We start from the raw sequence: 144,179 nt of genomic DNA on the forward strand, positions 1-144,179 counted from the left end.
TCGGCCAGGGAAGCCTCGACCTTTTCCTTCAGGCGCCGAGCCTCGACCCGAGAAGCCTCGGCAGCCCTGGAAGCCTCTCTCCCTAGCTCTGCATCACACTAGGGAGTTAGGAGGCAAACACAAGAAAGACGAAGAAAACGAAGGCGACAGTACTCACCCTCGGCCTTTCCCCCCCAGACCATAGCCTCGGTCCAGGAGGCCTCAACCGCCGTAAGGGCCTCATCCAAGGCGCCTTTCGTCAGCTGGTGCGCACTCTGCTCCGCCCCCAGCTGCCCAGCAAGGGCCTTGCCCAAGGCCATCACACCTTTAGCCCGAGACCTGAAGGCATCCCGATCACCGGCGACGCGGGTAAGCTCCTCCTCCAACTCCTTGACCCGCGCCGCCAAAGGGGTGGCCTACCCCTGGGCTGTGACCACCTTGACCTTTGTGTCGGCACAACGAAGCCGAAGGTCCTCCACCTCCGTGCTCCGCGCCGCCAGAAGCTCGTTGGCACCCGCAAGCAGGCCCTTTTGCCGCTGGAGCTGGTCCCAGACGTCCCTCTCCCACCGGAGAAAGACCGACTTCCCAAGGGACCGGGTCTCGAGCTCCTAGGGAAGCAGAATAGGGGCCATTCACTGCAACAAAACTCAGAAAAAGACAACGTCGCACGAGAAAAGAAAGCGTGAACCAGGGCGACTCTAGGCAGTTCGTCGGCCACCACGGACAGTGCCGTCCGTAGCAACCGCTCCGCCAGCTGGCGGTATTGCTCAAAGGTATCCCAGCGCCTGCCCTCGGCTACATCCTCGAGGGCAAACATAGGCTCCCCCTCAGGGTCATCCCGGCTCTGCCACAGTACACATGGGTGATCCCACCCGCGAGGCTCAGGTCGCACCCGCATGAGGGCCGAGCTTCCCTCGCCCAAGGTCGGAGCCGGCTGTTCCACGGTGCCGGTCTCCTCGGCATCGACCACTTCCCGCGCCCAGGAAGTATCGTCGGAGGAGATCGGATAGACCTCCGCCTCCCGGGCGCTCTCTCGTAACAACAGCGGGCCCTGAACCAAGGGCGCCACCAAGGTCTCCGCCGCCTTCATCTCCACCTCTAGGGCAGACGGCCTCGCCGCCATCACGTCGGCCTCGGTGATCTCGGGGGCCCCGGCCTCCGCCATCGTGGCCTCGGTGGTCGCGGAAACATCGACCCCCACCACTGTGGCCTCGGCGGTCTTGGGCGCCCCGGCCACCGTCGCCTCAGCCTCAGTGACCCTAGGGACCTCAACCTCGGTGGCCTCGACAACTAAGGACACCCTGGCCCCATCCGACTCCTGAGCCTCACCCTCATGGGGTGGAAGCGCTCCCTCCCCCGTCTGGGTCGGGGTCACCTCGGCAACCCCTCCTTGGGTGGTCGGCTCCTTCGGGTCGGCCCTCGTCGATGCCGCGCCACGTTGTATGGCAGCTTGCGCCTCTGCCACCCAGTGGGCGGAGGAGCCAGGGCTCACCTTGAGCGCCTTGAGAGGCACCAAGGGAAGCTCGTCCGCAGGTCGCTTCCGACTAAGGAAAAATCACCTACAGGGTCAGCACGAGACCAAAGAGCGAACAGAAAACGTTGCGGCTCTACCCAAAAAATGCGCTTACCACGAGCGAGGTTGCAGCCGCTTCGGCACTGCAACCCTCGTCTACAAGGGCGGCGGCGGTGGCAGGGGCGCGGCCTCCGCATCTGCCGGCGCCGGCCGGTCCCCGATGGGCCTCGGTGCTCCCTCGATCCTCTGCGGGGGCGGTAGCGTTGCACCCACCGCCACTTGCTCCACCACTGCCACCGAGCCCACCAGGCTGACGGCGCGTTTGCCCAACGCTTGCTCCTCGGGCGTGTCGGCCTCAGCCCCGAGGCGGGCAACCACCGACCTCGGGGCAGCTCCTCCTCCTCCTCCTCCTGGGAGTGCCAGGCTGCTTGCCAACGCCCCGGGCACCGTCTCCCCTACGTCAGGGAGATGGTCCAAGAGACCCTGCCCCAGCTCACCCTCATCATCCTCGTCCGAGGCATCCGTCGATAACGACGGCGACGAGGACTCCTCCAACGGGAGGCCATCCTTCCTTTGCTGCCGACAACACTCATCTAGTTTCTCGCGCGCGAGAATTTGCTTCGTACGCTTCGCCGCCTTGGCGTCCTTCCTCTTTTTCTACGCCTCAGCGTGCGCCCGGTTGACCACCCGCCGCCTCGCGTCCTCAGGAACAGGTGGCGGAGAGGCTCGCACATCCCTCAGCCCCTGTAGGAACGACAATCGCACATAAGGGAACGAGAAATAGTGGAAAACAGGGAGGGCTCGGGGGCTGCAGCGGCGCGTGACTTACCAGCGAGAGGAACCCCCGCGATGGGCACATCGCGATGGGGGTCAGGTTACCGCCTCTCAGCTTTGCCTCCACCATCTCCCCCACCCGGCGAAGAATCTCCTCGTCGAAAAGGGCGGAGGAGGACATCCAGATGCCCTCATTTGGCTCACCCGGCCTCATCTCGAACAGGCGCCGCCGCCAAGCCATCAACGGCAGCACCCTTCGGCGGTGGAAGGCAGCCATGACCACGGCCACAGTAAGGTCACGGCTCCATAGCCTCTCCAGCCCCTCCAGAAGCGGCTTCAGCTTGGGCTGATCCTCCCTCGGGACGCCATACTTCCACCTTTCTGGGCAGCTCCCCACAATCCGCCCAGTGTAGGGGGGAAGTCCTCTGTCGTCATTGCGAAGATAGAACCAGCTCGTGTACCATCAATGATTGGATGACGCGAGCTGGGCCGGGATGTAGAGGTGCTGGCAGTCCTGACGCACTTGGAGAGTGCAGCCACCGGCCCTCACCGCTTTCCTCATGCCCGACATGCCCGTTGGCTTAGTGGTGTGCCCCACCCGGAAGAGATGGAGCCACAACTCCCAATGGGGAGCAATCCCCAAGTACCCCTCGCAGACAGCGACGAAGATGGCCGCCTGCGCGATGGAGTTAGGGTTGAAGTTGTGGAGCTCCACGCCATAGTAATGCGGGAGCGCCCGCATGAACCGATCCGCCTGGACACCGAGGCCGCGCTCGTGAAAGGAGACGAAGCTCATGACGTAGCCGTTGCGAGGCCTCGGCTCTGGCTTGCCCGATGGAGAGATCCACTCCGGCCTGTTGGGATCCGTCACCGGACGAAGGAGTCTGCCGTCGACGAGCGACTGAAGCACCTCCATGGTGACATTAGACGGATCCCAAGGGTCCGCCTCGATGACAACGATGTCGCTGGCCATGAGGGCGGTGGAGGGTTCAAATGCGATGGTGAGTTTCTCTCTCTCTCTCTCTCTTTCTCTCTCTCTCTGGCTCGCCTTTCTCCCTTCTTCTTCTCGGTGTCCGCTGCTCTGGCGACGGCTCGATGGGGGCAGAACTAATGCAGGCAAGGTAAGGTAAGGAGGGGCGAGGCTCATTGTGTATTTATGCAGGGTAAAGGCAAAATGGACGGGCGATGAAATCGGGGAAGTTTCCCCCGAATCCAGCGCAGTTAACCCCGATCTGATTTTACCACCCACGCGCCCACCTTTTTCTCATTAATTGCGGGAACAGTTACGTCCCATTCGCTGACACCACGTCGCGCCCGACCGCTGCGGTAGCAGGCGATGTTCCGTCTCCCCAGAAAATCGCCTCAAAAGGCACGCCAGCCGTTGCCGAGCCGATGGGGAAGATGTTCCCCCCGCCCTATACCTTTCAGACGAAGGAACCGGGCGCTGAGCCTATTACGGTCCAGGGGTTTGAAGGCTTTCGAAGCCGCCCCAGGGCAATAGAGTCAAGGACGACTGCGGGCGAGCCCATACGGGGCCGAGACCCAAGCAAGCGAAATGCTTGGGATGCCCAAAGTTGTGTCCGAGACCAGCAGGGAGGTCTCCGAATGGGATCCCACCGTAGGGAGGCAACGAGCCACCGGGGCCCAGCGAACGGCCCCGACACCCACTAGAGAAACCCTCCGGTACTCTTGGAGTGCGTCTCCGGACCGCTAGCCGACCCTTAGCGAACGGGGCTCGGGCCTCCACTCAGACTACCCGATAACAGCTCACCGGAAGTGCCACCGCTCGTACCCACCAAGGGTAGCGAGGCACATTCCACCCCTCCTTCCGAGCGAAAAGGAAGCATGAGGATCATACAAAAAGCCAGGGGAACCCCTGACGGCCTTCTTGCTCCGTGCAGAGGCTAAGGGGCTCTTCCTGCAAATTTGCCGAGACCCAGCGACCCCGCCTCGCACTCGAGGGGGCTCGGCAAAACAAACCCTCCTTCCGAGCGAAAAGAAAGCGTGAGGGTCATACAAAAAGACAGGGGAGCTCCTGACGGCCCTCTCGCTCCGTGCAGAGGCTAGGGGGCTCTTCTTGCAGATATGCCGAGACCCCGCGAAACAAGCTCGCACCCAAGGGGGCCTCGGCAAAACAAACCCTCACGCGCGAGGGGCGTACAAAAAGCCAGGGGAACTCCTGATGGCCCTCTCGCTCCATGCGAAGGCTAGGGGGTTCTTCCTGCAACCTTGCCGAGACCCAGCGACCTAGGCTCGCACCCGAATGGGCTCGGCAAACAACCCCTCCGTCCGAACGAAAAGGATATGTGAGGGTCAAACAAAAAGGTAAGGAGGATCCCTGACCGCCCTCTTGCTCCGCGCGAAGGTTCGGGGGCTTCTCCTGCACCCAAGACAAAGACAAAGCACCAGAGCCCGCGCTGGAAGTTTCGTTAAAAACACGACAAAGGGCATCGAGCCCATTACGGTCCAGGGGTTCGAAGGCTGGGCCCCCTAGGGTTTCGACAGCCGTCCCAGGGCAACAGAGTCAGGGACGACTGTGGGCAAGCCCAAGTATGGCCAAGGGGCGAGCAAACGATCGCTCAGGACGCCCCAAGTCGTGTCCGAGACCGGCAGGGAGGTCTCCGAATGGGATCCCACCATAGGGAGGCAACGAGCCACCGGGGCCTAGTGAACGGCCCCGGCACCCACTAGAGAAACCCTCCGGTACTCTTGGAGTGCGTCTCCAGACCGCTAGCCGACCCTTAGCGAACGGGGCTCGGGCCTCCACTCGGACTACCCGATAATAGCTCGCCGGGAATGTCACCACTCGCGCCCACCGAGGGTAGCCTGGCATATCCCACCCCTCCTTCTGAGCGAAAAGAAAACGCGAGGGTCATACAAAAAGTCAGGGGTGCTCCCGATCGCCCTCTCGCTCCGCGCAGAGGCTCGAGGGCTCTTCCTGCGACCTTGCCTAAACCCCGCGACCCGAACTCGCACTTGTGGGCTCAGCAAATGCAAAATCTCTCGCTCAAAGTGAGAAAAAAGACCCTGGGGGAATGAATCCACACCCTCAGGGCCTCGGGGGCTACACCCGGCGGGTGCGCTCGCGCGCACCCACCGAGGCCTCGAAGTACAAAAAACACAATCCCTACAGGAGCGGCTACAAGCCGAGTCTCGACAAACCCTTAGGGAGAGTGCACGCACTCCCCCTAAGGCTCGGGGGCTACTGTCGGGTACCATAAATCGGGGTACCCCGAGCGTACACCAAAAGAGTCACTTAAATCTCATCAACAAACAAAGCCAGAAGGTAAGTCGTGGGTTCACCACCAGCCCCGTCCGAGCCCACCGGCTCTCCGCCTCGACTGAGGCCTCGGGCGAGAGGTCTCGACACCCTGACGAAATCTCCGCCGCACGCGAGACCTCTCACAAGCGGCCTCGGCAAGGAGCCCAATTCCCGTCTCGCCCGAGGCCCTGTGCGTACAGCCTCGAATGAGACAGCTATTCTCCGTATCGCCCGAGACCGGCTTGTCAATAACCCGTCGCTCCTGCCTCGACCAGTCTTCCCGACAGTCCGTCACGTCATATTAATGTGTCAACCACTCCCGCAATCTCAGCCTGACGACGGCTCAACACCGCGGAGTGGCCGACGGGACAAGGAGTCGCATCAACACCATACCGGCTAATACAAGGCATGGCAGGGATTACCGGCCACTGTGTTCCGGCGCTGTGCCCACGATCAGTGCCGGCGCTACGCTGTGCCCCGTAACACCCGCCCCGAAGACAACGCGGCATGGGAGGTCTGGTCCGGGTCATCATCGCCTCCAAACCAGCGTACCAGGCCGACCGCTCCCTCCGAGCCTCGGCACCCTACTTTAAGGCCTCGGCCATCTCGAGATTCACGTCTGCCGAGACCCCACCATGGTTCGGCCTCTGCACCAACCGAGCCTCGGCCTCGCACGCAGTCAACCTACAGCGACCCGCACGCCGACCACCGCGCCCGCTTCGAGGTAGCCCTAGAGCCCTCATGACGCACAGGATTGGATGTGACCAGCACGTAGCCCCCGCGCTTCAAGGACGGACCACTCCGACGACCATGCCGCCACAGGAACAGGCTACAGAGCTCGGACACGCCGCCTCCGTTCGCACGACGTCGTATAGTTAGCACATGTACTACCCTGGTCCTCCCTTCAACTATAAAAGGAAAGGATTTGGGCCATTTCTAGAGAGGAGGAACACAGGCACACACAAAAACAACACCCTGTAACACGTATACTCATCCGCTGTCTGAGAGCAACGTCTCAAGCAGCCCCCATCACTCCGTGCCGAGACCTGGGATTAGCTCCCTTTCTCACCCAGCTTGTAACCCCCTACTACAAGCACCTCGGTGCAAGGAATACAAGATCAATCTCTCAGACTGGATGTAGGGCACCGATCGCCTAAACCAGTATAAGCCTTGTGTCTCTTTGCATCACCATCCGGGATTAGGAACACGCAGTACAAATTTACTAGTTGGTTGAGAACCCCTCGGTCCGAAACACCGACACGTCCGCACTGCCACCCGTCTCGCGTCGCGATGCTGCCACTACCGACGCCACTGCGACGTTGTACTGCTGCCGCTTGCCTTGTCCTAGTTCGCACGTGGGCTGCCCCGCGCCATCGTCCTGCCTTAATGGCGCTGCGACCGTGCTTGCCGCGCCCCACCTGCCTCCGCGCGCGCACACGTGGTTTGGCTGCAGTGTCGCGTAGCGGGCGCGCAGACGCCTCCTTAAGTCCGGTCGGCCGCGTCCCGCCAAGGCGTGGACGAGCCGAACCCACTGCCGCGCCGTCTTTCTCTCCCTCTGCTTTCCGCCGTCGTCGTGTCGCGTCGCGGTGAAGCCTGAGAGTGAGCAACTCTCATCAATTCCTCGTGCTCACGTCTTCGCCTTCACGCCCCCTCTCTAGCCGACCCCACCCCGCCTTCGCGTCACGCTGAGCTCCAATTTTGGAATCTTGCCGCCGCCGTGCTATTAAGGCTCGTCGCCCCCCCCCCCCCGCGTCGTGGCCGGTCTCCACCACTTCACCTCTCATCAATCCCTCTACACCGCTAGCTCGCCTTGGCTTCCTCATCATCATGTGCACACTAGTCACCACTCTAGTGCCACCTCCTTGCCGCTGACACGGTCGTGCCTTTGCGAGACAAAAAAAAATTTCCCACCGCTTGATTAAAAGTCACGGTTCTTTGGTAGTAGTAATTGCTACGAATTGATCAGAGTCGTTAGTGGTGATCATCAGACCTAGACGAGAACCCAAAAAGGACAGCTGGAAAACTACTCGAGGACTTTTCCTAGTTGAAGTCGCTAGCTCTTTCTGCAATTAGTAGTAGGTAATCGCCCGGCCTTCGAGTCGCTGTGAAACGTACGTATGGTCAGTCACGGAGCCCCAATCCATACGTTCAGAGATGACTCGAAATCTCGAATAATAATCCGATGCACGGATCCGAGTCCACGGCCTCGATCGAAAGCTTGAACAAACTGTCCTGTTCCTTGGTCGGTCGTCCGCTTGGGACTTGTCGGGGACAGGTCAGGGCACGCAGCAATCGTGGAAATTTTGGGCCATCATCAGGCCGCCCAAATCCGCAAGCAGCAGCTATCGCACGAAGAACCTAACGTCGCTCGTGGAACAAATTTCCGCGGTGACGATGCCTCGCAAGTACCACCACCACCACCTGCAGATCAGATCGATTGATCGGCCGCTCGTGGCGCGAGAGACTCGAACAGGTCCAACGGCGAGTACGTCGCTGTTAACGTCCAGGTTAAGAGAAGTAAAAAAAGGTGCAAATAAAACAACAGGGACGTAATACTACGTACCAATCGTAGGACTGTTCGACGGGACAACCACTACCGGAATCCTGTTCTTTGCCGAGTGTTTTAATATTTGCCGAGCGTATTCCCTCGGACACTCAGCGAATAAGTGATTTGCCGAGTGCTGCGCTAAAAACACTCGGTAAAAAAAAACACTCGGCAAAATAGGGGGTTTGCCAAGTGTAAAAAAAACACTCGGCAAATAGCAGGTTTACCGAGTGTAAAAAAAAACACTCGGCAAAGAAATAAAATATTTTTTCTGGAAAACAAGGAGAAGAATAAAAATAAAAATAAAAATCTTTGCCGAGTGTTAGATCTGCAACACTCGGCAAAGAAATATAAAATCTTTTTTCTGAAAAAAAAGGAGAAGAAAAAAAATTTAAAAAAAAACCTTTATCGAGTGCTAGATCTACAACACTCGGCAAAAAAAAATCCTGGAAATAAAAGCCGCACACCGCCCCCTCGGTCACCCCGCACACCACGCCCTCCGTCACCCCGCACGCCGTGCGCCCCTCCCAGCCGTCGCCCTCCCCTCCTCCCTCTTCGGCCCGGATCCAGCGCGGCCCCGCCCTCCTCCCTCTCCGGCGCCCCCCCCCCCCCCCCCTCCTCCTCCCTCTTCAGCCCGGATCGAGCGCGCTCACTTTCTCTCCCACACCGAGCGATGTGCAGCCTCCACTCCCTCCCCACAGCGGCGGCGCTCGCCCTCTCTCCCTCCACAGCGGCGGCGCTCGTCCTCTCTGCCCCCACAGCGGCGGTGGGCACCCTGGCAAGGAGGAGGCCCGGCCTCGGTGAGGAGGTGCCCCAGCGGAGAGTGCCCTGGTGAGGAGCCCCGGCGGGTGCCCTGGCAAGGAGGATCCTCGGCAGCCTCCCCGGCGGCCCAGAGGAGCAGCGCCCCGGCGGCCTAGAGCCCGGATCCGGCCTCAGCTCTCTCTCCCTCCCCTCCCTCCCCACAGCGCCACCCTCCAGCGGTGGATCTAGAGCTCCCGGTGGCTGATCCAGAGCGGTGCCTCCTTCCTCCGGCGGCGGATCCAGGGCGGTGGCGCCCATCGGCGGTGGATCCAGGGCACCGGCGCCCCCCCCCCCCGGTGGCGGATCCAGGGCGCTGGTGGATCCAACGAGCGGCGGTGGCGGGCCAGCGCCGGTGCGAGCAGGGTGGCCGGATCCGGCGGCGCCCTTTCTTCCTCCGGCGGCACCCTCTCTTCTCTCTCCCTCTGGTGGTGGCGCGACGCGGGGAGGCTGGATCCGGTGGTGACGGTGCCGGGCTAGCGTTGGTGCGAGCGGGGTGGCCGGATCCGGCGGCGCCCTTTCTTCCTCCGGTGGCTGATGCTTTTTTTTATTTTTTTCAAAAAATGTTTGCCGAGTGTTTTTGAGGCACTCGGCAAAGTCTTCGCCGAGTGCCCGATGAAAAACACTCGACAAAACAGCATTTGCCGATAAATCAGCTGCCGAGTGTCGTTTACCGAGTGTTTTCGGGGCTTTGCCGAGTGCCCCTGAATCCGGTAGTGAAGAAGACGAACATGGCGCTGTCCATAGCTCCATATGTCCCTCTCAGGCTCTGACGACGACGACAGGACGGATGGTTGGCATGCCAATACCATCATGACAAGGCAGCGCGCGACGCGAGCGAATCCTTGTTCACTCGTCAACCTTTCTCCGCGTGTAGACTTGAGACCCCGACAGGCGCCCGCCCGAGTTGTCTGAATTCCGATAAGTACAAGGCTGTGTTGCGATCTTTACCACTAATAACAACACAGAGACCAAACCGAGTACTAGATACAAGAGCAAAACAAAACCGAAAGAAGATGGCAAGATGCTACTTTCGTTTGCTACCTCTAGCTTTAACTAGATCTAATAGCTAGCTTTCTAGCTACCAGGATTCAGTTTTGGTGGCCACTTTGTGCCAAAGCTTTGTCTCTTTCTTTCAGTGCAACTTGGAGCCGGACGACGGGCCCAAAAACACAAAGCTTTGGCAGCAAATTCGACCCGCCCGGGCGTAAGGACGAAAACGGAAAGGAAATATCATGAACCGAACCGCATCGTTTTCTATATTTGACCTGAGCGAATTCGTATTTTGGGACAAAATACGGAATACTAAATTCGAATTCGAAATTCGGAACACCAAATTCAAAATCGGATCGAATTCGGTTTAGGCTTTGTTCGACCGATTTCTACTTTTCTACTTTTTAATTCGGAATATCCCGAATTCGAAATTCGGTTTCGAAATTCGGTTTAAATCAAATTTGGCCCACTACAAGTCCAACCTTAGAAAAATTATATCTTTTTTATACCATCTTGGATGAAGATGATTTTTATATAAAAATTGTAGCTCTCAACCAGATCTACAACTTTCTAGTTCTTAGTTTTTTCATTTGATGTCTTGAAGATGTTCAAAGAAATTAAACAAAGTCAGCGATATATTAATCGCGTACAAGCGCTTGTTGCCTTAAAAAATCATATCTTCCTTACGTCATGTCGAATGGAGATACTTTTTAAAAAAGTTATAGGACTTGTTAATTATTATGTACTTGTTAATTGTTATGCCGTATTGACCGTGTTGTATTGACCATCGTGCCGTATTGACCGTCGGGTCAATATTCCGTATTGATTTTTCGTATACCGACCGTGTTCGACATAATTCCGCTCGAATTAGTTCGTTTTTGAAATTTTTGATATTCCGTAAGTTCGTATTCGTTTTCGTGTCCGACTTTACCGCTTTCGTTTTCGTTTTCGTATTCAAAATATAGAAGTAGAAAACAGTTGAGAGGTTTTTCGACCGTTTCCCACCGTTTTCATCCCTACCCGGGCGTCGCCATCGGGTACTAATTCCATCGTCAGACGAGTACTAGACGTCCATGTCATTACGCGTTCACAAAACCGCGTTGAAATTTGGGGTTTATATACACAGTACCACATTATTATTAAAACAAATTCTCCCACGTAGGAGTAGACATGCATGCATCTCTCTCTTGATTTGCCCACTGACACATGCATGCAGATTTGTCAACAACCCTGACGAGCAGTTAGCTAGTTCATCGCGCTATATGGTGGATTTGTATTTAAATTCAAAGCGACAAGTATTACTGGCTGTTATGAGTAGTTTGAAAATAAACAGTCAGAAGCATTCGTATCAGAATATGAAGGCGCTGTCAGGCGTGCGTGCTCCTGCAAGAAACAGTGGCTAACTAGACATTGATTACTACGCGTGTCTGCAGGACCTGATCACCGTATAAACCCGTATTTAACTCTGACTGTGTGGTCGATGCACTCTGTATAGTCCTGGTGGCGGGTGCTATTACTAATGTACACGTAACTGGACTGGACCGACGACCACGCAGCGATTGGGCAAACACGTACGTAATTTACCGGACTCCGTGAGTTTGCGAGTGCCTGAAACACTCGGTAAAAGACATAAAACACTCGGCAAATGGTTCGCCGAGTGTAACACTCGGCGAACAGCACTCGCCAAAAAAAGTGACGGCAAAGTTGGAACCGATAAAAACCCGAAAAAATAGAAAATTTTTTTTATTGGTGGAGGCCCCCACTGACCAGCGCCTGTGCCCATCTCCACAATTTTTCGCGTCAAATAACGGCAACGCAGCTGAAGGGAATCGAACCTGCAACCTCCCCCGCTGGCAAACCTCCTCTACCACTACACCACGCTTTCATTTGTGTTTGGATTTCGTTTTAGTTCCTAATATATTATACTAAACCGAATGTAAATTGCTTGTTTGAGGCCCTAAACGAATTCAAATAAAAAAGTTGTAAACTACAAAGTTTCATAACTTTTTAAGATCTACACTTTTAGTTTAGGAAGTTTTTCCATCCGAGGTCGTTTACAAAATTTGAATTTTAAAATTTTGAAATTCAAATGCAGTTTTGCAGGACAAGATGATTTCAAATCAAAAAGTTACCAACTACAATGTTTCATAACTTTTCGAGATCTACAAAGTTTATTTTGGTTGTTTTTTCATCCGAGGTCGTTTGAAAAGTTTGAATTTTAAAATTTTGAAATTCAAACACAGTTTTGCATGACAAGATGATTTCAAATCAAAAAGTTGCCAACTACAATGTTTCATAACTTTTTGAGATCTACAAAGTTTATTTTGGTTGTTTTTCCATCCGAGGTCGTTTGAAAAGTTCGAATTTTAAAATTTTGAAATTTAAACACAGTTTTGCATGACAAGATGATTTCAAATAAAAAAGTTGCCAATTACAAAGTTTCATAACTTTTCGAGATCTACAAAGTTTATTTTGGTTGTTTGGTCATCTGTTCATCCGACATGATCGTTCTAACATTGTTCACAAATCTTATATCTCTCTCTTGTAGTTTCATAAACTACCAGAGAGATATGTTATATTTGTGAACAAATTTACTTTCACTTTTTCATATGAAGAAAAGACCAAAACAAACATTGTACATCTTGATGAGTTATACAACTTTGTAGTTGAAAACTTTTTCATTTGAATTAATTTACTGCTTTAAAATGTGCTTTGAAATTTTCTTTGCCGAGTGTAAAAAAAACACTCGGCAAACAAGCTTGTTTGCCGAGTGTAAAAAAAACACTCGGCAAAGAGCTTCTTTGCCGAGTGTAAAAAAAAACACTCGGCAAAGAGCTTCTTTGCCGAGTGTCAAAAAAAAACACTCGGCAAAGACGTCTTTGCCGAGTGCCCGAAAAACAACACTGGGCAAACGACTTGACACTCGGCAAAGAGCCGGTCTCCGGTAGTGTAATAAGATTTCGACAGACGACAGCCTTTTCTTTTTCGCAAAGGGATAAAGTGATACTACAATATCTTTGAATTATCTGTTAGTACTAGTACTCATACCAAGTACTAATTAACACGGCTTACTTGACAAGGACGTGTTGTCCTTGATTGGCAAAGCCACTCGACCATATATGCATGCATGTTAGATCTTGTTTTCTGCTTGAGACAAAAGACAGGAACTTGCCAACTTGAGCAACATTTACAGCACAATTTCATCGCTTGTTTCGTGCGTCCGCTTTGGCGCTTTTCCATATAGCCGTCCGAGCACGGAAGACATAAATAAGGCGGCAGTGTTCCGATCCTCATCCTCGTATTGCTAGAGGCATTCTGCTAGCCAGCGAGCTTGCTGATTTTCGAGCCACGCATAGAGCTCCAGCAATGAAGAAGCCATTACTCTCCATCGTTGTTCACCTCCTACACATTGCTCTTTCCCTCCTTGCCATGCTTCTTCTGCAGCCGTGCGTGGTTCTGGCCATCATGTCGACCCCAAGCAGCTTAGCCGCCGGCGACAGCCTGAAGCCACCCAACTACGTCACCAGCCCCTCCAGCGACTTCGCCTTCGGCTTCCGCGCCCTCCCCGACTCCAACGCATCCTCCTCCAGCTCCTTCCTCCTAGCGATATGGTTTCGCTATCCTGGCAGGGTCGTGTGGTTCGCCGCAGACGCGGGCTCAGGCTCCGCTGTGGTCGCCGGAGGCCAGTCCGTCCTGAGCCTCAGTACCACCGGCCAGCTCTCCCTTGCTAATCCTGGAACCAGCAATGCATGGACCCCATACACTGAGGCTAGCCAAAACTACGGCTCCCTTCTCGTGCTACGGGACACCGGCAACCTCCAGTTCCTCGGCTTAGATGGCAAGACCGTCGTCTGGGAGAGCTTTGGACACCCCACGGACACTCTCCTCCCAGGGCAGCTCATGGCCCCTGGAACACTCCTTCGGTCTAGGGCCTCAGACACCAGCTTCTCAGCCGGCCGCTTCATTTTCATCGTTCAGAAGGATGGGAACATCGTCATGTACAGGACGGACCTGCCAGGTAGCGGCCCCACGGCCTCCATCAACGCCTACTGGAGCAGCGGCACTTGTTGTGTCGACAATGGCAACACGACTCTCTACTTCGACGCCGAGCTCGTCGGCCACCTCTACTACCGGCTCACGGACGGCACCAGCCGGAACCTGACAGCCCCTCAGCCCGTTCCTTCCGCCGGCAGTAGGTTCTTCTACCAGCACGCCACGCTCGACCCAGACGGCTTCTTTCGTGTCTACATCCTCCCCAACAACACCGGCGACCGCAACGGCAACGCCACATGGTCCGTCGTGAACCCGCCGGTACCAAGCGACGGCTGCCATGCGGTGACCAACGGCCGGCGTGGCATGTGTGGACCCAACTCCTACTGTGTGTACGACGCCGACAACCGGCCCGACTGCGAGTGTCTAGGTGGCTACACCTTCTTGCACACACAGTTTAGGTACGAGGGCTGTGCTCCAGCATTTCTTCAGGATACCTGCGATGACGGGAAGAGCAGCCATTCTTCCGAGTTCAAGCTCGTGGAGTTGCCCAACACGTATTGGGCAAACCCGATATTCTACGAGCAGCACGAGTCCATCACGGCGGAGCAATGCCAAGATTTGTGCTTGCACAACTGCCTCTGTGCAGCTGCCTTGTTCGACGGAAGTAACAACAGCTGCTTGGAGGCTGCTATGCTTACATCCGGGTGGCAACAAACTGGCACGAGCATGAGGACGCTGGTGAAGGTGCGGATCAAAGGACCCCCTGCTGTGATCCTGCCTTACGCAGTCATTGCTGGATTGGGCATGTTATTGTTGGCCACTGCTTGCATCGTGCTAGTGCATTGCTACATCACTAACAAGAAGGAAAGAAATAAGAAGTATCTGAGCGCGACGGTGTTCACTCGCAAGGAGCTCCGCCGAGCGACCAACGGGTTCAGCAAGCTGCTTGGCCAGGGGGGCTTTGGCAAGGTCTACCATGGCATCGTCAAGTCCCTAGAACCACACGATGTCGCCGTGAAGGAGCTCAGGAGAGCGGACGAGTACCAGGAGATGGAGTTCGAGAACGAGGTACAGTCCATCGGCAGGATCCACCACAGGAACCTGGTCCGGATGGTCGGCTACTGCAAGGAAGGAGTGCACCGGATGCTCGTCTTCGAGTTCATGCCAGGAGGCTCTCTCGGCGACGTCCTCTTCAAGCCCTCCGGCGAGAGGCCGTCCTGGAGCTGGCGCGCCGAGGCCGCCATCGCCATCGCCAGGGGGTTGGAGTACCTGCACTACGGCTGCACCTCCCAGATCGTCCACTGCGACATCAAGCCCGACAACATCCTGCTGGACGACAGGCGAATCCCCAAGATAACGGACTTTGGGATCGCCAGGCTCCTCGACGGCGACAAGCTGAAGCAGACCATCACCCATGTCCGAGGCACCCTCGGGTATCTCGCGCCGGAGTGGTTCAGCGGCGAGAGGAAGGTGGACAGCAAGGTGGACGTGTTCAGCTTCGGCGTTGTTCTTCTGGAGATGATCTGCTGCAGGAAGTACCCACCACCACCACCGGCACCGGCAGACGATGGCGGCCAGGATGGGTCGCGATGCAGCGACGACGACGGTGATGACTCAGAGGACCTAGGCATGCCCGTGACACTGAGAGCATGGGTGTCGGACCTGGTTAGGGAAGGCGATGTTGGGCGTGCTGTGCAGGGAGACAAGGAGGCGCTGCAGGACCTGGAGAGGGTGGAGAGGTTCGCGCGCACTGCGATTTGGTGCGTGCAGGGGGAACCATCGATGAGGCCAACGATGAGGAGCGTGGTGTGGATGATGGAGGGCACCATGGAAGTGGACCCTCTACCTGCTGATGATCCTCCGGCTCCAAGGGTTCATGACTTCCCTGCAGCGGCAGCTAGTAGTGGAACTCATGAGAACTCCAACTCCAGTAGTACATATGGTTATGATTGAGTCAATGTTATATATCTTTGTGCAAAGAGCACCCTGCTGCCCAAGCAATAACTTTGTGTGTGGAAGTTACTAATTAATAAACAAAGTGTTGTTAGTTTGTATTGCATAATTAGCCATCGCAAATAATCTGTTATATCGATATATTTTTTTTGAAAGATCTGGACGAACCGGCTTTGATTAAAAATAAGTGGAGAAGCAAACATCCGAGTTTACATGCGCGAGCGGCGCTCCCCGCCACAGCCTAGGCTGCGTTGGGGTTTGTTTACCTAGCTAATTACTCACTAATGATTTGAACAACTGTGGTTGGCCTGAGTGCTTTGCATCCTGCTAGGGACCATTGCTGCGCCATGTCCTTAATCTCCATGAACGTTGCCTGTGGAGTCTTCCAGCATCCTCTGAAAATAACCGCGTTCCGCCGGTTCCAGATGATCCACAGGGTCAGAATAGCTAGTGGGTGTCCCTTCTTGCCCCCTGTTCCCAACGTTTGTCTGTACCAATCTTCTAGACCGAGCTCATCCCTCCAGTTAGCCGGGTTTAGGCTGTCGCAGGAGCTCCAGGAGGCGACGAGCTGCCAGACCGACCTAGAGTAGGTGCACTCAAAGAACAGATGCTGCGCCGTCTCCAGGTTCCTTTCGCATAGCGCACAAAAATAGTTGTTCTTCCATCCCCGTAGCTGTAGACGCGCCGCTGTCCACAGCCTGTCCTGGAGGAGCAGCCATACGAAAAATTTGCATTTTGGTGGTGCCCGTATCTTCCAAATCAAAACCGGGTAGTTGGAGGTGATCTGTCCTGCAAATTGTACCTCATACGCTGATTTTGCCGAGTATTCTCCTGAGTTCTCTAGTGTCCAGGTTATCGTGTCCTCCCTGGTGTCATCCAGATCGATACCGGCCATCTCAATGGCTGCCCAGAGCTTGAAGTACTCATTCAGGAGTTCATGGTTCAGGTTATAGGCAATGTCCCCGATCCAGCTTCCGGTCAAAACTGCCTCCCTTACCGTTCTATTTTTCCACCTACTGTGCTTGTACAGCAGTGGGCACAAGCTAGCCGGCGGCCGACCATCTATCCAGCTTGAGTGCCAGATGGAAGCCTTGAGCCCCTTTCTGACTGTAACTACTATGGCCGCATTGAACAGTGCCACATCTTCCGCATCAACCGGCATTACTACTGTACCGTTCCACGGACATCTGTTTTGTCAATTATTTTCCTTTTTTTTTGTACTTTGATTTGTAACGACTAGCCAATCAACTCGTGCTTAAAAGTCCTATAATTTTATCTTACATTAGTATTAGAAGTTGAGATATGTTACGATGCGTAGAGATTTTATCAACCAACCATTGATCTTAAAACGAATGCCAACATTAATTGTGCAAAATTTTGTGAAGGCAGTTCTGAGTGACAACTAAAAGGCATAAGACCATGTGTAAAGTAGTGTCTATAGTCCATCAGACATATTGGCCCCGTTCGCTTGTCTTAAATTTAGCTTATTCGGCTTGTTTTTTCAGCCGGAACAGTGTTTTTCTCTCACAACAATTCAGCCGGAATAGTGTTTTTCAGCCAGTTTCAGCCAAAGTTCAGACCAGCGAACGGGGCCATTATCATCCTTCTGTTCAACCACCCCAGCATGAACAAGAGCAGTGGGGAGCTGTTCTTGCGAGACAGGTGATCAGAAATCCTCATCTCAGATTCAAGAAGAACCTTCTACCACCCAGGGGGTAGAGTTCTCATTAGTTAGAAAATCCACAAGTCCAAGCCCAACCCTGTCGCCGAGCAAGATTTTCTGGTTCTGGTTGGCATCAAGAGAGGATGCTCTGGGTGGTTTCATGCCAAGGCCAGTGAAAAACTTGAGGTCTAGGTGTGATGTTGGACTGCGAACATGCATTCACTAGAAGCAAGATGAACTATCTTACTGAAGTTTTTCTTTTTGAAAGCTACCAGCAGGAGATCTGGAAAGCTCATCTTGAAGGAAAACACGACACTGCCATTTCAGTAAGATAGTTTATATAATTGTAGTGTATCCATCTTAGCCAATCCTTGGTGCTAAATTATTGTCGTTCCATGTTCTTAGGCAATTTATTTAAGTAAATGAAAACAGTTACAGTTGCAATCAGAAGAGCTTGAACAGCAATTGACCTCACTGGTGACACATTTCGTCGAGCACCTCATGGTCCATTTCAAAGTTTTAGGCCCTAAGCCCTCCACCTTTCATCTATATCTATATATCCCTGTCTTTGTGTCCTGTGCGTACCCTTCTTGATACCAATGTAATGTGTGAGCTAGATCTCTGTGTTTCCATTAAAAAAAATTAGTGCAGATGGTCCAACCGTGGCACTTATTCTCACTGTACATCCGATGTATGATCCGTCTTACAGTATAGCGCTACAAACGCCAAAGATTTCTTTCATCACAAGAAGAAAAAAAACGGCATGGATGGTCATGCAAAACTTACATACCAGTTGCCAACATTCGTGTGCCATTCTCTAGAAATTCTCCAGGAACTTGTGGACACGAGAACGAGTCCACCCAAGAAGCCCAATACGGCCCGCGTCATCTGCAACCTCGTCTGATGGGCCATGGCCTCTGCATTTAACATTTTAACTTGGAACTTTTAACTTAGTTATTAGGCCATTCTTGGGCTACTTATTTCCCCACAGAAAAGGGGCCCTCGGGTCGACTCACCAGTCAGATCCATCCATAGTGAGCTATGGCCTCGATACAGCCCAATAAATATACTTCGGCACGCAAAATTAGGGCCTTGCCGATTCGCCTCGACTCCGCCTTCTCTCGTTCTCCTCCTTGTCGCGGCCAGCGGCGGCGCTCCTCCGAGTTCTGCGACTGCAATGGTCACCGCTACTCCGGCCAGGCAATCCGCAGCTTCTTCTGCGCTGGCCATGGCCTGCCAAGCTGCCAGTTCCGTTGGAGACCACACGAGTCCAGGTTAATTCCCAAGCCATCGCCATGCTGCTCCTATCCCAATCCGATACCCAAGCCAGACAAAAGAAAGGTACCTACAGGCTACACCAACAGAGCTGCTCACATGCATTTGAATGGACGTGACGGCACTTAGACGATTTAGAAAGTGTTCGGCTGGCTGAATAAACTAAAATACTATTTCAGCTAGGTCGTTGTGAGAGAAAAATACTGTTCTGACTGAAAGATACTGTTTATGTGAACAGTGCCAGCGTGAGTGGGCTGGCCAGCCCTAGCCACGGCAACCAGCTAGCCGAACACGCCCTTAGACTTGTGGAAAAGTAGATTTTGCTAAGGCGGTTCAGACTAATGGACGGAGGGAGTATTTCTTAACCTACTGCAATTTCTTCACTTAATTCGTCGAATGGTAGTGTTACTAACCGCCGATATATTATTGGCCATCTTGATTTATTTATTTTTTTCTCGTAGAAATTTGTTGACTACTACTAGTAACTTGGTTTATGGCAATAATTGATTGGAATCAGACGCATTTATTTTGCTGTGTGCCTCTCATCGGGTCTAAGTAATGTCGTCATCTGAACCTGCCTGGTTAAAGACTTGAACATGTGGTTGTGGTTGATGCAAGATTGCAAATACTGCATGTAACAAGCTGGCGGCCAAGTTTAGAACGCGCTAGTGTGACAACAACATCAGACTGTAGTAGTTCTGCATGCATCTTTTAGTTCCATTAGTCATTAGAGTAGGAGTGCCACCTAGCACGACAGTCAGAAAGAGGCGTGGACCTGCATTTTCTTTCAGTCTTTTCCCCCTTGATATTGTTGAATCATCCTTGTTGAAAAGATGGGAAGCATAGGGGAAGCCCAAGAAATTAGGCGTGCTTGCCTAGTTGGCTAATGACAGCGATGTGAATGCCTCTCCCCACCCAAAAAAAAAAAATCGGATAGGAGCTGGATGTCATTGCAATCAAGGAGCAGCATGTGGGGGTCGAAAAGGCCTAGAAAGGGTTCCATCCTCAAGCCGTCGGACAAATTTGCCTTTAAACATCGACGGGGCTAAAGTTTCGTCCCCATCTAAACACCCAGAGCGGGGTGCCAGAAGCGGACACGCGGTGGGGGTGACACATCACGCGGGGAAGTGCCAAGGGACGAGGGGAAGTGCCAGGGGGATTTTTTTATTTTTAACACTTTTTTAAACTGTTTTTAAAACTAACATTGTTTAATTTTTTTTTCAAATATAACACTTTTGGCCGCGCCTATTCGCACGGCGCGGCGAATTTAAGCTGTTGTGCCATGCATGGGGGCGCGGCGAGGCTGCCAACGTGGCAGCGACCAGGGCCGCTGACCGGTGACGTGGCCCAGCTCTGCCGCGCCACCGATCAGGGCGCGGCAGAGCCAAATAGAGGCCCGCGGCCTAGTCCCTTTCCTCTCTCTCTATTTCACTCCGTGCCGCACAGCAGCCGCCTCCGTGTCGCCCAGCCCCCGCCGCGCTATTGCCTCTCGGCTCCCCCATGGCCGGCCGGCGAATTTTCCTCCCTTGCCGTTTTCCTCTCTACCTTCCCCGAAGCTCTTCCTTGGCCTTGTCAAGGTAATGAAGCTCCTTCTCGACCCCCACGGTGGATCGAATGATTTAAATGAGTAGTTAGGGTATGGAGGAAAATATGAGTTTGTTAGAACGTTGGATTGAAGGTTAGGATTAGGATTCTCAATGTTAAGGTTAATTGGTTAGTTAGAATTATGATTACCATGTATTTTGCTTGTTTGAGTTTGCATCTCAACTTTTATATGTGAATAAATATATGGACACACTGTTGATGTACCAAATTTTATTTTTTATTGACCAAAGTATAGTTTTTATATAGTTTTCATGTTTGCATCTAAGATAGAGTTTGCACCAAAGTACCGGTTATATTTTATTTGTTGTAATACAAATGGTTCTCATTGACATTAATTTATGATGTTTTGATTTTTGTTTGTTAAATTACAACCATTTTGTTAGATGCAAGATATGTATCGGGAGGAGTTTTGGCGAAAACGGAGTCGTCCTCGAGAATTATACCCCGACGTGTTTAGCAAAGATGCCCCCGTCCCTCCTGACCTCTCTGTCCCTAACTGTGACTGTGGTTTCCCGATCGATGTGTTTCAATCGAGACATCCAGACACAGCGGCGCGTTGCTTCTACACATGCAGTCGTTTTAATGTAAGTAATTGTTTTCACTATCTTTTTTTCTTTATTTGTGTATGTAGGTTACTAATATTTTGTTGGAATATTGTTTTGTAGGACCATGAGAGGTGCTTTTTCTTTCAATGGATCGATGGTGTAAACAAGTATGACCCTAGGTACCTCATTTTCGACGATTGGTGTAGAGGGAGACATCCACGTGAGCACTTCCAACGGTGGGTTCCACGCCCCTAACCCCCCGCCAATGACGGCTAAGGAGAAGCACCTAGCCGTAGTTAGACGACTTGAGGAACCTCATCTATGCGAATGCAGAGATCGAGCTATGATAAACCCTGAGAATACGTTGGAGTTTATGTGTCCGAACAAGCACGAAGTAAGTGAAAAGTGTATCTGTTTAAATGTTTAGCTCTATATGTGTGCGAGTACTAATGTATTCTCTTGTAGCATTATGGATTTACGAAGTGTCATTTCAATGAGTGGCTCTACGGTCCTAAGAATCAATGGCTGGAACCACCAAAGGCAAAGGAAAAGAAGAAAGAAAGGTTAATTTACAAAGCACCTCCAGTCAAGTGCGAATGTGGTGTTAAATCCAACTACGGTCTAGTCCCTTCGGAGCTTGGAATAGGCCATTATTGCGGCCATATGGTTGACTATGATGAGGTTGGTTATTTTTGTGGTAAACATAAAATTGTATTTTGTTTCTTTTGGTAAGACATATATGATAATTTTTTTTGTTTGAATAGAGCACTAGGAAATACAGGTGGGAATGTTATGATGGTCAAGCTAAGTTCTTGGATGAACTGAAGGGGAGGCAAGTAATTGCACGGAAGGGAGGATATTGACCTGACTATGTCAACCTATTCGTTAAACATCACAAAAACAAGATGCGTGAGTTTGCTAGACAGCGCGGTATTCGTAACCCGATCGATGTTGGGCTTAACAAATAGGGATTGGAGAGACGGAGGACGTTAGAGGAGGAGAGGGCAAGGAAGGAGGAAAGAGTACAGATGCAGGTCTTGAACGACCATGTTGTTGCATTGTGTATTAGTGAGTCATTGGAAGCATTGTTATTTTCATTGCCTGCTTTTAAATTAATATAATTGCGTTGCTAACTTATTGCATTTCATACATGAAGAGATTGGATGTAGCAAGGACCATGCCGCAGAGGTGGCCCATGCAAGATTTGAGGAACATAAGTTACATGAGTACAGAACGCGAGCTGGTCGCACCGTTCAATCTCCGATTGTGTTGTCTGATGAGGAGGATGAGGATGACACTGCTAGGTTGAGCGATCTCATCGCTCTTGCTAAGGCAGGCTTATAGGCGGAGGAGGTTGAGAACGACACTAGTAGACTGAGCGAGCTCATCGCTCTAACAGAGGTGGACTTACAGGCAGAGGAGGCTGAGAACGATATTGACAGACTGAGCGAGCTCATCGCTCTAGCAGAGGCGGGCTTACAGACTGAGGAGGATGACGACGCATTCTTCACTCAGGCCATAGATGAAGCTAAGGCCGCTTACTACAGGTGATAGACATATCAAGGCAATGCAAGTGAGCCTAGCCACATGAGCCAGACGAAGGAGGACGCATTCTTGACTCAGGCCGCAGAGGCCGCAGGTGAAGTGGAGGCAGCTTACTACAGACGATAGGCAGATCAGGGCAATGCAAGTGAGCCTAGCCACATCAACGAGGTTGTGGTAGAGGACTGGTATTCGGATGACTAGTTGCTTACTCAGTATATTTCAGACTGAGGATTGGTACAGGTGTGCTAGTTCAATGTTTTAGATTTGGTACTTGTATCGTAGTAGAACTTTCTCGGTGCTGCATTGTGTTTCATTTGAACTATTTATATATTGTAACCATGTAACAAACACTGTTTATTTTTTGTAACGGAAATTGTGTTATCTCATAAAACTTTCGCCACAAAAAATGGTATTACAATGCTGCTGCTGATGCGCTCAGAAGGGAGTCTGGCCAGCGCCCAGCATGGGTTTCTGCGCCAGCAGCCACGGCGCGACAAGGCTGACGTGCCAGCAGCCATAGCGCGGCAATGCTGACGCGCCCCTAGCCATGGTGCAGTGGTCAAAGCGGCAGCAAAAGGAACAAGACACTTCTGTTATGTCATCGTGTCGGTTTAACGAATATGTCAACAGGAAGGATAAGTGCATGAGACAATCAATATACAAGTTCAGCAATACTAACTTGTATGCGTCCTAAGTTCATCGCAAGTTCAAGAATACCACTGTTCGACATAAGTTCAACAAGTCATAACTACGACACAAGTTCATCAATACATAAGTTCGACATTACTCGACATACTACATGTTCCATCAGTATATGAGTGTCCGAGTACAAGTGTATTATGTCATCCTAAAGAACTCCTATGACCCAAGAGTATATGGGTACCGCGGATGTCACTGCCTCTTCGGACATGAAGGCAGCACGTTAGGGGTGAACCCAACGTTGGTACGGTCTCGTTGGCGGTACACCCGACGGTACTGCTGAGTGTAACTAGGACCCTGCAATTACAATATAGGCATCATTACTTACAATGTTTAAGTAATTGTGACGTATATGGCGAAGGGTTGTTTCAAGTACCTGTGCATCGAACTATGTAGGAAATGGTGCATCACCAAGCTGAGACATCCCAATCTCATCGTAGTCCTCGTCCTTGTCCTCCTCCTCGTCCTCCTCATCCTCGTCCTCCTCATCGTCGTGCTCTGCAGGACCCTTGCCGTGATTGCCGGGAGTACGAACATAAGAGGTCCCACCAACCGTCGTGTCGGAGGAACCTGCTCGTGTCGGCATAGTGCTCGAGCATAAGGAACTAGACAGGTTCGGGTCATAGGGCATCTCCCACGGAGTATCCACGCAGCTGAGCTTCTGTGCCAGCTACTTGCAGCTGCTCCTTACTTTCTATAAAAAAACATGGATGAATGAGTCATGTGAACCATTTAACAACTGTCATGGCTTTGAGAATAGAACGTACATCGACGAAGACGTGTAGAATATCGTGCGGCTCCCGTCTGGTCTCGTGAAGTCGCACGGCTGCTTCGTTGGACAAACTTGTCAACTATGATGCCTGCATACACAAGCGAGCTAAGTTTGCAACAGTATAATTCATAGGAATGCCGACGTGCAGTTGTATTGAAATTTAAATTTCTTACCACGTATCTCTGTAGCGGGGTTCTCTGAAGCTGTGTATCCATCCTTGTTGCCTCGTCGTACGCATCAGCGATGTCATCCTCGTCTTCGTCCTCATCAATTGGCTTGTTAGTGTAGGGGGCCTACATATGTGTGCGGGTACTCCCATGCAACCATCGGAGGTAGCGGTCGAAGTTGTGTTGGTCGTGCGGCGGTATCTCGGCGATCAGGACCCTTTGCTGACTGTCCCATTCGTGGATGAACAGGGCATGCGTCACGGCCTAATTCTTCTCCTTGTACCTTCTCCTTCGATCGTACATACAAGTTTAACGCAAGTTAGCAGTTGTATGTATGCACATGACTGCTAAATTATTATGTTTTAGTTGTCGCACCCGTGCAACTTTCTGTTGGTTGTGTACAGCAACGGTGGGCATGGCTACAATCTTCCGAACTGCCTATACACCTTTATAGGGTAGTGCATCTCAACCACGTGGAAGAAAATTAGTGGCCCGTTAAAAAGCCACTCGTCCGACTCTTCCTCAGTGCGAGGACTCAGGTACCCCTCTAACTCGAATCTAGACCAGGGACACCAATTCACCTGAAAGTTAGGTAGCTACAGTTAGATTTTTGGAATGATAAAAAGCATCAACACCAACTAGCAGTATCAAAGTGGTCGTTACCTAGCGCTGTGTCAGGACGTCTAGCGTGTTCGAGTACTGCCTGTACCGTCGCTTTGGGTTCCCTCTAACTACCTTCGCTTCTTGCCAGACGTATAGAGCAATCGGTCCTATGTCCACATGATTCGATGCCTGCATTGAATAGGATAGTCAGTCACAAGTGCGGCATCAAGTTTGAGAAAAATAAAAAATCGATGCACTTACTGGAAAACCATGAACAACGGACTTGCCGACTGGCCATCGCTCCCAACACCAAACCTGTAGTAGGTGGGAACAACCTCCTAGGTTGGCACCTCATGTACTGCGTCGGCAGGCAACGCAGAGCTGACGGTAGATCCATGCTAGGACCGCCCTGCCCCAGCTGTACGCTCCTATATTCTCCTATGGCTAGCTCAGTATGTTGAGAAAGGCCCAACTGATGGTGTTACCTGACGCGTCGAGAAACAGGAAGGCGCATAAGTGCCACAGCCACACCCTAGCATACCTCTCGATCTCCTGCTCTGGAGCCTCTGGGTGCAGCGGTGCCCTAAAGTTTTCTGTTATCCCGACCGAACTAACACCAGATGTTTTCCTGAAATATTTTGCAAACATTAAATTAGAGCTGACACCGGATGTTACATGAGAGCTGAGAGAACAAAAACAAACATTAAATTAGACAAAGACAATACGCATCATAAAAGTTATGTACTACACTCTCTATCTAAATAGCAAAATAATTTATAGAATATGTGCTTGTGTCAAAATGTTAAATGTTTAGAACGTAGAAATTCTTACTTTGCTCTCTTAGCATCCTCGTCCTCGGGTGGTCTTCTGCCACGAAACTACTCCACCAAAGTCCATCCAGTGATCGTTATCAAGGATCCCAGTCACTGGAAGACCCCCAACCGCAGACATAGTATCATCTTCACGTCCTGCATCGTGATAGTCATCTCGCCGCATGGAAGGTGGAAGGTGTGGGTCTCTGGCCTTCACCTGTTGGTTTTTAATTCAATACAAGAAGTTTTTTTAATTCAAACAATGAGACAAATCAATGCTTTGTACTGTCGCAAACGTGTATCAAATCATACCTATCGACAGCAGCAGTGATAACTACAGGGTCGAGGATCGGTAGCCCAGTGTTGAAGACCCGGAGGATCTCAAGAAAGCCGGCACGCTGTATGTACGGCCGGTATCGCTCGTCCCAGCGGTGCGGCTATTGCGTGCGTAGTCTAAGAGGTACCAAGTCCTCCTGAAGTGCTCCGACAGGCGCTTGGCTCGGTGGTCCTTATCGTAGTGCACCTCAAGAATGGGGTACTACGGATGATGATCCCCCATCCTAGTTCAAATTTCAAATGAATATGTTAGAACAAACATTAAGAGTACTATAATATAATAGAACATTAGTGCATAAACTATTATGCAAAATTAGAGAATAAACATATATCATAATAAACATAGCTCCAATGTTCCAATGTACTACCATAGTAGTTTTAAATAGCATAGCAAACAATTAACATTAATATAATAAAATGTATGCCATATGCACCTGCTGCCCTTGTCTTTTATGCCTGCTAGCCTTATGACCATGTTCTTTGCAAATGGAACAAAGATTCCTGCCACGGGTCTCGTTGAAGTCTTCCCCTCCGTACATGTCTGCGTCGTACCCTCTCATAGCGTCCATGTCCCCCTTGAGACGCTTCTTCTTTCTCCTACCCTTGCCTACCTTCATTAGATCCGGATGCGGCACATAGTCATAACCATGATAAGGTGACCACTGTGTCGGGTCAAGGTATGGCTCGAAGCTCCTCTCCCAAATACTAACGGTGTTCGAACGGAGATACAAGAGTGACATATATGACAGATCCTCATAGTTATACCCGTGAACCCTACAGGCCGTGATCATATGAGAGCAAGGGGCATGCATGATCTGAGGGATGTTGCAACTGCACTCTACTTTTTTAAGATCAACTCGGTAGTTTCGTCCACCATAACGTTCGGCGTCCAAGCTTGTGCCACCCTTGCCCCGTACACTAAAGATATGGAGGCGGGGTCCATACGGCTCGGCGGTGTGCTGCTTGGCCAATTCCTCGGCCTCCTTCAAATGTTCTGCTCCGGCCTTTCCAAAACGCCTCTGCTCAGCTATATTCCTCTGCACAAGTTCCCACCTCTTACAAAATATTCATTGCATTATGAAAGGAGAACTCAACAATTTCAGACACAGGCAACGATCGAACTCCGGTGAATACACGGTTGAAAGACTCCGAGGAGTTAGTGGTCATGATGCCATACCTGAAACCCCCCTCGTCACATGCTAATGCACACTTAGCCTTCTGTTCCATCTGCGCCTCTAACCAGGCCTTTCCCGCTTTATTTAGCATCTTGTCTAGTTCTCTCTGTCTCCTTGAACTGATGCTCTGTACGTACACAACATAGAGCCTTTACCTTGTCACATACCTCCTTTCTCTGACGCCGCTAGAAATTAGCGGCAAAGTGTCTCATGCACCATATGTGCACTAGAGACGAGAACCCATCTATATGCTCAGCTGCAGCATTAAGAAACCTTGGGTGACGGTTTGAGATCAAACATATAGTACGAGATTGGCCAAGCACTTGTACACGTAGAAGTGGCATGAACCATGACCACGATTCATTGTTCTCTTCCTCTCCCAAAGCAAAAGTCATGGGTACTATCTGGTCCTCAGGATCAACAGCAGCAGCCATCATCAAGGTACCCCTATAATACCTGTTTATAGGGACGACTAATAACACAAACCGCCTCTACAAAATTGATTTTGTAGAGACAGCTGTAGTAACAGCCGCCCCCAACAATACATTTTTCCACCAAAAAAATTGTTACAGTGGAAGAGTGGTGGTAACTTTTTTTCGAATTAGGGTTAGACCCCATTTCCATTGCATTCGCACGGAAATACATCAGAGTTTTAAAGATGTTTCAGAACATTAGAGGAGCATACAGAAGAACGACGCAAAATAGAACAGGGAGCTTTGAACTCCATCGCCAGAATTACAACCCAGCAAACGATAGCTAGCGCTAACAAAAACGTCTCAACAGAAATGAGGCCGGTAGCTTCCCAAGCCTTGTCATCACTTTTTGCCTTTATCAGCTTCATCATCTCTGTCGACATCTTGCAGCATGCTAATCTGACTGACGGCTTGACGCTTCTTGGACAGCAGCTGCAACGCAATCTTGAACATAGTATCCACACCCTTGATCAGCGTTTCCTTGTCCACCTCTTTCTGAAGACCTGCCCAGAATTTCGTGAGCGCACAGGCATGAAATACAATCTCAATGGGATTGTGGAATTTCTTCCCGTCAAAACATATCTTATTCCTCATCTTCCATATCGACCAACATACAGCTGCAATACCAACAGCAAAGAATTGTTTCCCTTTGGGAATCCATTTCTCACACCATTTCCAGCTTTGCTGAAAAGAAGTAGGAATATCATTGGCACCAAGGCAGGTAGTAATTGTGGCCCACACAACCTTAGCCACAGAGCAAGTAAATAGGAGATGGGTCACAGACTCAGGTTGATGACAGAAATAACAGGATGGATCTCCATTCCAGTTCCTTCTAATCATGTTATCTTTTGTTAAGATAGCCTCATTTGCCACAAACCACAGAAAGATTTTGATTTTGGCTGGAAGTTTCCCTTTCCAGATATCCTTGAAGAAGGATGCCCAGGCCCCCCCTTTTTATTACTTTTACAAATTTTGGTCCATCTTACTAAATGATATTTTCTCCTGGAGTGGCCTCCCTGCCAGAAGAAAGTTCTTCTCACTTTGTCCATTTCTTTTATCACAGTTTTGGGCAGAAGATAGATGGACATGTGATAAATTGGGGCACTATTCAAACTGGAGGTTATCAGGGTTGACCTACCAGCAATAGACATAGACGAGCCTTTCCAAATATCTAGCCTTTTTGCATTTTTTCAGAGTGGTGGTAACCTTTAAGGTTTTTTATTATATGGATATCCTGACAACTTCCCCTGAACTAATTTTGTTCTAGAGGGGGGAAAATATATCTCTTGAACTAACTATCCGAAGTAACCTCCTGAACTAAGTAATAATCATTTCTCAACACCTCCTGAACTATCTACTTCTAACAAAAGTAGGTGCTATAATAAGATGAATAGCTTGTGACTGAAGTACTGAACTTATGAAAAGACATCCAGCATGTTAAGACAATAAGACCATAGTAGTTTGAAGTTGGTTTCACATACCATGGAGTGCGGCGGCCCAACAGCAAGCGCGGACGCAAGCACAAGTGGTGGCGGCGGATCTGTGCCTGCAGTAGGATCTGCAGACGCCGGCTGTGGATCTAGCCACAGGCGGCGGACCCGTGCATCCACCGAAGACGGAGGCTACCGACACCGGCAGTCGAACACCCACAGCCAGTGGGTGGTGCCGTCGCTGCCGGGCTACGCGGCAAGCCAGCCGTAGGAGCCGCCGCCTCTACTGGATGTGCGGTCAGCTAGCCAGCCATGGGAGCCATCGCCTCCGCCTGGCTGCACGGCCAGCCCGCCGCGGACGCTGCCGCCTGGGCCTGGATGCGAACACCACCGCCCCCTACTCCTGGATGCGGGTGCCTAGATGTTGCCGCCGGCCGTGACAAGCTCCACGGCCTCCAGCTCCCGCCGCCGCACACGCGGGACGGGCACGGTGGCCACAGCGACATGGACCAAGTTAGGGTTTTCGAAGAGGAGAGCAACGCCTCCGCATTTTATCCACAGCGGGATGGATCTCGTCCGTCGATCTGATCAATGGTTGAGAGTGAGGTGAAGGTTAAGTTGGGTCGCTGATTTTGATCTTTGGCCCGAGCTTCGGTTGCGTTGGACATAGCAGAGACGGCTGCTAATAGCCGCCTCTATATACCAGCTGTCTGTACAAATCGACGTATTTATAGGGGTGGCTTGTATTACTATCCGTCCCTACTATGTTATTTATAGGGGCGGTTGCTGTGCTGGAGCCCGAACACGCTACTGTAAGGGTTGTTCCAATGTTAGCCGCCCCTAAAAAAAGTCCCGTTAGTATAAACTATTTTTCACGTAGTGGTGGTTAAGCGCTGATCGACTGACGTGTTACTTCTCTGCATGCATGGTCGTCCGTTGGATCTGTCGTTGCGTCTTCTTTTCATATATCTATACCTATATCTATATCTATATCTATATCTAATAATAAAGAGGTAAAATTTCTGGTCTTTTGTTTTCATCCAGCCCTCTCCAATATCGGCTCGGTCTCGCCTCCCACGGTTAGGTAAACATTGCCGAGATAAGGATCGAAGAAGAGAATAGAAAGAAATATGGGGTTCCAGATGTAAAGATGCTAGAGAGAAAGAAAATATGGGAGGACCTTAATAGTTTTGAAATAGATCGGAGTTCCTGATGCAAAATGTCCAGATCCGAATGGGCCTGCTTCTTGGTTGAATTATTGTAGTTGGGCCGGCTTCGCCCTGGGCTGGACCAAGCTCATGCAAGCCTTTTTCCTTTACTTTCGTTTTTCTTTTTCTATAAAAACAAATATCTTGCAAAATTCACCAAAAATTCATAGAAAAATTAGAAAAATGTGGGCTTCTTTTTTCAACCTGGGTTGAATCCTTGTAGTTGGGCCGGCTTCGCTGTGGGCCGGACCAAGCCCATGCAAGCTTTTTTTTCTTTTCTTTTCTTTTTTCTTTTTCTATAAAAACAAAGATCTTGTAAAATTCACTAAAAATTCATAGAAAAATCAGAAAAATGTCAAACTGGTTTTGTTAGCTTCATAAAAATATGAAGTAATAAGAAGAGAAAAAAAAATGAGCTATGAGACCGTGCATCTCGTCGTGGAAGCGAAACAGCGAGGGGAAGAAGAGTTGGCGGCACCTGCGTCTATATATAACGTGAGATAGAACAAAAGCGGGATTACAATATTTGTTGTGGGTTGGATGGGCCGCTGAATAGAAAACCACATCTATCTATTCTATCTTTTCCTTTCCTTTTCTTTTCTTTTTTTAATTTTATAAAATGATCTGCACACAAGTAGTGGCTGGAGTGTTATGTAGATTCAAAAACGATTTAGTATTCATTTTCTTTTCTTATTTCATATTTGGTAGCCTTATATTAAAGCCTAAAAATTCTTTCTTTTGTCTCTGACTCTGTCCCACTCATCCACTCACTCATCTTCAATCCTTTGGTCCATAGTTATTCACTCTCACCTTTCTCGCTTTAATTTGGAGGAGCAAAGTCAGTATTGGCGTTGCAGCACTCCTATCATAACATGGTCGTCTAAGCTTGTTCACATAATAACAACTATCTATTTAAGTTGGCTCAATCTTCTATCAAATTCTCATGCGAGATTAATCTTTTATTTCATTAGAATATTATAGGCCTTATATTTATCTGATTTAAGATTGGACCAAACACAATATAAATAAAAAAAACTAGCTTATTATTGGCACAATTACCATATAAAAGATTATATATCCGTTGCAATGCATGGGCGTGTTTGCTAGTAATAATAAAGAGGCAAAATTTATCTCCACCTATTTTTTGTTCCGGCCATCCCTTAACTAACTTTGTGAACGTGGAAAACCACCTATAGCCCTATATAACTATGAATCATAATCTCTCCGATTTCTGGTGAATAAGAATCTTAATCCAAATAGGAAAAATATAATAATATGGACAACTAGAAATCTTAATCCAATTAGATCTCCAACTCCGAGTAACCGAAATAGAAATCTTAATCCAAATACAAAAATATAAGAATATAAATTAAAAATTGAAAGAATCTTGATATCGTCTAGAGGGGGGGGGTGAATAGGCCTGTTTAAAATAAAACTCAAACTTACTATTAGTATAGGCGCGGCACTACTGCTCCCAAGGTGTGGCACTGCCGCACTGCAGCATTGTCGTACTGAAAAAGCAGCACTGCTGCGCTTGCAGACAAGCTCGAACTATAATTCAAAAACTGCCCAAGGAATATTAGATCAGGTAAATTACTGAGCTTTTTGGAGTAGTGTTGAACCTATTCCACCACTTGAATCACAGCGAAGCTTAAGCACAAGTAGATCGGGACCAAATCCTAGAATTGCCACAAACACAAGTAAAGCAATGCAAATCACAAGAACACAAGTGAGACACCGATTTATCCCGTGGTTCAGCTCGCCACTAAAGCTTGCCTATGTCCACATTGTTGAGGTTGCCACAAAGGCTTTGGATCTCTTTCAACCCTTTCCTCGTTCTCAAGTCAAGATAATGAACTCTTAAAAGAAGGGGTGATTTCACTAGCTATTTGGGGTAATTACAAACCTCCCGCGATGCTCTAGCCGGCTAGGAGCAAGCTCTAAGAGTAACAAACACAATCCACTGGCTTAAACGCGAACCAAGTGCTTTGGCAGTTGAAGAACAGTTGGGGCTGCTCTCTAATGGAGTTTGGAAGCTCAAACTCTCTTGAATTTGGAATGGAATCAAAGGGATAAGCTTGAGGGGCTCCAATGGTGAGTGAGGGAGAGAGAGAGCTGCTTTGGTCGCACTTGGGAAGAAAATGGTCGATCTGAACAGGTGATCGTTGTGGGAGAGAGGAGAAGGTATAAATACCCCGGCTCCCAATGGTCAGTTAAGTCACGGCAGTGTCGTGGCTAAACTGTGGTAGTGCCTCGCCTGAACTGCGGCAGTGCCTCACCTGCCAGGCAGCACGAAAGATAGGATTGCAAAGCTTACTGTCTTGGCTAAGGCTTTAAAGATATTTGGTGGGTAAATGAGCACTTGGTTACACATTAAAGCTTGTGTATTGTATCTCCCTTTATAGTACGGCTTTTTTCTAAACATGAGCTAATTATAAAACTAATTGTATAAGCCGTGACTAATTCGCGAGATGAATTTATTAAGCCTAAGTAATTCATGATTAGCATATGTTTGTTGTAGCATCACATTCGCTAATCATGGATAAATTATGCTTAATAGATTCGTCTCGCGAATTAGCCTTTATTTATGCAATTAGTTTTGTAATTAGTCTATATTTAATACTCATAATTAGTATTAAGCATCCGATGTGAAGTTTAGTCACAAGCATCAAACACCCCAGCGACGGGAAGGACTAAGGGTAGGTACATTGCTACACGTGAGCCATCTCGTACGCTGTCCCATGCAGTGCCAAGTAGGATTTTTGCTGATGTGGAGGGAAGAGAGAGGAAAAAGAAAGAGGTGATTGTTCATGAGTTAAAATTTAGAACTATGAGACAACTATTCTACCATTATATGAGTTGTTGTTACCATGCAACTTACAACTTTACTTTTATTCTATGCACAAATTAAGGTACTACGAGTTAGTACGAGACAACTTTTAAAATAACCATAATATATGTTGTCTATTAAACCATCTTAAAATTACGTGACACTACGTGAAACTATATACGGACAAGATGCATGTACTTGTCCTAACTGGAACGATGAATGCACGGGGACCCAACTCCCCACCGGGTTTACCTCTCCTACTGTTTGAGTTTTAGCATTGATCCATTTCTATTTGATCGTATTACGCTTGACTTGCTGTAAAACAAAACATTCGCTTTGCACTCTTGGCCTTTCAATAACCCACGTTTCTATTTGGCTGTATTAAGCTTGACTCGCTGCCATCGCTCTACACGCTTTGCTTTTCCCCTTTGCGCGCCCGATTGCCTTTGTTTAATCCGCCCCTGCCCCCCGCAGAAAAGCGAACGAACCCCCCCCCCCCCCCCCCACCCCACCCCACACACACACACACACCCGAGATAAATACCACCGAGCGAGCCCCATCCGCCCAACACACAGCACGTGCCGCCGCGTTGCCGCCATGTCGACCACCCTGCAGCTCCGCACCAACGGCGACGACATTGCCGTCTCGATCGGCATAAGCCCGAGCGAAGCTGCGGGTGCTGCAGCCGTCGGCAACTCCATGCAGCTCGAGCGCTGGCTGTGCCGCACCAACGGCGACGACATGGCCTTCTCGATCGGCATAAGCCCGAGCGAAGCTGCGGGTGCTGCAGGCGGCGGCAACTCCATGCAGCTCCAGCGCTGGCTGTGCTCATCGGGCTTGGCCACGCTGATCATGGATGCGGCCACCGCGTTCTACAGATCGCCGCACGGAGTGGTCTTCGAGCAGCACAGGTTTGCTTACTACGCCACCCTCGCCGGAATTTTCGCTGCCGGGCTTGGCGAAGTCGGTACGGCCTGCTGGCTGGCCAGCTCCGGCCAGCAAGGCCGAGGCCGCAGTCGGGCGTTCAGAGCGGGCGTCGTCTGCGCCTCCGTCGTGCCTCTCGTTGCCATCATCGCACTCGGTGGATTCTCCGTCGTCACGAAGGACTAAGCCGGGAGGGAAGCGTCGGTGAGTTGGCCAGGTGTGGTTTGGCGGTGATCAGCTGATTATTTGTTACTGCTCTGCATGCATGGTTGCCCGTTCGATCCGGCGTTGCGTCTTCTTTTCATATATAAAGATGAAAAAGGTATTGATTTGGTATATATAGTACTCCTATATTGTATCAGGAGTCAGCAAGGGATTGTAGCAGCAGAATAATTTTACCACGGTGTTGTAGTATTTATTAGTGTTGAAGTCAGTAATCACGCGAGCTTGTGTTTGTGTTGTGTTGTGGTGAATCGAGCTGTTTTGTGTTTGTGTTGTGTTGAATCGAGCTGTTTTAATAGAGTTTAATTCGTATCCTCGACTGGTGCGATGCAATTTGTCATTCAGAATTCCTTGCAAGCTAGGCCTACCTAGATCTATGGACCAAGTCCAAATACAAATTCAAGCAATGCGTTCAATCGAATGAGCTTTTGCAATTATGTTTTCCCATGATCCTATATGGGCCGGGCTGTCCGGAGCAGCCTCGAACCCAAAGCCCAGTCCACCTCAGTGAGAGAGAGAGAGAGAGCGCAATTTATACAGGATAACACAAGGCCACAAGCCATGAGAATATCAGATTAGTTTTTATAGTGAGAGACGGTCACGGTATATATGAAAAATTGATTGGAGCAGAGCGATGCACAGAGCGTGTGTGCCGTCATGTTTGGGCGTTTTGCCATCACTAATGTCTAACGCTATACCAAGGGAGTATATTTTTTTATTTTTAACACTTTTTAAATTATTTTTAAAATTGACGCTGTTTTTTTTTAAAAAACTACTGTTCGCCTAAACGGTCGTTTAGCCCGTTTACACACCGTGTAATCGCTACACAGTGGCGTGCCGTTTCCGTTTAATCACCCGTTTACCCCGTTTAATTGGCCGTTTAGCCCGTTTAATGGGACGTTTTGCCCGAATAATGTCTAAACGGTAGGTGACTGACTGTTTACCGTTTAGCGTTTAGGAAAACATTGAAAAAAACTAACAGTTCTGGACGCGCCAACTGACATGGCGCGGCCAAACCACTCTACCGCGTCATGCATGGCGGCGCGGCCAGGCTGCCACCGTGGCAGCGATCGGTGACGTGGCCCAGCTCTGCCGCGCAACAGATCACGGCGCGGCAGGCCCCAGTAAAGGCCCGTGACGCGGCTCTCTCTCTCTCTCTCCACTCCTTTCTTTCCCTTTCACGCGCCCGTCGTCGCCAGACGCCCGCGCCTTTCGCCCGCGCCCGTTGCCGGCAGCCGCTGGTCGCACCCTCCCTTGCCGGCACCCTCCCTACCTTCCCCGAAGCTCCTCCTCGACCTTGTCAAGGTAAAGAAGCTCCTCCTCGGCCTCAACGGTGGATCAAAGGATTTGAATGAGTAGTTAGGGTATGGAGGAAAATATGAGTTCATTAGAACATTGGATTGAAGGATTAGGATTACCAATGTTAAAGTTAATCGGTTAGTTAGAATTATGATTACCTTGTATTCTAAGGTCAATTTTTATAAGAATTTTGCTTGTTTGAGTTTGTATCTCAACTTTTATATGTGAATAAATATATGGACACACTGTTGATGTACCAAATTTTATTTTTTACCGATCAAAGTATAGTTTTCATGTTTGCATCTAAGATAGAGTTTGCACCAAAGTGTAGGTTATATTTTATTTGTTGTAATGCAAATGGTTCTCATTGACATTAATTTGTGATGTTTTGATTTTTGTTTGTTAAATTACAACCGTTTTGTTAGATGCAAGAAATGTATTTGGAGAAGTTTTGGCGAAAACGGGGTCGTCCTCGAGAATTACACCCCGACGCGTCTAGCAAAGATGCCCCCGTCCCTCCTGACCTCCCTGTCCCTAACTGTGACTATGGTTTCCCGGCCGACGTGTTTCAATCGAGACATCCAGACCCAACGGCGCGTTGCTTCTACACATACAGTCGTTTTAATGTAAGTAATTATTCCCATTATCTTTTTTTCTTCGTTTGTGTAAGTAGGCTACTAATATTTTGTTGGAATCTTATTGTGTAGGCCCATGAGAGGTGCTTTTTCTTTTAGTGGATCGACGGTGCAGACAAGTTTGACCCTAGATACCTCCTTTTTGACGATTGGTGTAGAGGGAGATATCCACGTGAGCACTTCCAGCGGTAGGTTCCACCCCCCTAACCCCCCGCCAATGATGGCTAAGGAGAAGCACCTAGCTGCATTTAGACGACTCGAGGAACCTCCTCTGTGCGAATGCGGAGATCGAGCTGTGATAAACCCTGAGAATACGTTGGAGTTTGTGTGTCCGAACAAACACGAAGTAAGTGGAAAATGTATCTGTTTAAATGTTGATCTCTATATGTGTGCGTGTACTAATGTATTTTCTTTATGGATTTGCGAAGTGTCATTTCAATGAGTGGCTCTACGGTCCTAAGAATCAATGGCCGGAGCCACCAAAGGCAAAGGAAAAGAAGAAAGAAAGGTTAATTTACAAAGCACTTCCAGTCAAAGTGCGAATGTGGTGTTAACTCCAACTACGGTCTAGTCCCTTTGGAGCTTGGAATATGCCATTATTGCGGCCATATGGTTGACTATGATGAGGTTGGTTATTTTTGTGGTAAACATGAAATCGTATTTTGTTTCTTTTGCTAAGACATATATGATATAATTTTTCGTTTGAACAGAGCACAAGAAAATGCAGGTGGGAATGTTATGATGGTCAAGCTAAGTTCTTGGATGAACTAAAGGGGAGGCAAGTAATTGCACGAAAGAGGGGATATGGATCTGACTACGTCAACCTATTCGTTAAACATCACAAAAACAAGATGCATGAGTTTGCTAGACAGCGTGGTATTCGTAACCCGATCGATGTTGGGCTTGACAAATGGGGATTGAAGAGACGGAGGGCGTTAGAGGAGGAGAGGGCAAGGAAGAAGGCAATAGAGGAGACAAGAGTACAGATGCAGGTCTTGAATGACTATATTGTTGCATTGTGTGCTAGGTTCAAGTCATCTCTCGGCTTGAATTTGGGTGCAAATTTTCTTAATGAAAAAAACGCCTAGTTTCTTCTAAGTTGGGTCTCGTTTTTTTTTCTAATAAAACATCAAGTCGAGAAAGCATAGAGGAAAGGGTGTGGACTGATTACCAGATACCTCAGCGCTGTGTATCTTTCTTGACTTAGATATAAAGGCTTTCGTCTCTGCATTTCATGATCCTGCATTGTCATGAAAGAATGCCCACTTGGTACTCCCAACTTCCCAAGTTGCTCCCTCGGCATGTCCTCATGCATTTCGACCATTTCTAAAAGATCATGGGAAAAACTAGGCAACCGCCATGCAATGCTGCATGTTCCCCTTTTTATTTTTATTATAATGCTAACGGCTATTGACTCTGTCCCCCAAAGAACGTAACTATGGTATGCGTGCTAGTTAAAGTGCTTCAAGTTTGATCAAATTTTCAGTAAATAGTATTCATATTTATGACTCCAAATCAATTTATTATGAATATATATTTCGTAATTAATCGAATAGTATTTATTTGATATTATAAATATTTATACTTTTTATATATAATTAGTCGTATAATAAAACATGACATATCTGTCCTTGGTTTGACGACTAATATAACCATGGATGAACGCTAGCAGGGTTTCCATGTGGGGATGCGCGCGCTAGACAAAGGTTAGCAATCTTTCTGCGTGCCTAGCAGTTGGGTGTGTAGTGGGAGGCTCGATCTCAGTCGGTTTCATATCCTGCAAAAGTTGCTAATGATGCGACCTGCGTAAGATTCTTCGTTCGTTAGCACGGCTAATTAAGCTATTGTTATATAATAAGCAAGACTATATATTAATATAGTACTAAACTGTACTACTGAGTTTGCAGAGTAGAGTGTTTTACTAGCTGGTCTGGTATTGGGATGGGAACATTTAACCACAGCCTTGTGCCCGTTTCTGACTGTAACTACTGTGGCCGCATTGAACAGTGCCACATCTTCCGCATCAACCGGCATTACTGTACCATTCCACGGACATCTGTTTTATCAATTATTTTCCCTTTTTTTGTACTTTGATTTGTAACGACTAGCCAATCAACTCGTGCTTAAAAGTCCTGTAATTTTATCTTACATTAGTATTAGAAGTTGAGATATGTTACGGTGTGTAGAGATTTTATCAACCAACCATTGATCTTAAAACGAATGCCAACATTAATTGTGCAAAATTTTGTGAAGGCAGTTCTGATTGACAAGGTATGTTGAGAAAATCTCTACTAAAAGGCATATGACCATGTGTTAAGTAGTGTCTATAGTCCATCAGACATATTATCATCCTTCTGTTCAACCACCCCAGCATGAACAAGAGCAGTGGGGAGCTGTTATCAGAAATCCTCATCTCAGATACAAGAAGTACCTTCTACCAACCAGGGGGTAGAGTTCTCATTAGTTAGAAAATCCACAAGTCCAAGCCCAACCCTGTCGCCGAGCAAGATTTTCTGGTTCTGGTTGGCATCAACAGAGGATGCTCTGGGTGGTTTCATGCCAAGGCCAGTGAAAAACTTGAGGTCTAGGTGTGATGTTGGACTGCGAACATGCATTGGAAGTAAACATAATAGGTTGGTCATAACAAACTCACTAGAAGCAAGATGAACTATCTTACTGAAGTTTTTCTTTTTGAAAGCTACCAGCAGGAGATCTGGAAAGCTCGTCTTGAAGGAAAACAAGATACTGCCATTTCAGTAAGATAGTTTATATAATTGTAGTGTATCCATCTTAGCCAATCCTTGGTGCTAAATTATTGTTGTTCCATGTTCTTAGGCAATTTATTTAAGTAAGTGAAAACAGTTACAGTTGCAATCAGAAGAGCTTGAACAGCAATTGACCTCACTGGTGACACATTTCGTCCATTTCAAAGTTTTAGGGCCTAAGCCCCCCGCCTTTCATCTATATCTATATATCCCTGTCTTTGTGTACTGTGCGTACCCTTCTTGATACCAATGTAATGTGTGAGCTAGATCCCTGTGTTTCCATTAAAAAAAATTAGTGCAGATGGTCCTCATAGGACAACCGTGGCACTTATTCTCACTGTACATCCGATGTATGATCCGTCTTACAGTATAGCGCTACAAACGCCAAAGATTTCTTTCATCACAAGAAAAAAAAACGGCACGGATGGTCATGCAAAACTTACATACCAGTTGCCAACATTCGTGTGCCATTCTCTAGAAATTCTCCAGGAACTTGTGAACACGAGAACGAGTCCACCCAAGAAGCCCAATACGGCCCGCATCATCTGCAACCTCGTCTGATGGGCCATGGACTCTGCATTTAACATTTTAACTTGGAACTTTTAACTTAGTTATTAGGCCATTCTTGGGCTACTTATTTTCCCACAGAAAAGGGGCCCTCGGGTCGACTCACCAGTCAGATCCATCCATGGTGAGCTATGGCCTCGATACAGCCCAATTAGGGCCCTGCCGATTCGCCTCGACTCCGCCTTCTCTCGTTCTCCTCCTTGTCGCAGCCAGCGGCGGCGCTCCTCCGAGTTCTGCGACTGCAATGGTCACCGCTACTCCGGCCAGGCAATCCGCAGCTTCTTCTGCGCTGGCCATGGCCTGCCAAGCTGCCAGTTCCGTTGGAGACCACACGAGTCCAGGGGATTGCAAGTTTTTTCACTCTCTCTCCGTCACATCAAATCTTTGACATATGTATGGAGTATTAAATGTAGATAAAAAAATAACTAATTACACAGTTTGATTGTAAATTACGAGACGAATCTTTTAAGCCTAGTTAGGCTATAATTGAATAATAATTATTAAATACAAACGAAAGTGCTACAATGCCAAATACTAATTCCTAATCACAATGTAAACGAGGCCCCGGTTAATTCCCAAGCCATCGCCATGCTGCTCCTATCCCAATGCGATACCCAAGCCAGCCAAAAGAAAGGTACCTACAGGCTACACCTACAGAGCTGCTCACATGCATTTGAATGGACGTGACGGCACTTAGACGATTTAGACTTGTGGAAAAGTAGATTTTGCTAAGGCGATTCAGACTAATGGACGGAGGGAGTATTTCTTAACCTACTGCAATTTCTGCTTATTTCTTCACTTAATTCGTAGAATGGTAGTGTTACTAACCGCCGATATATTATTGGCCATCTTGATTTTTTTTTCTCGTAGAAATTTGTTGACTACTACTAGTAACTTGGTTTATGGCAATAATTGATTGGAATCAGACGCATTTATTTTGCTGTGTGCCTCTCGTCGGATCTAAGTAATGTCGTCATCTGAACCTGCCTGGTTAAAGACTTGAACACGTGGTTGTGGTTGATGCAAGATACGCGCTAGTGTGACAACAACATCAGACTGTAGTAGTTCTGCATGCATCTTTTAGTTCCATTAGTCATTAGAGTAGGAGTGCCACCTAGCACGTTGATAAAATAATAATAATACGTAATACACAGTCAGAAAGAGGCGTGGACCTGCATTTTCTTTCAGTCTTTTCCCCCTTGATATTGTTGATTCATCCTTGCGTTGAAAAGATGGGAAGCATAGGGGAAGCCCAAGAAATTAGGCGTGCTTGCCTAGTTGGCCAATGACAGCGATGTGAATGCCTCTCCCCAAAAAAAACAAAACAAAAAAAAAATCGGATAGGAGCTGGATGTCATTGCAATCAAGGAGCAGCGTGTGGGGTCGAAAAGGCCTAGAAAGGGTTCCATCCTCAAGCCGTCGGACAAGTTTGGCTTTTTTCCCCCCCGACGTGGACGACACGGAGGACAACAACAGCCGCGAGAAGAAGCCGGCCACTGGATTCGCACGTGGATCAGATTCAGATGTGCATCTATAGTACTCCTCCGTCCTAAAATAGAAGTTATTTTCAATTCCTAAGAAATCAAACATTTTTAACTTTGACTAAATATATATATAAAAAAATAATATTTTATAATACATAATTAGTGTTACTAGATAGAGCGTTGAGTATACCTTTACAATAAACTTATTTAAAGATATAAATGTTTGCACGTATTTTCTATAAACCTAGTTAAAGTTGGGAAAGTTTGACATGCACGCATCCCATAACGACTTATATTTTTCTATTGTTATTAAGTAGTAATAAAACACTATCACTAGTCATAGCACATGAGAATCTCACTAGGAGACATTTCGTAGGAAAAATTTATATTGAATTTTGAATGCTAAAACACTAGAAGTCCACCTCACTAGGAGAAGTCTAAAATTCTGGCTATGCAGTACGTAAAGAATCTCGAATCATCATCAATGATGACGATTGCTTGTTGTAGGACGACGACTCAAAGGGTGAGAGCGACTTTCCTTTATTATAGCTGGTACTTTCATGTGTGTTGTGATCCACTGGTCAAGCACAAAACTTTTGGCCTTTCTAGCATGAGACGTACTGAAACATCGTGCAAACTTAACATAAGAGTAATAGGATCATGCATTAGCTTACTCCAGACATACAACTGAGATCCTCATAATCTGGAAGCAACCAAGTCCCGCTCCATTCATTAGAGTTTGGTCCGATGCGTTTTCAGCTTGTCAAGCGGTTTCTTGATTGCTTGTCTTTTAAGTAAGCAGCTAGCAGGATTCGTCACATGCGTCAGACTGCTCGAGCATTACTAAAATGGCTTTCCCTGAGCACGAAGCAATCACACGTACATGTACGGACACGCCATGAGCCATGTAGCAGGAGCTCAGAAGAAGACGACGGACGCCTTGGTGTCACTGGCCTGTACCTGGCGCGTAAACGAGCGGCTTGACATCGCTGTGCTGTTCGTGTTTCGGCCTCATAGGGCAGGAGCTGCAACCAACACACCACCTGCTCGCCTGTTTGCTACCAAGCCTACCCGTATGTATGCGCACGCGTCCATAGCTCTGCAAGAACAGAGATAGCACACCTGCACATGCACAGTTTTTGTATTTGTATGACGCGTCAGAATGACACAAGTTGGCATCGTTTGCTGGCTCGGAGTGACAAACGATTGTGTTGGGAGAGGGTGCACTGTAACCACTGATAACACTGCAGATATGACGCAAAAATGGCGATGCCAAAAAAAAAAATGTCTTCATTGGAGTAGCGATTGCGACGACACGAAAAATGGCATGGTACAATGTCCCGACACAAATACAAATTAGGTAGGTACTCGGTACTCCTGCTTTCATCCAGGTACGATGCTCTGAACGCCAAACCACGTCTCTTTGGAGCTATATGACGACATGATCAGGCTTCGTCTACTCAAAGAGGCAAAGAAACCTGTTCCATCGCCGTTTATTTTGGTATTGGTAGAGAGAATGCTTAGAACTGGAACTGCATCTCCTTCGTGTAGCCGAGATCGTCCAGGTGCGCAGCCATGGCTTTGTTCATGGGAGGGCCACATCGCAATACCTGAAAACGGAAACCCCCCTAGTGTCTGACTTCACCGAGCAAAACTGATGGCTTCCAAGTTCCAGCAAGTGCTTTCAGTAACTGGAAAGCTTACCTGAATGTCAGCAGCAGGCGCTGGGCAATGAGTTTGGATCATTTCCTTTGACACGAACCCGACACCACCGTCCCAGACTTCAGGAGGCTGCACAGAAACAATGCCTATTTAGTAAGACGCGGATGTGTGAAATATAGGGTATCAACTAATGACAGGTGACTGGCCAAACTACTAATTCTTAGAATAGAAATAGACCTGATTCAAGACATAGTAGATCTTGAAGCGATCGGGATAGTTTTTGGCCATACTGTCAAGCTCTTCCTGCATCAAGCAAAATGTAAGCACACAAAAACGATACCGTACTGTATGATAATAGCGAGTTGCAATTTCATCACGGATGTAACGTCATAAGCCCAATCAGTGGCACAAATGCATGTCAAACAGAAAATTTCTTCTATTGCGATGGTTCAGTTTAGCATACAAACAAGTGCCTATAAGAGTAACACAGACTACAAGAACTGTAGACAAGAGTTCCTAGTTTTACTGTGGAGGAACAAATCCATAATTATTTCTCGACAAAAGAGTGCTGCTTACATATGGGCCCCGCAGGTCGAGTTAAAGGGCGTACCCAGTGCAGAGAGCTCCCGCTCTGTGCGGGGTCTGGGGAAGGGTGTTAGTGGCAAGCCTTACCCTCGCCTGTGCAATGCGAGGAGACCGCGACTTGAACAATACAAATTGAGTGGTATTCTGTGACATGTTTCTGCTCTTCATGATATGATACATAATTGCACAAAACAAAGATTATTTCCATATCCCAGAAACCAGGCCTACTAGTTTTCTATTCATAATGTAAGCTGGACAGATAGGGAGTAATGATATCAGTGTCTCACCAAATAGGCACCATCAATTGAACCAGACCCTTTTACATGCAGGTATATAACTGCTATCAGGTTAAGAGTCAATGAAGTTTGACCGCATAAAAGGCATACCTTCAGAAGAATATCCTCATAAGTGACATTTGCATAGATTAAACTTTTGTATTGTCTTTTGGGTTCTCAAGAATTGCCCTTGTGACCTATAGTAAGACAGAAAAAATGCACTGCTGAGTACTAAAAAAAATCTCAACTATACCATAATAAAGAACTTTGGACGATGTGTTATTACTTGGAACATTGGAGTAATGCCTGATCCTCCAGCTATCATTCCAAATGCTCTCACTTGTCCAGGTAGGTACTTGAAACGGCCCTAGGTTAGAGAAGCATTTATTTAATCTCAATATCGAAAGGCCAAAATGCATACCAGGAGCTATATATGTTTTCATTAACAAAATACACCTTCCGATTCAACTTCATTCAAAATGCACAACTTCTTTTTATTTTTTTGCTGTTTGTTCATTTGTTGCGCTATAATAAACGCTATCACTCTCACAAAACAAATGAACACCTCTTTCCAATGTAGCAAAAATGAAGGTAATAAGGTAACTGGACCATTTTTTTTATTATTGTGTACAACCACAGAATGACAAGTGTGATGCCTAATAATACTCAGTAACTCAAGAAGATTATAGATAAAACAAAAATCAAGGCCAAAATATGCCTCATGAGAAAGGACCAAATTGAGCATGTCTAGTGTGTAAGTTCAGACATGGAACAGGCAAAATCAACATACAAAATATAATGTGATACAGGTATACCTTAGGTCCCTTCACAGACAGATAATCACCAACTTTCATCTCACGGAAATGATGGGACATTCTTCCTTGGGGATACATCTTCAAGAAAGAAAATAAGTGGTGAATCACAACAGTGAACAAATAGTTGCATTGGTGACCAAAGATGCATAAAACACAACTGAAGATAAGATGGAATGATTAGGAAATGAAAAAAAAGACCATCTTATTGAAACTTACCTTTATAACAAGCTCAAAGGATCCAAGATCAGAGTCCAGAGTAGTTGGAGTATAAGGCTTGATCACTTCCTCGCCAGCAGCATCCTGTCCTCTGGAACAATTGGGGATAAACACAGTAAGATTAAAGGAAATTCAGACTAACGGCTGCACCTTCCAAACCCACTTTCAAAAGTGGTAACAAGGAACCCAAACCTGCAGCTTATATGTTGTCCGATTGGAAGACCCAATGCAGAAGTAGGTGTTGGGAGCGCAAACTTGAACTTGGCAACATTATGACTCAGCTGCCTCTTCTCAACAAGTTTAAACTCCTTGAAATTCTGGGGGTCCAGGCAGCCTACAGAACAGATCACAGCACAACCAACACAAATGAGCTACAAGGAGAAAAATGGGACTAGGCTGTGAGCTCCATGTTCCTAAAAAAGAACGAGATGCTAGCTTCAAAAGTAGTAGGTCACTTAAAATAAGTAGAACGATACATGCATACACAAAGTACCAAGTAGCAAGAACATAATCACGGTGGTAGGGCCAGTTCCCAAATGTTTCAGAATCCAAAGAAGCATGTCAACTAGATGGCCTTGGCCCTTGGCCTAGCAAGGAACTTATCTCTGAATGTTCAGCTTTGGCGAATCATGTAATTTTACTGACACTAGTGTTCAGAGGCATCAACACAACTAAATCCAATTATTAGCATTACAGAAAGATGAATCAATGGACCAGCACAATCACAAATTCTTTGAGCTCAGCAGGACACCAGCGCGGAAGGATTCAGAGCCAGAGATACATTCTAGTGACTAGTGTCCAAAGGAGAGACGAGTGACAGCCATAACAAGGGTTCCAGACACGCGCGGGTTACTGTTGACGGGAAGGGCATATGGCTCACCCCTGGGCTTCCTACTGCGGATGAAGAGGTAGGCGGCGACGGCGGCGACGGCGACGACGGCCACCGCCGTCTCCAGCCTCTGCCCGTGCAGGAACTCCATGCCCCCGCGCCCTTCCCCTCCCGTGGATTCGCGGTTGGTTTGGCTTTAGATTCGCGGGCGGGGTTTGGTCTGGTCCGCTGGTGCCTGAGATTTCAGAGCCGTCGTGACTGACTGGTGACGTGACGCCGAGCGGACACGGTGGTAGCTGGTAGGTGCGCAGCGGAGGTGGGTTGGTTGGAACGGGAACGGGCACGGGACAACCGGTTCGCTTACGGTGCTGGGCCGGCAGGATGACTCGTGGGCTGTGGCCATTCCCGTCTCGTCAATGGCGATGGCGAGCCGGCCCGCCGCTAACACCGTACCGGCCCGGCTGCAAATGATGCCTGTCCCACTGGGCTGGCCTTGGACGCGGCCACGGTGGCCTTTTTTCTCTCTCTCTCTCTCTGTCCCGAGTCCCGACCGAGCCCACGCCAGCCGCTAAAACGTTGACGTCGGCGAGGACGTCGCCGGTCGCCCCATCAGGCCATCTCCATTGAACACGGAGCCCACGCCACGCCACGGCCACCGACCGACCCTCTCCGTCCGCAGGCAACTATAACCACGCTAAAACGAGATGGAATGGAATCCCTTTTCGCCGTTATTCCAGTTCACACAGGGTTCTTCATCAAAGCAAAGATAAAGGTCGACTAGTGTGACCGGCGGCAGACGCAACCTGGAAGCGTCCGTTGGAATTGGACGGCCTCGTGCGCGGTCAATGCCATTCTGTGCCACAGCATACCCGTATAATGCCCCGTTCGCTTGGCTGAAAGTACTTTTGGCTGATTTGCTGTGAGAGAAAAATACTAGCTAAAAAAGTATGGCTTATAAGCTAAATGAATAGAGTGTTGATTTGTCAGCATTTTTTTCAACGGATTAAGATCATCGTGGACTTCGGCAATCTGTAGTAATTATTAAATTATTAGCACGGTAGGGATGGGACAAATATGTATCTGAACCAGCAATTAGTCTGTTCGCTTGTTGATTTCAGTCAGAGCTTATCAGTCAGTCAACGGTATTTTTCTCTTATAACAAACTAGCACCAACCGAGCTAGAAACTAACCAGCGAACAAGTTCAATAACAACACACACGTAATATCTGAACAAGAAATAGATAACACACATATACTTTGGACAATTTGGAATAATTCCAATATAAAAGTGCAGTACAATACGTAAAAAAGCTCGAAACATCGTTATGATGACGATTGCTTGTAGGACGACTCAAAGGGTGAAAGCGACTTTCCTTTATAGCCTATATAATATTATTCTAGTAACAAAAAAGTACTACTAGTATCGTAGTAGCAAAATTACTACAACTCAAGTAGTACAGTATTATAGTATTAGTCACGCACAGGATATTAGTCTCGTTCACTTCACTAAAAAAACAAACCGAAGTATTATTCCGGACGAGTTCAGGACATATAATTGTAAAAATTGAAGGCCGATATGATGCAGGTCCGCGCTCTCCAACACGCGGAACCTGCAGGTCCATGGATCGTCGTCGTCCTCTCCCTCCGCTCCACCGCCATTCACTCCTGCAAATTAAATTAAAACAAAATTTGGGATTCGGCCCGTGATTGAAATTGAAACAGATTCGTGCTATGAGACCTGCATGCTGCTGTCTATTCAATTTTGACTGGTCAACTTAGTTGCGACGAATTTTTCGAATTTTGTTCAAGTTAAACAGACTAATAGACGGTGGGCATGCAGAGAGGGGTGGTTCTCCGGTTATCCAAGTGGCCATTTGGTCTCGATTGGGATCGGCGGGGAGGGGAATGAAGCTAGAGTGCATGCATAGGTCCAGGTTGCCTGCCTGCCCTGCCCACTGGGTAAGAGAGGTGCAACTAGAGCTGCGATGGTGCCGGTCTGAGCGACGGCACGGTGTGCAAGAATTGAGAAAGGACCTACTAAACTCACCTCAAGCTGGCGGTTAAATTAAAGCGCCGTAGAGCTTCAGGAGCAGGTCCGGATCGAAGTCGCCCCCAAGTGCAACAGCCACGACGAGGGCGAGGAAGGACAAGCACAGGTTGACGAAGGCAAAATTACCGCGGCCGCCACGGCGGCCCACCGTGCTCAGCCACAGCCCGACGAAGAGGGTGACGACGCCGGCGAGCACGGCCGCTGTCAACGCGGGCGTGTACACGGGGGCCCTCAGACCAGTGATGCACGCAGAAGCTGAAATGACCACTGCAAGAGGCCCGACGTGGCCCCGTTCGTTAGTCTAAAACTGGCTAAAAACACTGTTCCGGCTGAATTGTTGTGAGAGGAAAACACTGTTCCGGTTGAAAAAAGAAACCGAACAAGTCGAATATAGGATAAGCCGAACAGGGCCTAATCGTCAGCGCCCCGCACCTGCAGCAGCAGGCGCCGCCGGGGGCCTCCTCCTCCGCCTGTAGCTTGCGCTGCTCCTACCGCCGCGCTCAGCATGATATTACTATCTTCCATCGAGTGATGACGGGCGGCGGGGTGGAGGACGATTGGACGAAGGCGGCGCGGGGAGGCACTGAGTCAGGCAGATTGTACCAGGGTATTTATAGAGGAAAAAAATTATTGATTTCTCTCTATTTTTATTGATTTCTCTCTACCTGCGACACAACTATTCCCTCCGTATCGGGCCCACCGGCGCTCCTTCGCTCGTCCACCCGGCCCTTCCCACACTCCCATCGCTCGCCCGCACGATGGACCCGGTCTCGCGGACTCTCTCTCCCCGCCCGCACTCGTACTGTACGTACTTATGCACTCAACCAAACATCCCTTGGCCTGGCTGGGAGAAGCAAGCCAAGCTCTCCTCGTCATGGAACCAATCACGCCCCAAAAGGACGTCTCGCACACCATAGGGGCATCTTGGGTGCCGTTCAAAGGAATCATTTTGTGTTTGGATCCAGGGATGTTTCATCGAATATTTGGATGTCAATTAAGAAGACTAAATATGAGGTAATTATAAAAATTATTTATATAAGATGTGACTAATTCGCGAGACGAATTTATTAAACCTAATTAATCCATCATTAGTATATGTTAACTGTAACACTATATTATCAAATCATTAACTAATTAGGTTTAATAGATTCGTCTCACAAATTAGCCTCTTCATGTAATTATTTTTACAATTAACCTATATTTAATAATTCTAATTAGCATTAAACATCGACGGGGCTAAAGTTTAGTCCCCATCTAAACACCCTGAGCGGGGTGCCGGAGGCGGACACGCGGTGAGGGTGACACATCACGCGGGGAAGTGCCATGGGGAATTTTTTTTATTTTTAACACTTTTTTAAACTATTTTTAAAACTGACACTGTTTATTTTTTTTTTTCAAATCTAACATTTTTGGCCGCGCCTATTCGCACGGTGCGACGAATTCAAGCTGTCGTGCCATGCATGGGGCGCGGTGAGGCTGCCAACGTGGCAGCGACCAAGGCCGCTGACCGGTGACGTGACCCAGCTCTGCCGCGCCACCGATCAAGGCGCGGCTGTGACGCGCCACCCGTCAGGGCGCGGTAGAGCCAAATAGAGGCCCGCGGCCCAGCCCCTTTCCTCCCTCTCTATTTCACTCCGCGCCGCCTAGCAACCGCCTCCGTGCCGCCCAGCCCCCGCCGCCGCGCTTCCTAGCCCGCACCACCGCGCCATTGCCTCCTGGCTCTCCCATGGCCGGCCGCTGAATTTTCCTCCCTTATCGTTTCTCTCCCTACCTTCCCCGAAGCTCCTCCTCAGCATTGTCAAGGTAATGAAGCTCCTTCTCGACCTCCACAATGGAACGAATGATTTGAATGAGTAGTTAGGGTATGGAGAAAAATATGAGTTTGTTAGAACGTTGGATTGAAGGGTTATGATTAGGATTGCCAATGCTAAGGTTAATTGGTTAGTTAGAATTATGATTACCATGTATTTTGCTTGTTTGAGTTTGCATCTCAACTTTTATATGTGAATAAATATATGGACACACTGTTGATGTACCAAATTTTATTTTTTATTGACCAAAGTATAGTTTTTATATAGTTTTCATGTTTGCATCTAAGATACCGTTTGCACCAAAGTGTAGGTTATATTTTATTTGTTGTAATGTAAATAGTTCTCATTGACATTAATTTGTGATGTTTTGATTTTTGTTTGTTAAATTACAACCGTTTTGTTAGATACAAGAAATGTATCGGGAGGAGTTTTGGCGAAAACGGGGTCGTCCTCGAGAATTATACCCCGACGTGTCTAGCAAAGATGCCCCCGTCCCTCCTGACCTCCCTGTTCCTAACTGTGACTGTGATTTCCTGGCCGACGTGTTTCAATCGAGACATCCAGACACAGCGGCGCGTTGCTTCTACACATGCAGTCGTTTTAATATAAGTAATTGTTTCCACTATCTTTTTTTCTTTATTTGTGTATGTAGGTTACTAATATTTTGTTGGAATCTTGTTTTGTAGGACCATGAGAGGTGCTTTTTCTTTCAGTGGATCGACGGTGCAGACAAGTTTGACCCTAGGTACCTCCTTTTCGCCAATTGATGTAGAGGAAGACATCCACGTGAGCACTTTCAGCGGTGGGTTCCACCCCCCTAACCCCCCGCTAATGACGGCTAAGGAGAAGCACCTAGCCGTAGTTCGACGACTCGAGGAACCTCCTCTGTGTGAATGCGGAGATCGAGCTATGATAAACCCTGAGAATACGTTGGAGTTTGTGTGTCCGAACAAACCCGAAGTAAGTGAAAAGTGTATCTGTTTAAATGTTTAGCTCTATATATGTGCGTGTACTAATGTATTCTCTTATAGCGTTATGGATTTGTGAAGTGTCGTTTCAATGAGTAGCTCTACGGTCCTAAGAATCAATGGCCGGAGCCACCAAATGCAAAGGAAAAGAAGAAAGAAAGGTTAATTTACAAAGCACCTCCAGTCAAGTGCGAATGCGGTGTTGAATCCAACTACGGTCTAGTCCCTTTGGAGCTTGGAATAGGCCATCATTGCTATGATGAGGTTGGTTATTTTTGTGGTAACATAAAATAGTATTTTGTTTCTTTTGGTAAGACATATATGATATAATTTTTTTGTTTGAACCAAGCACTACAAAATACAGGTGGGAATGTTATGATGGTCAAGCTAAGTTCTTGGATGAACTGAAGGGGAGGCAAGTAATTGCACGAAAGGGGGGATATGGACTTGACTACGTCAACCAATTCGTTAAACATCACAAAAACAAAATGCGTGAGTTTGCTAGACAGCGGGGTATTCGTAACCCGATCGATGTTGGGCTCGACAAATGGGGATTGGAGATACGGAGGACGTTAGAGGAGGAGAGGGCAAGGAAGGAGACAAGGGAGGAGGAAAGAGTACAGATGTAGGTCTTGAACGACCATGTTGTTGCATTGTGTGCTAGTGAGTCATTGGAAGCCTTGTTATTTTCATTGCCTGCTTTTAAATGTAATATAATCGCATTGCTAACTAGTTGTATTTCATACATGAAGAGATTGGATGTAGCGAGGACCATGTCGCAGAGGTGGCCCGTGCAAGATTTGAGGAAAAGAAGTTACATGAGCACAGAACGCGAGCTGATCGTATCGATCAATCTCCAATTATGTTGTCTGATGAGGGGGGCGATGATGAGGATGACACTGCCAGGTTGAGCGATCTCATCGCTCTTGCTGAGGCAGGCTTGCAGGCGGAGGAGGCTAAGGACGACACTAGTAAACTGAGCGAGCTCATCGCTCTAGCAGAGGCGGACTTACAGGCAAAGGAGGCTGAGGACGACATTGGCAGACTCGCTCTAGTAGAGGCGGGCTTGTAGATTGAGAAGGATGACGACGCGTTCTTCACTCAGGCCGCAGAGGCCGTAGATGAAGCGGAGGCCGCTTACTACAGGCGACAGACAGATCAAGGCAATGTAGGTGAGCCTAGCCACATGAGCCAGACGAAGGAGGACGTGTTCTTGACTCAGGCCGCAGAGGCCGCAGGTGAAGCGGAGGCAGCTTACTACAGGCGACAGGCAAATCAGGGCAATGCAGGTGTGCCTAGCCACAACAATGAGGTTGTGGTAGAGGACTGGTATTCGGATGACAAGTTGCTTACTCAGTATGTTTCAGACTGAGGATTGGTACAGGTGTGCTAGTTCAATGTTTTAGATTTGGTACTTGTATCGTAGTAGAACTTTCTCGGTGCTGCATTGTGTTTTATTTGAACTATTTATATATTGTAACAATGTAACAAACACTGTTTATTTTTTGTAAATGACATTGTGTTATCTCATAAAACTTTCGCCATGAAAAATGGTATTACAATGCTGCTGCTGATGCGCTCAGAAGGGAGTCTGGCCAGCGCCCAGCATGGGTTTGCCGCGCCAGCAGCCACGACGCGGCAAGGCTGACGTGCTAGCAGCCATAGCGCGGCAATGCTGACGCGCTCCCAGCCATGGTGCGGCACTCAAAGCGGCAGCAAAAGGAACAAAGCACTTCTGTTATGTCATCGTGTCGGTTTAACGAATAGGTCAACAGGAAGGATAAGTGCACAAGACAATCAATACACAAGTTCAGCAATACTAACTTGTACGCGTCCTAAGTTCATCGCAAGTTCAATAATACCACTGTTCAATATAAGTTTAGCAAGTCATAACTCCGACACAAGTTCATCAATACATAAGTTCGACATTACTCGACATACTACATGTTCCATCAGTATATGGATGTCCGAGTACAAGTGCATCATGTCATCCTAAAGAACTCCTATGACCCAGGAGTATATGGGTACTACGGACGTCGTTGCCTCTTCGAATGTGAAGGCAGCACGTTAGGGGTGAACCCAACGTTGGTATGGTCTCGCTGGTGGTACACCCGGCGGTACTGCTAAGTATAACTAGGACCCTGCAATTACAATATAGGCATCGTTACTTACCATGTTTAAGTAACTGTAACATATATGGCGAAGGGTTGTTTCAAGTACCTGTGCGTCGAACTATGTAAGAAATGGTGCATCACCAAGTTGAGACATCCCAATCTCATCGTAGTCCTCCTCCTCGTTCTCGTCCTCATCCTCCTTATCCTCGTCCTCCTCAACGTCGTGTTCCGCAGGACCCTTGCCGCGATTGCCGGGAGTACAAACATAAGAGGTCCCACAAACCATCGTGTCGGAGGAACCTGCTTGTGTCGGCATAGTGCTCGAGCAAACATGGATGAATGAGTCATGTGAACCATTTAACAACTGTCATGGCTTTGAGAATAGAACATACATCGACGAAGACATGTAGAATGTCGTGCGGCTCCTGTCTGGTCTCGTGAAGTCGCACGACTGCTTCGTTGGACAGACTTGTCAACTATGATGCCTGCATACACAAGCGAGCTAAGTTTGCATCAGTATAATTCATAGGAACGCCGATGTGCAGTTGTATTGAAATTCAAATTTCTTACCACGTATCTCGGTAGCGGGGTTCTCTGAAGCTGTGTCTCCATCCTTGTTGCCTCGTCGTATGCATCAGCGATGTCATCTTTGTCTTCGTCCTCATCAATTGGCTTGTTAGTGTAGGGGGCCTGCATATGTGTGCGGGTACTCCTATACAACCATTGGAGGTAGCGATCGAAGTTGTGTTGGTCGTGCGGCGGTATCTCAGCAATCAGGACCCTTTACCAACTGTCCCCCCGTGGATGAACGGGGCATGCGTCATGGCCTAATTCTTCTCTTTGTACCTATTCCTTCAATCGTACCTACAAGTTTAACGTAAGTTAGTGGTTGTATGTATGCACATGAGTACTAAATTATTATGTTTTAGTTATCGCACCCGTGCAACTTTCTGTTGGTTGTGTACAGCAGCGGTGGGCATGGCTGCAATCTTCTGAACTGCCTATACACCCTTATAGGGTAGTGCATCTCGACCATGTGGAAGAAAATTAGTGGCTCGTTAAAAAGCCACTTGTCCGACTCTTCCTCGGTGCGAGGACTCAGATACCCCTCTAACTCGAATCTAAACCAGGGACACCAATTCACCTGAAAGTTAGGTAACTACAGTTAGATTTTTGAAATGATAAAAAGCAACAACACCAACTAACAGTATCAAAGTGGTCGTTACCTGGTGCTATGTCAGGACGTCTAGCATGTTTGAGTACTGCCTGTACCGCCGCTTTGGGTTCCCTCTAACTACCTCCGCTTCTTGCTAGACCTACAGAGCAGTCGGTCCTACGTCCACGTGATTCCATGCCTACATTGAATAGGATAGTCAGTCACAAGTGCGGCATCAAGTTTGAGGAATATAAAAAATCGATGCACTTACAAGTAAACCGTGAACAACGGGCCTGCTGACTGCACATCGCTCCCAACACCAAACCTGTAGTAGGTGGGAACAACCTCCTAGGTTGGCACCTCCTGTACTGCGTCGACAGGCAACGCAGAGCTGATGATAGATCCATCCTAGGACCGCCCTGCCCCAGCTGTACGCTCCTATATTCTCCCATGGCTGGCTCAGTATGTTGAGGAAGGCCTAGCTGATGGTGTTACCTGACGCGTCGGGGAACAAGAAGGCGTCTAAGAAGTGCCACATCCACACCCTGGCATACCTCTAGATCTGCTCTGGAGCGTTTGGGTGCAGCGACCCCCCAAAGTTTTCTGTTATCCAGACCGAACTGACACCAGATGTTTTCCTGAAATATTTTGCAAACATTAAACTAGAGCTGACACCGGATGTTACATGAGAGCTGAGGGAACAAAAACAAACATTAAATTAGACAAAGACAATACGCATCATAAAAGTTATGTACTACACCCTCTATCTAGATAGCAAAATAATTTGCAGAATATGTGCTGGTGTCAAAATGGTAAATGTTTGAAACGTAGAAATTCTTACTTTGCTCTCTTAGCATCCTCGTCCTCGGGTGGTCTTCTGCCACAGAACTGCTCCACCAAGTCCATCCAGTGATCGTTATCAAGGATCCCAGTCACTAGAAGACCCCCAACCGCAGACACAGTATCATCTTCACGTCATGCATCGTGATAGTCATCTCGCCGCACGAAAGGTGAGAGGTGTGGGTCTCTAGCCTCCACCTATTGGTTTTTAATTCAATACAAGAAGTTTTTTAATTCAAACAATGAGACAAATCAATGCTTTGTACTGTCGCAAACGTGTATCAAATCATACCTATCGACGACAGCAGTGAGAAGTGCAGGGTCGAGGATTAGTAGCCCAGTGTTGAAGACCCAGACGATCTCAAGGAAGCCGGCACGCTGTATGTACGGCCGGTATCGCTCGTCCCAGCGGTGCGGCTAGTGCGTGCATAGTCTAAGAGGTACTAAGTCCTCCTAAAGCTCCGACAGGCACTTGGCTCGGTGGTCCTTGTTGTAGTGCACCTCAAGAATGGGGTACTGCGGATGATGATCCCCCATCCTGGTTCAAATTTTAAATGGATATGTTAGGACAAACATTAAGAGTACTATAATATGATGGAACATTAGTGCATAAACTATTATGCAAAATTAGAGAATAAACATATATCATAATAAACATAGCTCCAATGTTCCAATGCACTAACATAGTAGTTTTAAATAGCATAGCAAACAATTATCATTAATATAATAAAATGTATGCTATATGCACCTGTTGCCCTTGTCTTCTATACCTGCTAGCCTTGTGACCAGGTTCTTTGCAAACAGAGCAAAGATTTCTGCCACGGGTCTCGTTGAAGTCTCCCCCTCCGTACATGTCTTCGCCGTACCGTCCCATATCGCCCATGTCCCCCTTGAGACGCTTCTTCTTCCTCCTACCCTTACCTACCTTTATTAGATCCGGATACGACACATAGTCATAACCATGATAAGGTGACCACTGTGTCGGGTCAAGGTATGGCTCGAAACTCCTCTCCTAAATACAAACGGTGTTCGAACGGAGATACAAATGTGACATATATGGCAGATCTTCGTAGTTATACCCGTGAACCCTATAGGCCGTGATCATATGAGAGCAAGGGGCATGCATGATCTGAGGGATGTTGCAACTGCACTCTACTTTTTTAAGATCAACTCGGTAGTTTCATCTACCATAACATTCGCCGCCCAAGCTTGTGCCACCCTTGCCCCGTACACTAAAGATATGGCGGCGGGGTCCATACGGCTCGGCGGTGTGCTGCTTGGCCAATTCCTCGGCCTCCTTCAAATGTTCTGCTCCGGCCTTTCCAAAACGCCCCTGCTCAGCTATATTCCTCTGCGCAAGTTCTCACCTCTTGACAAAATATTTGTTGCACTTATAAAAGGAGAACTCAACAATTCCAGACACATGCAATGATCGAACTTCGATGAATACACGGTTGAAAGACTCCGAGGAGTTAGTGGTCATGATGCCATACCTGAAACCCCCCTCGTCATATGCTAATGCCCACTTAGCCTTCTGTTCCATCTGCGCCTCTAACTAGGCCTTTCCCGCTTTATTTAGTATCTTGTCTAGTTCTCTCTTTGTCTCCTTGAACTGGTGCTCTGTACGTACACAACATAGAGCCTTTACCTTGTCACATACCTTCTTCTTTCTCTAACGCCGTCAGAAATTAGCGGCAAAGTGTCTCATGCATCATCTGTGCACTAGAGGCGGGAACCCATCTGTATGCTCAGTTGCAGCATTAAGAAGCCCTGGGTGATGATCCAAAATCAAACATATAGTGCGAGATGGGCCAAGCACTTATACACGTAGAAGTCGCATGACCCATGACCACGATTCATTGTTCTCTCCCTCTGTCAAAGCAAAAGCCATGGATACTATTTGGTCCTCATGGTCAACAACAGCAGCCATCATCAAGGTGCCCCTATAATACCTGTTTGTAGGAGCGACTGGTAACACCAACCGTCTCTACAAAATCGATTTGTAGGGACGGTTGTAGTACCAGCCGCTTCTATAATACCTGTTTGTAGGAGCGGCTCAGTCTAGAACCGTTCTTAAAGTACATTTTTTCGCCAAAAAAAATTATTACGGTGGAAGAGTGGTGGTAACTTTTTTTCGAATTAGGGATATACCCCATTTCCATTGCATTCGCACGGAAATACATCAGAGTTTTAAAGATGTTTCAGAACAGTAGAGGAGCATATAGAAGAACGACGCAAAATAGAACAGGGAGCTTTGAACTCCATCGCCAGAATTACAACCCAGCAAACGATAGCTAGCGCTAACAAAAACATCTCAACAGAAATGAGGCGGGTAGCTTCCCAAGCCTTGTCATCACTTTTTGCCTTTATCAGCTTCATCATCTCTGTCGACATCTTGCAGCATGCTAATCTGACTGACGGCTTGACGCTTCTTGGACAGCAGCTGCACCGCAATCTTGAACATAGTATCCACACCCTTGATCAGCGTTTCCTTGTCCACCTCTTTCTGAAGACCTGCCCAGAATTTCGTGAGCGCACAGGCATGAAATACAATCTCAATGGGATTGTGGAATTTCTTCCCCTCAAAACATATCTTATTCCTCATCTTCCATATCGACCAACATACAGCTGCAAATACCAACAGCAAAGAATTGTTTCCCTTTGGGAATCCATTTCTCAAACCATTTCCAGCTTTGCTGAAAAGAAGTAGGAATATCATTGGCACAAGGCAGGTAGTAATTGTGGCCCACACAACCTTAGCCACAGAGCAAGTAAATAGGAGATGGGTCACAGACTCAGGTTGATGACAGAAATAACAGGATGGATCTCCATTCCAGTTCCTTCTAATCATGTTATCTTTTGTTAAGATAGCCTCATTTGCCACTAACCACAGAAAGATTTTGATTTTGGCTGGAAGTTTCCCTTTCCAGATATCCTTGAAGGATGCCCCCCCCCCCCCCCCCCCCCCCCTCAGAACTAGTCAGTGCATTATACGTCGATTTAACAGAGAATTTACCTCTGCTTTCCAGTTTCCAAGAGACTATATCATGATCAGAGTCAAGCTAGAGTTCAGAAGCATCACTGAGAATTCTACCCCATTCACATCTAAGCTCAGTAGTCAGCCATCTCGAAAAGGTGATGGGAATCAAATTACTGAGCATCTGATGAACTGATATGTTCTGTTGCTCAGAGTTTAAAGAGGTCAGGAAAAAGAGTACAGAGGGGATCATTATAAAGCCAGATATCTCTCCAAACCGATGTTGATTTGCCATTCTTAACAATCATCTTCCTACCTTGAAGATATATGTGTTTGACCTTAAGAAGGTCTGTCCAAATGGGTGAGTCAGTTTGTTTATGATTCACAAAACGCACATTGTCCCTCCTCAAGTATTTATATGTGACTAAATCCTGCCAAAGTCCAGAATCTTGCTCAAGTTTTCACCACCACTTGCAGAGTAAACTTAAGTTCATTTTCCTGATATCCTTAATCCCCAGGCCCCCCTTTTTATTACTTTTACAAATTTTGGTCCGTCTTACTAAATGATATTTTCTCCTGGAGTGGCCTCCCTGCCAGAAGAAAGTTCTTCTCACTTTGTCCATTTCTTTTATCACAGTTTTGGGCAGAAGATAGATGGACATGTGATAAATTGGGGCACTATTCAAACTGGAGGTTATCAGGGTTGACCTACCAGCAATAGACATAGACAAGCCTTTCCAAATATCTAGCCTTTTTGCATTTTTTCAGAGTGGTGGTAACCTTTAAGGTTTTTTATTATATGGATATCCTGACAACTTCCCCTGAACTAATTTTGTTCGAGAGGGGGAAAGATATATCTCTTGAACTAACTATCCGAAGTAACCTCCTGAACTAAGTAATAATCATTTCTCAACACCTCCTGAACTATCTACTTCTAACAAAAGTAGGTGCTATAATAAGATGAATAGCATGTGACTGAAGTACTGAACTTATGAAAAGACACCCAGCATGTTAAGACAATAAGACCATAGTAGTTTGAAGTTGGTTTCACATACCATGGAGTGCGGTGGCCCAACAGCAAGCGCGGACGCAAGCACAAGTGGTGGCGGCGGATCTGTGCCTACAGTAAGATCTGCAGACGCCGGCTGTGGATCTAGCCACAGGCGGCGGATCCGTAGTCGCCGGCCTTGCATCCACCGAAGACGGAGGCTACCGACACCGGCAGTCGAACACCCACAGCCAGTGGGCGGTGCCGTCGTTGCCGGGCTACGCGGCAAGCCAGCCGTAGGAGCCGCCGCCTCTACTGGATGTGTGGTCAGCTAGCCAGCCATGGGAGCCATCGCCTCCGCCTGGCTGCACGGCCAGCCCGCCGCGGACGCTGCCGCCTGGGCCTGGATGCGAACACCACCGCCTCCTACTCCTGGATGCGGGTGCCTAGATGTTGCCGCCGGCCATGACAAGCTCCACGGCCTCCAGCTCCCGCCGCCGCACACGCGGGACGGGCACGGTGGCCACAGCGACATGGACCAAGTTAGGGTTTTCTAAGGGGAGAGCAACGCCTCCGCATTTTATCCACAGCGGGATGGATCTCGTCCGTCGATCTGATCAATGATTGAGAGTGAGGTGAAGGTTAAGTTGGGTCGCTGATTTTGATCTTTGGGCCGAGCTTCGGTTGTGTTGGACACAGCAGGGACGACTGGTAATAGCCGCCTCTACATACCAGTCGCCCCTATAAATCGATATATTTGTAGAGGCGGCTCGTATTACTAGCCGTCTTTACTGTGCTATTTATAGGGGGCGACTGTTGTGCTGGAGCCCGAGCACGCCACTGTAAGGGCTACTCCAATGCCAGTCGCTCATAAAAAAAGCTCCGTTGCTACAAACTGTTTTTCACGTAGTGGTGGTTAGGCGCTGATCGATTGATGTGTTACTTCTCTGCATGCATGGTCGTCCGTTGGATCCATCATTGCGTCTTCTTTTCATATATCTATACCTATATCTATATCTACAGCTAATAATAAAGAGGCAAAATTTCTGTTTTTTTTGTTTTCGTCCAGCCCTCTCCAATATCGGCTTGGTCTCGCCTCCCACGGTTAGGTTAACATTGCTGAGATAAGGACCGAAGAAGAGAATAGAAAGAAATACGGGGTTCCAGATGTAAAGATGCTAGAGAGAGAGAAAAGGTGGGAGGGCCTTAATAGTTTTTGAAATAAATCAGAGTTCCTGATGTAAAATGTCCAGATCTGAATGGGCCTGCTTCTTTTTTTAACCTAGGTTGAATTCTTGTAGTTGGGCCGGCTTCGCCCTAGGCTGGACCAAGCTCATGCAAGCCTTTTTCCATTACTTTCGTTTTTCTCTTTTTCTATAAAAACTAAGATCTTGCAAAATTCACCAAAAATTCATAGAAAAATTTGGGCTTCTTTTTTCAACCTGAGTTGAATCCTTGTAGTTGAGCCGGCTTCGCTGTGGGCCGGACCAAGCCCATGCAAGCTTTTTTCCTTTTCTTTCGTTTTTTCTTTTTCTATAAAAACAAAGATCTTGTAAAATTCACCAAAAATTCATAGAAAAATCAGAAAAATGTCAAACCAGTTTTGTTAGCTTCATAAAAATATGAAGTAATAAGAAGAGAAAAAATGAGCTATGAGACCGTGCATCTCGTCGTTGAAGTGAAACAGCGAGGGGAAGAAGAGTTGGCGGCGCCTGCGTCTACATATAACGTGAGACAGAACAAAAGCGGGATTAGGATATTTGTTGTGGGTTGGATGGGCCGCTGAATAGAAAACCACGTCTATCTATTCTATCTTTTCCTTTTCTTTTCTTTTCTTTTTTTAATTTTATTAAATGATCTGCACACAAGTAGTGGCTGAGTGTTATGTAGATTAAAAAACGATTTAGTATTCATTTTCTTTTCTTATTTCATATTTGGTAGCCTTATATTAAAGCCTAAAAATTCTTTCTTTTGTCTCTGACTCTGTCCCACTCATCCACTCACTCATCTTCAATCCCTTGGTCCATAGTTATTCACTCTCACCTTTCTCGCTTTAATTTGGAGGTGCAAAGTCAGTATTGGCGTTGCAGCACTCATATCATAACAAGGTCGTCTGAGCTTGTTCACATAACAACTATCTATTTAAGTTGGCTCAATCTTCTATCAATTTCTCATGCGAGATTAATCTTTTATTTCATTAGCATATTATAGGCCTTAAATTTATCCGGACCAAACACAATATAAATAAAAAAACTAGCTTATTATTGGCACAATTACCATATAAAAGATTATATATCCATTGCAATGCATGGGCATGTTTGCTAATAATAATAAAGAGGTAAAATTTCTCTCCACCTATTTTTTTGGTCCAGCCATCCCTTAACTAATTTTGTGAAACGTGGAAAACTACCTATAGCCCTATATAACTATGAATCCTAATCCAATTAAATCTCTCCGATTTCTGGTGAATAAGAATCTTAATCAAATAGGAAAAATATAAAAATATGGACAACTAGGAATCTTAACTAATTAGATCTCTCCAACTCGGAGTAATCGAAATAGAAATCTTAATCTAAATACAAAAATATAAGAATATAAATTAAAAATTAAAAGGACCTTGATGTCGTCTAGAGGGGGGTGAATAGGCCTGTTTAAAATAAAACTCAAACTTGTTGTTAGTATAGGCGCGGCACTGCTGCTCCCAAGGTGCGACACTGGCGCACTACAGCATTGCCGTACTGAAAAAGCAGCACTGCTACGCCTGCAGCCAAGCTCAAACTATAATTCAAAAATTGTCCAAGAAATATTAGATCAGTTTAATTACTGAGCTTCCTGGGGTAGTGTTGAACCTATTCCACCACTTGAATCACAGCAAAGCTTAAGCACAAGTAGATCAGGACCAAACCCTAGAATCATCACAAACACAAGTAAAGCAATGCAAATCACAAGAATACAAGTGAGACACTGATTTATCCCGTGGTTCAACTCGTCACTAAGACTTGTCTATGTCCACGTTGTTGAGGTTGCCACAAAGGCTTTGGGTCTCTTTCAACCCTTTCCTCGTTCTCAAATTAAGAAAATAAACTCTTAAAATGAGGGGTGATTTCACTAGTTGTTTGGGGTGATTGCAAACCTCCCGCAATGCTCTAGCCAGCTAGGAGTAAGCTCCAAGAGTAACAAACGCAATCCACTGGCTTAAACGCGAACCAAGTGCTTTGGTAGTTGAAGAACAGTTGGGGCTGCTCTCTAATGCAGTTTGGAGGCTCAAACTCTCTTGGATTTGGAATGGAATCAAAGGGATAAGCTTGAGGGGCTCCAATGATGAATGAGGGAGAGAGAGAGCTGCTTTGGTCGCACCTGGGAGGAAATGATCGATCTGAATCGGTGACCGTTGTGGGAGAGAGAAGAAGGTATAAATACCTCGGCTCCCAATGGTCAGTTAAGTCGCGGCAGTGCCGTGGCTGAACTGCGGCAGTGCTTCACTGCGGTAGTGCCTCGCCTGAACTGCAGCAGTGCCTCAGTGCGGCAATGCCTCACCTGCTAGGCAGCATAAAAGATAGGATTGCAAAGCTTGCTGTCTTGACTAAGGCTTTAAAGATAATTGGTGGGTAAATGAGCACTTATTACACATTAAAGCTTGTGCATTGTATCTCCCTTTATAGTACGGCTTTTCCTAAATATGAGCTAATTATAAAACTAATTGTATAAGCCGTGACTAATTCGTGAGATGAATTTATTAAACCTAAGTAATTTATGATTAGCATATGTTTGCTGTAGCATCACATTCACTAATCATGGATAAATTAGGCTTAATAGATTCGTCTCGCAAATTAGACTTTATTTATGCAATTAGTTTTGTAATTAGTCTATATTTAATACTCATAATTAGTATTAAGCATCCGATGTGATGTTTAGTCTGAAGCATCAAACACCCCAGCGACGGGAAGGACTCAGGGTAGGTATATTGCTACACGTGAGCTATCTCATACGTCGTCTCATACAGTGTCAAGTAGGATTTTTACTGATGTGGAAGGAAGAGAGAGAAAAAGAAAGAGGTGATTGTTCATGAGCTAAAATTTAGGACTATGAGACAACTATTCTACCATTGTATGAGTTGTTGTTATCATGCAACTTACAACTTTATTTTTATTATATACACAAATTAAGGTACTACAAGTAGAGTAAGTACGAGACAACTTTAAAACAACTATTATATACGTTGTCTATTAAACCGTTTTAAAATTACGTGGCACTACGCGAAAATATACGGACAATATCAATGTACTTGTCCTCACTGGAACGATGAATGCACGGGGAGCCAACTCCCCACCGGGTTTACCCCTCCTACTGTTTGAGTTTTAGCATCGATCCATTTCTATTTGATCGTACTACGCTTGACTTAGCCATCCGCCCCCGGCCACGTCCCGCGAGGCCGACGACGTCCTGCGAGTCACCCCCGCCACCACCCCCCGATGCGAGCCTTTGAGTCACCATCCGCCACCACCCCCCGATGCGAGCCGCGGAGTCACCATCGAGCCATCACCCCCCCAGCAAGCGACGCCGTGTAACCAAAACCAGCCCCCCCGCGAGATAAATACCACCGACACCCTCCAGCACCGAGCGAGCCCCTTCCGCCCAATAGATAGCAAGTGCCGCCGCGTTGCCGCCATGTCCACCCTGCAGCTCCGCAGCAACGGCGGCGACAGTGCCGTCTCGATCGGCATAAGCCCGAGCGAAGCTGCGGGTGCTGCAGAAGGCGGCAACTCCATGCAGCTCCAGCGCTGGCTGTGCTCATCGGGCTTGGCCACACTGATCATGGATGCGGCCACCGCGTTCTACAGATCGCCCCACGGAGTGGTCTTCGAGCAGCACAGGTTTGCTTACTACGCCACCCTCGCCGGAATTTTCGCTGCCGGGCTTGGCGAAGTCGGTACGGCCTGCTGGCTGGCCAGCTCCGGCCAGCAAGGCCGAGGCCGCAGTCGGGCGTTCAGAGCGGGCGTCGTCTGCGCCTCCGTCGTGCCTCTCGTTGCCATCATTGCACTCGGTGGATTCTCCGTCGTCATGAAGGGCTAATCCGGGAGGGAAGCGTCGGTGAGTTGGCCAGGTGTGGTTTGGCGGTGATCAGCTGATTATTTGTTACTGCTCTGCATGCATGGTTGGCCGTTCGATCCGGCGTTGCATCTTATTTTCATATATAAAGATGAAAAAGGTATTGATTTGGTATATATACAAGTACTCCTATATTGTAACAAGAGTCAGCAAGGGATTGTACCAGTCTACTAGAATAATTTTACCAAGGTGTTGTATTTATTTAGTGTTGAAGTCAGTAATCACGCGAGCTTGTGTTTGTGTTGTGTTGTGTTGAATCGAGCTGTTTAAATAGAGTTTAATTCGTATCCTCGACTGTCGATGCAATTTGTCATTCAGAATTCCTTGCAAGCCAGGCCTACCTAGATCTATGGACCAAGTCCAAATACAAATTCAAGCAATGCGTTCGTAGGAAAAATCGAATGGGCTTTTGCGATTATGTTTTCCCATGATCCTATATGGGCCGGGCCGTCCGTAGTAGCCTCGAACCCAAAGCCCAGTCCACCTCAGTGATAAGCAGAGAGAGAGAGAGAGAGAACAATTTATACACGATAACACAGGCCATGAGAATATCAGATTAGTTTTTATAGTGAGAGACGGTCACGGTATATATGAAAAATAGGTTGGAGCAGAGCGATGCACAGAGCGTGTGTGCCGTCATGTTTGGCCGTTTTGCCATCACTAATGTCTAACGCTATACCAAGGGAGAATTTTTTTTTATTTTTAACACTTTTTTTAAACTATTTTTAAAACTAACACTGTTTTTTTTTTAAAAATACTAACAGTTCTGGACGCGTCAATTGACATGGTGCGGCCAAACCACTCTACCGCGCCATGTATGGCGGCGCGGTCAGGCTGCCACCGTGGCAGCGATCGGTGACGTGGCCCAACTCTGTCGCGCAACAGATCAAGCCGCGGCACCGACGCGCCATCGCGCACGGCACGGCAGGCCCCAGTAAAGGCCCGCGACGCGGCTCTCTCTCTCTCTCCATTCCTTTCTTTCTCTTTCACGCGCCCGCCGCTGCCAGACGCCCGCGCCCTTCGCCCGCGCCCGCCGCCGGCAGCCGCTGGTCGCACCCTCCCTTGCCGGCCTCCTCCCTACCTTCCGCGAAGCTCCTCCTCGGCCTTGTCAAGGTAAAGAAGCTCCTCCTCGGCCTCAACGGTGGATCGAATGATTTGAATGAGTATTTAGGGTATGGAGGAAAATATGAGTTCGTTAGAACGTTTGATTGAATGATTAGGATTACCAATGTTAAAGTTAATCGGTTAGTTAGAATTATGATTACCATGTATTCTAAGGTCAATTTTTATAAATAAATTTGCTTGTTTGAGTTTGCTTCTCAACTTTTATATGTGAATAAATATATGGACACACTGTTGATGTACCAAATTTTATTTTTTACTGACCAAAGTATAGCTTTTATATAGTTTTCATGTTTGCATCTAAGATAGAGTTTACACAAAAGTGTAGGTTATATTTTATTTGTTGTAATGCAAATGGTTCTCATTGACATTAATTTGTGATGTTTTGATTTTTGTTTGTTAAATTACAACCGTTTTGTTAGATGCAAGAAATATATCGGGAGGAGTTTTGACGAAAACGGGGTCGTCCTCGAGAATTATACCCCGACGCGTCTAGCAACGATGCCCCCGTCCCTTCTGACCTCCCTGTCCCTAACTGTGACTGTGGTTTTCCGACCGACGTGTTTCAATCGAGACATCCAGATATAGCGGTGCGTTGCTTCTACACATGTGGTCGTTTTAATGTAAGTAATTGTTTTCACTATCTTTTTTTCTTCATTTGTGTAAGTAGGCTACTAATATTTTGTTAGAATCTTGTTGTGTAGGCCCATGAGAGGTGCTTTTTCTTTTAGTGGATCGACGGTGCAGACAAGTTTGACCCTAGGTGCCTCCTTTTCGACGATTGGTGTAGAGGGAGACATCCACGTGAGCACTTTCAGCGGTAGGTTCCACCCCCCCTAATCCCCCGCCAATGACGGCTAAGGAGAAGCACCTAGCCGTAGTTAGATGACTCGAGGAACCTCCTCTATGTGAATGCGGAGATCGAGCTGTGATAAACCCTGAGAATACGTTGGAGTTTGTGTGTCCGAACAAACACGAAGTAAGTGAAAAGTGTATCTGTTTAAATATTGATCTCTACATGTGTGCATGTACTAATGTATTCTTTTATAGCGTTATGGATTTGCGAAGTGTCATTTCAATGAGTGGCTCTACAGTCCTAAGAATCAATGGCCAGAGCCACCAAAGGTAAATGAAAAGAAGAAAGAAAGGTCAATTTACAAAGCACCTCCAGTCAAGTGCGAATGTGGTGTTAATTCCAACTACTACGGTCTAGTCCCTTTGAAGGTTTGAATAGGCCATTATTGTGCCCATATGGTTGACTATGATGAGGTTGGTTATTTTTGTGGTAAACATAAAATCGTATTTTGTTTCTTTTGCTAAGACATATATGATATAATTTTTCAATTGAACAGAGCACTAGGAAATGCAGGTGGGAATGTTATGATGGTCAAGCTAGGTTCTTGGATGAACTAAAGGGGAGGCAAGTAATTGCACAAAAGATGGGATATGGACCTGACTACGTCAACCTATTCGTTAAACATCATAAAAACAAGATGCGTGAGTTTGCTAGACAGCGCGGTATTCGTAACCCGATCGATGTTAGGCTTGACAAATGGGGATTGAAGAGATGGAGGGCGTTAGAGGAGGAGAGGGTAAGAAAGGAGGCAAGGGAGGAGACAAGAGTACAGATGCAGGTCTTGAATGACCATGTTATTGCATTGTGTGTCAGTGAGTGCTTGAAAGCCTTTTTATTTTCGTTGTCTAATTTTAAATGTAATATAATCACATTGCTAACTGGTTGCATTTTATGCATGAAGGGATTGGATGCAGCGAGGACCATGCAATAGAGGTGGCCCGTGCAAGGTATGAGGAAAAGAAGTTAGATGAGCACAGAACACGAGCTAGTCACACCGTCCAATCTCCGATTGTGTTGGCCGATTATGGGGACGAGGATGAGGACGACACTGTCCAGTTGAGCGATCTCATCGCTCTTGCTGAGGCAGGCTTGCGGGCGGAGGAGGCTAAGGACGACACTGGCAGACTGAGCGAGCTCATCGCTCTAGCAGAGGCTGGCTTGCAGGCGGAGAAGGATGACGACGCGTTCTTCACTCTAGCCGCAGAGGCCGCAGATGAAGCGTAGGCCGTTTACTACAGGCGACAGACATATCAAGGCAATGTAGGTGAGCCTAGCCACATGAGCCAGATAGAGGAGGACGCATTCTTTACTAAGGCCGTAGAGACCATAGGTGAAGCGGATGCAGCTTACTACAGGCGACAGGCAGATCAGGGCAATGCAGGTGAGGCTAGCCACAGCAACGAGGTTGTGGTAGAGGACTAGTACTCGGATGACGAGTTGCTTACTCAGTATGTTTTAGACTGAGGATTGGTACAGGTGTGCTAGTTCAATGTTTTACATTTGGTATTTGTATTGTAATAGAACTTTCTCGGTGCTGCATTGTGTTTCATTTGAACTATTTATGTATTGTACCCATATAACAAACACTGTTTAATTTTTGTAACAGACATTCTATTATCTCATAAAACTTTACCCACAAGACATGGAATGCATATTCCTTTTAGTTTGGTGCCCCTAGACATGGCGCGACGGTCAAAGCGGCAGCAAATGAAACAAGGCACTTATGTTATGTTATCACATGAGCCAAGTTATTTCACCGTGTCGGTTTAACGAATAGGTCTAGCTGGCTCAGTATGTTGAGGAAGACCTAGCTGATGGTGTTACCCAACGCGTCGGGGAACAGGAAGGCCCTAAGAAGTGCCACATCCACACCCTGGCATACCTCTAGATCTGCTCTGGAGCGTTTGGGTGCAGTGGCGCCCCAAAGTTTTCTGTTATCCAGACCGAACTGACACCGGATGTTTTCCTAAAATATTTTGCAAATATTAAATTAGAGCTGACACCGGATGTTACATGAGAGCTGAGGGAACAAAAACAAACATTAAATTAGATAAAGACAATACGCATCATAAAAGTTATGTACTACACCCTCTATCTCAATAGCAAAATAATTTGTAGATTATGTGCTGGTGTCAAAATGGTAAATGTTTGGAACGTAGAAATTATTACTTTGCTCTCTTAGCATCCTCGTCCTCGGGTGGTCTTCTACCACAGAACTGCTCCACCAAGTTCATCCAGTGATCGTTATCAAGGATCCCAGTCACTGGAAGACCCCCCAACCGCAGACACAGTATCATCTTCACGTCCTGCATCATGATAGTCATCTCGCCGCATGGAAGGTGGAAGGTGTTGGACTCTGGCCTCCACCTATTGGTTTTTAATTCAATACAAGAAGTTTTTTAATTCAAACAATGAGACAAATCAATGCTTTGTACTGTCGCAAACGTGTATCAAATCATACCTATCGACCGCAGCAGTGAGAAGTGCAGGGTCAAGGATCGGTAGCCCAGTGTTGAAGACCCGAACGATCTCAAGGAAGACGGCACGTTGTATGTACGGCTAGTATCGCTCGTCCCAGTGGTGCGGCTGGTGCGTGCGTAGTCTAAGAGGTACCAAGTCCTCCTGAAGCTCCGATAGGCGCTTGGCTCGGTGGTCCTTGTCGTAGTGCACCTCAAGAATGGGGTACTGCGGATGATGATCCCCATCCTGGTTCAAATTTTAAATGGATATGTTAGAACACTATAATATGATCGAACATTAGTGCATAAACTATTATGCAAAATTAGAGAATAAACATATATCATAATAAACATAGCTCCAATCTTCCAATGTACTAACATAGTAGTTTTAAATAGCATAGCAAACAATTAACATTAATATAATAAAATGTATGCTATATGCACCTGCTGCCCTTGTCTTCTATACCTGCTAGCCTTGTGACCAGGTTCTTTGCAAACAGAGCAAAGATTCCTGCCACGGGTCTCGTTGAAGTCTCCCCCTCCGTACATGTCTTCGCCATACCCTCTCATAGCGTCCATGTCCCCCTTGAGACGCTTCTTCTTCCTCCTACCCTTGCCTACCTTTGTTAGATCCAGATGCGGTACATAGTCATAACCATGATAAGGTGGCCACTGTGTTGGGTCAAGGTATGGCTTGAAGCTCCTCTCCTAAATACTAACGGTGTTTGAACGGAGATACAAGGGTGACATATATAGCAGATCCTCATAGTTATACCCGTGAACCCTACAAGCCGTGATCATATGAGAGCAAGGGGCATGCATAATCTAAGGGACGTTGCAACTGCACTCTACTTTTTCAAGATCAACTCGGTAGTTTCGTCCACCACAATGTTCGCCGCCCAAGCATGTGCCACCCTTGCCCCGTACACTAAAGATATGGTGGCGGGGTCCATACGGGTCGATGGTGTGCTGCTTGGCCAATTCCTCGGCCTCCTTCAAAGGTTCTGCTCTGGCCTTTCCAAAACACCCCTGCTCAGCTATATTTCTCTGCGCAAGTTTCCACCTCTTGACAAAATATTCGTTGCACTTATGAAAGGAGAACTCAACAATTCCAAACAAAGGCAACGATCAAACTCCGGTGAATACATGGTTGAAAGACTCCGAGGAGTTAGTGGTCATGATGCCATACCTAGAACCCCCCTCGTCATATGCTAATGCCCACTTAGCCTTCTGTTCCATCTACGCCTCTAACCAGGCCTTTCCCGCTTTATTTAGCATCTTGTCTAGTTCTCTCTTTGTCTCCTTGAACTGGTGCTCTGTACATACACAACATAGAGCCTTTACCTTGTCACATACCTCCTTCTTCCTCTGATGCCGCCAGAAATTAGCGGCAAAGTGTCTGATGCATCGTGTGTGCACTAGAGGCGGGAACCCGTCTATATGCTCAGCTGCAGCATTAGAAAGCCCTAGGTGATGGTCTGAGATCAAACATATAGTGCGAGATGGGCCAAGCACTTATAAACATAGAAGTCGCATGAACCATGACCACGATTCATTGTTCTCTCCCTCTGCCAAAGCAAAAGCCATAGGTACTATCTGGTCCTCAGGATCAACAGCAGCAGTCATCATCAAGGTGCCCTTGTACTTTCCTGTCAGGAAAGTGCCATCAACAAGTATGACTGGCCGACAAAACTGGAATGCATGTTTCATTTGCACGAATGACTAGAACACACGATAGAGGACATGCCTCAATGGGTCCCGAAAATACATCCCTCCAGTGTCCACAAACCATTTCAAGCCTGGTTTGTAGTAATACATTGCACATAAGATGCGGGCCACCCTGTTGTATGCTTCCTCCCAACTACCCCAATGAATCGCCAGGGCAATTTGCTTAGCACGCCAAGCCTTTCCATACTTCACATCATACTTAACGAATCTAGATATGGACTATTGTAACGAAGACACTAAAATGTTGTTATTGTCATCAACGAGCCCCAATATACGACGGGCAAGGTAACGTGCAGTGAGCTGATGATGATTTTCCTTCCCCCTATTTGTTAGGCAAGTGTGGGGTTCGACCACTTTATTTATCCTCCACTTGACATCACTCTGTCTCTTTCGTGCATTTAACCTCCACATACAACCGTTTTTGTATATCACGTGGTACCTCAACTCCTGGTCCGAATGAGTGACGTTGTATGGCCTATGGTAATACACAGCATAGTCCTGAAGGAAGAGCTTCATCTCTGACATTGTATTGAATATCATCCCCTTCGTAAGGATTTCTTTCTCATGGTCATACAATGATTTCCTACACATCTGGAGACCAGTGTCATAAACTACTATATCCGTCATGCTGACATCCCTATAGTTCGAAACGCCCTAAAAGGTACGTTCATCGACCTTAGTTGCTCAAGCTCAGTCGCTGTGTAAGGTGGTGGTGGAACATACTGCTGCGCTTCGCTAATTCTGCCCCATGAATTATAGGAGGTATCATCTGCTGGTAAATCTATGACTAGTCTACCCTGAACCTGGATAGCATGCAAAACATCAGTTGGTACTGGTAATGGCATACCATGAACAGGTACTGGCATTGCATCAACCGGTGTGGGCATAGCATGTCTATCTCCCTGGTCATCATCTGAATCATCCAAATCACTGCTAACTACATCACCGATCCTGTCCTCCTCCTCCTGCTCCTCCTCTTCCAGTTTGAACTCGTTCACATCGAAGTCATTGCTTATACAGCCTACTTGACTTGAATGAAACTGCTCCTATATCAACTGACCGTCCAAATCCATGTTACCCTGAGTTGCTTCCCCTTCGATCCCCAATTCTTGCTCATTGCCTCCAACACCGTCAATGGACGGCCCATCCAGGACACCCTGCATCCTGTACCCATTCTCCACCACCACCTCAGCCATGGGCACATTGGAACCTTGGAGCACCCTAGTGTAGAGGGACCAGTGAGCAGGGTCATGCAAGGGCATCAGGACATAGTGTGCCCTAGTCTTCTCAGTATCAAACCTCCCATTCAGTGTGAAATCACCACCAAACTTTGCATTCAGACGGACACAAAGGTCGTTGAAGCTAGAAGGTTCATCAAACCATTCCAATTCCTCTTCTATGTCCTCAAACATACCATCTTCTCTCCTAACACTTCCTCCGTAAAAAACTCTAACACAATAATTTATCTACAAAAGCATTTCAAGAAACTTAATCAAGTCATCAAAGTCATCGTACGTACTATCCATAGCAATATTAATACCTATTCTAACTATAACTATACTAACTAATATAATATTAACACCTATACAAGACTAACACAACAACTAATTATACTAAATACAATAACTAGACTCACTAACTGTACTAACTATACTAACTTACTATACTGCCTATACTAACTAACTTTACTAACTATACTTTGTTAACTATACTAACTTTACTTATTATACTGACTTACTATACTAACAATGTCGATTCAATCAACAAATACACAAGGGGAGTACCTCGTGGCAGCAGCATGCGCTCGTCCTCGCGGCGGCGGCGGCGCTCGTCCTCGTGGCAGCAGCGTGCGCTCGTCCTTGCGGTGGCGGCATGCTAGACCGGGCCGGGAGGCTGGTGGTCGCAGGGGGAGGCGCGGGCGCTGGCCTCGGCGGCGGCGGCGGGTGGACGCGCGATAAAGAGAGGGGCGTGCGACAGTTGGGAGCGATGTACTGTGGTAGCACGACAGTGAGGGCGGCGGCAGTGGTGGGCGCGGCAGTGAGGGCAGTGGCGGGCGTCCGTGGCACGGCGGGCGGCCAGCGTGTGTGGGCGGCGGGCAGGGCGGTGGCGTGGCGCGGCGGCGGCTCTGCTTCAAACGGGTCGCGTGAGAGAGAGATGGGAGCGAGGCCGGGCCATAGGCCTGTACAAGGGGCTGCCGCGCTGTGATGCGTGGCGCGGCAGGCCTGACGCGCCGTGATCAGTGGTGCGGCAGAGCTGGGCCATGTCACCGGTCAGCGGCCCTGGTCGCTGCCACGTTGACAGTCTCGCCGCGCCCCCATGCATAGCGCGGCAGCTTGAATTCGCCGCGCCGTCCGAATAGACGCGGCCAAAAGTGTTAGATTTAAAAAAAAATAAAAAGTGTCAGTTTAAAAAAAGTGTTAAAAATAAAAAAAATACCCAGGGGAAGCGATTGTCTGCGTCGTCTTGGTGCCTTGTCTCGTCAGACTCCCGCCATTTTTTTTCTTCAGACTCGCGCCTTTTCTGTCCGTGCGATGCTGTTATTGTTTTTTCTTAAAGCGAGCACTTGCGACCCCAGCCCCGATCTCTGAACTCGTGGACATAATTTTTGTTGATTGGGTGTGGACATGAAGTAGGAGAAGACGCGTCATTCATTCTTAGCAGGCCAATCTTCTTCCCTTCTACGACCGCCAGCAAACAATTTCCCGCCGTTTTTTCTTTCCTTGCTTGCTATAGTACAGCGCTATATTTTCATTTTCTTCATGTGGTACCTTATCCTCCCTTCGACAGAGCATCTTCAAAAGACTTTCTTAAATTCACTCTCTAAATTATCATGTGGAGAGCAATTTAAATAAAAATCACTCCTATATCTTTTTATCCCTCAACAACTTCTTTTATATATTATACGTATTCCAGAGTTAATCTCTGGCTCTTGTAATATTTGAAGATCTGTTTAGAGAAGCTATCATTGGACATTTTTTACCAAATTTTTTTTATTACTTAATCTGACTCTTGCAAAATTTGGAGATCTATTTTTTAAAAAAAACTATTTGAGAACATTTTTACTATAAAATTTCTATTACTTTAATAAGAAAGGGTATAGAAGGACATGCTCCGTGTGACATTGTACTACTAAACGATGCTAATTCAAACACAACATGGGACGTCGACTTGGTGAAGTTGATTTTTTGGCCAGTTGATGCAAACCGGATCCTGCAGATCCCACTCACCCCGAGAAGAGATGACTGTGTTGCATGGCATTATAATAGAAACAGGATGTTCTCGGTGAAATCAGCTTATCATTGCCAATGAAAAAGTAAATATGGACCAAGAACTCAGACGTTATATGCTAGTGGTGCAAGTAGAATATGGAAATTAGACCTGCCAGGTAAAATCAAGATCTTTGGTTGGAGAGCTCTCCACAGTTTCATTCCATGCAAGGTTGTTCTAGCTAATCGACACATTAGCAACACTGGAGGGTGTCCGGCATGTCAAAATGGGACGGAAGACATTAAACATGTGATGTTCATTTGTGACCGAGCAAAAGTAGTATGGAGATCGATAGGAATTTGGGACAAAATCACTGAAGGCTGGTATCTCTGGTGGGAGAGACGGCAGTTCGTCCATGGTGAGAACATCCAAAGAGCACCAAGATCGGGATTGTCCATTGTCGCTCTGACAAAGAGTTACAAGCTAGCAACAATTAAGAGCACCAAAGTAAGACAGGGTTGCCAGAAACCTTTGGAGGGCTCAGTGTATCAGTTTCATTAACGAGGACTTCCTTTGTGCTGTTGCCGAACGGGGTACCGCTGACGGCCGTCTTCAGGCAGTGCAGGTGCAGTAGGCGCTGCTGTGACACTCCCCTCCCTTTAGGACCTGCTGGACCCCAAGCATGAGTGTTTGGGAACCGTTGCTTGAGAGGCTCGAGATCTTCCCATGTAGCTAAGGATGGAGGAAGTCCAGACCATTTGATGAGGCCCTGCAAAACCACAGCAGAAGAATCTCTAGAAGAAACACAGCGCTGAAGGACCTGTTCAGGAACCTAAAGCCCAGTCAGCGAAGATGGAAGTTCAGCCACTTGATGCTTAATAGGTAATGCTTGCTTCAATTGTGACACATGGAAAACTGGATGAATCTGGGAAGTTGGCGGAAGAATGAGCCGGTATGCCACTGAACCAACTCGAGCTGCAATCTGGAAAGGGCCAAAGAACTTGAAAGACAACTTTTGATTTGCATGAGGGGCCAAAGAGGATTGTACATACGGTTGTAGCTTGAGATATACCCAATCACCAGTCTAAAAAGTTCTCTCCGATCTCTTTTTGTCAGCTTGTTCTTTCATACGGCGCTGAGCACGTAGAAGATGCTGCTTGATCAAGTTTTGCATGGCCATTTTGTCTTCCAGCCATTCAGTGAGCTCAACAGAGGGACATGCATCAATAGCATCAATGCCAAAGTATCGAGGAGAATAGCCATAGAGGGCTTCAAATGGTGAACGATCCAGTGCAGAGTGCCAACTAGAGTTATACCAAAACTCAGCAAGATGAAGCCACTCGAACCACTTCACTAGAGTAGCATGAACAAAGCAGCGAAGGAAAGTTTGCATACATTGATTCACGCGCTCTATTTGTCCATTCGTTTGCGGATGGTATGCGGAGCTCATCTTTAGCTGGACATCAGCGAGCTTGAACAATTCCTGCCATAGAGTACTGAGAAATATTTTATCTCTGTCTAAAATGATGGAAGATGGTAAACCGTGAAGGCGGTAGACTTGCTGCATAAAAATCTTAGCCACTCCCAGTGTTGTAAATGGATGCTTAAGGGCAATAAAATGACTAAATTTGGAAAAGCGATCCACAACGACCATGATACAATTGAACCCATGAGACTGCGGGAGGCCCTCAACGAAGTCCATGGAGATAGACTGCCACGCAGAGGACGAGACAGGGAGGGGTTGCAACCAACCTGGATAGCGAGATCGATCAGGTTTGGACTGCTGACAAGTAGGACAAGTGGTGACAAAGTGATGCACATCAAACTTCAGTCCGATCCAGGCAAACAGCTGACGTACACGACGACAGGTAACCGGAACACCAGAATGTCCACCGACCGCTGATGTATGTAGTGCCTGTATCACTTGAGCTGCATTTTCTTGTTGTTACCGAGCCAGATGCAATCTTTGTAGTGGAGAAGCCCATTCTAAAGTGTGAAATTGGGAACCACAGATGGATCCACAGCCAATTGTGTTATATAAAGCTACGCCTGAGGATCTGAAGAGTAGCCGGCCACAATTTTAGCACACCACTGTGGAATTGCTGAAGACAGAGCAAAACACGATTCTGGAGCATGTGGTCGGCGAGATAAAGCATCAGCTACATGATTCTCAGCCCCTTTCTTGTAGATGATCCAATATTATAACCCAAGAAGCTTGGTAAAAACTTTCTGTTGCCAAACAATATTCAGGCGCTGTTCGTTGAGGTGTATCAAGCTTTTCTGATCGGTAAAGATGAGGAACTCAGCAAGCTGTAAATAGGATCTCCATTGCTCTACTGCCAATAAGATGGCCATGTACTCTTTCTCGTATGTGGACAGACCTTGAGTATGCGGACCCAATGGTTTACTGATGAATGCCAAGGGGTGCCCTTGCTGCAGAAGAACAGCACCCACGCCATTGTTATATGCATCCGTTTCGATCGCAAATGGTTTAGTAAAGCCTGGAATAGCCAGGACTGGGGCCGAGCTCATGGCTTGCTTCAAGGTATCAAAAGCCAGCTGATGGTCAGATGTCCAAACAAAATAGGTGCCCTTTTTCAGCAAATTAGTTAATGGCTTGGCAACCACAACAAAGTGTCTGATGAACTTCCTATAAAAACTAGCCAAACCCAGAAAACTACGAAGTTCACTCACATTGGTGGGGTTGGCCTTGTAACAATGGCTTCAACCTTAGCAGGATCAGTGGCAATCCCTTCTGAACTGATAATGTGGCCAAGATATGACAGCTTTTGTTGAGCAAAGCGACACTTAGACAATTTGATGTGCCAATGCTCTGACTGCAGAAGCTCAAACACCTTCCTGAGATCAATCAAATGTTGCTCATAAGTTGGACTAAAAACTAAAATGTCATCAAAGAATACTATAACACACTTGCGGAGAAGGGGTGCCAAAGTTAAAGTCATGGCCTGCTGAAAAGTGTTTGGAGCCCCAGTGAGACCAAACGCCATGACCTTAAACTCAAAGTGACTGGAGTGAGTGGAGAATGTTGTCTTGTGTTCCTCACCCTCCTTGAGTCTTACTTGATGATAGCCAGCAAATAGATCCAAGATAGAAAACCAGCGAGCACCAGATAATTCATCCATGAGTTGGTAAAAAACGGGTATAGGAAAAGTGCCCTTGACTGTAAGATCATTCAAGTATCGATAGTCAACACAAAAACGCCAAGATCCATCTTTCTTTTGCACCAGTAATACTAGTGATGAGAAGGAAGAACTGCTGGGCTGGATTAAACCTTGCTGAAGCATTTGTGTGACTTGGGCTTCTATTTCATCTTTAAGTGCTGGTGGATATCGATATTGCCTGATATTGACTGGTCTAGCCCATTGAACCAACGGAATGGTATGGTCATATGGCCTAACTAGAGGAAGTTTAGATGGTGGATCACACACTAATTGGAAGTCCTACAGGAGCTGTACTATATCAGCTGGTAACTGGGATGCCTCAGAAGTAGGTTGAGTCCCCAACTGAACTGATAATAGCTGAAAACCCATGTTAGAAGACTGAAATTCAGGAGAACCATGCAACACAACAGTGGAAGCCCCCATTGGAATTTGCATCCATTTGTTCCTCCAATCCACCCTCATTGGACTGAATTTCTCGAGCCAATCCATTCCAACAACAATATCATAAGAGCTTAATGGCAGGAGTTTCAGAGAATGAGTGAAAGAATGAGCAGCCATAGACCAACAACAATTTTCAGCAATAGCAGAACACTATAAGATATCACCATTTGTGACCTGTACTTTATAACTGGCTAGGCTCAAAGTAACAGACTGTAGCTTGTCAGCAACATGAGTACTGAGAAATGATGTAGTACTGCCGGAATCAACAAGAACTATAATAGGCATATCCTAAATAAGGCCAGCAAACTGCATGGTGCGAGGACCAGCAACTCCAGAAATAGATTCTTGCAAAATGACAAGGAACATTTGCTCTTCGGCAGGTGATGCATCATCAGGTTTAGAAATGGCTTCAGTGAGAGCAAAGAGTTCCAGTACCTCTTGCATGGCGTGTAGGCGAACAGTAGCCGCATGAAAGCTCTAGTTTGGTTTTGGTTAATTGATGCAACCCTAAGTGCTAACCTAGTTTATCAAAGTGATTATAAGATAGGTAGCACTACTCCAAGTGATGAAGCAATGGCGAAGATCATGACGATGGTGATGGCATGGTGATGATCAAATGCTTAAACTTGGAAAAGAAGAAAGAGAAAAACAAAAGGCTCAAGGCAAAGGTATAAATTGTAGGAGCCATTTTGTTTTAGTGATTGAGACACTTAGCGAGTGTGATCACATTTAGGATCGATAGCCGTACTATTAAGAGGGGGTGAAACTCGTATCGAAATGCGGTTATCAAAGTGCCACTAGATGCTCTAACTCATTGCATATGCATTTAGGATCTAGTGGAATGCTAACACCCTTGATAATGTTTGTGAAAATATGCTAACACATGTGCACAAGGTGATACACTTGGTGGTTGGCACATTTGATCAAGGGTGGTGAAGTTTGGGTGCAAGGGTAAGAAACTCCACCGGTGGAGTGTCCGCCCATAGAGTGCGGACAGTCCGACGGTGCCATCGGCACCCTAGACAGAAAAATTGGAGGTCACTGTAAGTGACCAGACGCTGGTCTCAGTTGGACCGGTGCATCCGGTCAGTGGCAGCAGAGGGCGCGTGTTTCGGTCTTCGACCGGACGCTGGCGTTAAAAGTGACCGGACGCTGGCAGGGTGCATCCGGTCAGTGCTGACGTACGCTGACGTGAGGCGCAAAGAGGAAATGTTGAGTGACCGAACGTAGGGTGTGTCCGGTCAGGCACCGGTCATGAAATCTCGCGTTTAGAACCTTACTGGAAACGACTGGACGCTGGGGTCCAGCGTCCGGTCACTTTCTAACTGACGCGCCCGATCATCTCTTGACCATTGAGATTAGGCGATCGGCGTTTGAAGCCGATGACACATGGCAAAGATCTAAGGACCGGACGCTGGGGTCCTGCGTCTGGTCAATATGACCGGAGCATCCGGTCACCCCGTGTTGTGTCCAGTGAAGGGGTACAACGGCTCTATTTCATGGGGGCTTCTATTTAAGCCCCATGGCCGGCTCAAGCTCACTCTCTTGGCCATTTTTATTGACATAGCAACCTTGTGAGCTTAGCCAAAGCCCTCCCACTCATCTCCATCATTGATCCATCATCATTGTGAGATTGGGAGAGAATCCAAGTGCATTGCTTGAGTTATTGCATCTAGAGGCACTTGGTATTCGTGTTTTGCTGCGGATTTCGCTTGTTGCTCTTGGTGGTTGCCACCACCTAGACGGCTTGGTGCAGCGGTGGAGGATCGGCACAAGTTGGTGATCGTTCACGGCCATCTCCGGTGATTGTGAGGGGAGTTGTACCTTCCCCGGCGGAGTGACGAAAGGTAACTCTGGTAAATTGCTCGTGTCATTGAGTTACCTCACTTGTGGGTAGGTTCTTGCGGTGTCCAATCGTGTGGACGAGGTTTGTGCAACACCTCTTAGCCGCTGAACCACCAAGTGTTGGTCGACACCACGGGGACTAGCGTGTTGGCAAGCACGTGAACCTCGGGAGAAAATTGGTTATCTCTTGCCATTTGTATTCTCCCGGTGGTTGGTTTAATCTTCATCTTGTGATTGGTTCATTCCTCTACACGGCGGTATAATCACCCTACTCACTCATTTACATTCTTGCAAACTAGTTGTAGCAAGCTCTTTAGTGTAATTAGAATTGAGAGCTTGCTTTGTTGTTTTAAGTTCATCTAGTGGAGCTCTTTAGTGAAGCAAGTGTGAGAGCTCTTAGTGAGTAGTAGCTTTGCAAATTGTGTGGTTATTTATTATAGCAACTAGAATTATTGGATAGGTGGCTTGCAACCCTTGTAGAGCTAGAGCAAGTTTGCATTACGCTATTTGTTATACTAATCAAATTGCTCTAGTTGTTTTATAGATTTTTAAATTGGCTATTCACCCCCCTCTAGCCATATTAGGACCTTTCAAGTGGTATCGGAGCCGTGGTCACCGTTTGATTAAAGGCTTAACAACCTCGGTGTCAAATTATGGCTCAAGTTGTGTTCAACCATGTGGGGGGCAAACCACCTTTCTTTGATGGCACAAGCTATGGTTATTGGAAGAGAAAGATAAGGGTGTATCTTGGTTCAATCAATGATCAAGTTTGGGATGTAACTGAGAATGATTATGCTATCAATGATCCTGACAATCCCACCAACCAAGATAAGTCCAACAAGCAATGCAATACAATGGCTCTCAACACCTTATACAACGCCATTGATCCAAAGGTGTTTGAGCAAATCAAGGATTGTGAAAGAGCAAATGAAGTGTGGAGGAGATTGGAGGAAACATATGAGGGCACACCGGCGGTGAAGAGTGCCAAGTTGTATATCCTCAAGGACAAATTGACAAGCTTCAAGATGAAGGATGATGAGAGCATTCCGGAGATGTTTCATCGATTGCAAGTCATTGTCAATGACTTGAAGGCTTTGGGAGAGAAGATCAAGGATGATGATGTCTCTCATCGATTCTTGATGTGCCTACCTCCAAGGTTTGAGATGTTGAGATTGCTTATCATAAGAGGAGGATTAAAGGATATCACCCCTAACCAAGTATTAGGTGATGTCATTACACAAGAGACATACTGTGTGGAAAAGGAAGGGGATGACAAGGATGATAAGAAGGAAGAAGAAGACAAGAAGAAGAAAAGCATAGCATTCAAGGCTAGTTCATCATCATACAAAAATAAGGGTAAGTCCAAGAAAGAATCAAGTGATGATGATGACCTTAGTGATATTGATGATGAGGCTATGGCTCTCTTTGTGCGTAAGATGGGCAAGTTCATGAAGAAGAAGGGCTATGGTGCAAGAAAAAGAAGAGATCATACCAAGAGCAAAGAATATGTGAGAAGATGCTACAATTGCAAGAGCCCCGATCATGTAGTAGCTAATTGTCCTTACAATAGTGACAATGATGAAGATGAGAAGAACAAACACAAGAAGGACAAGAAAGAAAAGAAGGAGAAGAAGGAGAAGAGGATGACCTTCCAAAAAAAAGAAGAAGGGTGGAGGCTATGTGGTCACTTGGGATAGTGATGGCTCATCGGATAGTGATGACTCTAGTGATGATGGCAAGAAATCAATCAAGAAAGCACTAGCAAGCATCGCCATCAACAACAAACCCTCCATCTTCGACACTCCATCAACATGCCTCATGGCCAAGCCTACCAAGGTAAAATATGATGAGAGTGCTGATGATGAATGTAAAAGTGACTCTTGTAGGGATGATAATGATGATGATGACGATGATGAGTACTCTAAGGAGGAGCTCATGGACATGTGTGAGCAAGTGCATGCTTGCAATGAGATGAAGAGAAAGGAGTGCAAAGAATTGCGCAAGAGAGTAAAATTTCTTGAGCAATCCTTTGATGAGCTCAATGCCACTCATGAGGGGCTAATGGATGCCCATGAGAAGCTTGGCAAAGCTCACTCAAAGCTTGAAAAAGCTCACTCCTCTCTCATTGAGCAAGTCAAGAAGGAGGAAGCCAAGAAGGAGCAAGTGATAGTTACATGTGATGTGGGACTAACATGTGATCTTATTGATGAATCTTCTTATAAGTCTATTGCTATTGCTCCCACTAACACTTCTTATAGCACTACCACTTCCACTCCACCTAAGAATGATGCATCACTAGTAGTAGAAAATGAGACCCTCAAGAAGGAGGTGAATGAGCTCACTCGTGCCTTAGGCAATGCCTATGGTGGAGAAGCCCGCTTGCTAAAGTGCTTGGATAGCCAAAGGTTTTCTCTCAATAAAGAAGGATTAGGCTATACCTCCAAGAAAGGCAATGCGGCTTTTGTCTCTCCCAAAGCTAGCTTTGTGAAGGGCAATGGTCGGTTTTGCAATAGATGCAAGCAAGTTAGGCATATAGAGCAATATTGCAAGATTAACAAGAACAAGCTACCTAATGTATCCTCAATTAAATTTGATTCTTGTTACATGCTTTTTAAGGGTGCCAATGGTGTGAACGCTAAGTTCATTGGTACACCAATTATGGGCCCAAAGAAGAAGGCCATTTGGGTACCAAAGACCTTGGTAACTAACCTACAAGGACCCAAGCAAGTTTGGGTATCTAAAAAGAATTGATCTTCTTTTGTAGGTCAATTATAATGCCGGAGGAAGGCATTGGGTGCTTGATAGTGGGTGCACACAACATATGACCGGTGATCCAAGAATGTTCAATTCAATCAATGAAAACAAGAGCAATGGGATTGATAGTATCACATTTGGTGATAATGGCAAAGGCAAGGTCAAAGGGCTTGGTAAGATTGCAATATCCAATGACTTGAGCATTTCTAATGTGCTACTAGTAGAGAGCTTGAACTTTAATCTATTGTCGGTAGCTCAATTGTGCGATCTTGGTTTCAAGTGCATATTTGGTGTGGATGATGTAGAGATCATAAGTGTAGATGGCTCTAACTTGATATTCAAAGGATTTAGATATGAGAATCTATACTTGGTTGATTTCAATGCTAGAGAGGCTCAATTGTCAACATATTTGATCACTAAGTCTAGCATGGGTTGGTTATGGCATAGAAGGCTTGGTCATGTTGGAATGAAACAATTGAATAAGTTGATTAAGCATGACTTAGTTAGAGGCTTGAAAGATGTCACATTTGAAAAAGATAAGCTATGTAGTGCATGTCAAGCCGGAAAACAAGTTGGTAACACACATCCTAAGAAGAGCATGATGAGCACATCTAAAGCATTTGAGTTGATGCACATGGACTTGTTTGGACCAACCACATACACTAGCATTGGTGGAAACAAATATGGATTTGTGATTGTGGATGATTTCACTAGATACACATGGGTATTCTTTCTTGTTGACAAGAGTGATGTGTTTGCAACATTCAAATCATTTGTCAAGGGCATTCACAATGAGTTTGAAACAACCATCAAGAAAGTTAAAAGTGACAATGGTAGTGAATTCAAGAACACTAGAATTGATGAGTTGTGTGATGAATTTAGAACTAAACATCAATTCTCGGCCAAGTACACTCCTCAATCAAATGGCTTAGTTGAAAAGAAGAATAGAACTTTGATTGACATGGCAAGATCAATGTTGAGTGAGTACAATGTGGGTCATTCATTTTGGGCCGAAGCAATCAACACGGCTTGCTATTATAGCAACCGACTCTATTGTCACTCCATGATAGAGAAAACACCTTATGAGCTATTGAATGGAAGAAAGCCCAACATAGCATACTTTTGAGTTTTTGGTTGTAAATGCTACATACTGAAGAAAGGCACTAGATTGAGCAAGTTTAAAAAGAAATGTGATGAAGGTTTCTTGCTTGGTTACTCCACTACTAGCAAGGCTTATAGAGTTTGGAATTTGGCTAGTGGTACTCTTGAGGAAGTTCATGATATGGAGTTTGATGAAAAAAAATGGTTCCCAAGAGGAAGATGAGAATCTAGATGATATAAAAGGCACTCAATTGGTCAATGCAACGAAGAACATGTACATTGGTGATATAAGGCCTAGAGAGGTGATTGATGTTGAAGATGACAAGAATCAAATGCTCTCTAACTCAAATGTGCAAGCTAGTGGTTCTAATGATCAAGTTCAAGCAAGAACTAGTGATGGCAAAGTGCAAGATCAACAACAAGTGGCTAGTTCATCATCTCAACCAAGTGATCAATCAAATGCAAGCAATCAAGTGCAAGTGCTTTAACCAATTAATGTTGCAAGAGATCATCCATTAGACACTATAATTGGTGATATTTCAAGAGGTGTGCAAACTAGATCAAGATTGGCTTCATTTTGTGAGCATTTCTCATTTGTGTCATCCATTGAACCTAAGAAGATAGATGAAGCTTTGAGGGATGTTGATTGGGTCAATGCTATGCATGAAGAGCTAAACAACTTTACAAGAAACCAAGTATGGGAGTTAGTTGAGAGGCCTAAGGATCATAATATGATTGGAACCAAGTGGGTCTTTCGTAACAAGCAAGATCAAGATGGGATAGTAATAAGGAACAAAGCAAGATTAGTGGCTCAAGGTTACACTCAAGTTGAAGGTCTTGACTTTGGAGAAACATATGCCCCGGTTGCAAGATTGGAAGCAATTAGGATCTTGTTAGCCTATGCTTGTGCCCACAACATCAAGTTGTACCAAATGGATGTGAAGAGTGCATTTCTCAATGGGTACATCAATGAGCTTGTATATGTTGAGCAACCTCCTAGTTTTGAAGATGAGAAGAAACCCAACCATGTTTACAAGTTAAGGCTTTGTATGGATTGAAACAAGCACCTAGAGCATGGTATGAGAGATTGAGGGATTTCCTACTCTCTAAGGGATTCAAGATGAGAAAGGTTGACACCACTCTCTTCACCAAGAAGCTTGGAAATGACTTGTTTGTATTGCAAATCTATGTTGATGATATCATTTTTGGGTCGACAAATCAAGATTTTTGTGAGGAGTTTGGCAATATGATGGCAAGTGAGTTTGAGATGTCCATGATTGGAGAGCTTAGTTACTTCCTTGGTCTTCAAATTAAGCAAATGAAGAATGGCACATTTGTGAGTCAAGGCAAGTATATCAAGGACATGCTCAAGAAGTTTGGAATGGATGATAGTAAAGCTATTAGTACTCCAATGGGGACAAGTGGAAGCTTGGATAGTGATGCTAGTGGCAACATGGTGAATCAAAAGATGTATCGGTCTATGATTGGAAGCCTACTCTATGTGACCGCATCAAGGCCGGATGTGATGTTTAGTGTTTGCATGTGTGCTAGATTTCAAGCCTCACCAAAAGAAAGTCATTTGAAGGCAACAAAGAGAATATTGAGGTACTTGAAGCATACACAAAATGTTGGATTGTGGTATCCCAAAGGAGCAAGATTTGAGTTGATTGGATATTCGGACTCCGATTATGCAGGATGCAAAGTTGAGAGAAAGAGCACATCGGGCACATGTCAACTATTGGGAAGATCACTTGTGTCTTGGTCATCAAAGAAGCAAAATAGTGTAGCACTTTCAACCGCTGAAGCGGAGTACATTTCGGCCGGTAGTTGTTGTGCTCAATTACTTTGGATGAAGGCTACTTTGAGTGATTTTGGAATCAAATTCAAGCAAGTACCATTGCTATGTGACAATGAAAGTGCTGTAAAGCTCACCAACAACCCGGTTCAACATTCAAGAACAAAGCACATAGATGTCTGCCATCATTTCATAAGAGATCACCAATAAAAAGGGGGACATATGCATTGAGAGTGTGGGCACCGAAGATCAACTTGCCGATATCTTCACCAAGCCACTTGATGAGAAGAGGTTTTGCAAGCTAAGGAACGAATTGAACATACTTGACTTCTCCAATATGTGTTGATGCACCCCCAAGTATATGACATGCCTCTCCTTCGAGCAATCCAAGGTAAAAGTTGATTGGCATGGCATACATCCTTGCTAAGGACATGATTAGTGTATCTAGATATATTTCACATTTGAATAGGCTCATTCATGAAAATCAAATGAATTTGATGCTTGTATGGTACCACTATTGCTTGTATGTTTGAAATGATCTAGTGGTAGCATATGACATGTTTGTGGGCTTGTAAACCTAGTGTTTGATCTATAAAATGAGCTATAAGTGTTTAACTCAACATGGTATAAGATAATCCTTATTTGGAGGTGTGAAGAAGCTTGTCCTTGGATCAAACCGAGTTAAATAACTTTTGCAAGTAATCTAGATTGAACCAATTTGGAAAAATGATCCTCACTTCACATGGTTTCACCCCAACCTATCTAAAATTTGAGCCCTCTTTTTGTGCTAATTGTTGACAAAGAGGGAGAGAAATTCATAAAGATAGTAAGATAGGGGGAGCAAACAAATGAAATGACATTGTAAGGGGATCAATCAAAATTGCACACAAGTAGGGGGAGCAAGCTCATAAACTTGTATGTTGCATTTGAATGTGCATTTCATATATTTGCTTGCATGGTACAAGTTCTTAATTTTAATATCCATGCTTGTGTGGTGTATGATAGTTATATGCTTGAATGATGAAATGAAAAACTAGCATGCATTGGTAATCTAGTGACTTTATTCCCAAGTGGTATCGAGCTAAAGTAACTAGACTCATGTTCATTTTATGGAAACTAGACCATTGCTTATAATGTTGATCTCACGGGGTATTCTAGTTTTTGTGTATGTCTAGTTACTAATGATGCTAAGGATGGTATATTGGTGCACTCTGATTGGTATCACGCTTCAAAGGTCCATCTTTTATACCTTAGCATCATATGGTAGAAATTGTCTCCTATATTTCCTATCTAAGCATATGTGTAAGCTTCAATCCAAACTCTTAGCACATATATAGGGGGAGCAATTGCTACCATTTGGAGTTCATGAAACTTGTCCATATTCTTTTACACATGGTAAATATGCTTGGGCAAACAACATGGATTCAATTAAATTACAATTCATATCTTTGTGAAAGGGTTGTCATCAATTACCAAAAAGGGGGAGATTGAAAGCTCTAGTTTGGTTTTGGTTAATTGATGAAACCCTAAATGCTAACCTAGTTTATCAAAGTGATTATGAGATAGGTAGCACTACTCCAAGTGATGAAGCAATGGCGAAGATCATGACGATGGTGATGGCATGGTGATGATCAAATGCTTAAACTTGGAAAAGAAGAAAGAGAAAAACAAAAGGCTCAAGGCAAAGGTATAAATTGTAGGAGCCATTTTGTTTTAGTGATTAAAACACTTAGCGAGTGTGATCACATTTAGGATCGATAGCCATACTATTAAGAGGGGTGAAACTCGTATCGAAATACGGTTATCAAAGTGCCACTAGATGCTCTAACTCATTGCATATGCATTTAGGATCTAGTGGAATGCTAACACCCTTGACAATGTTTGTGAAAATATGCTAACACATGTGCACAAGGTGATACACTTGGTGGTTGGCACATTTGATCAAGGGTGGTGAAGTTTAGGTGCAAGGGTAAGAAACTCCACCAGCGGAGTGTCCGCCCATAGAGTGCGGACAGTCCGACGGTGCCACTAGCACCCTAGACAGAAAAATTGGAGGTCACTGTAAGTGACCAGACGCTGGTCTCAGTTGGACCGGCGCATCTGGTCAGTGGCAGCAGAGGGCGCGTGTTTCGGTCTTCGACCGGACGCTGGCGTTAAAAGTGACCGGACGTTGGCAGGGTGCGTCCGGTCAGTGCTGACGTACGCTGACGTGAGGCGCAAAGAGGAAATGTTGAGTGACCGGACGTAGGGTGTGTCCGGTCAAGCACGACCGGACGCGTCCGATCGTGAAATCTCGCGTTTGGAACCTTACTGGAAACGATCGGACGCTGGGGTCCAGCGTTCGGTCACTTTCTAACTGACGCGTCCGGTCATCTCTTGACCGTTGAGATCAGGCGATCGGCGTTTGAAGTCGATGACACATGGCAAAGATCTAAGGACCGGACGCTGGGGTCCTACGTCCGGTCAATATGACCGGAGCATCCGATCACCCCGTGTTGTGCCCAGTGAAGGGGTATAATGGCTCTATTTCGTGGGGGCTTCTATTTAAGCCCCATGGCCGGCTCAAGCTCACTCTCTTGGCCATTTTCATTGACATAGCAACCTTATGAGCTTAGCCAAAGCCCTCCCACTCATCTCCATCATTGATCCATCATCATTGTGAGATTGGGAGATAATCCAAGTGCATTGCTTGAGTGATTGCATCTAGAGGCACTTGGTATTCATGTTTTGCTGCGGATTTCGCTTGTTGCTCTTGGTGGTTGCCACCACCTAGATGGCTTGGTGCAGCGGTGGAGGATCGGCACGAGTTGGTGATTGTTCGTGGCCGTCTCCGGTGATTGTGAGGGGAGTTGTACCTTCCCCGGCGGAGTGCCGAAAGGTAACTCTAGTAAATTGCTTGTGTCATTGAGTTACCTCACTTGTGGGTAGGTTCTTGCGGTGTCCAATCGTGTGGACAAGGTTTGTGCAACACCTCTTAGCCGCCGAACCACCAAGTGTTGGTCGACACAACGGGGACTAGCGTGTTGGCAAGCACGTGAACCTCGGGAGAAAATCAGTTGTCTCTTGCCATTTGTATTCTCCCGGTGATTGGTTTAATCTTCATCTTGTGATTGGTTCATTCCTCTACACGGTGGTATAATCACCCTACTCACTCATTTACATTCTTACAAACTAGTTGTAGCAAGCTCTTTAGTGTAATTAGAATTGAGAGCTTGCTTTGTTGTTTTAAGTTCATCTAGTGGAGCTCTTTAGTGAAGCAAGTGTGAGAGCTCTTAGTGAGTAGTAGCTTTGCAAATTGTGTGGTTATTTATTATAGCAACTAGAATTGTTGGATAGGTGGCTTGCAACCCTTGTAAAGCTAGAGCAAGTTTGCATTACGCTATTTGTTATACTAATCAAATTGCTCTAGTTATTTTGTAGATTTTTAAATACGCTATTCACCCCCCCTCTAGCCATATTTGGACCTTTCACCGCACACTTGTGGTCACGTGACCATTTCTCTGCACACTTATCACAGAGACCTCATGCTCGGCAATAGTTGCGTAGCGCTCGGAGCTTGTCTTCGGCCGTCTTGGCATTGGCTGGTGTAGTGAAGCCAGCATCATCCGGTTTTGAATTGCGATCACCTGCTCCCGGTGGAGGAGGAAGAGGATACGCATTCCTGAATGCCGGTCGATGATAAGATGCCAGATCACGCCGACCGTCCTTGCGCTTGGAAGGATCAGCCACCTCTTCCTGCAATAGAGCCAAGGTATACGCAGTATCCAAATTTTGGGGTCACTGAACCACAATAACAGAACGAATATCTTCATGCAAGCCATCAACAAAACGAGTTGTATAGTAGAGCATGTCAATGTTTGGGTTATAGGCTTTGAGCTAATCGATCAATTCAGAGAAGCGCTCCACATAATCGGTGACAGTGGACTCTTGGTGAATATGGAACATGCGATGGATCAGAATTTGGTGTTGATCACGGCCAAAGCGCTCATGCAGCATGCGGCAAAAAGTGGGCCAATCAAGTGATTTCAGGAGGGGTTCTATAGATTGGATCCACCGAGCCGCAGTATCCTTGAACTGTTGTTTGGCGATTTTAAGCCAGAGGTGGGACTCAACTTGGTACATGTCAAAGTAATCCTTGGCATTAGAAATCCACAGCCGAACGTTCTCGCCATGGAAGGTTGGAAATGGAAACTTAGGTAAGCGACCAGGCGGCCAGGAATGGGGATCAGGGGGTTTGTTGCGCGCGGTATACAGATCATAAGCAGTACCATGGAATTGAGGAGTGAGTTAGTACCATTGGCCGGGGAATGAGTAAGGGTGGTGACAACCCCGAACTCATTCTCCCGTGGAGGTGTGTCGACGCCGTGCCCGCTAGGCCGAGTAGCCATTTCGACAGCAGATGGGCGCTTGTCGGTCTGCTCAACACCTGGTGGATACGCGATTAGGCCCGGCGCAGAAGATGATTGCTCGACGACTGACCGATCCCATGCCTTGTTTAGCTTCAGAACCTTCAGGCGCATATCGTCGAGCACTCCCTCAGCGTCCTGGCGCCACTCTTCCAGGTCGCCCGTTACCTTCTCGATGATCTTCATGCGACCGTCTTGGCGGCGCTCGGACTCAGTGAGGATGCTGTCGAGGCGGGCCTCCGAGTCAGCGATGCGGCCATCGAGGCGGGTCTCCGATTCGATGATGCGTTGTTCCACCGAGTGCTCGGCATCTGTGAAACACCGATCTAAGATCTGCGTCTGCTCCTTGAAAAGGCACTGGAGCTCCGCCATCAGCTGTTGGCCTTCGGGACTCATGGCTCCAAGCTTCCTTGTGGATCGGGTGTAGTGGGGATGAGGTGGTGGTGGAGGTGGAGGTGGAGGTGGAGGACTCGCCAGATCAGAGAAATCCGCCACAAATCGTCGAATGTGCCGTCGGAATTACAGGAGTTCGCCGGTACTCAGCAGCTCACTGACCACCGGAAACTCAAACCAACCGACAGCGTTTGTTCAGGCGATCGATGGAATAGGGGATCTCGCGCGATTGGGGATCGACTCATCTCTGATACTAGGTTTGTTAGGGTAACTGAATTGGGAAGGAGATAGGAAGACAGACTTGGGGAAGAAGAAGCAGAGCACAGAGCACAGCACGGGGTTGGAGTTCAGATGAATGATTATAGTTGGGTTTGTTTTGGTTCAATACATGTTGTCCTCTCTCTGAGCATAGCTCCTCATTTATACATCCGGTTTGCCGGTGGGTTGTCCCAGCAGCACAGCTGCTTCTAGTGCCTAGGGATCAAGCCCATTGAGGCCCAGTAGTACGAGTACTTGGAAACTTGGCACGTTCACTCTTCCTCTGTGCTGTTGCCGAACGGGGTACCGCTGACGGGCCGTCTTCAGGCAGTGCAGGTGTAGTAGGCGCTGCCGTGACAGATAGTGACAGTCAAAGTGGAGGCTTTGAACCTAATGAGAGGGGGAAACTAATTGCCTCTATTGGTGAGCCAGCTAGCCATCTGCTGTCGATCTGTCTATGTGTGTTTTTTCTTTTCAATCCTGCTTGCTTAAGTTTGGCTTGACTTCTTGTTTGCAGCTAACAGTTTGCCGTGTCATGGGATAATGTTGCTGCTGTTTGAGACGCCCTCTGGCTTCGCACTTTGCACTTTTTCTGGGGTTTACTGCCACCTAACCGATAGTGTGGATGTAATGTTCTTCCTTCCAACCTTTGTTAACGATGTCCTTGCTTGTTCATGTGGTCTATGCCAATGACTTAATTTTCTATTCCATCATTTGTCTCCCAACAGAATATCTGGGCAGAGTTTGGAGATCCCCTCCGGGCAAGTTTGGAACATTAGCAACACTGGAGGGTGTCCGGCATGTCAAAATGGGACGGAAGACATTAAACATGTGACGTTCATTTGTGACCGAGCAAAAGTAGTATGGAGATCGATAGGAATTTGGGACAAAATCACTGAAGGCTGGTATCTCTGGTGGGAGAGACGGCAGTTCGTCCATGATGAGAACATCCAAAGAGCACCAAGATCGGGATTGTCCATTGTCGCTCTAACAAAGAGTTACAAGCCGGCAACAATTAAGAGCACCAAAGTAAGACAGGGTTGCCAGAAACCTTTGGAGGGCTCAGTGAAGGTAAACATTGATGCCTCCTTTGATGAAAGAACAGGATGTGGAAGCACAGGAGTTACTATTAGAGACTGGACGGGGGGAGCGATAGCAGCGTCACATGGCTTCATCCCCTATCTAGTGGACGCACCCATGGTGGACGCACCCATGGCGGAAGCTTACAAGTTAAAGGAGGGGCTGCTGCTAGCACAACATTGGAGATGCAACCGACTAATCGTCCATTCCTATTGCATGGAGGTTTCTCAGCAAATTCAGCTGCCGCTATGTATGATGAATGTAATATTGTTTGGAGCGGATTTTAGACGGTCTCGATCGAGCATTATAGCAGGGAAGCAAATCAGACAGTACATGAGCTAGCTAGGAGAGGCATGCAAACGAAATATGTAATTGTATTTGGGACGATGAACCCCCCTATTTTATTATTCATCATACGTAATCTCTTTCAATCAATAAAGCTCGCTGAATTTTTTTTTAAAAAAACGATGCTAATTCAATCGTGCACGAAAGGCCTGTACGTGTTTGAGAAAGATTTATTTCGAAAACCTTAAATCTTAAAAAACTAAAATAACCACAAAACGTAAATATACTATTTTATCATCGTATTTGCTTATTACTCTCCGACTAGGAGTGTATACCACCACGGTGAGGGCCTCTACTCCAGAGTGCTACGTGCCTATGCCTACGCTGCACTTGTGGATTTCGTCAACACGAGTGACCCTCCTTAGGTTCATCATCCTTGATTTGCTCTAACCAACGACATGTGTCACACTTGTGCCCAATTAAGGTGACGAAGGATCTGTGGGTGGGAACTGCTGTGTGCTGTCCTGCTTCAGATCGACTGGTGCGAGAGGGAGGCAGTGAAACTCAACGGTGGTGAACGGGGGATTTGGGCCCCACCCTACCGAACCCTCGAATCGTCCCTCAAGCAGCCCATCTTATTCAAATGTTCCATAGCCTCGCTTCCCGCTGAACACGCAGGTTCAAATAAGATTCAGCAGATCCCAGGGCAACACGGTAAATAAAACTCGATGACGATGAAATGGCACCTGGATGACTGCATTTCATACTGAAACTACACCAATCCGGTGACATGTACTGTACATACAGATCATGCAGTCGATCGTTGAACGTTACAAGGTCAGCTGTAGCCATTTTGTGAGCACCGGCCATAATAATAATTAAACAAAGAAAAGAATGAAAACAACTGTACATTAGGCACAAGGGGAGCAGCAGGGCCAGTGCGCCACAGAACACGAATGGTGGCAAGCCTGCAGAATCTACACCACCTGGTAGAGAGAAACGGTCACAGACGAAAACAAAGCAGGCAGGATACAGCAACGAGCGCAATAATAATTAGAAAAAAGAGCTTGCGGTTGTAACCTTGGTTGAGGTAACACTTTCGTTAGCACCGGAGAGGATCAGCACCAAGTTGCACTAAAGTTCCCACAATATGCACATCCACGAGATCCTGACACAAGCAGACGACAAATCAACAATAAACCATGTATCACGATGCAACGTGAAATTTGTGCGCAGCACAAAATGTGTGGGGCAGCATTAAGTGGAGAGAACCATGTGCTGTGGTTGCACTTCAACTCTTCAATACAGCATGCCAGAGAATGGACACCGATGAATACAAATACAACCATTCTGACTAAAGGTAGTTTGTGGCTGGGTGATCTGACAGCAGTTTATTTGCTCCATTGGATCTAATACACATGATAAGATCATTCCATCTGTTCTTTCCATATTTAATGATTTAAGACTTGTATAATAAGCCTACTAAGAGAAGCAAATAGTGACCACATAACCTGGGGAAAATATGCCTATTGCTACCCAACTACATCTTTTTGGCAGGCAAACTAACCATTACAAGTTTGAAGTTTGTGAACAACGAACATAAAGAACAAAGGGGGTACTGGGGAAAAACAAAGATGCCAATCTTTCGTATTCCAGAATCAAACAAGGCATATAAATAATCCAAACCTTTGAACATTGTTCCTTGGAAAATGGACTCAATCATAAAAGCTGATGGTCGTTTGCCGAAGAACTTCAGAAGTTCGGTCAAGGCTATGAGATGCCACCTATCACACAAAAAAGGACATGTATCTCATTTATAATCAAGGTGCAAATTCCAAATAACATCAAGTCAGGAAGTGAGCCTAGCTCAACTGGTTGGGTGGAAGTGTGGTCGTGCACCCAACCACCCAGGTTCAAGTCCTCTCTAGGCTTGAATTTGGGTGCAAATTTTCTTAATGAAAAAAACGCCTAGTTCCTCCTAAGTTGGGTCTCGTTTTTTTCCTAATAAAACATCAAGTCGAGAAAGCATAGAGGAAAGGGTGTGGACTGATTACCAGATACGTCAGCGCTGTGTATCTTTCTTGACTTAGATATAAAGGCTTTCCTCTCTGCATTTCATGATCCTGCATCCAAAGTTCCAAGCATCCCAAAAAGGTAAAGAGCATAAGCTCACATTGTCATGAAAGAATGCCCACTTTCCTCAATGCACAGTTTCAATCGTAGGAGTTTCACTTATTCTTTACTTATTCTTGAGGTTAATATATATACAGGTGGTAGTTTATGACTAGATACAAATGATAAGATCCATCACATCATCCATTGATGGTCATTCAGATGATCTGAAATCAGTTTCACTTGTTATTGTTCTCGAGGAAAAATCAAACATCTAAAGATTTCACATATGGGACATTTTATTTCATGTTCACAATAGAAGCATGCAATCTGATTTTGAGGCCAAATGAACTTCTGCTGTGTGGCGGAGAAGCTCAAGTGGGTTCATCAGCAGGAGGTAAAATTTCAAGCGGAGAATGTAACAAACAGCTATAAGTCCATATAAGAATAACAAAACATTAGGAAATTAAGCAATACCTCCTCTCCAAAAGCATCAAGGTATAGAGACGGCCAAAAGGCCAGACGAGCAGATCGCTGCAACAGGATTGTTGTTTTCTGCGCAGAAGACCATCAAAATTGAAGCATATTCACATAAGAAAGAACAGAGGACGTTATACTGGACAAAATAGTATCATGTGTAATGAGCTAGGGTGGTTCTTTGTTATTTGGGGTTTCTCATGCCCCTTTTCTTCCTAATATAAAAGATATGCAGCTCTCCTGCATGTTCAAGGAAAAAAAAGTAATGAGCTAGTACGTACCCTCACTAGAAGAAATATGCCAATACCAGCACCACATTGCAATGCATGATTCTGGCATTTACCAGTCCTACAAACAAATAAAATTAGGACAGGCGTTTGATAAATTATGGCACAACACAAGGTAATAGGAACTTTTACAAGCAAAGTTCTATCACCTGCAGCATGGTTTCCAACTAGGCGAACATAGTTTGCCACAAAGCAAACACAGTGCCGGTTCATCAGGCACTGAGCCACAATCAGGGCATTGCATCTTGACATATCTAGATGGAAAAATAATAAGCCATCAGTTCCAGGAAAAAAGGCGGAGCTCGCATAAAATCTCATCCCAAGCTTAGAAGAACCAGACCAAACCTTTCTAGGAGAACCTGGTATACATCTGGTAGTTGCATCAGCCTAAATGGAACTGCAGGGGTAGAAAAGAGAGTGCCTCTATATTTACGGGGATTGTAATCTTCACAGAAATGTTGAGACCATTTTAAGGCCAGCATGTGTACAGATTCATCTTGGAGAATCAGATCCAGCGACTGAATCTGAAACAGGTCTTCCAATTCTCTTAATCCGTTCAGTTCCATTGCCAGTGAAGAACTGCCGTCTTGTGTGCTATTACTCAAGTAAAGATGTGATCCTTCCCAAATATTGAAACCGTCATACAAGGGCGATGTGGCAGATGATCTTAGCAGCTCCCAAAGCAATGTACTTCTCCGAAGATACGGATATGTTAATCTGCGGACCATGTCTTTTGGATGACAAGAGGGATCGATATATTTGGATACAAAATACTCTCTGGCAATATCATATCCTGACATTGTCTTGCAAACATCATTAAGAAGGCAGTCATTGAAGTTTGATCGATCAAAAGTTTCCTCCCCGTAGCATGTTATCAGGGCCTACATCAAAATCATGTAGTTGCAAGCTATAAATTGTTCTTGAACAGGAGCACATGGAAAGCAACTATTCACATGCCTGAACCATGAACAGGCTTCAGACCCTCTTAACAACATCACTACTATTCATGCCTTACATATACTTATTCTATTTTCTCTTACTTTTGCCTTTTTGTTGATAGCTCATGTTGGGTTTTAGCTCTAGCCTACCCCAATGTGCTTGGGACTAAAAAGCTTTGCTGATGTTGAAACAGCTAGAATTAATACAACTAACATACAAACTGCAAACATAAAGAGGAAGCAATGCAAAACAGCATACCTGAATGGCACAAACAACATAGAACAGATGGACAAAAGGGATGAAGAATTCAGCAGATGATAGAAACTGAACAGGCAGACAGAAAAGTGCTGACATCAAAGAAGAAAATGGATCTTGAGCAAGAACTGGATCAGCACATTGTTTCCAAAATTGGATATCAGGGAAGAGGCCCCCCTCACTGGCTGGATCAACCATCGATGGCAAAGAGCCTGTTAAGGATGAAAACGTGAGAAGTGATAACAAAATAAACATTCCATAAGTGATCAGGAGAAATGATTTAATCAAATGTAAGCATTTTATGATAAACACATTATTAGAACTAAGCAAGAAAAATGACTTTAGATTACGCCGCATCTACTTTCACATACAATATAATAGAGCCTTCTTGACAGGTACACAACCTACAAGACCTGGTATGCACCCTTTTGTTTTATTTTTCCTTTAATGAATGCTTCGGTCTTTATGAAAGTATCTTGAAACCTCTTTACCTAAGCATTTGTTTTACAAACATAAATTGAGAAGATGTCATGATGTCACAAAGTGTGGGATGCAAATTTAAAGGTTATAAGCTTTTATTGGTTACTTCAAGCAAATGTAAGTAAGCCTAGACCAGAATTCTTCGCTTTGCATGTCAAATCAACTCAAGGATCTTGGTTAGATAAAAATATAAAACTAACAACCACCACCAATACAAAAAAAAGGAAATACAACATTAGGACTTTCATAAGGGAAAAATAGTATAATTATAATAAATAAGATAAGAACTGAAATAACTAAAAAGGTTCAGTTATATTGCCTGCTGTGCTGTATACAAATCAGCACAATAAAGCAAACAAGGCAATGGTAACACAAGCAAAAAGAAACCTGTTAAATATGTTCTAAGACAGAAACTGTTACAATTAACCAGCACAACACAAACAATTATGCCCAGTATGCCAATCAGCAAAAAAAAAAGGGAAAGCAACAAGACAATAGTAACACTCCAAACAAGCAATTATAATCCGTTCTACAACAGAAATAGTAACAATTAAGAACCAATTTATCATTATAATCAGCTCAACAGAAACAATAACAATTGAGTACCAACATATTGCTCATAAGGTCACTTTATACTATATAAAAATCCCTGGAGTCCACTTGTTTTATAAATAAATCATATTTTTTATCAAAGCCCCACTGAAAGAAATAGAAAGCTCATGATATTCGTTTAGAAGTGGAAATAAGAAGACACTCCAAAACGAGGGAAAATAGTATCTAGATGCAGGGAAATACATTAAACAAGGTAAAGGAACAGGATGAGCTATACCTTTTCGCTTAGTGGCATTCAGAATGTCTTTATAACCCGAAATACAAGAGCAAATAGAACCTGCTAATAGTTGGATACCTTCAAACCTCAGAAGAACCTCAAGACGATTCAAATTCCGTGCAGAGTGAGCAGCATGGAACAAGAGGGACAATATGAACCCACTTGATGAATTAAGTTCACCACGCAAAGACTCCAAGCAGGACTTCGATTCAGCAGAGTGGCTTGACATCCTACCACGAGAAGCGATTTCTGTAGATACCAGAGAGTATCTTAGTGTATCCCAGAGAAATAAGGATGGGTTGAGCCTCTTAGATGGTGAAAAACTGCTGTGACTGCGAGGATAGTAAAGCATAGCCAATCTTCGAATACAAGGATCAAGGGCTGGATTTGTAGTTTCATTAAGCTTCCCAGATATAGCTTTTAAAAACTTGCTTTCTCCAACGATTTTTCCAGCACTTTCAAGAAGAGATAGTGCGCGAGGGAACTGTAAGCAATTTCTATTCACATCTGATGTAGTTGTAACAACTTGAGGTGTCAAGGTTTGAACAAATGGTCTCACCATCCTTGATGTTTTACCAGAGAAATCAGGTGATGCTGGAAGAATGGAATTTGCAAATCTGCGACATACTGGACAAAGCAATTCTCCCTGAAAAAAGAATTGCCTAAGCAAAGGATCAACAAAAACAAAAAAAAAGTCAACTTTATAAACACAAATATATACACATACCAGATCAGGATCAACTATATGACCACCTTCAAAACCAAGTCTCCGGACATATCTGTAAATAAACAAATGTGTAAGTTACTGCAAACAGATATAGACTCAAATCAACAGAAGTTTTCCAGCCAGTAATACGTATAATCATAAGTTATGTAGGCCTCCTAATAAATAGTAAGTTTCTGCTTTCCAGGTCGCGAACACTAAATAGGTATCCTATTATAGTGTCATAAATAAAGAAGTCCACCATATACCATATTTATAATTTTGCCATCAAACAAGTCAATTTAATTCCATGCCATAAGGACTTTAATTTTTTTTTTAAAAAAACATGGCATCTGGCAACAGCATGGAGAGAAAAAGTTTTAGAATAAAGATGCTGGAGTGAAACCTGACTAAATTAATTGTAAATCGTGAAACTAGGACTTATTAGATGGCAAACAATCAACTTATACCACACAATGACACAAAATAAATGAATCATCTAAAGGTTATAAATTGACCATTTTGTGAATTTGTACTCCTACAACTGAACAATTTCCATTGAAATGAAACACCCAACCAAAAGGCGCAATGTAACATACCTATTTCCTAACTAGTAGAACTAGTTACAGTTACAAAAAGGGTATGTTATGGGGGGTGGTCCAGCATACCTTTGTTTCAAGGAGAACAAATATCGATCATGACATTCCTGATGCACGGCATGTCCACAAGAAGATATATGGATGCCATCACAATCAACAGGACCAAATCTGTTTCTTGTAGTTACAGAGGCAGAAGATTTTGAGGCTACATCGTACAGAGAAGAATGGCGGTGTTTTGCTGAAAGGCAACTAACATATGTTCCCAGCACTGAACGCTTGGGGCTTCTAGTTCTCTTGGTATCAACTGTGATGTTTGAAGTATTTGATGGCAACATTTGGTCACTATCCTGAATATGTGCATTGCTGGATCCAAATAGATCATTTAAAATAGAACTGTAAATGTCAGCCTCAATTGCCTCAAGCGAGACATTTTCATCTGCAGTGCTGTTGCTATGCCCAGTTGGGAAAGATGATATATATCTAATCAGTGGATGTTGCTCATTAGAAAAATCAAGAAAGGCATCAACCTCCATGTTGTCTATATCAAATGATGGCTCTACTGTTGTATCATTGACAAGTTCCTCAGAAGTTGAAGAACCAGATACCGAGGAATCAGTTGAGTCTTCCCTTTTGACTGATACAGTCTTGTTTACTTGAGCTGGATTTTCCCAGGATGGATTACCCATCTCAACAAAGGTTGCAAGTCGAGATTTCTGAATTAACACACATGAAAGATTATTCTATGGTACTTTAACATATATATCAGCATAACAAAAAGAAAAATAAGTAGAATTAACATGGGTTTTAAATATAGGTCAGAAAACATCATATCATACACCAAAATACTGCAGAAAGAACAATCACTACTTTAAGAACCTATGAGGCATCACAAGATAAAGCAAGATGTTGTCAAGTCAACAGTGATTACCTGAAGAAGGATTAAGTAGCAGAGAGGGCTTTTGGAATCTGAGTCCCGGCACAGAGAGCAAACTGGTAGGGACTCCTCAGACACAACTCCAGTTGAACTGGACACATCTGTCTCCAACATAGTAACATCATGCCCCTCATTTTCTGATGACTTCATACTTTCAGCAAACTTGGACTGCTCTGCCCTCATTTTCGCCTAAATAAATATGGTACAACAGAACAAAATTGTGCTTAGTGTAAGTTAGGAGAGGCCAAAAGTCAACAAGTTTTTTTTAGGAAAATCAGCAAGTAGCTTCAGAACCTAAGAATGAGCCAAGTGCAGAGTGTAGGCATTAGATGGCTGAAAAACCAAATAAACATCTAACTAGGGAAACCACAGAACTAGCACCTTGTAAATTAAAATAAAGTGATAAAGTTCTGTATTTTTCGTAAACCCATCTACAAAGATCTCACAATTAACTAAGGGTGGAATTTGAGACAAGTCAAAAGGATAATTAAAGTATTAAACTATGTAAATTTTGCAAATAAAGGTCTTACCATAATTTCAGCTTGGCGTTGGCGTGCTTTTGCTTTCTTTTCCATGGAATCTGAAGAAGATCCTAGGCTTTCTTTGGTACTGGTATGATCAGGTGTAGAAGGCACTATATGCGGTGCCATTTGTCTCAATGTAACCATGCACTCCTTACTTAACTTGGCAAACTTCTTTAATAAGATTTCAATGAGAGATGGGATATTGCAGTACTTGGATCCAGAAAAGGTGGCATCATTCTCTTCTTTGTATTTGTGCATTAACGAGACAAGCAGAGTTAACATGCTTTCTTTCTTTACTTTGTCAGACACTGGGGAAACTAGTTCAGTGGAGTAAGTCAAGATGGGGAAAGCCTCTTCTGCAGATGACAGAACCACCCATGATTCATCATCATGCTGCACCACGTCCATGCCATACTGACCAGCATGTATCTGTCTTTCAGATTCACATATATCAAGTGCCAACCAAAGCAGATGCAAACCCGTCACAAGAACATTATCAGGGGCACGTGATGCCGATGATGCATCACTGTAAACAGCATAAAAAAGAACGGCGCGAACAATCTGAAGGACAGCCTTCGAGGTTGCAATGTTAGAAATACTTCTGAGGGGGTTAAAAACATGAGTCCACCGAGGTAGCTGAGCATTAAGGGCAGAAATTTTGCAGAAACGGTAATATCTCTCCTCGGCAATTTGCAATTCCCTGGAATTCCAGCGGGGGTGATACAGGTCCAATTCCTTCCAGCATGATTTGCGAAGTACATACTTACCCTGTGATAATGTTTTATGTTAATCCTCCAATTTTAGGATTATTTTCAGAAACACGTTATAGAAATTGAAGGACAGTACCTGCTTCATGCCAGATGGATTAGAATAAGCTGCCAGCGAATCCAGAACATTTTGAAGTTGGTCACTTGACGAAAGATCGCGAGGAAGAGACTTAACAATTTGGCTATGAGTGGCGTCTCCAATAGCTAACTTGTAAATCAGTTCTCTCCTCAAGTTGTCTGCTGTGGAAAGCCCACAAAAACGACGCTCTTTAACCAATTGTATAAGAAAAGTCAGCATTTCTTGCATTAGAACTGACTCAAACCTGAAAACAAGATATTATCAGAACCTAAATGCGGCATAACATAAATCTTCAGTTTTAAGAAAATGTAAGTAAATGATTAGTTTATGGATAAGACAAAAAAGCAAGCAAGGACACTGTGTTTCCTTAGACGTTGTTTTGATGTCATGGATTACGGAGACCAAATTGAATAACAAAGACCTCGTCAACACCTTAGATAATTTTGAATTTGAATACAACTAAATGCTATCTCCGTTCTTCATGAATAAAGATTTTTTTTAGGGGCCACTTGAGTTTTCCAGCAAGCTATCCTCGCCTAGCGTGGCTGGGCAAGCCAAACCTTGCCAGCCCGAGGTAAGCTTGCCAACACGGAACCCGAGGTAAGCTTGCTGAGAATCCAAACGCCTTGCTTGTTCCAAGTTCTTGCTCAGCAAGATAACACAGTGCCTGGCAAAGATATGTTTTTGACTAATAGTTTCCCTAACATAATGCCAATTAAAAAAGAAAGGCGGCGGCGGCAGACGACGAACAGGCAAAAGAACGAGGCGAACACCCTCTCTCTTCTCTCCTACTTATAGGAAGGGGAGCAGCGGACGTGCCGATCGGGAAGGCGAAGCGGCGGGGCGAGAAACTTTCTCTCTCTTTCCATTTAATGCAGATGGGACGGCCCCTGACCGACAGGACATGCCCAGCGCAACGAAACGGCTCCTGATCAGACGGGACATGACCGGGACATGGCCCACCACTACCGCACGACCAACCACTACCGCACGTCGGGCACGAAAACAGAAGCGCCACCGCACGCGGACGGCTCCCCATCTCCCCAGGCCACACCTGGAGAGATCCAACAGCGAAATCTCCGCCGGAAGAGATCAACCGGCCTCCTGAGTCGATCGATTCACTTAGGATAAGCACCTGAGATACAGGTCATCAAGGTCCTGGTCGGACGTTTTCGACTAGAGCTCTTTGAACCCCGTCTCTCAGGTCATCAAGGTGAGCATGTGTCCCTTAATACAAAATTGTTCACACAAGGGCTAACCCACGATTGACAAGCGCAGGTCCCGGTCGGACGTCTCTGACTGGAGCTCTCCAATCCCCGTCACTCCAGTCGTCATGACCTAGAGAGACCCAACAGCGAGATCTCCAGAGAGATCAACCGGCCTCTTGAGTCGATCGATTCGCTCAGGATAAGCACCGGGACACAGGTAGGAAGCGAGGGGACGCCCCATATGGGTCCCGGTCGGACATTTCCGACTAAAGCTCTCCGAGCCCTGTCACTCAAAACCATCAAAGGTAAAAAAACCCCTCTATTTCAATTTAAATCATACATATATCCATACGCGCATTTCATTCCATACGCCTGAACCCCCCGGACGGTTAGGGCATGAACCGCCCGGGGGCTCACGAACTAAGCATCGCACGTGCAGCGAAATGCATCAGAACGTTCCGTGATTGCATCATGAAGCGGCGGTTGCCTCATTTGATATGAGCAATCGAAACAGAGCCAGGGGAGAAAACCGTAGATGAGCACCGTGCGGCCCTAGCCTGGTCCGGCAGACCGGGTCATCTCAACCTTCTCGTTTGATCCTGAACCTCTCGCCAAGCCCACAGAATCTCCATCGAGGAGAGGCCAAAAGGCCACCCGGGTCGGTCTCCGGAATGACCTAGGCATCTACCGGGTTGTAGGTAAAGGAGTAGTGGAATGTCACAAGAGGGCTATGCCGAACCCGTCATGAACGACGGACCCGGATTCCACTCGATCACACCCGTTAACAACTCACCGAGCTAGTCTTCGAGCCCGAGCGATCGGGACAGGCGACGAAACTCAACCCCTCTGATTTGTGAGGAATCAGATAGGGTAAACGCACATAAACTCACGTCGACCCCTACGAAGACCCAAAAGGTCTCGGGGGCTCAAGAAAAATGCCAAGGACGGGGACCTCGAACTCGCCAGATCTACGACTACGACTCGCCTGGTCCACGGCGCGCACCAACACCAGGATCCACGAGCACCGCCTCATCTGATCTTTAACCAAACTAACAACGCCTTCGTAACGGCTTCACTTCCGACTACGCTCCAAAGGAACCTTGGGACCGCGACTCCTAAACTCGCGTCGACAGGATCAGCGACATCCGGCTATGGCTCCTAGGACCGTGACTCCTAAACTCGCGTAACGGCTTCACTGTGCTCCAATAAAACCTGGGACCGCGACTCCTAAACTCGCGTAACGGCTTCACTAACTAAAACTAACTAAAACTAACTCTCTTGATCCACGGCGCGCACTGACGCCTACGTCTACTCGCGACTCTGCCTCACCCGATCCCACGGCACGCATCGACGCCAAAGATCAGTGAGCTCTGTCGCATCCAAACTAAGCTGTCTCCATTCACGGCGCGCACCGACGCCAGGATTTGTCTCGAACTAGAACCTCCTCGTCCAAAAATTCCCGGTGCGCACCGACACCGGGATCAGTAAGTTCTACCTCAATCCAATCCCTGCGCCTAAACACCTCGGCTGCACAACGACGCCCTGGGTAAACAAAAATTCGTCTCAAAAACATGCGCACACGCCCGCTAAAAACACCCCCAGACGGTTCTGCCCGAACCGCCCGGGGGCTCGGGGGCTACACCCGCCGAAACAAAAAAACCTCTCCCGCTGGCAACGCAGAAACCCCCCCAGCTGGTTCTGCCCGAACCACCCGGGGGCTCGGGGGCTACACCCACGGGTGCGCTCGCGCGCACCCACCGGCAAGGCAAAAATCCCCCGGACGATTCTGCCCGAATCACCCGGGGGCTCGAGGGCTCCTGTCGGGTTCATAAACCCGGGGTCCCTCGGGGACCGGCTTCCATGCCTCGGCTCGGCCTAGGAGGACGGCCTTTTCTTCTTCTGGACCGGCCCAAGAGTCTAAATTCGACATACCGGAGCACTCGCTTCAGGCCCTGGCCGTCTTCGGCCTATCTTTCCGACCGGAGCGCTAGCTCAGGCTCAGGCCAACTCCGAACGTCCCCTCCGATCGGAGCACTAGCGTTAGGTCCCGGCCGTCTTCGTCCGGCCTCAACTCGGAAAGCCTGACCCGAGGACCGCCTTCGACTCTGACCCCGTGTCTCCAACCGGGGTTCATAGAAAACCCTGCCCATCGCTATTCTCCGACTGGTGCACCGGAGCCGACTGGGGGCATCCGACCGGGGACGCCCGCTCGGAAAGAACCAGAAGGCGTGTGAAGGAAGGCAAGACAGGGCTCGCAAGTCAAACCACGGCACCAGGCACCATACCCTGCGGAACAGTATTGTAGGCGCCCACATTTACCTCTATAGTATTGTAGGCGCCGGTCAGAACACCCGTACGGTAAGACCCCCATGCCTCTGGGCATCAACAGAGTTGTGGGCGCCGGAATTCACCATACCAGGTGAACGTGGTAGAGTCGTGCCTCCAGTCGGCAAGACAACATTTTTATAGGTACCGACGTCCACCAGTCTCGAAGAAAGCAGCTCAACCTCCTACATGCACCTGACATTCTACAGTGACATCAACAGTATTGTGGGCGCCCACCATTATCCCATCCCCATCGGCGTGGGGAACAAGGCTTAGAAACGTCCGTACTTTCTCTCCCTCTCACTTGTAAAGCCATCCCCTTCTTCTATAAAAGGGGATGTGCTCCCTCCAAACACAGAGAGTTAACCCAAGTCTACTTCAAGTTTAGGTTCATTAGATCAATAGCTCAAGCGCACGCTTGGACACTTCGTTCATAGCACAGCTCCTGTCGATCTCAGCTCCTGTGACCGGACCGACCGGACACCCCATCTCTCTCTCTCGTTTGTAATCCCACTACAGACTTCGAGCACCTGGGCTTGGGAATAAAATCGCCGACCGACCCGACTGGACGTAGGGCACGTTGCCTGAACCAGTATAAATCCCTTGTCATTGAGTGCTAGGCCACCTCCGATCACAATATACAGCAAAACTACAAATATTTACTAGTTGGTCACTTTCTGTACCGACACCTGTAATGCTAAGCATAATTCCTCCTAAAAAAGCCCAGCTAGTCTTCCCTCGCTTAAAGTACCGATATACATAAATAGGATTAAAAGCCTTGAGAACAGATTGATCCTATTTGGAAATGTTTACGGCGCCCGGGATTCCAATGAGTATGAACCAAATAAATACTATTGGAGCAAAAAGCCAACTGACTTTATCAGTACCAAAGTGCTGCATGCTGAATAATCCAATCAATATGACCACAGAGACGATGACAACCACATCTGATATGGGAAAAAATGAAAGAATTCAGTCATCCACATACTGATCTCAGTATAATGATCAATGGTCATCTGTCTTTTAAAACAGCCACACTAAACAAAACTATTCAGTGTACTACATTACTGTCCAAACATTAGTTAATGGGCAAATGTATAGCCCCACCAACAAAAACTTCTCCTACACAAGTCGTTGTGCAACCATGATAATTCTAAGATTGATCCAGTAACTAAATGCACATATGTATATGACAAAAGCCAGCGAGCGCTAGCTGACAGCGGCCTCTCATCGGGTCTTGGCTCTTCGGTTTGGCCAATAGGCCATGTTCCACTCTATTGGAGCACGCACGAGCTAATTGTATAAGTCGAAATACTATTCTGTCTCTTCAAAATGTAAGTCATTTTGGCTTTTCTAAATTCATAGTTTTTATTATGCATCTAGACATGGTGTATATCTAGGTGTCTAGCAAAAACTATGTAATTACAAAAACCAAAATGACTAAAAATTTAGAACAAATGGAGTACTCTTAATTTTATCCAATATTTATGTTTTATCATTGTTTTTTTATTATAAAGAAGCCAATATAAAATCATGCTAAATAATTAATGTTTATACTTTGGTTCGAGGAAAAAAATTAATGTTTATACTTACATGCATCTTAGTTGAATATAACATGAATAGAACACTTGCAGAAAGCTCAAAAAAATGTTGTACAATAGGAAGATGTTACTGGAGAAGATGCAACCTCATGGAGAACATACTGCAGATACATCAGACATGTATACATTCAGACAGTGGGCAAGTAGGAAGAAAACAGTAATGGAACTCTCAACTCTGTAACATTAATCTTTATAAACAGCATGTGATAATTAGTTAATCGCAGAACATTACGTCTGCACAGCCATATTCTTGCAATCTCCAGTCAACCTTCTCCACATATCTGCAGCTTACGCAAAATTGTGTCGGACTTTATTCCTGCAAGAATTATATTCACATTTCAGATTTATATTCAAAATTCAGATTAAATTATAATTTCAAACTTGATGAAAACAAGAAACAATAATATTTCAAACTTCTTATTTTTACTATCAAAGAAGAGCCGACTACAGCTTGCATATCTATATAATATTAGAACCCAAAGAAGAAATGTCCTCACGTATCTATATGCTCAGAAGCACCATTGAAGAAGCAAAGTTTAGATTTCAGCAAACTGAGCAGTCATCTCTAGATAATGAAAAAAGGGCCATCTCTACGACTCTACCTGGGCACCGCGGAGGTTGGGTGCAGCGTCATCCAAGAGCTCCTTCCGAGTGAAGACCATGGCGAGGAAGATGTTGACAGCGTGAGCAAATCGATGACCAGATGGAGGCCGTGATTGGACACTAAAACGGAGAACACTTGTAATTGAATCAGATCCCAATAAACATAACCTGCAAAGCAGATCAAAGCACACACAACTGCAAGCACGCATCCAATAAAGGACATTTGGTGTGCACATGAACGACTGATAATATTTCAACGGGATCAAAGTTAGTTCGCAGCGAAGAGAAGGGGTGGCATACCTATTGGGCGCTCATTTCCGGCTAGCGATTGGCGCCCGGCGGCGTGGAGCAGCAACGACGCGAAGCAGCGAGCCAGCGACGGCAGGGCAGGTCGTGGAGGTGGTGGTGTTTTCGGCGGCGTGGAGGCGGTGGCGCGTTCAGCGGCGGGGCGTCTAGGCGGTGTTGACGGCAGGGCAGGTCGTGGGGGCGCTGGTGTTTCCGGAGGTGAGGTGCTGGTGCAGGCGCCGCGTGCATGACGCTCCTGGTCGTGACCTTGGCGTGGAGGCGTCCGGCGGAGACGAGGCACGGCGATGTGAAGGAGCGACGGGCGCGGCTCCTCGCAGATCTGCAAGGGGTGCTCGGAGGGGTCGGAGCAGGGGCGGGGCGAGGTGTCTGTGCAGGTGTGTGTAGCCGTGGAGCCTACTCCGTGCTCCGGTCGACAGACAGACCTTGGTCGGCGCCGGAGGTGCTCGCTATTCCCGTCCCTCGACCTCGGCCTCCACATCCGTCATGGACGTCGGGGCCCGGGGGTGCTGCCGCTGCTAGATCGAGGCCGCCTTCGCGGTCGCGTCGCTCCCCGTCGCAGTCGCCGAGACCCCCGTGCAGGTGCGGGCGTGCGCCCGTGCCCTCGCGCGCGCGAGAGAGATGGAGAGCGAGGACGTCGAGGAGCGACGCATGGAGCCACCGAGAAGGCTAGACGGGGGTTCCCCAGCTCTACGCGGCCGCCGGCAGCGCGCCCAGATGCGGGCGGGCGCGTTCGGCGGTGGTGCGACCTACTGCGGGTGGGCACGGGGGCAGGGTGGGCGCGATGGGGGGCGGCCAGAATCACGGGAGCGAGCGGGATCCCGCGAAGGGGAGCACACGCGCGGGGGAGGGGGAGCGAGCGTGCGAAGCGGAGGAAGTAGAGCGACGAGGCGGGCTCAGGTGTAGTCGGTCCCACATGTCGGCGCCTTTCATCGAGTCGCAGGAGGGTATCGTACGGACGGGAGTGAAGAGCGGCCCAAAAAAAAGCGCACCTAAAAATTGTTTTATTTTTATTCTTTTTAGCTGTAGAGAAAAAGTTAACCCAAAAAAAAAGGAAAAGAAACCTCACGCACGGGAAACCCCCGAACCCCCTCGGTACCCATCTCCTCCACCGATCGGCTGCTACGTCCTGACCGGGCGAGCCGCCGTGACACCCTTGGCTAGCCGGGCCGTGGCAACTGCTGCCACCGCCGCGTGTCCCTGGCCAGTGGTAGCCGCGCTATGCCCTGGCCGTTGGCCGCGCCGGGCAGCCGCGCCCTCGTCGTGGGGCAGATTCAACGCTGCCCCTGTCGTTGTCATGCTCCTCCACCTGCTGCACTTCCAGATCGAGCATACACTACTTTGGTGAGTCATGCGCTACTTTGTCATGCTCCTACTCCTGCTAGATGTATGCATGAATGGTTTAGGGATATCTTGATCGGGGATCTAGGGTTAGGGTGGCCTCTGGGACCTTTACTCCTGTCATTATTGTGGTAATAACATTGTCGTGCCGGCCTCCCAAACCCCAAATCCATGAGCACCCACTGTCTTATAGAGATTCCACCCTGCAGTAATTCAATATGCTCAGTGCCATATGGAGACCTTATATATTGCAGCTCCTACCTAAACGTCATGGTTCATGGTTGTCTAAAATAACAGCATGCTGTTATTTTTTTAGACCAAAACTGCTCTATTTTTTTTTCTTCACATAATGACTGGACTTTATTGTGAGGACCTTGCTGCCTGAAATATTCGGACTTGAGAAATATTTAGAAAAAAATAATCAGACTTGTCATGGGCTGTAATATTCATATATACTTAGACTATTTAGATTGAGGAACAAATCATGTTCAGAATTGATTCAGGCTTGATGTATACTGAAACATTCTGACTTTAGATACTGGGAAAAACACAAACTTTATTTTTAATCATTGATGGTCTATTTTTGCTTGATATAGCATGAAATGTCATTCCTGCATTTTTTAGAGAGTCATACCTGTAATTAACTTAGTGCAAAAGAACATGCCTACCACCTTTTACAGCAATAACGCTTAAAGATGGCAACGGGTACGTCCCGACGGGTATTGGCTGAACGTTCTCATCCCCGCAGACTAAAATATATCCCGTCCCCGTCCCCGTCCCCACTCGCGGGGATAGATTTTCCCCATCCCCATCCCCGACCGGGGATTTCATACCCACCGGGTACCCGTACCCGAGTACACACCCGTGTGTAATCTCAAAGTATATTTACTTACTCTTAGACGCAATTTTTTATTTTGAGAACAGCTATTTACTTACTCTTAGACGCAACTTTTAAAAGTTGAGTGCAAGTGTTTAAAAAAACTATATTATACATTACTAGTCATATGAATTGAAATTAATATATAAAAATTAATTAAATTTTCTTTATATGTTATCATGAATATTAAAATCAATACTATTAGTCATTACTTTAAAATAGTTTGAATTGGTACTTTAATCTAGTACTATATTCTTCATAGATACGGATGATATTGGATATGCATCCATTTTTTCTGTAGTACTGATCTGGAACCAGATATTAAACACATAATGGAAATAGATTTTCCTTAAAATTATTCTAGAATACGTAGACACTCTTGGATTTATTTTGCATTTTTTTGCTACACCAAGCTAATTTGATACGTATGCTATTATAAAAAAAATGATATGTACACGTCGCAAGCTACTAATCTTGATACGTATATTCTTGGATTTATCTTATAATTTGCCAATCTAGAGCGTGACATCGATTGAAAAAAAAAGAGCTGCAAAGGAAAAAAGTGGGATTGCAGAATTTGGCCGATCGTGTCACAAGCTACTAAACACAGGAACCATATTAGCTTCCCTCCTAAAACTATGACTGAAAATATTTCCCACCAAATTTTCCCTACTAAAAATCCATCTGCCATGGAAAGTCAAAATTCAGAAACGCTAGGTCGCTGGCAGTTGCCTATCACGTATTTCACGTCCATATCCAATCGTCGAGTAGGAAAAAGAAAACTAAATTCCCTCCTCCATTATTTCCTCCAACACATCCACTTTCTCCGCACGCAAATCGACCGGCCGTCGGCTCGCTTGCCCAGTCCGCCTCGTCCTGGCTGCAGTGTTTTTTGCCGAGCTTGGCCCTTCGCCATCGGAGGGAAGGCTCATCACGGTGCCGAGCATCGATGGCGGCGGCATCCGCCGCCTCGTCTCCTCCAACATCGTCGCTAAAGCATGATGGATTTGTCACCCGCCATTTGAAGTTTGATACGCCTATTCTCTGTGGAATGCAGGAGCTGGACAGGCCGTACGCGTGCATCGCGGACTACTTCAATGTGATTGCGACAGGACGAGCACCTACGCGTTGGTCACAGCGATTTGCGGCTCGGTTGAGAACAAGCAACCACTCAACGCCAAGGACATCAACAAGTTTTAACTCGACAACGGCTCCAAAATCTTTCAACATAGAAAGTATGATGCCCGTCTAACATCTCACTTTCTCCCTCTGTCATGATCACCACCTCTGATTAAAATTTGTGGAAACCTAGGTTCAGTTTTTGATATGGAATAGAATTCCTCTTGATGCCTTGATATGATTTGGTCATCTCAGCCTTGATGTGATGTGGATTTGTCAGTCATGATTTATTTGGGATTTGTCATTTCCTTCTGAATCTCTTCCTGTGATGCTCTACTATGGACATACTGAATTTGCACTGCCCTGATTGTGCAATTCTTAGAACCTGACAAATGTACATATGAACCTGTGAATGCGTTCACGTTCACGATGATTGTGTATCTTACAGAAAAAACTTACACGGTCTATAAGGCTGGACGAAAAACTCGAAGCTCGTTAGCTCGCTCGGCTCGTGGCTGGCTCGACTCGGCTCGGCTCGGCTCGTTATGATAACGAGCCGAGCCAAGCCAAGATTTTAGCTCGTTAGCTATAACGAGCCAACTCGAGCCAGCTCGCGAGCCGCTCGCGAGCTAAACGAGCCAAGCTTCCAGAAAAAAAAAGTATCAAAACTTGTATTAGTTTTTGTATTACTTCATGTCTTACACTTTATAATTGACTGGTAACTGGTCTAGACCCTATAAATTGACTGGTAACCGGTCTAGATGCATTTCTTTTGTATTATTATTATTCTTAAACTTTAGATAAATGCAAATATTATATTTTGTGTATTTTTTATACCTGGCTCGCGAGCTTAACGAGCCAGCTCGAGCTTTTAACGAGCCGAGCCGAGCTGGCTTTCTGGCTCGTTAGGATAACGAGCCGAGCCGAGCTAGCTCGTTATCTTAACGAGCCAGAACGAGCCGAGCCCAAACGAGCCGAGCTGGCTCGTTATCCAGCCTTAACGGTCTACCATTCGTCAATTGTTGTCTCAGATTTGCTCCCATGCATTTGCATCTGTTGCCTAGAGATAAAGTTCGACTGCGTGCGTGTGCTCATCCGTGAAACTACTGTATAACTGCAACCACCACTTTTTTAACCCGATTAGACCAATGAAATTGTGATGCTTCTTATTCGTAGCAATGCCATTGCTCTCATATTTTTCCTTGTAATCAGTCAACTAACATCTTACTTCATTCAGAAATCAGAATCAGTAGGACAATGTGATTCATGACTAAAACAAATCCCACTAGATGACCAAACAAACAGTAGTTTGCTCTATGTATATTGGGCATATATGTTCAATTTCTATTCATATGTTCATTTATTTAAAGTTATGTGAATATGTTTTTCTGTCACTCAAGTGCCATTTTATGAAGTTTCCATTCTCATGACCAACTTGTCAATTAGTGAAATAGAATTTTAGCAAGCAACACCATGGAAGTAGTGTCAGTACTTTGGATGCAATGTGCTTTATATGAATTAATTTAGTTTTACACTTCTTAACATTTAATTGACGACCATCTATCCCAGAACTAGGGAATAACAAAAAAATATAAAAATATTAGAATCCTAATAATGGTCATCTGGTAGAGATCTAGGAACTATTAAGTGTCAGTTTGATGTAGTAGTATTTCTCTTTTGTGTTGTAACTCTATATTGAAATATTACTCTATATCTTTTCTAGGAGAATGGTGTAGCGGAAGTGGTCATGGTAATTCAAAGAAGCAAGCAATGCTTATAAAAAAAGGTATTTGCTTTATTTAGCATATTCTCACATAATTTAGTCCCTATTGGCTTTAATATTGTTTAGATTTTTTAGAGAGATCAATGTGTTGCACCAAATCAGAAAGATGAATTCCTTAAACAGAATGATCAATTGGTAAAATCTCTTGTTCGTGAAATACTTCTTTATCTACAAAGGCTTTTTTTATAATAATTCATGCTATTTTCATTTCTCCTCTTTATTAGAACAAAGAACCATGTGAGTCTACATATAGTGATGATGATGATCTATTTTTTCTAATAAAAAGGTTATCAACTGGTTTGTTGTATTCAAGAATAATATACTCTTAGTTTATTTATATATCAATATTTTTGCCTAGTGATTATGATTTACAAGAATTTGTATTGGAACTAATGCTAAGGTGACACTAATGACAAGGAATTACTAATTCTAGAAGTAGAAACAATGTCCCCATAATGCTCTGCTAATGATTCTAGACAAATAGCGGTACATCTTTTTATTGAACCATTGAATATGATATATTAGACTTATAATGTCAATTTATTAAAGATAAATAACATTATAACACTGTATAATTGCAATTAACATTCTCTTTCCTTTAGTTTAATTCTTGCCCAAGGAATTCTATAGAGGTAGAATAATAAAGGTACAAAATGTAAGAACCATATTTTCATATTTATTATAGTAAAATGTTTGTTTTATATTGTTTCATATGTAAGGATCATCATGGAGTGCTTGGAGAGACTATCAGACTACCATTGCACAATAAGAGGTAGCTCATGACAAGGCTACATGCCACAAGAGTCTGAAACATGAGCAACCTCCTCCAATGAAGGTAGGTGAACAAAATATCACTTATCTTAACTACATTATCTTGATAAACAAATGATGTTTGTTGATCTCTAAGTGATATGTTAAATTAATATAGGTTCGGTTCACAGTGGTACTCATGACTACAAAATATCCAAATAAGGTCTTTTGAGCACTAATCCAAAAACATGTTTTGGTGGAGTTGAGACAAAATCAATTCTACAAAGTGGATATCAATCATCCTGGGTACAATAACATTGGTGATGCCCTTGCCAAAGATGGTAACAATTGTTCGGACTTTGATATTTGTATGTTCTTACTAGCTTTTAAGTTTACATCAACTAATATAGATAGAATAATATTTAATGTTATAACTTTCTCTTTGCAGGTTGAAATGATTAATGGCTGAATTCTTATATTGATGTGTGCAAAAATGGATGAAGAAGCAATAGAATTTAAGAACACTAGATATCACACTTTCATTTCTAGTAGTATGAGCTTGTACTCTTCAATACTATATGTAGTTGCTCTCAAGCTAGAGCCACATCGTTATGTACCTATACTGTCACTATTTGAACAAGTATTACGTTGAAATCTTCAAATAATTTGTGGATCTTGCTATAGTTATTGAAATTTGTGGCTCATGAGATTCTATACTGTGTCATATTTGTGTGATTCTGCAATGTGTAGCCCACATGTAAGGGTAATATAAACATTTTATTTAAAAGGGGCTATTTCATTCTTGCCCCTATTTTGAACCCCAATTGTGATTTTACCCCTATTTTCTTCCACTTTGTGTTTTTACCCCTGCTTTTTACAAAACGAAGGTTCAGTTTACCCATACTCCGTGAACAGCAGGTAACTGTGTTAAAAAAGTTGAAAGATGACAAGTTTGTCCTTCCGAATATGCCCCTACTTTTTTTACAACTTTGTGATTATACCCCTGTTTGATTACGTGTATATTTAAGCAGCATTTCGATAGATTTCAACAGAAATTTGCCAACAAAAATTTGACAGAAAATTGCTAACAAAATTTTGGCACAAATTTATCAAAATTTTGACAACATCATGACACAAAAAGCAAATAGGTAGTGATTGACCTCATGCCCTCATCTTTACTTTAACTCATTACTTCTTGCCTGCCACACGGAAGCAATATTGGATTGCAATCAAATCAATTTTAACGGTGAGCTTTCTAATCGAAGCAAATCCATCAGGCATCAGCTGCACGCAACATCTATCTATGGGCAGCCATACTATCTCAGCCATTTTGGATCAGTAGACCAAATCCCATCAGATGAAAAATTTTGTACCTAGGCAACACCAAATCATAGCTCTGGACCTGTCAGTCTCCGGCTCCATTGCCTGACCGCACACGCCCACTCGCCGCACACCGCCCGACGGGCTCGCTGTTGGCCTTCCGCCGCTGCCGCACCCAGCCATCCGCTAGAGTTGAGAGAGAGAGGCGAGTCTTCGGCTCCATGGTCGGCTGCTTTCACGAGACGCGCGCTCGTGACGCTGGCCAAGACGCGCACGCCCGCGCCGAGCAGAGCCGCGTGCCTGGGTGCGCGTCCACGAGATGGCCCGACGTTGCTCTTCCGCCGCCACCGCCGCCGCACCCAGCCGACCGCTGCCTGCTAGCGTTGAGAGGGACGACCGAGAGATAAGGGGTAAGTTTGTCTTTTTATAGGGCTTTTGTTAATTTTTAATTGCTTTGATCCGGATGTAGATAACTGAGTTAAGAATTGGGGTAAACGGAGCCTTCGTTTTGGAAAAGTAGGGGTAAAAACACAAAGTAAAAAAAAGTGGGGGTAAAATCATAATTGGGATTTGAAATAGGGGCAATAATCCCCATTTAAAAAGTTGAATGTGTTACAATAGGTAAAACATGTGTTGTAAACCATGTGTTACTCCATTCCACACTATATACTCTACTACAATGTGGAAGTGTTACTAAAACACTAAAAAATTGTTACAAAATAAAATCACTGTAACACTACACAATGTTACAGTAGATATGTGTTACAAACTATGTACTCCATCACATTATGAAAGTGTTACTATAGCTAAAAAAAGTGTTACAACAGAGAATCACTGTAACACTAGACAAATGTTCCAATAGATATGTAAATGTGTTAAATTGGTGTTACTGTGTCCCCGTGTTGTAGTAGTGTCGTTGGATCGTCGTCGTCCTCTCCCTCCGCTCCACCGCCATTCACTCCTGCAAATTAAATTAAAACAAAATTTGGGATTCGGCCCGTGATTGAAATTGAAACAGGTTCGTGCTATGAGACCTGCATGCTGCTGTCTATTCAATTTTGACTGGTCAACTTAGCTGCGACGAATTTTTCGAATTTTGTTCAAGTTAAACAGACTAACAGACGGTGGGCATGCAGGGAGGGGTGGTTCTCCGGTTATCCAAGCGGCCATTTGGTCTGATTGGGATCGACGGGGGGGGGGGGGGGGGGGGGGGGGGGGGGGGGGGGAGGGGGGGGGAGGGGGGGATGAAGCTAGAGTGCTTGCATAGGTCCAGGTTGCCTGCCTGCCCTGCCCAACTGGGTAAGAGAGGTGCAACTAGAGCTGCGTGGCCTACTAAACTTGAGCGACGGCACGGTGTGCAAGAATTGAGAAAGGACCTACTAGCGCCGTAGAGCTTCAGGAGCAGGTCCGGATCGAAGTCGCCCCCAAGTGCAACAGCCACGACGAGGGCGAGGAAGGACAAGCACAGGTTGACGAAGGCAAAATTACCGCGGCCGCGGCCACGGCCCACCGTGCTCAGCCACAGCCCGACGAAGAGGGTGACGACGCCGGTGAGCACGGCCGCTGTCAACGCGGGCGTGTACACGGGGGCCCTCAGACCAGTGATGCACGCAGAAGCTGAAATGACCACTGCGAGAGGCCCGACATCAGCGCCCCGCGCCTGCAGCAGCAGGCGCCGCCGGGGGCCTCCTCCTCCGCCGGTAGCTTGCGCTGCTCCTGCCGCCGTCGCCGCCGCGCTCAGCATGATATTACTATCTTCCATCGAGTGATGACGGGCGGCGGGCCGGAGGACGATTGGACGAAGGCGGAGCGGGGAGGCACTGAGTCAGGCAGACTGTACCAGAGTATTTATAGAGGAATTTTTTTTTATTGATTTCTCTCTTTTTTTATTGATTTCTCTCTACCTGCGACACAACTATTCCCTCCATATTGGGCCCACCGGCGCTCCTTGGCTCGCCCACCCGGCCCTTCCCACGCTCCCATCGCTCGCCCGCACGGTGGACCCGGTCTCGCGGACTCTCTCCCCGCCCGCACTCGTACTGTACGTACTTATGCACTCAACCAAACATCAAGGCCTTGATGTAGCAAGCAAGTCTGTCTCAACTTAGGCCTGGCTGGGAGAAGCGAGCCAAGCTCTCCTCGTCATGGAACCAATCACGCCCCAAAAGGACGTCTCGCACACCACAGGGGCATCTTGGGTGCCGTTCAAAGGAATCATTTTGTGTTTGGATCCAGGGATGTCCCATCCAATATTTGGATGTTAATTAGGAAGACTAAACATAAGGTAATTATAAAAACTATTTATATAAGGCGTGACTAATTAGCGAGACGAATTTGTTAAACCTAATTAATCCATCATTAGTATATGTTAGTGTAGCACTGTATTATCAAATCATGGACTAATTAGGTTTAATAGATTCGTCTCACAAATTAGTCTATATCCGTGTAATTATTTTTTGCAATTAACCTATATTTAATAATTCTAATTAGCATTAAACATCGACGGGGCTAAAGTTTAGTCCCCATCTAAACACCCCGAGCGGGGTGCCGGAAGCGGACACGTGGTGAGCGTGAGACATCACGCGGGGAAGTGCCAGGGGAACGAGGGGAAGTGCCAGGGGGATTTTTTTTATTTTTAACACTTTTTAAACTATTTTTAAAATTGACACTGTTTTTTTTCTTCAAATCTAACACTTTTTGCCACGCCTATTCGCACGGCGCGACGAATTCAAGCTGTCGTGCCATGCATGGGGGGCGCGGCGAGGCTGCCAACGTGACAGCGACCAGGGCCGCTGACCGGTGACGTGGCCCAGCTCTGCCGCGCCACCGATCAGGGCGCGGCTGTGACGCGCCACCCGTCAGGGCGCGACAGAGCCAAATAGAGGCCCGCGGCCCAGTCCATTTCCTCCCTCTCTGTTTCACTCCGCGCCGCACAGCAGCCGCCTCTGTGCCGCCCAGCCCCCGCCGCCGCGCCTCCTAGCCCGCACCGCCGCGCCATTGCCTCCCGGCTCCCCCACGACCGGCCGCCGAATTTTCCTCCCTTGCAGTTTCCCTCCCTACCTTTCCCGAAGCTCCTCCTCGGCCTTGTCAAGGTAATGAAGCTCCTCCTCGACATCCACGGTGGATCGAATGATTTGAATGAGTAGTTAGGGTATGGAGAAAAATATGAGTTCGTTAGAACATTGGATTGAAGGATTAGGATTAGGATTACCAATGTTTAGGTTAATTGGTTAGTTAGAATTATGATTACCATGTATTTTGCTTGTTTAAGTTTGCATCTCAACTTTTATATGTGAATAAATATATGGACACACTGTTGATGTACCAAATTTTATTTTTTATTGACCAAAGTATAGTTTTTATATAGTTTTCATGTTTGTATCTAAGATAGAGTTTGCACCAAAATGTAGGTTATATTTTATTTATTGTAATGCAAATGGTTCTCATTGATATTAATTTGTGATGTTTTGATTTTTGTTTGTTAAATTACAACCGTTTTGTTAGATGCAAGATATGTATCGGGAGGAGTTTTGGCGAAAACGGAGTCGTCCTCGAGAATTATACCCCGACATGTCTAGCAAAGATGCCCCCGTCCCTCCTGACCTCCCTGTCCCTAACTGTGACTGTGGTTTCCCAGCCGACGTGTTTCAATCAAGACATCTAGACACAGCGACGCGTTGCTTCTACACATGCAGTCGTTTTAATGTAAGTAATTGTTTCCACTATCTTTTTTTTTCTTTATTTGTGTATGTAGGTTACTAATATTTTGTTGGAATATTGTTTTGTAGGACCATGAGAGATGCCTTTTCTTTCAGTGGATCGACGGTGCAGACAAGTATGACCCTAGGTACCTTCTTTTCGACGATTGGTGTAGAGGGAGACATCCACGTGAGCACTTCCAATGGTGGGTTCCACGCCCCTAATCCCCCGCCAATGACGGCTAAGGAGAAGCACCTAGCCGCAGTTAGACGACTTGAGGAACCTCCTCTGTGCGAATGCGGAGATCGAGCTATGATAAACCCTGAGAATACGTTGGAGTTTATGTGTCCGAACAAACATGAAGTAAGTGAAAAGTGTATCTGTTTAAATGTTTAGCTCTATATGTGTGTGAGTACTAATGTATTCTCTTGTAGCATTATGGATTTACGAAGTGTCATTTCAATGAGTGGCTCTACGGTCCAAAGAATCAATGGCCGGAACCACCAAAGGCAAAGGAAAAGAAGAAAGAAAGGTTAATTTACAAAGCACCTCCAGTCAAGTGCGAATATGGTATTAAATTCAACTACGGTCTAGTCCCTTTGGAGCTTGGAATAGGCCATTATTGCGGCCATATGGTTGACTATGATGAGGTTGGTTATTTTTGTGGTAAACATGAAATCGTATTTTGTTTCTTTTGGTAAGACATATATGATATAATTTTTTGTTTGAACAGAGCACTAGGAAATACAGGTGGGAATGTTATGATGCTCAAGCTAAGTTCTTGGATGAACTGAAGGGGAGGCAAGTAATTGCACGGAAGGGAGGATATGGACCTGACTATGTCAACCTATTCGTTAAACATCACAAAAACAAGATGCGTGAGTTTGCTAGACAGCGCGGTATTCGTAACCCAATCGATGTTGGGCTTGACAAATGAGGATTGGAGAGACGGAGGGCGTTAGAGGAGGAGAGGGCAAGGAAGGAGGCAAGAGAGGAGGAAAGGGTACAGATGCAGGTCTTGAACGACCATGTTGTTGCATTGTGTATCAGTGAGTCATTGGAAGCATTATTATTTTCATTGTCTGCTTTTAAATGTAATATAATTGCGTTGCTAACTTATTGCATTTCATACATGAAGGGATTGGATGTAGCGAGGACCATGCCACAGAGGTGGCCCGTGCAAGATTTGTGGAAAAGAAGTTACATGAGCACAGAACGCGAGCTGGTCACACCGTTCAATCTTCGATTGTGTTGTATGATGAGGAGGACGAGGATGAGGATGACACTGCTAGGTTGAGTGATCTCATCGCTCTTACTGAGGTAGGCTTATAGGCGGAGGAGGCTGAGGACGACACTAGTAGACTGAGCGAGCTCATCGCTCTAACAAAGGCGGGCTTACAGGCAGAGGAGGCTGAGGATGATATTGGTAGACTGAGCGAGCTCATCGCTCTAGCAGGCTGAGGACGATATTGCAGGCTGAGGAGGATGACGACGCATTCTTCACTCATGCCGTAGATGAAGCGAAGGCCACTTACTACAGGCGATAGACAGATCAAGGCAATGCAGGTGAGCCTAGCCACATGAGCCAGACGAAGGAGGACACATTCTTGACTCAGGCCGCAGAGGCCGCAGGTGAAGTGGAGGCAGCTTACTACAGACGACAGGTAGATCAGGGCAATGCAGGTGAGCCTAGCCATAGCAACGAGGTTGTGGTAGAGGACTGGTATTCGGATGACTAGTTGCTTACTCAGTATGTTTCAGACCCAAACGATGCGCTCAGAAGGGAGTCTGGCCAGCGCCTAGCATGGGTTTGCCACGCCAGCAGCCACGGCGCGGCAAGGCTGACATGCCAGCAGCCATTGCGCGACAATGCTGACACACCCCCAGCCATGGCGCGGCGGTCAAAGAGGTAGCAAAAGGAACAAGGCACTTCTATTATGTCATCGTGTTGGTTTAACGAATAGGTCAACAGGAAGGATAAGTGCACGAGACAATCAATACACAAGTTCAGCAATACTAACTTGTACGCGTCCTAAGTTCATCGCAAGTTCAAGAATACCACTGTTCAACATAAGTTCAGCAAGTCATAACTATGACACAAGTTCATCAATACATAAGTTCAACATTACTCGACATACTACATGTTCCATCAGTATATGGGTGTCCGAGTACAAGTGCATCATGTCATCCTAAAGAACTCCTATGACCCAGGAGTATATGGGTACCGCGGACGTCGCTGCCTCTTCGGACGTGAAGGCAGCACGTTAGGGGTGAACCCAATGTTGGTACGGTCTCGCTGGCGGTACACCCGATGGTACTGCTGAGTGTAACTAGGACCCTACAATTACAATATAGGCATCGTTACTTACAATGTTTAAGTAATTGTGACGTATATGGCGAAGGGTTGTTTCAAGTACCTGTGCGTCGAACTATGTAGGAAATGGTGCATCACCAAGCTGAGACATCCCAATCTCATCGTAGTCCTCGTCCTCCTCCTCGTCCTCCTCATCCTCGTCCTCCTCATCGTCGTGCTCCGCAGGACCCTTGCCGTGATTGTCAGGAGTATGAACATAAGAGGTCCCACCAACCATCGTGTCGGAGGAACCTGCTCGTGTTGGCATAGTGCTCGAGCGTAAGGAACTAGACAATTTCGGGTCATAGGGCATCTCCCACGGAGTATCCACGCAGCTGAGCTTCTGTGCCAGCTACTTGCAACTGCTCCTCACTTTCTGCAAAAAAAGAAAACATGGATGAATGAGTCATGTGAACCATTTAACAACTGTCATGGCTTTGAGAATAGAACATACATCGATGAAGACGTGTAGAATGTCGTGCGGCTCCCGTCTGGTCTCGTGAAGTCACACAGCTGCTTCGTTGGACAGACTTGTCAACTGTGATGCCTGCATACACAAGCGAGCTAAGTTTGCAAAAGTATAATTCATAGGAATGCCGACGTGCAGTTGTATTGAAATTCAAATTTCTTACCACGTATCTCTGTAGCGGGGTTCTCTGAAGCTGTGTATCCATCCTTGTTGCCTCGTCGTACGCATCAGCGATGTCATCCTCGTCTTCGTCCTCATCAATTGGCTTGTTAGTGTAGGGGCCTGCATATGTGTGCGGGTACTCCTATGCAACCATTGGAGGCAGCGGTAGAAGTTGTGTTGGTCGTGCGGCGGTATCTCGGTGATCAGGACCCTTTGCCGACTGTCCCATTCGTGGATGAACGGAGCATGCATCACGGCCTAATTCTTCTCCTTGTACCTATTCCTTCGATCGTACCTACAACTTTAACGTAAGTTAGTGGTTGTATATATGCACATGACTGCTAAATTATTATGTTTTAGTTGTCGCACCCGTGCAACTTTTTGTTGGTTGTGTACAACAACGGTGGGCATGGCTACAATCTTCCGAACTGCCTATACACCCTTATAGGGTAGTGCATCTCAACCACGTGGAAGAAAATTAGTGGCCCGTTAAAAAGCCACTCGTCCGACTCTTCCTCAGTGCGAGGACTCAGGTACCCCTCTAACTCGAATCTGGACCAGGGACACAAATTGACCTAAAAGTTATCTAACTACAGTTAGATTTTTGGAATGATAAAAAAGCAACAACACCAACTAGCAGTATCAAAGTGGTCGTTACCTGGTGCTGTGTCAGGACATCTAGCGTGTCCGAGTACTGCCTGTACCGCCGCTTTGGGTTCCCTCTAACTACCTTCGCTTCTTACCAGACGTATAGAGCAGTTGGTCCTACGTCCACATGATTCCATGCCTGTATTGAATAGGATAGTCAGTCACTAGTGCGGCATCAAGTTTGAGAAAAATAAAAAATCGATGCACTTACAGGTAAACCGTGAACAACGGACCTGCCGACTGGCCATCGCTCCCAACACCAAACATGTAGTAGATAGGAACAACCTCCTAGGTTGGCACCTCCTGTACTGCGTCGGCAGGCAACGCAGAGCTGGTGGTAGATCCATGCTAGGACCGCCCTGCCCTAGCTGTACGCTCCTATATTCTCCCATGGCTGGCTCAGTATGTTGAGGAAGGCCCAGCTGATGGTGTTACCCGACGCGTCGGGAAACAGGAAGGCTCCTAAGAAGTGCCACAGTCACACCCTAGCATACCTCTCGATCTCCTGCTCTAGAGCCTCTGGGTGCAGCGGCGCCCTGAAGTTTTCTGTTATCCAGACCGAACTGACACCAGATGTTTTCCTGAAATATTTTGCAAACATTAAATTAGAGCTGACACTGGATGCTACATGAGAGCTGAGAGAACAAAAACAAACATTAAATTAGACAAAGACAATACGCATCATAAAAGTTATGTACTACACTCTCTATCTAAATAGCAAAATAATTTACATAATATGTTCTGGTGTCAAAATGGTAAATGTTTGGAACGTAGAAATTCTTACTTTGCTCTCTTAGCATCCTCGTCCTCGGGTAGTCTTCTGCCACAGAACAGCTCCACCAAAGTCCATCCAGTGATCGTTATCAAGGATCCCAGTCACTGGAAGACCCCCCAACCGCAGACATACTATCATCTTCACGTCCTGCATCGTGATAGTCATCTCGCCGCACGGAAGGTGGAAGGTGTGGGTCTCTAGCCTCCACCTGTTGGTTTTTAATTCAATACAAGAAGTTTTTTAATTCCAACAATGAGACAAATCAATGCTTTGTACTGTCGCAAACGTGTATCAAATCATACCTATTGACAGCAGCAGTGAGAAGTGCAGGGTCAAGGATCGGTAGCCCAGTGTTGAAGACCCGGATGATCTCAAGGAAGCCGGCACGCTGTATGTACGGCCGGTATCGCTCGTCCCAGCGGTGCGGCTGGTGCGTGCATAGTCTAAGAGGTACCAAGTCCTCCTGAAGCTCCGACAGGCGCTTGGCTCGGTGGTCCTTATCGTAGTGCACCTCAAGAATAGGGTACTATGGATGATGATCCCCCATCCTAGTTCAAATTTCAAATGAATATGTTAGAACAAATATTAAGAGTACTATAATATAATGGAACATTAGTGCATAAACTATTATGCAAAATTAGAGAATAAACATATATCATAATAAACATAGCTCCAATGTTCCAATGTACTACCATAGTAGTTTTAAATAGCATAGCAAACAATTAACATTAATATAATAAAATGTATTCTATATGCACCTACTGCCCTTGTCTTTTATGCCTGCTAGCCTTATGACCAGGTTCTTTGCAAACGGAGCAAAGATTTCTACCATGGGTCTCATTGAAGTCACCCCCTCCGTACATGTCTGCGTCGTACCCTCTCATAGCGTCCATGTCCCCCTTGAGATGCTTCTTCTTCCTCCTACCCTTGCCTACCTTCATTAGATCCGGATGCGGCACATAGTCATAACCATGATAAGGTGACCACTGTGTCGGGTCAAGGTATGGCACGAAGCTCATCTCTCAAATACTAACGGTGTTCGAACGGAGATACAAGAGTGACATATATGGCAGATCCTCATAGTTATACCCGCGAACCCTACAGGCCGTGATCATATGAGAGCAAGGGGCATGCATGATCTGAGAGATGTTTCAACTGCACTCTACTTTTTCAAGATCAACTCAGTAGTTTCGTCCACCATAACGTTCGCCGTCCAAGCTTGTGTCACCATTGCCCCATACACTAAAGATATGGCGGCGGGGTCCATACGGCTCGGCGGTGTGCTGCTTGGCCAATTCCTCGGCCTCCTTCAAATGTTCTACTCCGGCCTTTCCAAAATGCCCCTGCTCAGCTATATTCCTCTGCGCAAGTTCCCACCTCTTACAAAATATTTGTTGCATTATGAAAGGAAAACTCAATAATTCCAGACACAGGCAACGATCGAACTCCGATGAATACACGGTTGAAAGACTCCGAGGAGTTAGTGGTCATGATGCCATACCTGAAACCCCCTCGTCACATGCTAATGCCCACTTAGCCTTCTGTTCCATCTGCACCTCTAACCAGGCCTTTCCCGCTTTATTTAGCATCTTATCTAGTTCTCTCTTTGTCTCCTTGAACTGGTGCTCTGTACGTACACAACATAGAGCCTTTACCTTCTCACATACCTTCTTCTTCCTCTGACGCCGCCAGAAATTAGCGGCAAAGTGTCTCATGCACCATCTGTGCACTAGAGGCGAGAACCCATCTATATGCTCAGCTGCAGCATTAAGAAGCCCTGGGTGACGGTCTGAGATCAAACATATAGTGCGAGATGGGCCAAGCACTTGTACACATAGAAGTGGCATGAACCATGACCACGATTCATTGTTCTCTCCCTCTCCCAAAACAAAAGCCATGGGTACTATCTGGTCCGCAGGGTCAACAGCAGCAGCCATCATCAAGGTGCCCCTATAATACCTGTTTGTAGGGGCGGCTGATAACACCAACCACCTCTACAAAATTGATTTTGTAGAGACGGCTATAGTAACAGCCGCCCCTTCAGTCTAGAACCGCCCCAACAGTACATTTTTCCACCAAAAAAATTGTTACGGTGGAAGAGTGGTGGTAACTTTTTTTTTGAATTAGGGTTAGACCCCATTTCCATTGCATTCGCATGGAAATACATCAGAGTTTTAAAGATGTTTCAGAACATTAGAGGAGCATACAGAAGAACGACGCAAAATAGCGGCGGGGTCCATACGGCTCGGTGGTGTGCTGCTTGGCCAATTCCTCGGCCTCCTTCAAATGTTCTGCTCCGGCCTTTCCAAAACGCCCCTGCTCAGCTATATTCCTCTGCGCAAGTTCCCACCTCTTACAAAATATTTGTTGCATTATGAAAGGAAAACTCAATAATTCCAGACACAGGCAACGATCGAACTCCGATGAATACACGGTTGGAAGACTCCGAGGAGTTAGTGGTCATGATGCCATACCTAAAACCCCCTCGTCACATGCTAATGCCCACTTAGCCTTCTATTCCATCTGCGTCTCTAACCAGGCATTTCCCGCTTTATTTAGCATCTTGTCTAGTTCTCTCTTTGTCTCCTTGAACTGGTGCTCTGTACGTACACAACATAGAGCCTTTACCTTCTCACATACCTTCTTCTTCCTCTGACGCCGCCAGAAATTAGCGGCAAAGTGTCTCATGCACCATCTGTGCACTAGAGGCGAGAACCCATCTATATGCTCAGCTGCAGCATTAAGAAGCCCTGGGTGACGGTCTGAGATCAAACATATAGTGCGAGATGGGCCAAGCACTTGTACACGTAGAAGTGGCATAAACCATGACCACGATTCATTGTTCTCTCCCTCTCCCAAAGCAAAAGCCATGGGTACTATCTGGTCCTCAGGGTCAATAGCAGCAGCCATCATCAAGGTGCCCCTATAAAACCTATTTGTAGGGGCGGCTGATAACACCAACCGCCTCTACAAAATCGATTTTGTAGAGACGGCTGTAGTAACAGCCGCCCCTTCAGTCTAGAACCGCCCCAACAGTACATTTTTCCGCCAAAAAAATTGTTATGGTGGAAGAGTGGTGGTAACTTTTTTTTGAATTAGGGTTAGACCCCATTTCCATTGCATTCGCACGGAAATACATCAGAGTTTTAAAGATGTTTCAGAACATTAGAGGAGCAAACAGAAGAACGACGCAAAATAGCGGCGGGGTCCATACGGCTCGGCGGTGTGCTGCTTGGCTAATTCCTCGGCCTCCTTCAAATGTTCTGCTCCGGCCTTTCCAAAACGCCCCTGCTCAGCTATATTCCTCTACGCAAGTCCCCACCTCTTACAAAATATTTGTTGCATTATGAAAGGAAAACTCAATAATTCCAGACACAGGCAACGATCGAACTCCGATGAATACACGGTTGAAAGACCCGAGGAGTTAGTGGTCATGATGCCATACCTAAAACCCCCCTCGTCACATGCTAATGCCCACTTAGCCTTCTGTTCCATCTACGCCTCTAACCAGGCCTTTCCCGCTTTATTTAGCATCTTGTCTAGTTCTCTCTTTGTCTCCTTGAACTGGTGCTCTATACGTACACAACATAGACATAGAGCCTTTACCTTCTCACATACCTTCTTCTTCCTCTGACGCCGCCAAAAATTAGCGGCAAAGTGTCTCATGCACCATCTGTGCACTAGAGGCGAGAACCCATCTATATGCTCAGCTGCAGCATTAAGAAGCCCTGGGTGACGGTCTGAGATCAAACATATAATGCGAGATGGGCCAAGCACTTGTACACGTAGAAGTGGCATGAACCATGACCACGATTCATTGTTCTCTCCCTCTCCCAAAACAAAAGCCATGGGTACTATCTGGTCCTCAGGGTCAACAGCAGCAGCCATCATCAAGGTGCCCCTATAATACCTGTTTATAGGGGCGGCTGATAACACTAACCGCCTCTACAAAATCGATTTTGTAGAGACGGCTATAGTAACAGCCGCCCCTTCAGTCTAGAACCGCCCCAACAGTATATTTTTCCGCCAAAAAAATTGTTACGGTGGAAGAGTGGTGGTAACTTTTTTTTTTGAATTAGGGTTAGACCCCATTTCCATTGCATTCGCACGGAAATACATAGTTTTAAAGATGTTTCAGAACATTAGAGGAGCATACAGAAGAACGACGCAAAATAGAACAGGGAGCTTTGAACTCCATCGCCAGAATTACAACCCAGCAAACGATAGCTAGCGCTAACAAAAACATCTCAACAGAAATGAGGCGGGTAGCTTCCCAAGCCTTGTCATCACTTTTTGCCTTTATCAGCTTCGTCATCTGTGGCGACATCTTGCAGCATGCTAATCTGACTGACGGCTTGACGCTTCTTGGACAGCAGCTGCAACGCAATCTTGAACATAGTATCCACACCCTTGATCAGCGTTTCCTTGTCCACCTCTTTCTAAAGACCTGCCCAGAATTTCGTGAGCGCACAGGCATGAAATACAATCTCAATGGGATTGTGGAATTTCTTCCCCTCAAAACATATCTTATTCCTCATCTTCCATATCGACCAACATACAGCTGCAATACCAACAGCAAAGAATTGTTTCCCAATGGGAATCCATTTCTCACACCATTTCCAGCTTTGCTGAAAAGAAGTAGGAATATCATTGGCACCAAGGCAGGTAGTAATTGTGGCCCACACAACCTTAGCCACAGAGCAAGTAAATAGGAGATGGGTCACAGACTCAGGTTGATGACAGAAATAACAGGATGGATCTCCATTCCAGTTCCTTCTAATCATGTTATCTTTTGTTAAGATAGCCTCATTTGCCACTAACCACAGAAAGATTTTGATTTTGGCTGGAAGTTTCCCTTTCCAGATATCCTTGAAGAAGGATGCCCAGGCCCCCCTTTTTATTACTTTTACAAATTTTGGTCCATCTTACTAAATGATATTTTCTCCTGGAGTGGCCTCCCTGCCAGAAGAAAGTTCTTCTCACTTTGTCCATTTCTTTTATCACAGTTTTGGGCAGAAGATAGATGGACATGTGATAAATTGGGGCACTATTCAAACTGGAGGTTATCAGGGTTGACCTACCAGCAATAGACATAGACGAGCCTTTCCAAATATCTAGCCTTTTTGCATTTTTTTAGAGTGGTGGTAACCTTTAAGGTTTTTTATTATATGGATATCCTGACAACTTCCCCTGAACTAATTTTGTTCTAGAGGGGGGAAAATATATCTCTTGAACTAACTATCCGAAGTAACCTCCTGAACTAAGTAATAATCATTTCTCAACACCTCCTGAACTATCTACTTCTAACAAAAGTAGGTGCTATAATAAGATGAATAGCTTGTGACTGAAGTACTGAACTTATGAAAAGACATCCAGCATGTTAAGACAATAAGACCATAGTAGTTTGAAGTTGGTTTCACATACCATGGAGTGCGGCGGCCCAACAGCAAGCGCGGACGCAAGCACAAGTGGTGGCGGCGGATCTGTGCCTACAGTAGGATCTGCAGACGCCGGCTGTGGATCTAGCCACAGGCGGCGGATCCGTAGTCGCCGGCCGTGCATCCACCGAAGAAGGAGGCTACCGACACCGGCAGTCGAACACCCACAGCCAGTGGGTGGTGCCGTCGCTGCCGGGCTACGCGGCAAGCCAGCCATAGGAGCCGCCGCCTCTACTGGATGTGCGGTCAGCTAGCCAGCCATGGGAGCCATCGCCTCCGCCTGGCTGCACGGCCAGCCCGCCGCGGACGCTGCCGCCTGGGCCTGGATGCGAACACCACCACCTCCTACTCCTGGATGCGGGTGCCTAGATGTTGCCGCCGGCCGTGACAAGCTCCACGGCCTCCAGCTCCCGCCGCCGCACACGCGGGACAGGCACGGTGGGCACAACGACATGGACCAAGTTAGGGTTTTCGAAGGGGAGAGCAACGCCTCCGCATTTTATCCACAGCGGATGGATCTCGTCCGTCAATCTGATCAATGGTTGAGAGTGAGGTGAAGGTTAAGTTGGGTCACTGATTTTGATCTTTGGGCCGAGCTTCGGTTGCGTTGGACACAGCAGGCACGGCTGGTAATAGCCGCCTCTACATATCAGTCGTCTCTATAAATCGATGTATTTGTAGGGGCGGCTTTTATTACCATCCGTCCCTACTATGCCATTTGTAGGGGCGGTTGCTGTGCTGGAGCCCGAGCACGCTATTGTAAGGGTTGTTCCAATGTCAGCCGCCCCTAAAAAAAGCCCCGTTAGTATAAACTGTTTTTCACGTAGTGGTGGTTAGGCGCTGATCGACTGATGTGTTACTTCTCTACATGCATGGTCGTCCATTGGATCCGTCGTTGCGTCTTCTTTTCATATATCTATATCTATATCTATATCTACATCTAATAATAAAGAGGTAAAATTTCTGGTCTTTTGTTTTCGTCCAGCCCTCTCCAATATCGGCTCGGTCTCGCCTCCCACGGTTAGGTTAACATTGCCGAGATAAGGACCGAAGAAGAGAATAGAAAGAAATACGGGGTTCCAGATGTAAAGATGCTAGAGAGAAAGAAAATATGGGAGGGCCTGAATAGTTTTTGAAATAGATCGGAGTTCCTGATGCAAAATGTCTAGATCCGAATAGGCCTGCTTCTTTTTTTAACCTGGGTTGAATTCTTGTAGTTGGGCCGGCTTCGCCCTGGGCTGGACCAAGCCCATGCAAGCCTTTTTTCCTTTACTTTCGTTTCTCTTTTTCTATAAAAACAAAGATCTTACAAAATTCACCAAAAATTCTTAGAAAAATCAGAAAAATGTGGGCTTCTTTTTTCAACCTGGGTTGAATCCTTGTAGTTGGGCCGGCTTCGCTGTGGGCCGGACCAAGCCCATGCAAGCTTTTTTTCCTTTTCTTTCATTTTTTCTTTTTCTATAAAAACAAAGATCTTGTAAAATTCACCAAAAATTCATAGAAAAATCAGAAAAATGCCAAACCAGTTTTGTTAGCTTCATAAAAATATGAAGTAATAAGAAGAGAAAAAAATGAGCTTTGAGACCGTGCATCTCGTCGTGGAAGCGAAACAGCGAGGGGAAGAAGAGTTGGCGGCACATGCGTTTACATATAACGTGAGATAGAACAGAAGCGGGATTACGATATTTGTTGTGGGTTGGATGGGCCGCTGAATAGAAAACCTAAAAGGACCTTGATGTCGCCTAGGAGGCCTAGAGGGGGGTGAATAGGCCTGTAAAAATTCAACTCGAAACTCTGTTAGAACAGAGGGCGGCACTGCCGCTCTTCAAAAATAAAGCAGACATCGTTGAGATTTCATAGATAGTGACCTGACACTCTAAGCTGCTCAATCCTACAACAGAAAGACAAAATCCAGTTCGAAGACTGGATACCATAGAAATCTCACACAAGAGAGGATCGAGCTACCAAACCCTAACAACAGCTAGCAAAGAGCTGAACCAGCAAGAACACAAAGTGAAGCACGCGAGACACAAAATTTATCCCGTGGTTTAGCTCGCCACCAAGGCTTATCTAAGTCCACGTTGTTGAGGCATCCACAAAAGGATTGGCTTGACACCAAGGCTTGCCTTGCCCTCGTTCTCAAATCAAGATAATGAACTCTTGAAGTGAGGGGTAATTTCTTAGCTGCAAGATGAGGTTACAAACCTCCCAAGGCTACCACACAAGTTGCCAAGCACAAGGGCGACGCCTAGCCGGCTAGAAGCAAGCTCCAAGAGTAACAAACCCTAGAACCGCCGGCCAAACGTGAACCAAATGCTCTTAGACTTTGGGAATCAGTGGATCTGCTCTCCAATCGAGTTTTGCTGCCTCTTCTCTCAAGTTTTGATGGTGAAAATCAAGGATTGCTTGAGGGATGAAGGAGCAACAATGGAGGAGAGAGAGGTGAGCTTTGGTCTGTTCAGTTTCAAACTGAACCGTTGGAGAAGAATCCTCTACATTGTGGGCCGGCCCAAATGGTATTTATACCTCTTGGGTCCCAACGGTCGTTTATGGGTGGCACTACCGTCGTAGCCAAAACAGATAGAATCTGGAGATTTTTGGCTGGCTGCTTTGGCTGGGTAATAGGATATAGATCTATAGTTTTGAGCATCTGGTTGCATAGTTGACCAACTGTACTAGAATCTCTCTTTATAGTATGGCTTTTCCTAAACTCAAATTCAAAGCATAAAAGAATGTAAATGCCTTTGAGCTGGTTGCCACTTCATTTGGCAATTGAGGACTTCTATTATCGAATATGTTTTCCTCATTCTCATTATACCTTGATTATGTGACTTGAACCATTTCCATACATATGAGTTCACCTTCATGGCTTTAAGTCACTTCTACTAATGATTTGATCCTCAACACAATATGACTCCTCATAGCTTGAATAGTACCTCGACTCAATGCAAGTACTCTCTTCTTCACCTTAGCCATGGTACCTCGGTCGCCAAGCCGTCGCTTGCCCTTCACCTTCGCTTAGTACCTCGAAGCCCTTTCCTTGCTATCTTCACCCTATCAAGCCATACTTAAGTCACATTATATTAAGCATCCATTGAAAACCATTTCTTCAATATTTTGATCCTTGCTTGAATATTTTCTAGATATGAATGTTGAGATCAATCAAACTTCAGTTTGTCTCACATAGAGACATACATGGATCAACATCAATATGGTCAAGCTAATTCACGATTCCTTATTCCCTTCTCATTTTGGCTTGACATTCTAATTGATCTTTCATATATTCATCCATGTAAGCAAACCAATGTAGAGATCGACTTATATCCACTATTGTAACACCTTGGGTGTTTAAATATTAAAATCTGACGTGTCATCATATGCATTGCAAAGCATTTGGCATTTGGTGAAACTTTGAGATGCATACACTAAAACAAGTTTATATTTATGTGGTATGTGTTGCATTGTATTGTTTGACTCAAGTTCAATGTTTGTTTGGATTTTGAATTTTTCCAGAAAACCCCGCTTTTTAACATTTAAACCCTACCCTAAAAATCCATTTCAGAATCTAAGCATATTTTGGGGTTGGGCCCAAAAGCAAAAATGTAGAGCTTGGCAAGTTAACCAAAGTTTATCTTTGGAGTTTTTCAAGTTGTTTAGAAAATTTTTGAGTAAATCAAAAAGGCGTAATTCGATAAATTTCCCTATTCAAATTCAAAAGTTCATTTCAAAATCTAGACTGAATTAGGAGATGGTTATAAAAGCAAAGTTGTAGAACTTTTGATTTTGAACAACTTTTATTTTTGGAGATTTTTGAGTTGTTACAAAGATTTGGGAGTAATTTGAGTTTCAAACTGGATGGAAATTTTGTAAAGTCGATGAACAGTACTCACCGCTCAAGCTACACCGGCGGCGACCTTTGGTTTGCTTCTAGGCGCGGTCGTGGCTGTCTTTGGCGTCACGCTGGCGCGGTGAAGGCCACAGCGTAGCTTCCTTGTGCTTCTGAGCTGCTCTATTTAGCCCAGGCCGTCACCGTTGGCCCCGTTCTCTTGCTCTGTTTTCCCGACGCCACCGCCATAGCTCCAGCGAGCCCGCACCGTCTCCCTAGCGCTGTGGTCGTCTTGGTAAAGGCCGTTCCAGTTCCGTCTTTCTCTTGCGCATCCACCCAGCCAACTGTGGTCGGCTGATTTCGCTGGGAACTCGCTGACCACGCTCTTCTTCCTCGCGGCCGGCAGAGTCCCCGTCGAGCGAGCGCCGTCGTGGCCAGTACTCTACGGTGAGCTTCTGATCTCGGGAAGCATTGTTTCAGCTTCTCCGTGATGCCGTGGTGCTTAATATCTTGTTGATTGCTCGTTTTGTCCACCACAGCCACTGGAACACCGCCGTCGCCATTGCTCGCACCGTCGTGATCGCTGTGAACGCCGCCCCGCTTCACCGTTGCTTCTCTGGCCTTAATTCTAGCTTGAACGTGTTTGTGGTGAGCTACTGGACCTTCCCATGCCCTCTGTTTCCCTGTTTTCGGCTTCGTTTCGCCGGCGTAGCACTGCCGTGCCACCGCATCCGCCATGGCCGATGTTGAGCTAGCATAGGACCGTTATCGGATCAAGTAGGGACGTCAATAGATGCGCCTAGTCTTGGTGAACGTTTTGGTACCTTGGCCATCGCCGTTGGACTCACCGTCGGCGAGTTATCTCCGGTCAGCGCCGTCGCCGCCGTGGTCAACGTCGGAGGTTAGGGATGACAGGTGGGGTCGGGTTGTCAGTGACTCAGCGTTCTAAGTGGATTTTCTATTTTTCAGAATTAAATGAATAGTGTTGTAATTTGTTATTTTTGTGTAGAATTATTTAGAGCTCCAAAAATTATGAAAATTTTTGTGTGAATTCTCTATGATGTATATTATATAACAAAAATTTGAAATATTGATTTTCAGTATTTTTGGGGTATGATAAAAATTGCTCAATTTATTAATAAATGGATTTTCATGATTTTTCTAGGCTTATTTAATTGTCCAAAAATTATGAAATTTGTTTTGCCACTTACTTATCATGTAATGAACATGTACTAAAATTTTGAGCTCAATCAGAATAAGTTGATTTATTTCATAATTTTGAATTAAATAATTAATTCATAAAAGCAAATAGTAACCTTTAGTGATTTAGGTTTTGTTTGTAATTTTGGATTGAGTGATGACCTTGGGTCATTAGTTGATGATGATCCTTGGCAATTGATGTATGTGTTATGAAATAGATTTAGTTGTTTGACTTGCAACTGTACCGCGAAGGAAAGTTGTATTCAAATTGTTAATTTTTGTATCCATCATCGAGCATCATATTTAGTATTCCGCATCATGTTGAACATGGCATTGTTATTACGTGTAGTGAACGAAGGTAAAAATGTGGTAGTTAATCAAGCTGTTGAGGAGGTTAATCCGTCTGTTGAGGTCGGATCGAATACTTGTGTAACGTCGCAGGAACCGGACTTTTCCGTCAACGAAGGCAAGCCCCGGATGCATACAACCCTACCTTGTGTTTTATAAATTAATTTCGCTTTTGCTTTCCGTTACTGCATTAAGTGATTAGGAGTTAAGTAAAAGCCTAATTGTTGCATTACCACCCTTGTTATTCCATATTTACCATATTACCAATCTTAAACTCGTATATGTTTAGTTTTGCTTAGCTATGCGTAGAACGATGAAAGTCGGGTGACTACCTGTCACCTGCAAGTAACAAATGGAACATTGGTAACTATGTTAGCATGTGATATGGGAATGTGGAGTAATAAATCTAGACCGGGCGGACTCGGTGTGTGCGAGCCACAAGGCATGGAGGTCTTGTGAGCGGGTTCTTTCCGCCTGTGTCGATTAAGGCACGTCCGTTGTTGAATTGTATGAGGTGAGAATTTGTAGTACTAACCACATACTCCGGTAAGCCTGAACTTGGCAATTCTATTACGAGAATGGCTACTCGCGCACTGGGAGTGGAGAGATGGCGGGAATAGCGTGTACCCACGTGGCCATGGGCTGGAATAGTGGAGTACTGTGTTCTCGGGTGGCACGGACCCGATCTTGTTTTAGAGGATCCGAGGGTAGGTTGGTATATGTAGGTCGGGGACCTGCATATGTCGTGTGGTCTGGAATTCCCAGCTGGGTTTAATCGGTTCAAATCATCGTTGCTCCTCGGTTATGGAGACTCAACTCACTGTTCATCATCGTAGAATTAATAACCGGAACTTGAATAAGGCTTGTGAAGGTGTTGGATATGAAGTTTCATAATCTCAGTGCGGATCGTGTCAGCTTTGTATATAATTCTTGAGAAGTTTTCTATATAAGGAATGTTGTTAAAAGAGCTTTTACGCAAAAGAACTTTGATCATTGTTAAAGCTATACCTTGAATCCCTGAGCCTGCATTACTGAGTTTACCAGTTAATATTTCGGATAAGTCTTGTTGAGTACTTTCGTACTCAGGGTTCGTTGACCCCTTGTTGCAGGTGAGCCTCATGAGCAGATCTGTTTTGGATCATGCTGCATGACTATCATTCGTTCTGACGATGAGAAGTAAATGTGTGATCCTTGGGCAGGATGTTTATTTTGTGTGATATGTCTATATTAATTATGCCACTCCACTACTACTATGGTTTGTAATAATTATCGAACTTAGTTTGGAAGGTTTGAAACAACTGGTTTGTAAACTATGTTATCGTAAGACTTCCGTTGTTTTTACTCTGGTTTTGATATTTGAATAAATGTTGTAATACTGTAATGACTCTGTAACGTGATCCTGCTCAGAAATCGTGGATGAATCGAGGTTCCCCGAGGACACCCGACAGTCTTTTTAAGTTAATGGAAACATATGCATAAATGTCAAAGGTCATCGGACAGTGACAGGTGCATGTGGGCCCTATAACTTAGGAGGTTCTGCCACAACTATACATTGTCATTTACCAAATATGTTTGCTTTCACATGATGCTATGATATCCCACAATATAGAAGCTATTTCATTGATTCCATTTGCATTATTGTCTTTTGCTTGAACTAGATTTCTTCCATAAACTTCTAATACAACAATACACAGTTTGGCATTCACTTTAACACAATGTGGCATATCATCAAGTTTGCCTACTAGTTGAACCTTGTATATACTTGTTAATACACAACCCACAAGTATATGCAATAGACTCAATTTCCTGTTCAACACTTAGCAAACTAATTAGACCTTTAATTGTGTTGTCATTCAATTCACCAAAACCCACTAAAGGTCTAGATGCACTTACAATCTCCCCCTTTTTGGTGATTGATGACAACACAACTAAAGCTTACAAGAGATTGATAAACATTAAGATTTTGAATCCTATTATATAGTGAGCTCCCCCTTAAATGTGTGCATTGAAGGAATTCAAATTTTGGCCTCAAATGCCAAATACACATATTTAAGATGCAGTGTGGAAACTCTCCTATATCTTAGCATCCATGGGATGCAAGGTGTAACATGATAACCATGATGCTCATGATAGTTCATGCACTCAAAGATTGCTGACCAGCAGAGGGCGGCACTACCGCACCTGCTTAACCAGCAAGGAGAAAACAAGCATCACTCAAGGCATGAATGCCACACACTAGCATAAATGGTCCTTATCAAGAGCATCAATTTAAACTATCCTTGCACACACCACAATATATATATTTTTAAACCTTATATGTATGCCTCTCCTTTACCCCTTTTCATCCTCATATCAATCTCTCTCCCCTTACATTCTCCCCTAATAAAATATTTCTCCCCCTTTGGCATTAATCTCCAAAAAGGATCTCTCCACCAAAAGGAAGAAATGATGTTCGACAAGTGTCGATGAAATATGGTCGGCAGTCTACCTAGGGGTATGCCCAAGGTAGTAGATTATCGGCAGACAGATGCGCAAGCCCTAAACAAGACGGTGACGCAAGACAGACACGAGGTTTTTATCCAGGTTCGGCCGCCAAGAAGGCGTAATACCTACGTCCTGCGTCTGATTTGTATTGTTGTATGTCAATGAGAGATGTTTTTTAGAGGGGTCCCCTGCCCGCCTTATATAGTCCGGGGGGCAAGGTTACAGATCTAGAAACTAATCCTAGTCAGTTACAATTGCCATATATGGCCGGATAAGGATTCCTATTCTAACCGACTAGGATCCTGCTTGGTCACCAAATCTGTCCTAATTCCTTGTGCGGGACTCCGATCAGGTTAACTGGGCCGCACATCGTCTTTCGGGTGGACCGAACCCATCGATCCGGGCCAGCCCAAGTCTAGCCGTAAGGGTATAGGGGTTAATACCCCCATAGCTAGTCCCCGAGCATCATGTATTATGCTGTGACACGCCATTTTAACCTTCTCCGACAAGTGAGGCTTGAGTCCTTGACGCTTCTGACCACCGTCATCACCGGAGAAGTAGGTTGTCCGAAGAATGTATGGTGATCTTAAGAAAAAAGAAAAAGATTTCTATCCTGAGAAGTGTGCCCACTTGTATTTCTGAAAAGAAATGTAAGTGGTCTTGAAGCATAGCGTCCTTGAACATCAGAAGCGTAGGGGTCGAAAAACAAACACATTCACCGCAATGTGAAGTGTGCCCACTTAGTCCCCGAGCCTGGTAGTAGGTGACGTAGGCACGTGGTGCCAGGGTCTAAAAAGAAATTCCGCTTTAGTTAAGAATCCAATTGCCGTACAGGCAAAACAAGATGCACCGGCAGGTGCATCGTACCGACGTAGTCCCCGAGCTTGCTGGAAGGTGAAGTATGAGCCTTGTAGCAAGGTCTAAAGAAATGTCTCATAACTGTATGTGAGTACCAACCACATGTAGCCAAGGAGAACCATTATTCAAGTAGTGGTCGGGACAGTCCCCGAGCGCATTAATAATCCTTACAATCATTCAAAGCACAGGGTTCGATTAAACAAACACATTCACCGCTAGGTGAAGTGTGCCCACTTAGTCCCCGAGCTTGCTGGAAGGCGAAGTATGAGCCTTGTAGCAAGGTCTAAAGAAATGTCTCTCAATTGTATGTGAGTACAAATCACATGTAGCCGAGGAGAGCAAACTCCGAGTAGTGGTCGGGAGAGTCCTCGAGCACAGCAGTGGTCATAGCATTTACTGAGTACAGTAATGGTCGGAAAAGTCACCATGGTCGGAGCAGTCCCCGAGCACAGGAGTGGTCTGGTCAGTCCCCGAGCACAGTAGTGGTCTGGGCAATCCTCGAGCATAGTAGTGGTCTGGGCAGTCCCCGAACACAGTAGTGGTATGGGCAATCCACTATCGCGTGCGCCGCTTGTACTATTATTTGGTGTATTTATTTGTCGCCTTACTCTGCCAAGTCCAATCTGACACGTCTGGTCAAAAAAAAGCAAACAGGTATAGCACGGCATTCTTCCCTCTTACTCTTTCTGGCAAACTGTCGCTTGGCACCTATATGGAGGTGTGTCAGTGTGGGCCCTCTCACTTTATCAACGAAGAGGCGCGTACACTGTAAACGAAGGGGCGCGTTTATTGGCGTAGATCTCGAGGTGGTGTGAACAACCATCAGCTGCGCATGCGCACATTTCCCAAGAATCTCGGGCAGACGAAACGATGGAACTCTTTGTTATTTATAATGTAGATCTGGCAAGTTACTGACACCGTTCCCCATTGTCATTCGCCGCCGCAACCTTCATCTTCCTCTTGCCGAACCCTATTCCTCCAATAATCATCGCCAACCCCCTCGCCACCACATCCACCCCCTTAGAAAGGACAGACTAATGGCAAAGAGAGACGCCCAGAAGAAAGGCAAAGTCATGGCGAAGGAGTGGTGGAAGTCACGGAGCAACGAGCAGACCATCGAAGACCTCGTCGCCATGGGAGTGCTCCACAACAAGGCACTCGCTGGATGGCACGCGCCGGAAGGAGAAAGCTTCCCCGATCCACAACCAGGTGAGATTGTGGTTTTCGAAGACTTCTTCAAACGGGGTTTTGGGATTCCAGTGCACCCCTTCCTTCAGGGTCTCTGCTTGTATTAAGAGATTGGGATTTGCAATCTGCATCCCAACTCGATTCTTCTTGTCTCCACCTTCATCCATCTCTGCGAGGCTTATGGTGGCTTCTAGCCCCATTTCGACCTCTTTCGCCACCTGTTCTATCTTTGGAAGAAAGGGAGCGGTGGCTCGAAGATAGCCGGAGGCGTCTACCTAAATCTGCGTGACGTCATGAAGGCTCAATACTTGCACTGCCCCTGGAACACCTCACTGGACGAGTGGTACAAGAAGTGGTTCTACATCCGTGAAGAGCCGAACACCATCACCCTGTGCGACGTGGGGCTGATTCCAGAGAAGAAGAATAGCTGGTCGGAGAAGCCCGAGAACTTGGAGCAGATCGACGAACTACTCGGGATGATCCTGTGGGGAAAGCTTGATGGCCCAAGCGTGGTCGGCAACTTCATCAGCCAAAGAATCCAACCCTGCCAGAAGAGGATTCATCCTGGCTTCGAGTACCAAGGAGGCGCTGATCCAACGAGGACCAGGAAGGAGCCGCTCGACAAGATGGAAATCAAGGCCAGGATTGGAGAGCTGTTCAACCTGGCCGATCCCAATTATGTCGGGCTGAATGCCATCGAGCACGCCTTCAAGCTAGCTCGACCTCCCCCAAAGGTAAATGATGCCTCCTTTTAACTGTAGAGTCATGTTGTAGCAAGAAAATAACTGTTTGTCCCCGTTTTGTGTCTCAGTGTAATGGTCGTGACTGGGCAGCAGTGTTCGTGTCGCCTCCCCCCAGTGTAGAATGGCTGCAAGCTACCGGCCTAGCCGCCCAGACCAGCGCTAGGACCGACGACATCCACTGGGCAGTACTCGAGACTGTGGAGGACACATCGACCAGAGCCGCTGGCAAGCGTCCGGCTGCCAGCAAACGACGCCAAGCCATCTTCCCCCTGTCGGACGACAAAGCAGAGGATGCAGACATCTTCTGGCTCGCCCCTTGAAAGAGGAGAAGGCAAATGGGGTCGACGGAGTAGGGTGGCTCCTCTGGGCCAGCAGTGGTCACATCATCGACCACTGCAACACAGAGGACAAACGAGGGAAACGTCGAGCATCATACCCTGATGCCTATACCGGAGGTGGAAAGAGTCCCGGTGGAAACTGCCGAGCACGCGGAGCAGGGGCGGTCGAGGAGACGTTCCTTCGCCACATCATTCCACAAGTCGAAGCTGTAAGTATCTATATTTTTGATGTAAGCTTGCAATTTGCATTGGATACTATTATCTTCTGAACTTGTCTCTGATGCATTAGATCGGCATCCACTGAGAGCCCCGACCAGCTAGCTAGGTGCGGCACAACTTCGCCAGCAATGGCGGGACAAACTGCCCAGCAGCCAGCCATGGAGGAGCCTGTAATAGGAACTCCGCCTGGACCTCAGCAGGCGGACGACCAGATGTCAGTCCCTGAGCGGCTGGTCGAGAAGACAGCCAAGCAGAGTACAAGTGCTCCGAGCATGAAACCTGCTGAGGCGGATACCATGGCGCCAAGGGAGCCGGATCTAGCCGAGGAGCAGCAGCCAGAAGTGGCCCAGAGCGTTCTTGCCGATGCGACGGCTCGTGGAAAAGCCCTGGTGGTCGTGGAGTCTGCAGACTCCAGACCAACGCCGCCTCCCGAATAAGAGGTTGAAGAGGAAGAAGTAGAAGAGGTCCTGGGCCATCCCCAAGATAGGCGATAGCATGTATATGTGTCGCGCTATCGGAACGACGAATGGGTTATGCACGAAGAAATCCCAGAGGTCGAAGAGACCCTAAGAGTCGAACGGGCGGCCAAGCGTTTGGTGATAGAAGTCCAGGTATGTTTGGCTTGAATCCTTGACCCTGTTATGTAGTCGAGCTGTCTGACTTAGCTTGTCTGTATGCAGGACTTGATGAAAACCGCAAAATACCAAAAAAGGTGCTTCGACCAGATTGAAGGAATCACGGTGACCAATAAAGAACTGGCGGCCGAAGTGGAATGCTTGCGGCGCCAACTTGAAGCCACCGACCAGGAGAGGACAGAGCGAGAAGCACAGAACCAAAACCTGGTCGGCCAGCTCAATAACAAAGAGCGGGAGAAAACAAGTAAGTTTTCACCTTATCATAGCAAGTGCAGGACTTGTGTTATTGTGTTCTTGGCAGTAACAGCTGTAATGCAGGATTAGAAGCTGAAGTGACCCGCCTCCAAGGGGAAAATAGCCGTGTGACCACAGAATGTGGTCGCCTGAAGGAGGACAACGAGAAACTGGCACGCAGCTAGTCTGAACTCCAAGACCACACCACCAAAATGAAGGATGACCTGAAAAGTAAGTATTCCAGATCACCTTTCTCATTCTGTCGCCCACCTTGCCTTGTTGTGTCATCATATTTGATGTCTTGTACTGCGTTTAGTTTTGAAAGTCAATGCCAAGAGGCACCTAGAGGCCGTGATCAAGGAGCGTGACGACTGGAAAGCACGATGCCTCAAGGCCACCGAGGAGCGGGACATGTGGAACAAGCGGTGCCAAGAAATGGCAACTGGCATTGTGCCCGTCCTCGACCTTATCGACCCGGCGCTCACAGAAGAAGAGCTAAGGACGCCCCAGCTCGGACTGGTCGAGAGATGCAGACAAGCGTGGGGATGGTTCCAAGAGTTTGTGAAGGAGGCGGGTGAGTACACGGGTGCCCATGTGCTAAGCATGGTGCGTGCCCACTACCCTCTGATCGATCTCAAGCACCTGGAGGCTAGGTACCCGAAGGAGGTAGACCCAGACAAGACAGAAGAGCTTCGAACGGCCCAGCTGGACTTGTCGTCAAAGATAATTGGCGATATTAACCTGTGTGGAGGTGGGACAGCACCTATATAGGGTATGCCATCGACAAGCCAGCTGGAAATGCCATCAGCTGCAAGCCAACCAACAAAGCCTGCGGTCTCGACCAGCCAGGCACCGGCGGGGCCATCCCCTTTAGCTCGACTAGCGCAAGAGTCCCCGAGACTCGAGTAGGGTATCAGAGGCGGCGAGCAGTAAATGCCATGCGCCCCGACCAGCCAATGTAATAGGCTTAGAGCTGTAGAAGGAGGACATAGTTGTGTTATTGTAAACTAGAGCCTCTTCAGGCAAGCTTGTAATAACGTAACTGTATATCATTATAAGCTTGTTTGCTTTATACAAAATATATTTAAGCTTGAAATTTTTTGTTGGTGTAACTAAGTGAGAACGTGTTAACGTTCTGTTTAGTTGTACCGTTTTGCTCGACACATCATCCCGAAGAGTTTGTGCGGCCCTAGTTTGGCATGTGGTCGGAGTGTGAGGTACTGTGACCTGTGCACACGTGGACGCGGACAAGTCAAACCAGGGGGACCTGCCGATCACCCGCAACGTAGAGAGCGGATCCCGTGCACGTGTTGGGAGGAACCGGAGATAGGGCCTGCTCCGAAAACCGTAGAAGGAGTGGTGGTCGGCTTGTACTGGCTAAGTTAGAATAACCATAAAATTCAGAGTGACACATTAGAGTGGTCGGAGAAATCATAATTGCTTTATTAAAGTAAATCGAAAATACAAGTAGAGTACATATCTCAGTAGTTAAGCATAGAAACGTCTAAGCTTGTCGATGTGCCACGAGTTTGGTACATCCGTGCCGTCCAGGTGAGCTAACCTGTAAGACGTTGGACGTGTGACTTCCTTGATCATGAAGGGTCCCTCCCATGGGGTTGCGAGTTTGTGGACACCAGCTTGGTTCGTCTTCCACTTCAGGACTAAGTCCCCGACCACGAAGAAACGCTCTTTAACGTTCTTGTTGTAGTACCTGCACAAAACAGCAAGGTATTTGGCCGTGCGTACACAAGAATCGAGCCTTTTCTCCTCTGTGTTGTTGACTTCTAGCTCCTGTACTTCATTGACCTTGCCCTCGTCGGAGTTCTCTACCCATGCTGATCTGAAAGCTATATCTGGTGGGAGGACTGCCTCAGCGCCGTAAACCATAAAGTATGGTGAGACGCCGGTGTTACGACTGGGCTGAGTTTGGAGGCCCCAGACCATGGCTGGTAACTCCTTGAGCCATCTTCCGGGAGCTTTGTCGTTTTCTCTGTACATCCTCTTCTTTAGTGCGTCCAAGATCATGCCATTTGCCCGCTCGACTTGTCCATTAGCCCTAGGGTGTGCCACTGAGACGTATTTTACTACTATGCTCCTTTCATCGCAGAAGTCCCAAAAAGCGTTCCCAGTGAACTGAGTACCCAGATCAGTAATGATGCTGTTGGGTACGCCGAAACGGTGGATGACCTGGTCGAGGAACGTGACAGCCTTCTCTGAGGATGCCTGTACCAGAGGCATGTATTCTATCCACTTAGAAAATTTGTCAATTAGCACGAAGACGCATGTAAATTTCCCAGGAGCCAGTTTGAAAGGCCCGATCATGTCCAGTCCCTAGCACGTGAAGGGCCAAGAGGCTGGAATCGTCTAGATCTCATGTGCTGGTACATGGATTCTCTTAGCGAAGAACTGACAACCCTCACAGTGGCAGACTAGCTTCTCTGCGTCGGCTACTGCTGACGGCCAATAGAACCCTGCTCGGAAAGCCTTACCGACCAGTGTTCTTGAGGCCGCGTGGTTGCCGCAGGAGCCAGAGTGGATTTGGTCCAGGAGATGCTCACCTTCCTCCTGGGTTATACACTTCATCAAGATTTCCTCCTTTGCGTTTTTGCGCCATAACTTGCCATCGATGAGCAGATACTGCTTACTGCGACGCAACAGTCGCTCGTTTTCTATTTGATTAGTATAACCGCTACCATCTGTTAAGTACTTGATGAAAGGTGTCCTCTAGTCTGGCTCATGAGTGGTCGGAAGCGGCTCGGTTGTGCTCGTTGCCGGAACCGTAGCCACTAATTGCTGGTCTGGAGCTTTGTCGACCGTAGAATCTTCGTCTTTGATGGAAGGTGTGAGCAGGTCTTGGACGAATACGCCATGTGGGATTTTGGCTCGGGATGATCCTAACTTTGACAACGCATCCGCTGCCTGGTTCTTGTCCCAGACCACGTGTATGTACTCAATGCCATAGAACCTGCCTTCCAGCTTTCTTATCGATTTGCAGTATGCGTCCATCTTTTTGCTGGTCGTGTCCCAGTCCTTGTTGAGTTGGTTGATGACCAGAGCCGAGTCTTCGTAGACATAGAGACGTTTAACACCAAGCTCAACCGCAATGCGTAAACCATGCAGGCATGCTTCATACTCGGCGGCGTTATTAGATGCTGGGAAATAAATCCTGAGGACGTACCGGAGCTGCTCCTTGGATGGTGACACGAAAAGAACTCCTGCTCCCGCACCGTCAATGTTGAGAGAACCGTTGAAGTACATCGTCCAATATTCGTCGGATCCCGGAGAGGCAGGCGTGCTTAAGTCTATCCACTCGATGATGAAATCGACGAGTGCCTGAGACTTGATTGTAGTACGGCTTGCAAATTCCAAGGAAAAGGGGCATAGCTCCATTGCCCATTTGACGATGCGCCCGTTCGCATCCTTATTGCGAATGATGTCCCCCAAAGGATACTCGGTCATGACCACCACACGATATCCGTCGAAGTAATGTCTCAACTTTTGGGATGTTATCAGTATGGCGTAGAGCAGTTTCTGAATCTGTGGGTACCTGGTCTTGGATTCGTTGAGTACCTCACTAATGAAATAAATTGGCCGCTGTACCTTGTAGGCGTGGCCTGGCTCGTCGCGCTCGACCACCATTGTAGTGGAAACCACCCGATCGGTTGCTGCAATGTAAAGTAGGAGAGTTTCGTCTTCTCTAGGAGCAGTAAGTACCGGAGGTGATGTGAGGTATTCTTTTAGCTGCGTGAAGGCAGCGTCTGCTTCCCCCGACCACTCAAGCTTCTCGAATGCTTTGAGCAGTTTGAAGAACGGTAGCCCTTTTTCTCCTAATCTTGATATGAAACGGCTTAGAGCGGCCATGCATCCGGTAAGCTTCTGGACATCTTTCACCTTTTTTGGGGGCTTCATGTCTAAGACAGCTTTGACTTTCTTTGGGTTAGGGCGTATGCCGTCGTAACTGACGACGTTGCCGAGCAGTATGCCAGAAGGAACGCCAAAGATGCACTTCTTTGGGTTTAATTTCCATTGGAACGTATTGAGGGCTGCAAAGGTGCGTTCTAGGTTGTCAACAAGGGTACGTACATACTTGGTTTTGACAACTACATCGTCAACATAAGCCTCGACGAGGCCATCTTTTATCTCGTCATTGAGGCAGGCCTGTATAGCACGTTGGTAGGTAGCCCCGGTGTTTTTGAGCCCGAACGACATAGTCGTGTAGCAGTAGGCGCCAAAAGGCGTGATGAAAGATGTCTTGATCTGGTCATCCTTTTTGAGAGCGATCTGGTGATAACCAGAGTAGCAATCGAGAAAGGAGAGCAGCTCACAACCGGCGGTTGAATCTATGACCTCGTCTATGCGAGGTAAGCCGAAGGGGTCCTTAGGGCAGTGTTTGTTGAGATCAGTGTAATCAACGCACATTCTCCATTCATTATTCTTTTTGCGTACAAGAACCGGGTTGGCTAACCATTCCGGATGATACACTTCTTTGATAAATCCGGCTGCCAAAAGCCATGTAACTTCTACCCTAATCGCCTCCTTTTTGTCGTGAGCGAAACGTCGTAGCTTCTGCTTGATTGGTTTGGCCTTGCTGTTGACATTTAAGGAGTGCTCAATCAAGTTCTGAGGTACACCGGGCATGTCGGAAGGTTTCCATGCAAACACATCCACGTTGCTCCTCAAGAACCTGACGAGCGCGTCTTCCTATTTGGGATCCAGGTTGGCCCCGATGAGGGCTGTTTTGCTGGGATCGCCATTGACCAGCTGGATCGTCTTGTGCTCCTTGGACCTGATGTTCTTGCGCAGAGCCTCGAGCTCTGGGATCTCCAGGTGGTCGGCTGAGGTCTTCTTAGCGTCGAGCATGGTCTCAGCCATGCGAATAGAGAGGTCGTGGGCCTCTGCTATTTTGAAGCTGTCGTCCTCGCATGTATAAGCTGCGTATACGTTGCCCCTGAGGGTTAAAACTCCTTTCTCGGTAGGCATCTTGAGCACTAGATACCTGTAATGAGGTATGGCCATGAACTTGGTGAGCGACGGTCGACCAAGAATAGCATGGTAGGTGCCGTCGAAGTCAGCGACCACGAAGTTGACATAGTCGGTGCGGAAGTGGTCCGGAGTCCCGAATTGCACAGGTAGCGTGATCTGCCCAAGAGGTGTAGAGCTCTGTCCGGGGAGAACGCCCCAGAACTGTGCCTCGTACGGCTTTAGGTCCGCCTGGGCTATTTTCAGGGCGGGCAGGCTGTTCTTGAATAGTATATCAATGGAGCTACCGCCGTCGATCAGTACCCTGTCGAACTGAACCTTGTTGATACAAGGATCGAGGACCAGGGGAAAACGCCCTGGCTCAGGTATGGCGGCCCATTGGTCCTTCCTGCTGAAGTAGATTTCACGGTGAGACCACGGAGGAAGCCGCGGATCGGTGAGAAGGTTGCCGGTGTTTGCCACGTTCAAGCAAGCGTGGGCGAGCAGCTTGCGTTCTCATTTGGTCTCAATGGACACCTTGCCGCTGATGATGGTGTGCACGCGATCAGTTGGCTTGACGTATTTATGACGAGGGTCTGCATCGTCTTCGTCGTTATCCTCGTTGCGCTGTTCCCCTGCGTCGTTAGGCTTGTCGGACGTATTCGGAGCCTGTTGACGCGTGTAGATAGTCTTGAGGACGCGGCAATTCTCCATGGTGTGGTTCGACTTAGGATGGAGCTGGCAGGGCCCCTTCAATGCTTTGGCATAGTCGTCCTCGTAGTTATGATGTCCACCGCCCTTTTTCACGGTATTGACCTCACCGTCATTTTCTCGAGCACGCTTGCTCCTGTAATTGTCATGGCGGTTGCGCCGCTGATTACGTTGGTCACGGTGGTTGCGGGAGTCATTGCGCTGGTTGCGGCGGTCAAAATTGTCGTTCTGACCACGATTGCCGCGGTAATCGTCGCGGTGTGGAGGGTGGTCGGAGCGTGGAACCCTTGCTGCTTCTTCAACAATTATCTTTTTAGCGTCGTCAGCGTCCGCATATTTCTTAGCGGTGGCCAAGAGCGCTGTGACTGATTCAGGTCTCTTCCGGAGGAGCTTGTCTCTTAGGGCGTCGTGGAAGCAGAGGCCAGTGACGAAAGCCTCGATTGCTTCGTTGTCGGAGATTGATGGGACCTTGATGCGCATCTCCGAGAAACGCCGAACGTACTCGCGCAGTGGTTCGTCTTTCCG

At 46.4% G+C, this 144,179-nt stretch overlaps 2 protein-coding genes, 3 long non-coding RNA genes and 3 pseudogenes across 5 annotated transcripts; 2 read left to right on the forward strand and 6 right to left on the reverse strand.

The window, feature by feature from the left end:
* Window positions 1–13,126: 13,126 nt before the first annotated feature.
* LOC136460293 (G-type lectin S-receptor-like serine/threonine-protein kinase LECRK3) lies at window positions 13,127–15,810 on the forward strand. The gene has a single exon (XM_066460053.1). It carries the CDS (start codon window positions 13,231–13,233, stop codon window positions 15,808–15,810), a length of 2,580 nt encoding a protein of 859 aa, XP_066316150.1. The 5' UTR covers window positions 13,127–13,230.
* A 7,462-nt stretch (window positions 15,811–23,272) lies between these two features.
* On the reverse strand, window positions 23,273–24,376 carry LOC136457755 (uncharacterized). Its single transcript, XR_010759799.1, has 4 exons — window positions 24,088–24,376; window positions 23,910–24,002; window positions 23,519–23,836; window positions 23,273–23,439 (listed from the first exon to the last, which is right to left on the reverse strand). It is a non-coding gene; the product is annotated as an uncharacterized lncRNA (long non-coding RNA).
* A 380-nt stretch (window positions 24,377–24,756) lies between these two features.
* On the reverse strand, window positions 24,757–25,697 carry LOC136457756 (uncharacterized). Its single transcript, XR_010759800.1, has 3 exons — window positions 25,516–25,697; window positions 24,946–25,312; window positions 24,757–24,873 (listed from the first exon to the last, which is right to left on the reverse strand). It is a non-coding gene; the product is annotated as an uncharacterized lncRNA (long non-coding RNA).
* Window positions 25,698–42,075: 16,378 nt separating this feature from the next.
* Window positions 42,076–45,447, reverse strand: LOC136457757 (NADH--cytochrome b5 reductase 1-like; annotated as a pseudogene).
* A 4,051-nt stretch (window positions 45,448–49,498) lies between these two features.
* On the forward strand, window positions 49,499–66,442 carry LOC136460294 (uncharacterized; annotated as a pseudogene).
* Window positions 53,144–53,805, reverse strand: LOC136457758 (uncharacterized). Its single transcript, XR_010759801.1, has 3 exons — window positions 53,598–53,805; window positions 53,397–53,525; window positions 53,144–53,314 (listed from the first exon to the last, which is right to left on the reverse strand). It is a non-coding gene; the product is annotated as an uncharacterized lncRNA (long non-coding RNA).
* A 24,445-nt stretch (window positions 66,443–90,887) lies between the features above and the next one.
* On the reverse strand, window positions 90,888–99,375 carry LOC136461794 (E3 ubiquitin-protein ligase PRT6-like). The gene is made up of 15 exons (XM_066461102.1): window positions 99,138–99,375; window positions 98,298–99,059; window positions 97,762–97,956; window positions 96,903–97,546; window positions 96,259–96,310; window positions 95,532–96,177; window positions 94,226–94,434; window positions 93,374–93,909; window positions 93,178–93,282; window positions 93,023–93,089; window positions 92,742–92,819; window positions 92,207–92,275; window positions 91,839–91,936; window positions 91,233–91,320; window positions 90,888–91,138 (listed from the first exon to the last, which is right to left on the reverse strand). Exons 1-13 carry the CDS (start codon window positions 99,363–99,365, stop codon window positions 91,868–91,870), a joined length of 3,660 nt encoding a protein of 1,219 aa, XP_066317199.1. The 5' UTR covers window positions 99,366–99,375; the 3' UTR covers window positions 90,888–91,138; window positions 91,233–91,320; window positions 91,839–91,867.
* A 19,346-nt stretch (window positions 99,376–118,721) lies between these two features.
* LOC136460296 (serine/threonine-protein phosphatase 7 long form homolog) lies at window positions 118,722–120,638 on the reverse strand (annotated as a pseudogene).
* Between the last annotated feature and the right edge of the window lie 23,541 nt (window positions 120,639–144,179).

Source organism: Miscanthus floridulus, chromosome 6, assembly GCF_019320115.1.
Source record: "Miscanthus floridulus cultivar M001 chromosome 6, ASM1932011v1, whole genome shotgun sequence".
NCBI lineage: Eukaryota > Viridiplantae > Streptophyta > Magnoliopsida > Poales > Poaceae > Miscanthus > Miscanthus floridulus.

What these genes read in the sequence shown, in the direction of transcription:
- LOC136460293 (XM_066460053.1), top strand. Translation starts at nt 13,231, where the DNA reads ATGAAGAAGCCATTACTCTCCATCGTTGTTCACCTCCTACACATTGCT.
- LOC136461794 (XM_066461102.1), bottom strand. Translation starts at nt 99,365, where the DNA reads ATGCAAGAAATGCTGACTTTTCTTATACAATTGGTTAAAGAGCGTCGT. An exon ending in TTGTTCTCCTTGAAACAAAG is followed by an intron (nt 96,311 to 96,902) that starts GTATGCTGGACC and finishes GTTTATTTACAG; the next exon opens with ATATGTCCGGAGACTTGGTT. An exon ending in GCATATTTCTTCTAGTGAGG is followed by an intron (nt 92,820 to 93,022) that starts GTACGTACTAGC and finishes TCTTCTGCGCAG; the next exon opens with AAAACAACAATCCTGTTGCA.